Genomic DNA, 141823 nt, shown 5'->3' on the forward strand with positions numbered 1-141823 from the left:
TTGTCAAATCATTTCCTAAAATTGAACAAACCACATCTCAATGAATGCTTGATTATCAAATCGTTCACTATGTACACTTGTTACACATAAGCGTAAAATTACGTCAAAGCTAATAAAATAGCTCCATGTGTACATAAGTGTTACTTTAGCTTGATTTATAACCCAAAAAAAAAAAAAAAAAAAATGTAAGGAAAAAAATTCCAAAACCAAAAAAATGAAAATGAAAAACAAAGGTAGAAGTAGGTGGGTAGGTCGCAACTCACACCCTTCTTCAAGTGAACATGAGTTCCAATTAGAGAAAGGACAACCCCACCTCATCCGTGGAAGGGACCCACCAACAAATGAGAGGTGTGCGGTTGCTTCATTACCCCTTTGAACATTGAGACCCATGCTTATTAGTGAAGGGCGTGCGCTATTAACTCACGCCACTTCTCTTAATGAGGGCATGAGTAGATCACCCTATCCCCCACTTTATTTTATTTTATTTTTTTCACTGTATATATATTTTTTTTTTCTATTTATCCGTGGAAGGGACCCACCAACAAATGAGAGGTGTGAAGTCGGCTCACTAGTCACTACCCCTTTTACCATTGAGACCCATGCTTATTAGTGGAGGGCGTGTATTATCATCCCACGCCACTTCCCCTAATGAGAGCACAAGTAAATCACCCCATCTGTCAACATTATGTTTTTTTTCTTCATTGTATTTTTTGCTACGTGTCAAGCTGAAGTCTCATTTCTATACACATGAAATTATTTTATTAGATTGAACATGATCTAACGCTTACATGTCATAATTTCCATTAAAAACTCCAACTATAGATATATATATAGAAAGAGTGATTTATAGCCATACATATCTTGAATAGCAATATGATCAATTTATAATATTTTTTCTTATGCTTTATTATTCCGAGCACAGTGAGCTATTATACTACTTTTGTAACGCAGTTTTGTTTTTTTTTTTTTGACAATTTTTTAAATTAATGAACCTTTAAGGACACACAGTAGACCATCTTTTACTCCGTCTGGCTATGGTCTTCTTCTATCTCCTTATTTATGAAAACGGCATGTAGTTTTTGTGACCGGGGTGTAGTTTGCAAGAACAGCACATAGCTCACAAGAAACCAGTATTTAGTTCACAAGAAGGGCTTGAAGTTAAACATTAAGTTCACTAATACAAAATAAAGCTCAGGGAAAACAGCATTTTTACAGAGGTTGGCTTGCTTCCACTGGAAAAATCACTAGAGATCTCGTGTGTAAAACTAAATGGAAAAGATTGCGACTTGTGAGATCGGAGAAAATCTCCGGTTAAAGCAAAAAATTGAACGAATACACAGTTTACTTGGAACAAAAAGGGAAAAACTATCGTATAGTTGTATTTTTCAAACTGTAAATATAACAAGTACTACCAATATTGGGTCAATGGGGGGTTTCTAAATTTCTATCTAAAATAGCTAATCAAAGCTACATAGAAATAATAATGAAAAAGAGAGGGAGACAAAAAGAAAGAAAATACTCATGCATTGATGCACAGTGTTTCTCCACACTTGGCTTAGAGAATCGGATGAACACGTTTTTTTTAAGCTTTTGATAAGTCATTTTACACTGTGAGCACTCACTACAATGATTCATGCCTTCCATACAAGTGGAAGTCAATTCTATATTCACCATCATTTACAATTATATTAACATGTTTGATGTATAGTTAGATATTGCAACTTTAAGTTGTTAGATTCAGTCTAAAGCTTGCTGCATTGAGATCTTCAATGACTTACAGAAACTGTGGCTGCATCGAGGTTCCCTTATCTCATCAGCAAAAATTGTGTATGTTAGTCGTTCTCAAGCATGAATCCATCGTGCTTTAAGTACCAAAGAGCCCCTTCTGCTGCATGCTCTTCTGCATCTTTCTTTTTCGACCGGGGTGCTCCAAAGCACTCCAAAACCACATCTTGCTCATCTTCTATCTCCACGACGACCTTGAAAGTAAATCTGCAAAATGCCCGAATTGAGCATTGAAGAAGTAGCCAAATCAATAAGGAGTTCAGCTGATATTCGTTTGTCACTTAAAAAAAGGAAGCAAATTGAACAGAAAATACAATGGTTCCTGCAATGGGGAAAACTAATAACAAATAATCCAATTTTTGAAAAACTAAAATAATTAACTTTTGCCAATAAAACTAGTAGAAACTGCTTTTCTCAGGGATTAATTACACTCTATGTCGCTTGAAAATTTTATTTGGAAGCCAACTAATGGATATGTCAAGAAGGAAACATTATTATGCTACTCTTCATACCGGTTGATGTGATGTGTTTTAAGTGGCTTCCCATATTAGTCACTTAACAAAACAAATGTTAGCTACTTAAAATACACTAAATCAATCATTGTCAAAATGTGTAATAAATGAAGGTGAAGAGCAGCATTACTCTATTCATATAGTTGAAAGATGTAGTTGCATCACCATGCCTTTGATGGCTACAAAACCAGTTGCGAAAGCGTGGCAAGTTTTTCATAACAATTCCACACTTCATAATGACAGGAATTGGTTTTTCTATTTTATTATTCTTTTTGGGTGGCCACTGTCCAAAAAATGGGCTGGATGGCATGCTAGACCATCTCAAGTTATGCAAATTACTCAGTGATATGGCATAAAAACATTGTATACACAAGACTGTCATTCAACAAAACTGAGCCAATTCCATTTTCTATTAGAACAAATGGAGCACTGACATCAAGTTCAACAAAACTGGACTTATTCAACTTCCATTTTAGTTGTTAAATGACATTTAAGTCCTGAATAAAAAACAAAAGGTCAATATTATTATGGACTCACAATTATAAGTCCATGATAACAGACTTTACAACCCCACGTCACCCTCCCAGCCCCTGGCAAAAAAAAAAAAGAAGGAAAAATCATGAACTTACAACTTTAAGTGGCTTGGTCCTTCCTCGCTGCAACATTCAAATGAAGGGGGTTGCCAACAATTAGCAGCACAGAGTTCACGCAAACGTGATCTTGCTGTTCCTTTGTGTGACCCACCTGGAAGATTATTTTAAGTTTAGAGAACGAGAATGAAACTGCATACTTGATACCCTGCAACAACAATAACTATACCTGTGGTCTGTGAGTCAGGGTCACAGCTATGATTTTCAACTGTCCCAGAAGGCTGTCCTCTTAAGGCTCCCAATGGTTTTTTAATAACAGGTGCTATGATAGACGCTTTAGTCAGGGGACGGATTTGGGGCTCAAAATCTCTGCAAAATGGCTGTACCGTTAATTTTTCAAATCCAATGGCATCAGGGGTATTTACATCAATAGGTGGTTCGTTATATCCAATCAGTTTGGCTTCCATCTTGCAGCTTGACTTCAAAACTTCCTCCAAAGTTTTTGATTTGGGTATGTAGCCCTTAGCCTGCACAAACCCACAGTCGATGAGCACCAGAAATTGAAGTTACATACAAGGAGAAAAGAGAGGGAGGGGGGGACAAAGCTAGTCGATAGTTCAATAAACAACAAAATAATGTGTCTGTAGTATGAACAATGTAGATGAGGTTTCTGGATAAATAAAAGATGATAATATTATTCTACCAATCACTTTTTCAGAGTGCTTAAGTATTAATAAAACAAGACAACTACCATAAAATAGAAAGGATCAATTATACTTTGCCCTCCCAAATTACCACTTCATTTGCATTCATACATCTAAACTTTGACTCACTGCAACTCCCCCTTGCGCACTGCCATTTTGTTCCAAATTGCATCCTGGGTTAGATTGGGCCGTTAAATGCGGACGAAAACACATCACATGTTTGAGGCAAGTAGCAGTGAGTCAAAGTTTTGAGGTGATTGCAAATGAGATGGTACCTTTGACAGGGGGAGGGAAATGAGTCAAAGTTGCAGTGAGTCTCACGTGTGACGGATTCTGTCAACTTCAACGGCCCAATCTGACCTGGGGTGCAACTCGGAACAAAATGGTAGTTCGCTGGGGCGAGTTGCAGTGAGTTAAAATTTAGAGGTGCAAATGGAGTGGTAGTTGTTGGGGAGGGTGGCCAAACTGTAATTTACCCAAATACAAAATACCAGGCTCAAAACAAAAACAAATGAAATGAAAGAAGGCATTCTTATTTTTTTCATTTGGGAGAGGAGGGGGGGTTGAAGCAGATAAGCCAAATAACGATGTTTACTCCCTAATCTGATAGGAGCTATATTCACTTCTTACAGTGTAGAATTTGATAGGGTTGAGACAGCAGGACAGAAAAGCATACAGAAAGCAAACAGGTTGTACCTTCAGCTTTGTGAATATTTTTTGCGAAGCAATTCTAATAGCATCTTTCTTGTTCAAGTTAACTGCAGAAGCAGTTGTACAAACATCTGTTCCATTCACTTGTGCTTCAACCGAAGACATTCTACCCTTCTTTGACGCTACAAACTGTAGATCCAAATTATAAGCTTGGCAAAGTTCTTGCAGTTCCCGAATAGGACTGACTTGTAGACTAGAGAACCTCATGATTGGATCCAAAAAGGAAAGCGCTATCGTCCATACTAGGTCCATATTAAACCCTGTATCAAGAAGAATGGCACCCAGACAAGACTCTACCAAGTCACCTAAAACCTGGGGCAATAAGCGAAACCATTAGAAACTAGAGATAAAATGCTAACATTCTTACTTTTCTTTTTAAACATTAGAAACTAGACATAATTTTTAACCTTGATTTACACACAATTTTTACATTTTTAAGTTTCCTTTAATTTGACATTGCAAATATCTTAGGAATTAGACATGTTTTCCAAGAATTTCCATGTAAAGCCTATGTAAGGACCTGCGTAAGGTTCCCAATCAAATTGAAACAACACCCTCCTCCCGTGAAACCCCAAAGAGGTCATATCACTAAGCCACAACAAAAATGAACAAAAGTTTGAAATTTATACCTTTGGACATTTCGGCCCCTCAATAAGACTCCCTTCTGGCACATGTGTTTTCATTGAGTCCACATAAGTATTGATGGCCTCGGTGAGGCCACTGGAATCAAAAATAAGATATTTGTGGAAAGATCGATCTACTGCAACATTGGCAAAGGCCTTATTATTCACAAACACTGATCTTAGATCTGTCAGTTGGCCAGGCTTCAATTTTGGATAAACTGAATAAAGATATGATGTGATTAAGTAATCCAAGACAGCATCTCCAAGAAACTCCAATCTCTGCTCAGAAGAATAAATTCTTACAAATTAAGTATCAAAATACAAAACGCCGAATTCTATGGGCACTCTCCCAAATATGCAGAGAGGAATCATTGTTTTCTAACATCTGAAGTAGAAAAGAGACGTAGTACATACCTGATAGCAGCCTCCTCCATGGTTGTTGTAAGAAGGATGTACAAATGCCTGTATAAGCAGGCCTCTGTGGAGAAACTGATACCCTAGTAAATTTTCAAGGGCAGCAATGTCCAGACAAGCAGCAAGTGGGATGTAGCTAGTGCTTGATATGCAGGCATTAACAACTTGTGAGGCTTCAAAGTCCACTTGTATGCCAATCCATCGAAGAAAGGAAGTTGCGGCATTGAAGCCACCATCAACTATGAATGCTCCAACAAGAGCTTCAACCACATCAGCTATTGTTTTCTTATGTAACCAGTGGTGTCCTTTACTGCATCTGACTCCACAATAACTAGCATCATCTGCTTGACTACTTGAATGTCGGGAATGAATATTGCCTTCTGTTTCCTTGTTACAAATTACAGGACAAGGGTGGCCCAAAGCAAAGAATTGGCAGGGATCAAATGGAATATCACGTATGTATACCTGAAATAAGAGTCAACACTTATGCACTTAGATAATACAACCTACTCAAAGAACATATCGGTAATTTAGAGGGTATTATTTTTACCAACTGAAATTTTTACATGCAGCAATAGCAGACAGGTAGTATTGGTTAGTGGAAACAATATTAGCCAACAAATTTCTCAAATATCAGATAAGTTGGGTGTTGGCCAGACCACAGAGAGAGAGAGAAGACAACATTTATTTATTCAGAAAGGAGACAAGTGCCATGCCAAACACCATTTAAACCTCTTGGGGGGACATTGTCAATTTTTTTGTAGTTTAAGGGAGGACATTGTCGCAATTGAAAGTTTGAAGAAAACAGTGTCAAATTGAATGGTAGTTTAAAGGAAGTATGTGAACTTTTTCCTACATTATATCAAGTGGAGGTAGAACAAACCATACCAATAAATATATCAAAGTAAAGAATGACAAAATAATACTTAAGAAAAAAGTATGATATAAATTCATAATTCAGAAATAAAAATCACATTCTAAAATTCAATCATACCTGCAAGTTGCGTCTAATTGCTAGTCTGTACAAATTGGAATTGTTTACAAAATCAGAACGTTTCCTTGTAAGTTCTCCTTCATCAAGGGTATCATGCAAAAGAAAAAGGTGCCGCCCAACAGCAAATTTTAGAAAAGCATCCCCAAGTATTTCAAGCCTTTCAAGGGAAAGGCGCTCCTGGCACTTCTCGGTGGTAAGCGCTAGCCTTTCAAGGGAAAAGCGCTCCTGGCACTTTTCGGTGGTAAGCGCTTCTAGAACCTAATAAAAACATTCATAGTTTTTAGCAGCAATTAAGGTCCATGTAAATATTGACACCAACAAATAGACCATGGACAATTGAGGTCATGCACAATTAAGTTTAATTAGCAAAGCTTATCAAAGCCAATACTCAAGTTAATACCACATGCAGGAAGGCCTTACTCTATTGCAAGTAACTTCAGCTCCTTCAGGAAATGCAGCAGATAATGTGTGCTTCAGTTCAATGGCCACAAGCAAGTTTTCCAGACGATGCATGATTGATGGTAACAAAGATATTGAACTCCCAATATCTTTGGAAAAGCCTATGATTTTCAACTGACATAGCTCGGGAGGCAAATCAATAAAGTACTCCTCCAGTTCATGTGCTCCTGTTTTTGACAATTAAAGCTTATAAAAAATAATTTGAGAGAGAGTTATAAGAGACATTAAGATGACTCCAAAATTAAGCAAGAAGCTTATCTTATAATCATATTTTTTTAAAATATTTTATTATTAATTAAATTTACCATTTCTTATTAGTTTAAGCTTTTAAAACAATTGGCAACTTAACATAAAGAAAACAAAAAAACAACAAAAGGGTAACGTGTACTAGGGAGATTCAGCTAGAATGAAAGTACCTTTGCTTAGACATAATATGTTGGGTATCAATATGATGCTAAGTTTTAAGCTTTTTCAATCTAACAAACATTATTAATATTTCTACAGCTGCTCCATACTTGGTCGACCATGTAACACATGATTTACTCTAGGTTAAGTGTTGGCGGTTCCGGCCCCTAACCCTCCTTTTTTGAAAAAAAAAAAAAAAATCTAATTTTTTTTAGACACTTTACCCTTTAGGCCACTTCCATGAAATTATGCAAGTGGCACAGTCAAGATAGCATGTGTTTGAACATGGTCCCCTTCAATTACAAATCTTGTCATTGAACCTCAGTCTCTCACATTAACAATTTCAATATTAAGTAACCATTTACCCAATGAATTTGGAGCATCCGCTAAAATATTACTTATAATTGCTAGCCATCCTTTTTTATGCTTTTTAATTTAAATTAAAGAGTCAAATTACTGTAGCACAAGTATCATTCACACGATTCACACCACTTTAGCAGCAAAAAATTATGGAATTTGTCATTTCCGAGTTCTTATACTTAGGCTTTGATAAATGGTAATATTGACAGTATTATAAGTCAAGGATTAGGAGGTTACTAGGGTTTCTACCCCATATAAAGTTTTGATCCTCTTAATGTGGACCAAATGGAGAGAGCGGAATACAAGATGTTTTGAAGATTGAGAGAAGTCGAAGGAAGATCTAAAAAAACATTTTAGTCCAATCTCTCTTTAATTGGACGGGTATATAATGTTTCTTATTTTTCTAACTTTTCTGAATTTGTGGATTTTTGTTCTTATTTGAGCCTTTAGGGGGGACTATCTTTGTATACATCATGTTCACTAGGGTTTCGCTTCGCTACACTTTCAATGAAATGAACTACTTATAAAAAAAATAGAAATAAAAGGTATGAATCACTTCATGCAATAACCCCAACAAAGAAAGAACTATGACAGAAAACGAATAAAATAATTACCTGAATCCTCTGATTTTCGGTTGCGTAGTAAGTTATGCAAGCAAAACAGTGGTTTTGCATGCAGAAGAGGTTGTCCAGGGTATTTAAGCTGAATACCAAACCTAACTTCCAACATTTAAGGAAACAAATGCCATATTAATTAAAAAATAGAAAAACCAACAAAAGTTACAGAATATTTTGTAAGATGAATGCCGAAGTTCTTTATATATTGCATTTATATATTCTTAAAATTCACACAAATTTCACATCAATGATCATAATTTTTTTTTGATAAATACATCAATAAGCAGAAGTTAGGCATAGTCTGATATAAAATGTGCTGAGGAGGAATCTAAAATCACATAAAAATATAAATAGTCAACCAAGTGTCAAAAAGTCTAGTCACATACTGCTCTAAGTGCTCCAGGTGGCTTGAAGTTTCTGATTCTTTATAAGGGCTGTATCCATTCTTTCCATGAACAATGTTACTAATGAAGAAAAACTCCTTTCTGTGTGGGGCATACACTAAACTATTCTCAACATCACTTATACTTCTGCAACCATTGATAAGTTGCAAGTCAACATCCAAAGGAAAATGTTCTTTAACCATGGCATCTCCTGAAGTCCTGAAAACTGGGGACGATAAACATCTCATAACAATCTCCCAATCTACAGTTATTGTACTTTCATTATCATGAAAAATTACTGGAAGCAACAGGTAGAATGTTGATGAACTTGATTTACAAATAGCATTCTTTCCCAAGGGAACAAACTCAGGAATAAATTCTGTTCGGTCAAGGATGATCTTGAGGTACATTTCTTGAAAATTCTGTGCTAACGTAATCTGTAAGAATAGGTCAGGGACTGTCAGAAAATATGTTTCACAGTTTAAAATTTTGTCTAAAAAACACAATTTACCTCATTTTTATCAAATTCTGCAATTCCTGATGGTACAAGCTTTGTCATCACAGATCTACCACGAGCCAGATGAAGATCAAGTTCCATTCTCTCAGCCTCTACCGGGAGAGGTGCTTTGACAAATAGACCAAACTTTTTATAGATCCTATCCTCAGGATCAGGACTAAATTCTATATAGTAAGAGTTAAGATTGACAGGATTTTCCAAGTTAGTCCATGGTTTTCTTAGTGCAGCAGGTACAAGCATCTCATGTAGTTCGCATCGTAGGCTCTCATCTGACAACATACAAAATCAAAGATAATTGATATGACATAATAATGAAGGGAAGAAACTTTCAAAAGAAAATTGCCTCAATGGATCAACCTTTGCAGCTATCTGAGTCGGAAGAATCCAGCCCCAATCCATCCACATTTGCTTCATCTTTCCCAGGCAAGAGATAGTCATTCAAGGCACCCATTTTATGCAATGTTTCAATTGCTTTTAGACAAGCATCTTGTTTAGCATCTTCCATTGAAGATTGTGGTGTACCAACAATTTGATATATTGGAGCATTCGAAGGTAACTTTATGTGGCAGACAGTACCCCCCAAGTCATCAAAATAAAAGAACTGTGGGATGGGGTGAAAAAACCTGCAAAAATAGATCAATACAAATTTCAGTCTTTTAAGTGATTGGACTCATGGCTCCGGAGTAAAACAACTGTGATAATTAGTACAAGGGCGTACTCATCATGCGGGAGTTTCGCACAATACTGGTGGAGTAATGAGATGCTATATCCAGAGCTGACAGAAGCACCAGTTGAAACAACTCTATAGATTCTTTCTTCAGAACCAATAAATGTTTCATTTGACGTTCGGTGAGCAATTTCTTTGTTCATTCGATCTTCATCTTTTTGAAAGTTTTCTATCAATTCTAGCTCCTTCTCGTTGCCACTGAAACATCAACATTAATGACAGTTATTCCCATGTAGTAGAAGAAGAAGAACAAGAAAAAGAAGAAGAAGAAAAAGAACCAAATGGACGGAGTTACATATAACAAATGCTTTATAAAAGCACCTGTTCACCAAAAAGACATATTCAGACTGAGGCATTCGTGCACGACCTCTTGATTGTATGAAGCTAGAAACAGTTTCTGGGAGATCAAACCGAATCACAAGGCAGCATGTCTGAATATCAAGTCCTTCTTCACCAACTTTAGTTGCAACCAATAGATTTAACTGCAAAACCAACAACCAATAGAAATTAATACACAGCCTTAATCTCTGGAGAGTCAATATCTTGCATAATTTTTACATCATCACCATCTTCAAAGCTTTGTCCAATATTACTCCTAATTACACAATAAAAGCACATTTGAGTGCCACACTTTAATGCCCACACATATTTTCCACCTACTATATACTTGATGGGTGCCACAAATGACCTATTCAAGATATAGAAATGATTAATATCTATACTCTAGCAGCAAAGTAGCAACAATAAATATTCCAAAACTGTCTGAAAAATAAAGAATTCGCTAATAGACTTGAGTGCCCTAGCTCCTAAAGCTATATTATATCATATGCATCCATTCATCACTTAATGTACACAAGTATTGCATCGATCATAGTAGATAATGATTCCTCAGTAAAAATCCTAAATAATTTAGTCTGCCCTCTGTTCTTTGCTTGTAACTTAATAACATAAATGAAGTTACAGCTGTTACAGAGTCATGGACAGCATTGTTGTAATAAAAACTTACAGTAATTACATGTAAGTTACATTATTCCATTAGCAATCTCCAACGAATACATGTCCAACAATAAGCATGTAAGAAAAATCTGAATACCAACAATCTTGCATTCGTGTCTGACCCATTAAGTGTCCATTGAATAGATCTGCATCTAATACATTCACCTTGTACGCACAATATATACTTTTATGAAGAGTTCTCCCTCAGCTCTAATCAAATTCAAGCTCAAACTTTGTCTAATGCGTCTTATAATATATTAACAGCCTGTTTGGGATTGCATTAAGAAGCTTAAAATGTGCTTTTAGTACATAAAAAGCTGTGCCAAGCAAAAATGGATCTATTTGGTAAAAAACTTAAAAAGCACTTTGTTGACTTTTTTGCTCTAAAAAAGCTCAAAACTGCATTTGGGGAAAAGCTTTAACATGAGGCTTTTTCTAGAAAACTATTTCTAGATTTTTCTACAGACAAGCTCTATTTCTTAACACAATCCCAAACAAGCTCTAAGCTAACACAAGACATACATAAAATTTGATGAATTTTGACCTGCCATCAAAAAGAAGCAACCAATGTTAAAACCTTGAAGATAAGCATTACCTCTCCAGATCGGAATCTCTCAAGAATATTGTTCATGGCCTTCCGTGACATACTTTTTAGTCCAGAGTGGACTCCCACAAGAAAATCACACTTCCAAGATCCTAGAAACTTAAGCTTCTGTAGTATGTATGACAACAATCTTGCCGTAACAATCCTATTTACAAATATTATACATTTCATATTTGGTTGTAACCTGAAATGAAAAAAAAAAAAAAAGTATGAAAAATCGAAGTTTCATCAGAAAAATTGAAGAATCTTTCTCCATAGTTGATTATTTGAAGTAACTAAAACAATATCGAATCAAAGAATTTTCAAGTTGTTATGAAGCGTAGAACCAAATATTCATGGGCTGTTCACTAATTATGCAAGTTAATGAAGAATCTTGCTCCTTTTTCAAGTATTTGAAGAGACTAAAAGATTATTCAGAACAAAGAATTTTTAAGTTCATACGAAGTAAAACATACAACCAAGTATCCATGGAGTGCTCTAGTCAACTAATATAATTTCCATGCCTTATATATATTAGCTTATAACCCTTAATTATAACTTAATTTTAAAATTTAAACACATCATTTTTCATTAAAAGTTAAAAAGACGTATAAAAATATATCTCACTTCTTTAAATAAAAAAAATTAAATCTTTGTTCCTATAAGTATATATGATTTAAAATGAATAGTATAAAGAAAAAAAAATAGCAAAAAGAATACATGGATTATAATATAATTAATGACATGTGGGATTATATTCAAATATAATTAACGCAATTAATTATATTGAAATATAATTAATGCAATTAATGACCGGCTTTTTCTTTTATATATATATCGTCTCTTTTTTTTTTTAGAATCCTTTTTTTTTTTTTTTTTTGAAATATACCATACTCATTCATTTTTTGAGAATCCTAAACGTATTAATACATAATAATTTGATTTATATTATTTGTTTCCTTATTTGATTCGAACATTAATAATACTTAATTATATATGAAAAACTCTTGAAATATAACTAACGCAATTAATGACCGGTTTTTTAAGAAAAAACCGGTTCACTCTTAAAAATCCGGTTAAAAAATTATGCCTTAAAAAACTGGTTTAGCCTTTAAAAAAAAATGGGTTCACGCCACATGTCACAATTTTAAAGCACTTCTGGGAAGGGTTTTGCTTTATATATATATATACAAGGCCCCCTGGAAACGTTCGTATTTGTCCAAGGGGGCTAGGCTCACCCTCATCAAGAGCACTTTATCCAACCTTCCTACTTACTTTTTGTCCCTCTTCCCTATCCCTATCTCTATGGCGAATCGCATTGAGAAGATTCAACGGGATTTTTTATGAGGGGGCTCAACGATGAGCCCAAAATCCACTTGGTCAGCTGGCATGAGATTTGTAGTCCGATTTCGGAGGGCGGTTTAGGGATTCGGAGTTTGCGGTTTTTTAATCAAGCTCTCTTGGGGAAATGGTTGTAGAGATTAGCCAATGAAGTAGAGGCTTGGTGGAGAAGGATTTTAGTGGCAAAGTATGGGGTGTTTTGGGGTGGTTGGCGCTCTAAAATTCCTCGCAGTTAGCATGGGGTGGGGTATGGAAACACATTTGCAGGGGTTGGAGTTCATTTCAATGTCACTTCAGATTGGATCCTGGCTTGGGGCTGAAAGTCAATTTTTGGGAGGATATTTGGTGCGGCGAAATGTCCCTCAAGGAAGCTTTTCCCAGCCTTTTCAATATAGCTAGCAACAAGGCTGCCTCCATTGCGGACATCAAGGAGAGTATAAATGGTATGGTTCATTGGAATGTTACCTTTATTCGAAGAATTCATGATTGGGAGGAGATGGCCTTAGCCTCCCTTCTCTCGCTCTTGTATTCGCTCTCGTTGCAGGGGGAAGGGGAGGATCGAATGTGGTGGATCCCCTCTAGAAAAGGGAAGTTTGAGGTTCACTCCTTTTATAGGAAGCTCACCCTTAAAGAGTCCAACCATTTCCCCTGGAAAAGTATTTGGCGTACTAAGGTTCCTTCAAGAGTGGACTTTTTTGCTTGGTCGGCCACCCTTGGGAAATCCCTTACCTTGGATAATGTTAGGAAGAGAGGCATCTTTGTGATTAATCGATGTTGTATGTGTGAATCGGAAGGGAAGTCTGTGGATCATCTCTTTCTTCACTGTGGGGTTGCGCGCATTTTGTGGGATGTTATCTTCTCTCGTTTCAACATGTGTTGGGTTATGCCAAGAAGCGTCAAGGTGATGTTAGCTAGTTGGTGGTCGGGTGGTAAATCCCAAAGCGCGGTGGTGTGGAAGATGGCTCCCCTGTGTCTTATGTGGTGCTTATGAAAGGAAAGGAATGCTAGATGCTTTGAGGATTTGAGGATTTGTCGAGAAACCTTAAGGACATTGTTCATTTCTTTTTGTATACGCTCTTTATGTGGACTGCAGGATGGCTTGCTCCCCTAAAGATTAACGTCCCTGATTTTCTTTTTATGTTCTCTTCTTCTTTCTCCTTTACTTAGTCGCTCTCTTGTATACTACCTGTGTACTTGGGTTGCGCCCCTCTGCGCTCTTTAATGCATCATTACTTATCAAAAAAAAAAAACATATATATATATGATGGGTGTTCGCGAGCGAACTCGGGATCAGCTCGTATAAGCTCAACTCGATTATTAAATTAGGCGCTTCATGAACACAAATCTTGGCTCGAATATTAAACAAAGCAAGCTCAACTCGACTCGGTTATGATCGTGAGCAAACTCGTATAAGGCTCGACTCGTATATTTTTTTATTAACTACTTATATATATATATTATGGCTGGCAATTTTGACACGACCCGACAATCTGACACAAACACGACACGAAATTACCGGGTTTGGGTCATAAATGGGTTGACCCGTTTATTTTGTGTTTGGCAAGTCGTGTCGCAGGTCACACCAGACCCGTTTAACTTTTTTTTTTTTTTTAAATAAATTTATTTTAAGGCATGTGGATGCCAGCTGATGGAATATTGTTTTTCACGAGGAATCTTCACATGAAATGCTGTCCTCTTCTAGTGGTTTTTCACTTTTTCCTTTGTTAATCTCAACGCATGAGTACTGTTTCCAAATTCCCATTTCCCACTAGTTGTTCCTTTTCTTTTTCCTTTGTTTTTTCTCCTCTCTTTTCTTCCTTTGCCGAAAACCTCGCCCACCCCCATCTGCCATCTCCTTCATTTCTTTTTCTCCTCTTTCTTCTTGCTCCCAGTCCCAGTCCCAGTCCCAGGCTTCCACCTTCTCTCTTTTCTTCTGTTAGAAGAGTTAGGGTTTGAGTCATTAGGGTTTTGGGGGTAGTTTAGTATTTATGGTATTTCCCTAATCCTATATAATAGGATGCTTGTATTAGGTTAATATAAGTTGAATAAGTTGAATAATATAGCCTCCGCCTTTTGTGTCTAAACCGTTCATACAAACTATAATATGGTATCACAGCCATAGGGTTTTAGATCCTTGGTTCTTTTGTTTATAGTTTTTTTTTTTCCACTCTTTTTGTTTTGGTTGAATCTCTCGTTCTATTGTTGGTGAGTGTTCTTCTGGTGGCAGCACCGCCCATGTGGGCGTAGTGCCCACACGGGCAGTGCCTGAAAGAAGCTGTCCATGGTCGTTTGTAGAAAAAAAAAAAAAAAAGTTGCCGTGAAAGCTGTGCTTTGTACTAGTTTTATAAGTTTTGTATTTTCTGTGGCTCTCGGTGGTTTTCCAGTAAGATCTGGAAATTTTCAGCAATTTCCAAGTCTCCGGCAGCCGTTTGTGGTGTTTTCCGGCGCTGTCCAATCGTTTCCAGCTTGTTTCCGGTGTATTTGTGGCGTTTAATTGTGTTTTTTGAGTTCTTCGACAATCTCTGTGGTGTTTTGAGGTGTTTCCGCCAGTTGTGGTGATCCCCGGCGGTTTTCCGACGTTTCTGGTCGTCACCGGTAGGTTTCTAGCGTGTTTGTTGGAGAAGACGACACTGTTTGGTTACAGGTGTTCCCTGTCGCCTATCCGGAATAAGGATATCCCAGTCTCAAAACCAGAATAAGGCTGCTCGCATTACTCTTCATTACTGTTCAAACCTGTTCAGGCCTGGTTTAGTGGCTTTCAAACCAGTTCAGGAAATTACAGGCCTGGTTCAGTGTTGTTTCAAGCCGGTTCATGGGTTTCCAGTCCGGTTCTTGCTGTTTTGTGACCGGTTCAGCTTGTTTTCCTAGCTGTTCAGTGTGTTTAAGACCAGTTCAGTGCATTCCAGAACCGGTTCTCTCTTTTAGACTCGATTCAGTGGGTTTTAGACCGGTTCAGCCTCGTTTGCAGCCGGTTCGGTGTGTTTCTATACCGGTTCAGCAAGTTTCATGTATGGTTCACTTTGTTTTGAGGCTTGTAAGCGTCATTATAGCCCGGTTCATGTTGTTTTGCGGCGAAACTCGTTGGTTGTTCATGTGAAATGTGGTTGATGGTTGTTGGTTGTTGGCGATCGATGTATCCGACCGGCCTTGGTGTTTTACGGCGAGACCCGATCAAGTGATCGTTGTATCTGACCGGCCTTGGTGTTTTGCGGCGAGATCCGATCAAAGCTTGGTTGTTGAAGTTTCCGACGAGTTTTCGACCGGCCTTGAAGTTTCATTAAGTTATCTTGTTATTTGTATGAATTTTAGTATTGTGTACTCCAAGCTGTTCCAGCTTGAGGGGGAGTGTTAGAGTATGTTTTTCTAGTTGTTTTTCGTTTGCTTGTATCTTTCAAGCTGGATTCATATGATGTATATGCTCCAGCTTGAGGGGGAGTGTTAGAAGAGTTAGGGTTTGAGTCATTAGGGTTTTGGGGGTAGTTTAGTCTTTATGGTATTTCCCTAATCCTATATAATAGGATGCTTGTATTAGGTTAATATAAGTTGAATAAGTTGAATAATATAGCCTCCGCCTTTTGTGTCTAAACCGTTCATACAAACTATAATATCTTCCTCTACCAACAACCTCACCTCACCATCGCAATCCCCTTCATTTCTTTTTCCTTTCTTTTTCTCCTCTTTCTTCTTGCTCCCAGTCCCAGGCTCCAGCCTCCCACCTTCTCTTTCTCACTCTCACAGACTTACTCTAGAAATCTCCTTCATTCAAAAATGAGTTTCAAACTTTCGAAGAAATCTCCTTCATTCAGAGACGGACCAAAGAGAGACGGAGTCGAGAGAGAAAGAGGAGTTTAAAAAAAATAAATAAAAAAAAAAATTTAAAAATAATAATAATAATAATAATAATTAAACGGGTTAAACGGGTCATGTCGGGTGACCCGTGAAATTCTCGTGTCGTGAGTTTGGTGGGTCGACCCATTAACTAAACAGATCGTGTCTGGGTATACCCTAAACGGGTGGAGGGTCATCACGGGTCAACCCACCGACCCGTTTTGCCAGTCCTAATATATATATATACACACACACATACACATATATAACAAATATATGTATATAATTTTTTTAACATTATTTTCTCTCTCTCCCCATCTTTCCATCCCTGATTCTTTGTTGCTCGTTTTCTTCACCCAAACAAAAAAAGCTTTCTCCACTTAATCGTGATCACGGAGAGAGAGCAATCATTAAAAAGACTCAGATTCAATTAGAGCAAACTCAAACGAAATGAAGAAGAATCAAGCAAAAATTATTGAGGGAGATTGAGACAGGCAATAACTATTGAAGAATCAAATAAACCCAAACACTTTGGATCACTGCCTGTCTGGTGAGCGAGTGAAAGAGTGAGAAGTGAGAGTTGGGGTGGCAGGCACTGTGACTGGTGAGGGAGATTGAGAGAGAGAGACGTTGAAAAAATATTTTCTTGTAGGAGGTGTTGTCCCACTATAGTCTGAATACAACCTGTTAACTTGTCCCACATTGCTAAGAAAACATCAATCCTCAAGTTTGCTTATCTATAAAATGATGCATATCCTCTCTCTTCGAAACCAAGTGTCTTGTTGTATTGATTCAAGATCCATACTCGGCTAGCCAAGCTAAGCAAATGCTCATATGCAAGCTGGTTTCTTGAGATGTTTAAGAGTACTTGAAGTTTAAATTTATAAAAAATAAAAAAACATTAAATATAAGAGCCAGCTTGCGAGTTGGCTCGGCTCGACTTATTATGAGCTCCAGCTCAATTTTTTGGCTCGTCCTTAAACTCGGCTCGAGATCAAGTAAAATTTAAATGAGCCGAGCCCGAACAAAGGAAGCTCGCTCAGGCTCGGCTCATTTACACCCCTACTTATATATGCTTTTATTTCTCATCTGTCTCCACATGCCTTCCCAGATGTAGCTGATAATATTTGTATAGGGTATATAATGTAGGCCTATTAAGAAATAATATGTGTGTTAAACGAGTATAGGTAAATAAGAATGTTAAGATGAATGAAAGAGAACAGCAAGAAAGATAAAGTAAGGAACTAAGTAATTCATTCAAAGGTAGGTGGAAGACCTATTGAGAAAAAGATGACAAAAAGTCACCTAAGATGGTTTGACAATCTGCAAAAAAAGACTAATTAATGTCGGGAAATGGATACAAGTTGCCGACCCAAGGTGAAACGAACGATGGAGCTAGCACAATTTAGTTGGGAATAAAGCTTAATTGAGCTGAGTTAAACTGAGAGGACTACGTAAGGTCCCCCCCCCCACCCCCCCCACCACCTACAGGGTAGGATATCAAATTGCAACTTTCATATTCCCTCTAGGAGAAATGCTACATGCATTCCCAAGTGCACAGTCTCTGATGTGGCAGTAAAAATCCCTACTAGATTTGAATACAATAGTGTCCGAAGAGAAAGACCAATTAATGTGCCAATGAGAAAAAATAATTTAATTTATATAGAAGAAGTGAAGAGAAGTAGAGAGAGCCTAAAAACACATAGTTGAAGCAGTGAAAATGGATGTTATAAACATGAAGATGAAAGAGAGTATGACCACAACCAGGATAGAATGAAAGTGCATGTAGCATTTCTCTTCCCTCTAGTATACAAACAACAAAACATAAAAGAAAATGAAGCAACTGGTGAATGGTGACAAACACAAAAAACTGTTCCCAAAGAAATTGTTATGGCATATTGTTAGAACGCTAGGATCTAATATTTGTACCCTTCTAGAAGGAGCCAGCTGTCCCTACCAGCTGGCCTTAGCAGCTGTCATCTCAGAATATTCTCCCCAATGATTGTAACTTTCTCCTACATATATGGAATAGATTGAGGGCTGCTGTAGTGAGAAAACAGCCCTTCTTCATTTACAATTCTCTTCCATTTTCTTTTCTTCCATCATTATATTTGAGCTTGGTTGATCATTCCTTGCCTTAGCTTACATTTCTTCCATTTTTTTTTTCTTTTTATTATGTCCAGTTTTTCCTCATTTCTCAGTTTTGGGTTGCCGTGTTGGGTCGATCTGAGTTAGACAGCTTCAGCGTTTAAATAATGTAGTGAGTATGAAGATAACGTGGGGTACTATCGTCTTCATCACCGTTGTTGACATCGCTACCATTTGTATTTGTTCAATACCTTAAGAGAGCCCCAGGACATGGCATATTGTTTAGAAAAAAATAGTCATCTCAAGGTGGAAAGCTACACTAATACAGACTAGGCAGGGTTGCCTTCAGATAGAAGATCCACTACAGGATATTATACCATTTTGGAGGGAAATCTCGAAACATGAAAGAGTAAAAAGCATAATATGGTTGCACAATCAAATGCAGAAGTAGAGCACAGAGCTATGGCTCATACCGCTAGTGAGTTAAGTTGGTTACAACATTTTCTTTGGGAGATATGCTTCTAGGCACCTATTCCTCTTGCCCTGATTTGTGATAATCAAGTTGCTCTATATATTGCCTTCAAACATGTGTTCCATGAGAGGACCAAGCACATTGAAGTAGATTGCCATTTTGTCCGAGACAAGATATTGAGTGGAGACATACTCACACCATTTGTCAAGTCTGAGAACCAACTTCTTGATATTTTGACAAAGTCATTATATAAAAATCGGTTCGTCAATTTGTTCCAAGCTGGGCTTAAATGATAAATATGCTCCAGCTTAAGGGGAGAGCATTAGAATGGTAGGATCTAATACTTGTACCATTGTAGAAGGAGCCGCTGCCCCTAGTAGCTGGCCCTAGCGGCTGTCATTCTGATGTAAATCAAAGTGTATTCTGAACCCATATGTTATTTCATGTTTTTGTCATCATTTAAGTGTCATGGCCGTCCGGACTGGCGCCATCAGTTTGTTTTATTTTCAAGCCGATTTTATGTTGTTATTTTATTAGGGTTAGGGTTTTGGAAGTCTTTATTTCGTTATTTTATTAGGTTTAAGGTTTTGGGGGTATTTATGCCATATTTTATTAGGTTTTGGGTTTTGGGTTATAAATATATCTTATAGCCTCCAGAGAAAGAGAGTTTATGTTGATTATTGATTTTTATTAATGAGAATTACTCATAGTTGAGTTTATTCCTCTTTTTTCTTCAAAACCTAGAGAGTATCTAGCTTTTCAAGAAGAATTCTCAAATCATTGATAGACTCAAGATCTAGAATTACCTATCCGCTGCTTTATTGTTGTTCTTTGCTGCAACCTACCAAGTCAGGCTGCATCAATTGGTATCAGAGCTCAAGTTACTTTCCATGAATGGAGAGGAGCGACCGTTTGGCAGACATGAACGAGGTGCACGTGCGCACGAAGACAACACGTAAAGAGCAACCGGCAATTCGTTTGCGGCACATGGGTGGTGGGCCGAACAATTGTCGTTGCCAAAAAAATACCGCGATTTGCAAAGGCGGAAGGCAAATCTATCGCTGAACATTGGTAACACGTGGAGGATCAATTCATGGCTATGAGGGATCAAATTGAAGACCTCACTACTGGAATATCCAACCTGTGTGGTCACAAAGGGAGTGGATCTAGAAACCTATTTGCGGAGCGCCGAACGCAGGGACATCAGCACTTTGCGCAAACTCAAGCCAATCGGCGGGTGAGTAGGTTCAAACTCGATGTACCGGAATTACAAGGTTGCTTGCAACCCAAAGAGTTCTTAGTGACACAAAAAATAAAAAAACATTCCACAAAAAAGAAGTACCTAGGAAGATGGCGAAGATGGTGCCTAGAGAGGCGACGGAGATTAGGAGTCAATCAGTTGTGGTGGAGGAAGATGAATTTATTAAAGAAGATTGCTCGGTAGATTGGGCCTCTCCACCAATCTATGACATCTATCCCGATGAAGAGGTGAGTTCTATACACCAAGTGTTTGATGAAAGTCCTGAAAGAGAAATCTTTGATTTGAAAGTTGATTTCCTTGAAGTAGATGCTATCTTGTCAAAAACTTTTAACCAAAGTTGTGATGAGGTCTATGGGGCGGAGACGACTTTTCTATCAAAGAGTGAAAGGATCTTTGTGAGTACTTTGGGGATTCTCATGGCATTTGGGAAGGGTAAGGTACGAGCAAAGCTTGGCAAGTCTACTCGGCAAGGTGAGGTGTGGGCCATCATGTTTATTATGAGGTGTGGCCTTCTTGTGATTTTGAGAAGAGGAGGATGGAATGAGTTGACTGGACAGTCGTAGGACCGTGGGAAGAACCGGCCAAATTCGAGGACGAATTCTCTCCAACCTGGGGAGAATGATGTAGATTGGAGTGTATTCCGAACCCATATGTTATTTCATGTTTTTGTCGTTTAAGTGTCTGGCCGTCTGGACGGCCATATGTCCAGTCCGGACTGGCGCCGTCAGTTTGTTTTATTTTCTAGCCGACTTTATGTTGTTATTTTATAAGGGTTAGGGTTTTAGGAGTCTTTATTTCGTTATTTTATTAGGTTTAGGGTTTTGGGGATATTTATGTCATATTTTATTAGGTTTTGGGCTATAAATATATGCTTATAGCCTCGAGAGAAAGGGAGTTTATGTTGATTATTGATTTTTATTAATGAGAATTACTCACAGTTGAGTTTATTCCTCTTTTTTCTTCAAAACCTAGAAAGTATCTAGCTTTTCAAGAAGAATTCTCAGATCATTGATAAACTCAAGATCTAAAATTACCTATTCACTGCTTTATTATTGTTCTTCGCTGCAACCTACCAAGTCAGGCTACATCACATTCTAAGAATATTCTCCCCAATGATTGTAACTTTTTCCTAAATATGTGGAATAAATTGATGGCTGCTGTAGTAAGAAAACAGCCCTTCTTTATTTAGGATTCTCTTCATTTTCTTTTCTTCCATCACATATCATCAATTTAAATCTGATAATCAATGGACATTTGTCATAAAAGGAAGCAATAAACACTTCAATACCAACCTGAAGGATGAAAGAATTCCAATAAGGCGTAAGAGCTTTCTTGAAAAATATGGCTCCTTTAAGATCTCCACACAGGACAAATCAAATGCAATCCCATCTACAGAGGAAAAAAAAAAAAAAAACCACCATTAACTATGGAAGGAATGATGTTTGATTTAAACCCAATTTTTTATTTCAATTTTTTTTTTTTTTTGATAAGTAATATTTTCCATTAACAGAAAATATTTATAACAAAATATTAAAGCACACAACAACGACATGACTCATACACAGTAAGTTATGTCATTTGAATAGAGACAATGCCAGGATGACATTACAGGCTGCAACCAAAAAATATTCTAAGCACATTAAAATACCTGTCTTACAATCAGAAGCAAAGACTTCAGCAGCCTGAGATAGATATCTATCACATACAGAGTCATTACTGAAGTTTCCTTCCACCTCTATTAATACATTTCGCTCAGAGTGATCACCACTTAAAAGAATTTGACTAGCCTGGAAAATGGGGAAACACAAAAGATAGAAAAGGTAAATTATAGCATCCCAACAACCTCAAAGTGAAGAACACAAAATGACAGCAACTGGCATTAAGAATTTAACTCACCCTAGCTGAACAATGGAAGGGTTCTTATAGACCCATATGGGTATAGAGCACTACAATACAGAAAAGAAAAAAATGCATATATGGAAGGGAACACTTGATGCATATATCATGTTAGTCTACCAAATCAAAGGTCTCATGTGGTATGGACAAGATGAATGGTGCAAAACTACAAGAGCAAAGGTAATGAGACTCTCATCTTCAAGGAATGCATCAAGACCTGTCCTAAAAGTGTCTTAATATGCAGCAGTCCAAATAGTAACAGTATATAGTGGAAATGCACCAAAACACACGTACAGTATTTCAAGGGTATTAAAAACAAACATCATTTAACTTACCAAAAAAGCCTGCAAAGTTAACATGCGCCAACATTACTCCACAGCTTCATCCCAAGAACTCTTACCACACCCATCCACGTTAATATCTCATATTAAGCAACATATTTCACCAGCGTCATCTAATAAACTTCAAAGTATTTCATGATAGCATTTTAAGCTAGAATTTTCAAATTAGTTTTATTTCTATAACATCCAAATCTAATAAAATTCCACCCCAATAGTTTCTCTAAAACTAAATCGCAGATTCTTATTATAATTACATTGTTATGTGGTAGCCCAAAGAAAAGAACCACCTGAGAAATGGATCACTCCATAATCGACAACATGTTGAAACACTCAAGCTCAAAACATTAGAGAGCGAAACATTTGCACTTATATTTGATTTCTACGATGCATCATTAGTCCAGGTTCACCACACTTACCACTCTCAATGTATATGATGCATTATTAGTCATTCACATATGTCTATATAGGTCTAGAGAATATAACATAAAATTTTCAAGTAAAAATTAAAAGGAAACCAGAACCACTCCAATATGAACCCCTCCCGCTCCCAACCTTTTTCTATATATAACAGTAATCTCCATACAACCTTCCTACCATCTCATCACTCTCTACAATCTCTCTCACACACCTATTCAACCTCTTTCTACATTCATGAACTCTGCTAAGATGCAGATTTTTTTTTTTTTCCAGAAAAGTTGCAGATATTTGCATGGGTTTCTTTTAGATATAATTGCATATAAATGATATGAAATAAGCAGGCAGGAACCTTTCAAGTTTTCCCAACACACCAAAAAAAATGATACAGAAAACAAAATTTGAAAAATTTTAGACCAATAAATACATAAGTATTTAGTGCAAAACTATGGAGAAAAAAAAAATGAATGCTTTGAAGAACCAATAATAATGGTTGGATACTACAAGAGCTTACTTGCAATGCTCCCCAAAGGCCAAGATTTTCCAAACAGAATAGTATGTTCTCATGCATTCGCGCAACTAGTTTCTTTAAGTTCCGTAGACTTTGATGATCACCCGTCTTCCTATTTAGTGTTGATATGCACTGCTCTTATCACGGGGAGATAGCAACAAGTGAAACTTAGTTGAAGGAAAACAAGTTATGACTAAAATATATGTCACAACAAAATACCTGGCGTTTCAGCTGTTCAAGTTTACTACCGTATGCCACATAGGAGCCAGATGTGCCATTTATAGTGGGGTCATAATAACATATTCTAAGTTTAGGAGATGCCACAAAATTATCCAATTCTTCCTTATTTTCAACAGAATAAACCTAAAAAATGAGGGTAAAAAATGAAGTGAATACTTTGATCGAACAGATTTTGCAGTATCAGATCCAAATGCTAAATGTAGTTTAAAGATCCAAATCATACACTTTGGCGCAAACAACACAGAAAGATGGAGTAGGTAAACAGCAACCATAGGCCACGGAGAGAATCAGTGTAAATAAAATGGAATCCAAAACCTAAAAAACATAGAATCAAAGAGGCTTATGTAAGGGACACAAAAAGAGCTTTTAGTCAAGATCCGCTCATCCCAACATAGCTAGGACCTTAAAAAATGGTTCTTTATATTAACAAAATGAGGACAATTTAATAGGTGCAACAGCTCTTTGTAAGGTACATAGACCATTCTAGCGGCCCAAAGTAATCCAGTTAACAATATCTTCTTTTTTAATAAGTAAAGATAACATTCTCTCTAGATGGTTTAGAGAGAATGTTATCTAAACCATGATTAATATAGAAAGAAAGCAAAGAATTGCATCCAACCAATATTATAGCTCAAATTAATAGTCCCAACATCCCACCTTTGCATGAAGTAAATTTTCAAGACTATTAATGACTTTTGGTAAATTTGCATGATCCGAAGCACCTGAAAAGAGTAACAAAATAAGTAAAAACTAAGGTATGATGAAATGAGACATAAGTTATTGACATTCTAGACATGAACTACACAACTAGAACAGTGTATCAAGAATTATCATTAGCCAGCAAGGCAAGGTTTTATAATATAGGCCATATCGCAAAGGAATTGAGATTATCAAGTACTTGTTCATTGCACATGCCAGATTAAATCTCTCATTAGAAATTCTTAACAACTTTATTAGGCCAATTTTTTTCTATTTTCTCCTTTTGGACTGAGGGTGACAATGGCCTACACAACAAGGGGAATCCTCCCACTATCCCCACCCCGCCCTCAACCTCCACAGCCCCACCCCCCTTCAAATCCCAATAAAAGCAGAATCATTCTCAGGTTTCTGGAAAAGTCTGTCTAGACTTTACTAGTAGTCTAATTCACATTTTCAACCTAAAATGATGTTTACTTGGTTCATTTATTGTTACCAAAACTCTAGCCAAATAAGCTTATCAAAAAATACTTTGAATGTTTAAAAACTTGATCAACTTTTTTTTTTATAAGTCACTTGATAAACTATAAGACTATGGCGAATGAGGTCAGTACTATTATTTCTCAAAATTCCTTCTGTGATACCATTCGAAGAAGTATAGTCTTCTAGGAAATTAGTTGGTAATAGCTTCATGCCTCTGCCCCACTACCACCGGCTTTTAATTTGCGGGTCAGTTGATAGTTATTTAAGTGAGAAGAAGTTTCAACGGGATATAAAAATTATAATAATTGAGCAAAACAAATATATATAATGGCTTTTTGTAAAGTGAATCCTATTAGAAGAATTGATTGTTAATTAGTATTTTGATATGTAATTAATTATAGTAAATGAGACCAATGCATGTCAACGCTAATGGTTTATTATTAGCGTCAATTAATAGTACTAATATCAAAATGTAAATTTGGTATGCCAGATTTTCAAACTTTTTTACCACATGGTTTCACCTATATATATATATATATATATATATATATATATATATATATATATATATATATATAATCAAATAGGGAAAAGGTTACAACTAGTGATCAAAATACCGAAAAGGGGTGGGCTCCCCTACAATAAACCCACAGCAGACATACAGACATAAATCCAAATTACTAATAAAAAGCATGTGACTACTAGTATATTTTATTCGAGAGAATTTCAAAATTACTAATTCAAGAAATTTTAAAATTCCTGTGCATTATCATCCAAAAGGAGAGTAGTGGCAAAGTTAGTTGCATATTTCTAATAAAACAACGACCCAATAGGATGTAAGCATGGTAGAAACTATCCATCACTGGCACTCTTTTGCAGCTCATTTTATTTACACTTCTCCAAGTCAAATCCCATGTATCAGTGACACATACCACATAAATTGTAAATTGAAATTATGAAAGAGCTGGTACATTCAGACAGTCTCATCAAGGTTAGAGCCCAGAATTTTAAACAAAAACAAAAGATTACATTACCTTTTCCTACAACTGGAGATGCAGTCATGCCAAATATACGGGGAAGTTTTCCAACATTAGTTTTGTAGAAGAGCTACAAAATGATGAAGATAATATATGTAAAATAACTGAAAGGAAAGAAGCATACAGGAAAAAGTGAGGCATGTTAGTTGCAAGTGTGAGAAAGAGCCCCTTTACTTTCATGATTTCTGCATAAGGATGGTTGCTTTTGACTTGAGCATGATGACACTCGTCAAATATCAGGAGCGCAATGAACTCCATCTTGATAAAGCAGTGATATAAGTTGAGAAGAAGTGTTTGAGGTGTCATTACAAGAATCTGCACAAAACAAACAGCACAAACAGAAACATTTCAAGAATGATGAAGCAGCCATGAGAGCAGTAACTTCTATTGTCTGAAAGAAATATAATTTGGTTTTTCAAGAGGCTGAATGAACAAATAAAAACAGTTAATTGAGGCCTTTCTTATTAAAAGATAGGGTGAAACTAATGCAGATTTTAAGAAAATCTTAGCAAGGTGAACACATTTTATCAGTTAATGGCAGCTTGATCTATGAAAAGATAATGATACCTGGATTATCAGATTCGTGCAATAATAGCTTAACATTTCTCAGAAAGGTGAACACAATACATATACAGAATGTATATAACTATTAAATTTTAGATCACTTCACGAGTATAACTACCTCATATTGTTCAATCTCTTCTGCCCAGTCTTCATGGCTTTTCAAGCGCTTAGAGCTCCCACAATAGACCCCAACCTTGAAATCAAGTGAATCTTCTATAACCCTGGCTTGCTAAGACACAAAAATAATAATGATTAAAAGCCATATGACAACGAAATGAAAAGATAGCTGTTTAGGCTTTACATTTAGACTACAAAATAAGTTACCAAGTACACCTCTCAAATTAAGAGATCTCTTTAATAAACCTGATCATGCCTTGAATATCAACTGAATTAATCAATAGAAAATAACAACCTTAGCATAAAAAGTTTGGGACATAGAAAATTACAAGAATAGAACAGACTACACAGCTAAGATGACAATCAAACAAATAAGTATGCCAATAGTTATAAAATTTAAACCAAAAGAACATGGAAATGTGTACTAGCATTATTTCAATGTTGTTAATATATTTCAAAGAGTACATAGCATAATCATGATTCTACTTATTAAATTCCAACCTCCCTTCCAAGGTGAACATATAAAGCATGTAGAATCAGCCCGCCCTTGAACTCTAGGTTCATAATGAGAAATTGCATACGTGGGCACTAAACCAACAGCCCAATCTGTTCTCATGGCCCGTATGTGAGCGGCCTCAGCCAAGCCAAGGAGCAGTAACACCACTCCAAAAGGGGAAACGTGACAACCATATAAACTACAAAAATGTTCCCAAACTTAAATATTTCCCAAAACTGAAAAAACGAACTATAACATCAACCAAAATGTAAAATAGCAGCTCACCTGCTGAACCAGAGCCACCGTAGGTGCAAGAAAGATACATATGTCCTTCTGGGGTTTCCTTATCAAGTGACCCAGTTCATATATAAGCAGCACGGCAATGTGGGTCTTCCCATAACCTGTCCCCAAATAAACAATTATATTCTCCTCCAAAGCTTTCTTGCATAGCTCCAACTGGTACCTTCAGAAAACAAATGTATCAAATAGCAAACCCCACGTTAAGCTCCTCTTATTATCTGGGAAAAATGCATCATTTGATGTAAAGGAAAGAAAATTTTGAGAGAAAATTTAAACCAGCAGAGGAAAACAAAATTGGCTTGCTTCAGCTGTGTTTATATTTCTTTTAAAAATATAAATATATCAGAATAAAGCATAAATCCCAGCATTTCGTTTCTCTTATTCCTTACGTTTCTAAGGAAGGACAGGGATCCCCCAAGTAAAATGTAGGAATAGAAAAGAAAAGTACGTTTCAATGAGACCCCAGAAGAAAGCTGAAAACTCAAGAACTAAGCCAGACTTTAGCCAAGCATTTTAACGTTTCCGAAACTAAACCATCAAAATGAGATAAAACCCACAACTTTCTTTGCTTTTTCACATTTACTCTCCTCGACTTACCCAGCAGCCGAACAGCGAAGATATCACGTGCACACAAACAAAATTTAAAAGAACCAAGACTTAAGTTCAAGAAAGACGAACATTCTGGCAAAATACAGCGCAACCCACATGAGACACGAAGTAGAAAGATTGAAATACGTACTCCCTGGCGATCTTTCTGGGGTCTTTTTCAGTCGTCTTTGCTCTCGACCCCGGCTCAATTCCATCCTCATCAACCCCAGAGACATCCAAAGAAAGTTCCACAGGCGGTGACTGTAAGGTGGTGGCAGCACTGACCCTCGAGCGACCAGCGGTACCACGATCGGCACCACCGGACGCTTCGCCGTCTTGCATTGCCGTGCGGCTTCTTAGCGTTGCTTACTCTGTCTCAGACTCTGTCTCTGTCTCTCTCTCTGAGACTTTTCGTCAGACAGTGAGTGCGTCTGCAACGATTCCAACGCTCTCAGACCAACAAGTCATTTGGAAATTAGAGAGAAGGGAGGACTTCGTACACTGAGATGGGCCCAGTCCTGGAATCTAGACACCTTTGCTTGTGAGCCAACTCGTAGAAGTATGTTTTCTTCGTCAAGCGCTGCGCTGGCTTTTTCTCAAAGCGTATGTTAGAACAAATATGAGTCAGCTGGTTGTCCATGCCTTTTGAGGTAATTTTTTGCATTTTAGCAAGAAAATACAAAATATTAAAACTTTATTTTTATTTTTATATATCACATCACAATTAAAAACCAAAAAAAAAATATAATAATAATAATAAAACACCCCCTTTAAACAGTGTTATTCTGTACTGAGTTTTAAGAATATATTTATCAGAATTTTAAGGTAGCTTACAATTGCAAGTTTCAGCATATTCTTTACTTTAGTTTATTAAAATTGATTTTAATGCATTTTTAATAAAATTTATTAAAGTATATGACTTTGTTTGTTAATATATATTTTGAGAGTTGTTTTTTTTTAAAAAAAAAAAAAAAAATATTATAATTTAACGTAAAAGTAAAGATTAGTAAAGGTATAATAAAAGATGCTAAGAGTACTAACTATTTTACTTACATATGCTTACTAAAATAATGTGTAGTCCTAAATAATAAATGGATTGGGTGTGGCGGTATGACCCACCCGAATGTATTCGTGAGATTCTTGAGGCAAAGCAATCTGCTTTGTATTCTTTTATATGATTCTAATGAAATCACTTTTACTCAACAACAAAAAAAAAAAAAAAAAAATGATATGTAGCTCATTTATTGGTACCCAAAACAATTAATCAAGAAAAATGTAATGAGTACCAATTAATGAACTACACATCAGTTTTGTAAGCATTTGTTAGTAAAAATCTAGTACCCTTAGAATTTCTCATGTTTAATAGGGGTGTACAAGTTAGGGGTGAAAATGATCATTAACCGCTAACTGCTTTTAAATTCAGTTAGCAAAAACCACTAACCAACTAGGTAGTTATGGTTAGAGGTCTTAGGTTTTTTTAAAACCACTAACCGCCTATATAGATATTTTACCTATAGATATATAAAAAGGAGTATAACTTTAATGCGGTTTTTGCACGAACCAATGGTTTTGTGCCCACTATTCATAAGCTGACACATCGGCTGGGAACAAAATAATAACATGTTACCAAGACACATGATTCTTCATCTTTTATTCTTAAAAACAAAACCCTAATAACACAATCTCAACCCGCCGCCTGCCCCCACTACCGCCATCGCCCGTCACGCCATTCGTCATCTCCGCTTGCAGCCAGCCACGCTGCCTGGTATCTCACTGTAACTCCCCAAAATTGGCATTAGCCAGCCTGACAGGATTATTGGCAATTACTCCAATTTTAACCAACGGGTGGTTAAATGGGGAATTACCCATCTAAGCATTATCAAAGTTAATGAATAGGTAGATGAAATAAATATGATAAATCTATAATTCATTACAAGGACAAGTAGCTTGGAGGGAAAAGAAAAAAAAAAAAAGGGCAGTAATTACTAATTTGGAGGAAAAGTATATGAGAGCCCCTACTATCATGTCTATCCTGATAACACATATTTTGTAGCTTCAAATTATTATGTGACACATCATTAATTTAAGAAAAATGCAAAAAATAAAAGTGAGAACAATTACATCAAATCAGATAAAAAAAAACCCAGTAGCCGGCAAAACCCATGTACCCACGCCGGATGTCTCGCCGAACCCACGGGTTTGGTCAGCGGTGAATGCCTTAAACCCCGCCGGCAGTGACTTGCCTCAAAACTTATTTCTAATGCCTCAAAACCAGTTTCTAATGATCCAAAACCCATTTTTAATGCTTAAAAACTCGTTTCTAATGCTTCAAAACTCGTTTTTAGATTCAAAATTAAAATTTAGAAGTAGAAGATTAACCCTTTATCGATTTAATCACCATAAAATTTAGTGTATTATGATCAAACTTATTTTTGTGCACTTTTTATATTTTTGCTTATGTGTAAATTATTAATCGACGGCTATAAAAGAAGTGTTACGATGGTCTGATAAAAGATTTTCCCAATGACCCGGGCAGAACCCAAACACCCAAGAATTGCTCCCTCACAATTTTTGAAAACCCCCTACAGATTTTTGATTTCGCTTTCGAAGGAAGAGATCGAAGAGATATCTTCCTGGTCACCATTTCCAAGATTTTATTCAAGTAAATATTTAGGATTTTGACATTAATATTGTTATGTTTTTCGATCTGAAGCACTAATGGTAGTGGAAGTGTAAATGATAATTTTTTTTGATTCTTTTGGCACAATATTTTGTTCACCAGCTCGGCCCCATCTGTGCCTAAAGCTACTTGTGTTCAGTTTGTAGGTCAAGCTCGCCCCTCAGGTTCATAAAATTGCCTGAACCTCGCCCCATAATATTTTCTTGGGTAATATAATATCAGATGATAGTTTCAGGTACCCTTTATCTTTTTCAGAATTAAGCTTTCAATCCTTCTTTCTTTTTTGTTTCTTTTTTGGTCTTTTGGCAGTTCGGTTATGTTCGTTTTCAATGGCCATGATAATAATACGATGTTGTTGAAAGATGTTGATGGTGACTTGGATTGGCAACTTCAGTTTTGCGGGGTTCTTGATTGTTATGGGTGCCACAGGGTTGCAGAGGCAGAAAAAGTTGTGTAGAAACAAGCAGCTTCATCTTTCTCTGTAAACAGGTAAAGTTTTATGTAGAAGAAGTTTATTTTTTACTGTTAACCTCATGCATCACCAGAGACTGCATAGTGTAAATTGGGGTAACATAATGTGTGCACAAGAGACTGTATCAATAGGGGTGATTAAATGAGTTGAGCTCAGATGGTATAGATTGTGGCGACTGGTAGGGATGGTGGTAGATGAATGTCTAAAGGGGAATGCTATTAAGTGGGTTAGAGAATGACAAATATCAATCAAATTTGTAGGAAATTTGCTGAGCCGAATGTGAATGCTTTACGTGTCAAACTTCAGGCCAATCACCCAGTGTTCACGGATCAGTCCGGTTCCTTGTGATTAAAAACAACTAATTTCAATTCCTATCGCAAACCCAAGTACCAGAGGCCCCTAAATTTCTCATCCCTCTCAGAAAGGTTAGCAGTTAGCTCCTGATTTCAGCTTCCATAGCTGCTGGGTGAGGATCACTCTCTCCATGTTTTCTTGTTTTCTATTTTGTTTTTCCCTGTTGGGCTTATTTTGGATGCTGCAAGAAATCTTTGTGTTATGCGTTGGTGGTCTTACCTAAAAGATTGCCTTGGAATAATATATACTTGTAGTAATTTTGTTAAAAGTGTCTTGAATATGATATTACTTTTGTTTCCTGTACTGGTAGTTTTCCTCGTCATTTTGTTGTTGGATCTTGAATAAAATACTGTCTACCTCATAAATAGAAGATTGGTTTTATTGCAGGCAATTGTGATTACTTAATGGGTGAACCAAAAAGGCATAGGGTTCTGATGGTCTCTGATTTTTTCTATCCCAACTTTGGCGGTGTAGAGAATCACATCTATTATCTTTCACAATGCCTACTAAAGCTTGGTCACAAGGTCAGAGAGTGTTATTTGGTTTGTTGGTCAACTCTTTGCTCTTTCATTAGCCATTTGTAGAGAAAGTGAGGAAAGAGGAGATTGAAGGTTTCTTCTGCTTTTTTTTTTTTAAAGAAAAAAAAACCAAAAAAATGTTATATCTGTACTTTTTTCTTTTTTGTTGTTGCATAAATTATCAAGAAGAAATTTTTTTGTCCTTGATGACAAAGACTTTGTTTATTTCACTGTGCAGGTGGTGGTTATGACTCATGCCTATGGAAATCGTTCTGGGGTGAGATATATGACTGGTGGCCTGAAAGTCTACTATGTACCGTGGAAGCCATTTCTCATGCAAAATACATTACCAACCTTTTATGGGACACTTCCAATTATAAGGACTATCCTTATTCGAGAAAAAATATCGTTGGTTCATGGGCATCAAGCCTTCTCAACTCTTTGCCATGAAGCTTTAATGCATGCACGCACTATGGGGTACAAGGTTGTATTTACTGATCATTCACTGTATGGTTTTGCTGACGTGGGAAGCATCCACATGAACAAGGTATTGCAGTTTACTTTAGCAGACGTAAGCCAGGCCATTTGTGTTTCTCATACAAGCAAAGAAAACACTGTGCTACGTTCAGGTCTGCCACCGGAAAAGGTCTTTGTTATACCTAATGCTGTTGACACAGCTATGTTCAAGCCTGCCACGGAGAGACCCAGTGGTAACGAAATTGTTATTGTTGTGATTAGTAGATTGGTTTATCGAAAGGGTGCAGATTTACTTGTTGAAGTCATTCCAGAAGTTTGCCGCATATATCCCAATGTGAGTTGCTTTAATCACATTATTTCTTATTGGATTTCTATTCGTGCTTGTTGGCCGTTACACTTGGTTTTGTTTTCTTCGTTGATATGGAAGTAGCATGAATTATCCCCTGATTCCATGTTCACTATTATTAGTGGGTCGCTACTTTTCTGTTAGCAACTGCCAAAGTTAATGAGAGATTATGGAGTCACCGGGTCAGCGTAACTTGACTAGGTGATTTATGACTTCCCATTGTGCCCCCAAGCCCATGTGTTAGATCTTTGCATGCACAATAGCTTTTCGTCGTCTAATGGTGAGGGGGAAAATGCTAACAACTCTATTTATAAGTCAGTGGACATGCCCTGTATCCTGGGATTCATTAGATCAACATATTTATGACGTATCCAACTATTCACTAGTGTCTGTTCTGTTATTTTATCCTCCATTTGTCATTGAGAGATTTATATAAAGGGTTCACCCTGTTATGGATGGGGTTATCAGTTTATGTGATTAGGGGGGATTTATTCCATTGTTTGGGCAAAGGAAGAAGAGATTAACTCTTATTCTAATTTGAACTATATGTTAAGGTTCGTTTCATTGTTGGAGGAGATGGACCTAAACGGGTGCGGTTGGAAGAGATGAGGGAGAAGCATTCACTCCAAGATCGAGTTGAAATGTTGGGTGCTGTACCACATGCTCGAGTACGATCTGTCTTGATTTCTGGCCATATATTCTTAAACAGGTATCTATTCATGGAAGTTCTCTTTCAAGTATATATATTTTCAGTTCAATTATGTCGAGAAGAATTTTATTTTGACTTGGAGACTAGACAAACTGACTTGAAATTATGGTTTCTAAAATTCAAAATATCTGTTCATCTTATAGTTGGATGTAGCCAATTGCCAAATTTGTAAATGGAACTTAACAATTGTAGACAATAGAGAATTAGTGGCATCTCTCAACCTGCACAAATATCAGTTTAACCAAGTAGTAGCGAATTTTTAATGGATATGACCCTAGCATGGTATTTTTCTTCTATTTTTCTGATCTGATTTTTGTCCTTTTGGCAGTTCTTTAACAGAAGCTTTTTGCATAGCCATATTAGAAGCTGCTAGTTGTGGATTATTAACAGTCAGTACACGCGTAGGAGGTGTCCCAGAGGCATGTATAATGAGATGTTTCTTCTCTACCTAGTTGATATGATTAATATTATAGTCCTTTGTTAATGAGATCTTTGTTAGAATAGTTGAGCTCCCATTGATCTTTAGGTAGCATTTTAGTCTAGCTAACTTCTTGTGTCCTCATAGGTTCTACCAGATGACATGATTGTACTTGCGGAGCCAGATCCTAGTGATATGGTACAAGCAATCAAGAAGGCAATATCTATACTTCCCAAGATTGACCCACAAGCCATGCACAATCGTGTGAGTGCATTATTTAATATCAACTTTGGTCTATGAAGATTTGACTACTTATACAGTGGCCAATTTGTTAATTTTGTTTCCTTATTTGCTGATAGATGAAGAAGCTCTATAATTGGCATGATGTTGCGAAAAGGACAGAGATTGTATATGACCGTGCTCTGAAATGCTCGAATCAAAGTCTTCTCGAACGACTCTCACGGTAAGATAACACTTGATTGGATGCTCGTGTTTCAAGGCAAATTAGTCCACTAAAATGGATTTGTGGTTCATACATTATCGATCATCTATTTTGGCGATTACCTGTATAATCAAAACACAAAAATCTTCATTTGGTGGACAAAAGACCCAATTAAAGTTGTTTCTCCAATACTCCAAGTGTTCAGGTACTTGAATCGGCAATCGCCAGCCTTGATGATGCTACCATGATACACTTGATTCAGTTTTTTTTTTTCTTCTTATTTGTTCATTAGTTCATAGCATTAGGGGTTATTTCAAGAGGCTTATTTTGTTCACCAGGTACCTCTCATGTGGAGCTTGGGCAGGCAAGCTGTTTTGCTTGGTTATGATCATTGGTTTTTTGTTATGGAGACTATTGCAACTATGGCAGGTAACATAGTGCTTCTTCATGTCCTCTTTGCCATTCTGTTTTGTCTTCTTTCCCATGCGGTAATTATCTTCCTTCCATATTCCATTAGCCTGCAGAAGATATTGAGGTTGTACCTGATATTCTTCTACCCCATGATGAAGATAGAGAAATTTTGCATGACTTCAAGTCTTCCAACGAGGAACACAGCTTGAGATGATTCTTTTCTAGTTTCCATTGGTTTTTACATGTGTGTATTGTACTGGAAATATGATGTAATGAAATATTAGGGGCCCCTCTTCTGGTTCAAAGCTCTGCAGCTTATTTTTAGAACAGATTATAAGAGCAAATGTCCAAGCATTCCCAAATAAAAGCCCAAATCGACATGACTAAGTTTTCTTTTAAATTGCGTGGGAAGAAAAGGCGATTACTAAATTTCACTAACCACATATGCTAGGCGGTTAGCGGTCAGTAAACATATAACTGTCTGCTATAACCGTTTTTTTTCAAAGTTGGGCCTTTGGGCCACAACGACGTTTATATGATGATATGATAATATTCTACTACATACGACATCATTTCGAAATTTTTATATATATATTTAAACACAACGACGTCGTTTCATGTATTTATATATATATATAATTGTGGATAAATGCAAAATTGTTCCATGTGATTTGCCTAAATTACAAATCACTTTTTGTGGTATAAAAAATAATTTTTAGGTTTCTATAGTTGGCCTAAATTACAAACCATTCCATGTGGTATAAAAAATAATTGATAAGTTTTCAGGGTATGTTAAAATAACAGTTTACTCCCTAAAATTAATTTTCGTTAAGTAATTTAACAAAATCTGTTACTTTTTCACGTCCTGTAACTACTATAGTAAATTAATTTAATCTCTTCTATTCTTGAAATTCTACTTTGTGCGTAACCCTAACTTATTTTCATTTACCTCGTCACGAATTGTGAGCATTTTGCGAGAATTTGACGGTCGCATTTTGTGAAGTGGTTGAGGAAAATGAAGATGAGGGAGGGTTACACACAGAGTAAAATTTTGGGGATATAAGAGATTATGCTAATTTACTGTAGCAATATTAGGTTAATTTACTTTAGCAGTATGACATGGAGTGAGAGCTGATGTGTGATCTTAGTTGGCATCGTAAATGACATGAAAAATCCTAATTGTTATTTTTGAAAGTCAAAAATTAATAATAACACGTGTCGCGTCTTTATTGGGTATGACATGGCAAAGTGACATATTTTGTCGATTACTTAACGAAAATTGATTTCATGAAGTAAATTGTTATTTTGGCATACCTTGAGGACCTATAAATTATTTTTTATATCACATAGAGTGATTTGTAATTTAAGCCAACTACATGGACTTATAAATTATTTTTTATACCACATATAGTAATTTGTAATTTAAGCCAACCATAGGTCCACAATGACCAATTTTATATTTATCCCATATAAATATAATATATATTATATAAAATATACATAAAGGCAATTAGAACCGCTAACCGTAACCGCCTAGGCGATTAGTAATTTTTCCTAACCGCCTTCAAAAGCAATTAACGGAAATAAGTAGAGGTATTTGATCCTATTTCGTTAAAGAGAAATGTTAGTATTTATTCTTGTCCTTCTCTCATTTTTCTTCATCATTTGTTTTTTAAAAATTAACCATTAAATTTTTAAGATTTATATGATGCATCTAAATGAAGGTAAATCTAATAATTGATTTTTTTTTTTTTTTTTTTTTAAAGAAAAAAAAAAAAAGAGAAAAGTACAAGAATAGATGCTCACGTGTTCAAACCAATTTTTTTATATTTATAAAGAGAATACTTCTCCTACTAAACGTGGAAACCTCGTTATCAACACGACCAGGACCAAGCGTCCACGACCGTAACCATGGCTACCTACAATCCCACTAACCCACCGCCACCGCCACCGCTCTCCCACGCCACCACCACGAATAAGCCCGCCGTGGCTTTTACCACGCCCCCAAACTACGCTTCACGCCTCTCTCGCCTCCTCACCCTCAAGGGCTACGATCCCCTCTGGTGCCCCACTCTCGGCGTTCACGCCACCCCGCACACCCTCATTCCCTACCTCTCTCCCCCAAACCTCGACGCCTTCTCCGCCCTCGTCTTCACCTCACGCGCCGCCATCGACTCCTTCTCCGCCGCCGCTGCCGCTTTCGACCAGCCCCTCCTCTCCCCCCGCGGCGAGGCCTTCATAGTCGCCGCGCTAGGCAAGGACTCGGAGCTCATCAACCACGACGTCGTGTCGAAGCTCTGCGAAAACGCTAAAAGGATTAGGCTTTTGGTCCCTCCGGTCGCGACTCCGAGCGGCTTGGTCGAGTCGCTCGGGGACGGGCTCAGCCGGAGGATTCTGTGCCCGGTCCCGCTCGTGGTGGGCCTCACAGAGCCGCCGGTGGTCCCGGACTTTCTCCGGGACCTGGAGGACAAAGGGTGGGTTCCGGTGAGGGTGAGCGCGTACGAGACGCGCTGGGCGGGGGCGGACTGCGCGCGCAGGGTGGTGGAGAGAGGGCGGGAATTGGGTGCGGTGGTGTTCACGAGTAGCGCAGAGGTGGAGGGGCTGTTGAAGAGCTTGAGGGAGTTTGGGTGGAGGGATTGGGAGGAGTTTGTGAGGGAGAGGTGTCCGGAGGTGGTGGTGGCGGCCCACGGGCCGGTGACGGCGGCGGGGGCGGAGAGACTTGGTGTGAAGGTGGATGTGGTGAGCTCAAGGTTTGATAGCTTTGAGGGCGTAGTGGATGCACTTGGGCTGAGATAATGGATGAGATGGGCTTTTAGCTTAGCCGCTTAGGATTTAAGATTTTTTGATCAAACTTGTATGTAATTTTGTTTTGTAATAGAAAATTTATGAAATTTTTTGTGTATGATTATAAGTTGCATTTCAATTACTCGTGGAATACAATGATTATGTTTCAGAAGAAGAGAATTTTAACCAATCCAGCTTTTCTTTTGTTGTAGTCCTTTTCTTGTTTTACTAAAAGGTTATCAAATATCCCTATCACCCTAGAACTTGTCATGAGTAGTCTTTTTAAATGGAGCTCTTTAATTCAAGAACATCTTTTATGCAGGAAATTGCAAGATAAGCCATGGCTTAGAAAGAAGTCTCCTTGCAATCCAATTGAAAGCAAATTATGATATGGGTGTCCTTTTCAAACTAATCCTGGCTTAACTTGTTGGACAAAGTTTTCACCCCCTATCACCCTCTCTCATTCCTCAAAACTTATTTGGCGATTTTAATGCACCAAATGATATGGGAGATTACTCATCGTTAGAGCGGGTGAAAATCATATACATGTGAGAATTTTCTCTAACCCGATTTAAAAGAAAACTTTGTCCCGGCTTAGTGAGCGGACTTTGCAACATAACTGATTTTATGTAAAAGAAGGAATGTATGGCCCAAGTACAAAATGGGAGAGTGAAAGCAGATAAATAAAATAAGTCCCTCAAAACCCATAAGATGGGTGAAGGGTGGTACACAAACCTTATAGGCAACTATAATACAGCAAAACAGTTCTAATAATTATCACAAAAGGCAAGCTATAGAACAAATTTACCACAAACAGTCACTCTTATTAGCTAACTATTTGCTATATCTTTTATGTCCTTAAATATGGTAATTGTGTAACTGAGATTATAGTCCTCCTGCTTTAGAAGTTGTGTCAGTATCTTGTGGCTTCAATCCAGATAAAAGCTTCAGTGCATCTTCCATTGATGGCCGATCAGATGTCCTACTCCTAGTGCAGAGGAAGGCAACTTCAAGAACCAATTTTATCTCCTCTTTCACAGAGGGTTTAGACTCAACTTCGTTCTCATGGTGAATTTCTCTCAAAAGAACCTCCCTTGGCTTGCTGTGTATGCTTGTCCCCGCATCTGTCAACTTCCCATTTGTTAAAATTTCCACAATGATCTCTCCAAAGTTGTAAACATCCATGTAAAGCTCCTCTTTTATGGCATTGTTGGTTTCACCTGTTCAAAGATGAACAAAAAAACAAGCCTTAAGGACTGCTTCTATTCCTGAATAAAGACTATGAGAATATATAGAATCAATAGAGGCTGATATACAAAAAGATATCAAACTTTGGAGAAATTCCCTTTCAAACGTCTTTCATGACTCTGTGGGCAAAATAGACTGGTTTTTTATGCTCTGTTTTGAAATAGTAGAGATAATTTGCTATTCATGATTGTATGTTGTGATTGCCAAGGAATATTATTCTTGCTGCTATTGACTTAACAAGCAACAACTTTCTTGGTTGGACCAGTTGTGATTTTTCAAAGCTTATAAAGTATATGTACAAGTTATTCAGACATTCTCTCAACATTGGTAATGTTGGAATATTTGGTGAAAGCTTTAATTTGTTTGTTTGACACAAAGGGAATAAACATCTTCTTAAGCTTTTGCACAATTGATGGTCTAACATGGTATTTCTGACTCCTACAGTTTGCCTCCATTTTAATTAAATATTCTATATAAATGTTTACCATTTTCTATTGGCTTTAAGTTTTTTAGATAACCGGTGATTTAGCAGCTATTTATAGAGAAGAATCCTCAGAACAGCTTACATGTACTACATGAAAGAATAATGTTTAGTTATGCATACCTGTTTCCTTCTTGGAAGCTGCTGGAAATGAACCTTTATTCAACTGTACCAGATATTTGATACCCAACTCTGCCAAATGGGGTTCCATGTTTTCATCAAACACTATGTTACTTGACTTCAAATCTCCATGAGGAATTGCTGGATAACAGTCATGATGAAGGAAGCAAAGTCCCTTTGCAATCCCAACTATAATTTTGTACTTGGCTGCCCAGTCCCTTTTCATTCTCATCTTCTCAGCTAAATTCCCATTAGGCAAGTAGTCATACAAAAGATAAGCCAAGTGCTTGTTGTAGCAAAATCCCAGTAATCTAATCAAATTCTTGTGCCTTGCATTTCCCATTCGTGTTATGAATTCTGACATGACCCCCATTCTCTTTGCTTCCCATTCAATTTTCCTCACCAAAACTGTTATACCTGTGGGCAGGACTGCTTTGCAAGCTGAAGTTGATGGTGCTTGCACTGTTTCTGTGGATTCTGTAGAACTGAAGCTCCTCAAAACATCATTTGCTGTGAATCGAGGGAGTCCATGAAATGAGACCATCTTCCACTGGCCTTTAAATCCTCGGTGGAAATAAATTATACCAAGCACCGATGCTGCAATGACTACAACCACCCCTGCACTCAGTAGCAGGATCCATGTAATCTTCCCTATGCCTTTGCTTCCCAATATTGCAATTGAACCAGGACATGGTCGCAGGGGTGCTCCACATAGCTGCGGATTTCCAACAAATGCACTGCTATCCATTGATCTAAACAACTTTTCTGAAGGAATAGAGCCGGTGATATCATTGAAAGAAACATTCAGAAGTAGTAAGCTTGCAGAACTACCAAACTTCACAGGTATTGGGCCATTGAAACTATTGTGTGAGACGTCTAGGACACCAAGAGCAGGAAGACTTGCAAGCTCTTCAGGTATATGGCCTGACAAATTATTGTTTGCTAAATGCACCTTCTCTAGAAGCTGGCAATTAGAAACACTTTTTGGGACAGTTCCTGATAAATTGTTCATGCTCAGTTCAATAAAAGAAATGGATTTGCAAGATTGGAATGGAGGAATATTGCCTGAGATACTACAAGAGGATGCTGAAAATTTCTGAAGATGTGGCAAAGACCATGTTTCTGCAGGGACCATGCCTCCTAGTTCTTGGTTGTTAGAGATATTGAAGTACTCAAGCTTGGAAGCTTGGGATATATCTGCTGGAATCCCACCTGTAAACTTGTTCCTGGACAAGTCCACGTAACTTATACCAGAAAGATGGCTGAATTTCAAAGGGATCTCACCTGAGAATGAATTATCTTCGAGTCGAAGACGAACAAGTGAAGAACAATTTGAGAGAGATGGTGAGAGACTGCCGGAAAATTTATTCGAAAACAAGATCAACTTAAATAGCATGCCTCCCGAACATATGTCAGGTGGAATGGTGCCAGTGAAAAAGTTTGTGGAAACATCCACCCACTTGAGTTTGGAGTTTCTGCCCAAGCTACGAGGAAGTGACCCAGAGAAGAAATTGTTCCATATAAGAAGAGTTTCCAGTGATGGAAGCTGTGCAATTCCTTCAGGGACAGTGCCATTCATCTCATTGTACATAAGACTGAGCAGTCTCAGGTTTTTCAACTCTGCAAAGCTCTCAGGTATAGGCCCAGAAATTTGGTTATCAGAAAGATCCAAATCTGTGAGAGGCATGATTCTGCCGAACTCCCATGGTATCAATCCTGTGAGCTGGTTTCTGAAGAGAAAAACTGATTGCAGCTTGGTGAGATTGGAGAGTTGCTTTGGTATTGGGCCTGAGAGATTTGCTCCAGCAATATCAAGATACTGAAGTTCACCCATGTTGCCCAATTCCCATGGAATACTTCCTTGATAAGTGTTGTAGCCAATCTCCATATGGGTGACTGTTTTGAGATTGCCCAATTCTGGTGGTATGCTACCATTCAGAAAATTTCCTGCCAGGTGAAGAAACTCCAGGCTCTTGAAAGAACCATATTCTGATGGGATTGGTCCCTTGAAATAACTCCCAGCAAAATTAAGAACCTTGAGATGGTCAAGCTGGGAAACTTCAATTGGCAATGGCCCTGAAAAGCTGTTGCTGAAGGCATCAAACAGAACCAGGTTCCGGACAGCAGATATCCCCCCAGGAAAGTGGCCAGAAAAATTGTTTCTTCTGATAGCTAAGCTTTTTAGACTGGTGAGGTTGAAAATTTCCACAGGAAGTGGCCCAGAGAAAAAGTTGTGGCTGAGGTTGAGATCAACAAGCCCAGTGAAGACATTGAATTGCTTCCCTGTCATTACACCAGCAAGATTCTTCATAGACAGGTCTAAACCAATAACAATGGTTTTGTTCTTGTCACAAGTGATGCCAGACCAAGAACATGCATATACTTCTCCTCCAGGTGCATTCTCTCCAGAAGGCAGAAGCCAGTCATTCAAACTGTGATAATCATCTACAAGCTCAGATTTTAGACTCAGAAGCGCCTCCGTGGAGGGATCAATGGCTGAGACCACAAAGATGAACATGGAAGCAAGAAGAAGATTGTAAGACAAGCACTGGAAAATCTCCATTGGAAATCGCAGTGCATGAGAAAGAGGGACAACTGTGAACACCCCAGAAAAGAGAACTGTCAGTTTATAATAACATAAATAGTATTTGTTTTGCTGAGCAAGGAATTCATGGGGACTAGAGAAAGTGAAGTTCAACTGTGCATAAAAGCAGGGAGAATGAGTGAATGAGTAGTGTATAGTGTTTAGTTGATATATGGGAATATTATTGGGTTGCTTTGGGAGCAAGAGGGGACCTCTGTGTTTTTGTTTATTTGGATGGTGTTGGCCATTAGGGAATAAAGCTCTTATACCTGGGGGCATCTTTTTCTTCCTTTTCACTGCAGAGAATCCAATAAGTTAGCAGCCCAAATTAATTTTGAATTGGTATTTGAACACTGTGGGACATGAAAGGAAATCATCAATATCCATGTTTAATGTTTTATGTAATAAAAAGGATAAAGGTGTCTTGTATGGCCTATTTGGGTTGGACAGATTGAAGCTAATTGCTGAATTTTAAGTAAGGTGGAGCATTATGTAAGAAAGGCATATCAGAATTGAAAATAATAGACATCTATTGAGATATTGCCATTAGCTTCTTTTAATTATTATTTTATGGATAAAGTTTTCTTTCAATTAAATTGAGTTAGAAGAATTTCCTTCAACTCAATCTATTAAAATAACATGTTTCCCAAAAAACAAAATTGAAAATTACGCATCGTTTGGTAACGACTTTTAGGGGTGTTTTTATTTTTAAAATTTCGAATGGGCGCTTTTTGAAAAGCATGCAGCCCTAGTGTGAATTTGACAACCTATTAAGACTAAGTATCTGCAATTTGTCACTTTCGACTGTCACCCAACCATTTTTTTTCTTTTGTAGAATGCAAAAAGCTCAGCTAATAGGAGTTACCAAACATAGCCTCTATTAATGAATTGGATTGGAGAAAGTTCATCCAACCAAGTGTAGGCAATAACTTTGTTCATATTTTATTGCTACCATTTTCTTTCAATTATTTCTGTGATCATGTGGCATAATGCATGGGGATAGAGAACGTGAAAGGAATATTATGGCATGATTGTGTTAGCACCGAAAAGATTTTATCACAGTAATAGAGTAAAGAGGTGCCAACTAAACGGCTATAAACTCTCCTTTTGTGTTTTGTTTCCTTGCTAATGCCTAAGTGAAAAGGGATATGCTCCTCTGTTTCTTTAACAGGGGTCTTAGAAACAGCTGGATTTTCCATAAGTTTACTAATTACGGTCTACAGTATAATAAGGATTGACCTTACAGAAAAATAACTTTTCTAAAGAATGAAGAGAGAGAAGAAAAAAAATGCAATTTGAAAATTGAATGGTTAGTATATGGCTTGAATATGGTCAACAAACAACTTATTTACTTGGGGATTGTTTCAAAAACCGCAGTTTCTGACAACCCTTTTTCTTGGCGTTTTGAGACCAAGAAGCTTAGACCGAGCCAATTTTTTAAGGACAAAGTTTTCATTTTCAAACTGGATTGGAGGAATTTCCTTCAACCTAGTCTATAAAAGTGACATGTGTCCCTTGAACATGTGAGATGCAAATATTTTTTAATAGCAGTGACAAAGTTGAAATACATTTTATTAAAAACTTATGTGCATCTCACATGTTATTAAAAAAATTGACACATGTTACTTTTATAGACTACGTTGAAGAAAATTCCTTCAACTCAATTTGGAAGAAAACTTTGTCCATTTTAATTTATTTTATGGTCTTTCTAGCACTGTATTAACTATTTTGGGGCAATTGATACTAGAACTCACACCCCTTCCCTTTGTAGTAATAAAATTTTATCTTAAAACAAAACAAAAAAAGCATATGGCTTGAATAAGTTGAAGCATGCATAGTAATATGGATTCAAATTCCTAGGGCATTGCATGGGGGGTGCAAGTATAATACATTTTTTTCTGAAAAATGAACGGTCCAGATCGTGCCAACAATGCAAACAAAAAAAGTAGCCTAAATGGTCAACCACTCCAAAAAAGGTAATATGGGGGTGGTCGAACTACTCTTTTGGCCGAAGTTGGCCATCTTTGGCCACCCATTAAAAAAAAAAAAAAAACTTGGTTGCATTGCTGGCACCATCTATATTGCATTCCATACAATATCTTAGGAATCTGAATCCAGGTAATATCATGCAAGTGGAGAACTGTGTATTTCCCCCCACCGTATTCTAATGCATGTCAGTGTATAACAGACAAAGGGTAAGCCACTGGGTAGGGATTCACCAAGCTTTTGAAGTGACAGTGGCAGGTGCATGCAAGGAAAGCAAAGCATAAAGACAAAGGATTGTGAGAAAAAAGGAGTGTTGCCTTTTTCTTGATTTATCATTCAGCTTCCGCTTTTGGCTCCTTGAACGACAGAAAAGGTAATCCCCCTCAGATCATTGTACAAAATCCCAGATAATAATATAATTCTAGGCAAAATGAAAAAAAAAAAAAAATGTATAATGATTAAATGTCATGCTACCCATAGCATGATTTGATGATACTGTGGACTGCTACGTGACACTTATCACGTTAATTTGTAAAAAATTTATAGTAAAAACGGTAGCACTCGTAGTCGTAGCAACACTTAAAAGCCTAAATAGGTGACCATTTTTTTTTTTCCTATCTAAAATATACAGTTGCAAGGGTTATTTAATGTGATATTTACACCCATTAACTTTCTTGAAAGAGCCATTGTATACAACAGTTATCCTCTTCTTTTTAACTGATTTGACATTGAAGTAGAATGGACGCAAGAAGCTTGTCCTCTATAATTCAATACTGCACAAAATTTTTGTCCTTTGCTTTTATATGCTGCGAAAGGTTAGGATCAATGCCTGTCTATGCTTTAATATATGAGCAAAAACAGAATGGCAATCAATTGTTTTTTGGTACATCACGAGAGAGACCTGCAATTCTTCACAGTCCTCTCGTGACAATTTATTGCAATTGAATGTGAACAATAATATACCAAAACAAGAAGAAAAAAAAAAGAAGAGTCCAACGTGCTCTCTCTTTCTCTCGACGGGATTTACATGCTCAAACAGGTGTCTGGACAGCTCGAAATGTAAGTCTACCTGTAGTTTAAGAATCCTCTCTATCATTAACGGTCCGAATTGATTGCAATTTAGATAGGACAGCTCGAAATGTAAGTCTACCTGTAGTTTAAGAATCCTCTCTATCATTAACGGTCCGAATTGATTGCAATTTAGATAGCGGGATTATAACCAATCCTTGTCCCTTCTAAGATATGCCAAGCACAATTGAAAAGCCAAATTTTCACAAATTTTACAAGACAAATTCTGAGTCACCCATAGAATGCTTTTCTTTTTGGGCTTTATGCTTTTCTGGTTGGGGTTAAAGTTGAATCCCAAATCCCAGCCTACTCTTACATACTATACTATGATAGTACTGACCATGTTAGTAGACCTTAAAAGATGTTTTTACTTTGTAGCGTCTACAGTTCAAAGTCCCAGTCATTTAAAAAGCAACCAATTGTTTCTTTTTATTTGTGAGTAAGAGTACAAAGATAGATCAACAAGGGTTATTTCCATTGTCTAGGCAAATGGATAACTAGAGCAGAAAGGAGATGGGAATGCTTCTTGAGTTGGAAGAGAGGAGACTCAATTTTGCCGCATTTTGAGCACAGAAGTTTACGTTAGTGTAAATTTTGCTAACTTTTCAAGAAGAGGAAAAAACAATGAAATTCTTTAAGGTACAATGATGCTGCCAGTTAAACAAACAATTGGTTAAACTCTAGCAAAGAGCCTAATGTTTAGTGAAGATCAGATTTTTCTTAGACAATGTTTCTACTGTCTGTTGGTTGCCCTAACCAATTCAGTCAAAGGACTGAAGAAGAAAAAGATAGGGAGAATTCTCCAAGAAATTTCCCAAAGATGATTTTGAAAAAGACACTGCACCAACCGTGCGCCCATAGGATGAGAGAGGATCACATCTTTTTAGGAAAAAGAAGCTTGAATTGGATCCCATTAGAGTCAAAAGAGTAGGAGCTTATGCTTGATTTGATATCTCTTACTATAATCATAAGAAAAAGTACAACTAAAAATATATAATAAGTCATTACATAAAGTAATTAAGCACCTTTATTTTTCCTTTTATTTTTTATTTTTGAACTTTTTTATATGAGTGGGCACCCCCTTTACACTCAAAAAAGACCTCTTCTAACCTTGAATAAGGAGCTGCTATGGTTAAAATGAAGGCAAATTTGGACCTTCTCAGGGCCATATAATTAAGAGGGGTGAAACATCTAGTCAATATATTTGGTGGTGCAGAAACTAATGAAGCAAAATGGATATACATTCTACAAACAAAACCATCAATCATGCATTGCAGGTGGAGTTGGTAAAGTGATTGAAGAAAAAGAAGGGCTCTCTTTGTTTCTTTCTCTTCATCAAAAATCAGTTCAGATTACTGTTTATGTTTGCTTTCAATGACCAAAACAACAACAAAGTGACAGCACCATGGTGGCAACAGATTAAATGTTGATGCAATATTATTAAACCCCACGCCATTGTTACCCCAATCAGCATCAATAATGATTTATATCCCACTCCCAAATAATACATTAGAGTTGATCAAACAAATCAGTGTGTAAGCATGACGCCCTAAAAAGCTAGTCATATATTGAGAAGATGAACCAAACGAGGCCTAAACGTATTAAAACAGGCATTTCTATGAACCAAATATTTATTTAACTAAATGAAGTCAGTTTGCAATACCATAATGTCTACCTTAATACAAATTGAAATAGAAGCCAATTGATATGATTTGAAAAGAACTAGCTTGTTGATGCCCCAGGAGACTATTAGTGATGAGACTAGTTTCCCTGTCAACTAAAATTCCTAGTCATTTCCTAGGTGATTGATTCCCTTGCCTGTTAAGTTATTCTTATAGTACAACAAGAGGCCATTAAGAATACAAAAAAACAAAAAAAAAGGCTGGTATTTTAGGTTAAAGAATCTACAATCACCACAAGGCAGAGATTGCTTTGAGTCAAGATGCTAAAGAGCCTAGCCCGGAGGTCAACCTAAATGGAAAGGAAGGGCAAATCCTACAGACAATCTTATCAAAGTGGGAAAAAACTATACTGTTTTTTCTTGGTGAAAATATGATGAAAAAGATTCCTAAATAGAATGATCATCTAGATAACCAAAATTGAAACAACTTTAGAGCTTGACACACGTTCTTCAGATACAGCATCTAACGTACTGGAAAACACCTTCTGTCTGACTTCAAAGAAGTTTGAATAAATAATGAAATTAAACATCTTACCAAGGAAGTAGTTGTCTTTTTACACATTAATCCTATAAAGTGAGAATAAAGGTAATCTCAATGGGGTATTCAATCACAATGGTTATTTTGAAAAAAGCAAAATGCAATAGAATGTACATCTAATAATTTTTTCTTTGATTGGAAAATACGCAACTTGTGCACCCACGTGAGAATTGATTCAATTGAACCCATGATTACACCCTCAACCCCTTATGAGGGGAACTAAGATCCTTTTCATTTCAAACGAAATGAATAGTATTTATTTCATGGTTATGATTTAAAGCTGGTGCATTTAACTGTATGATTCCACATAACTTAAATTTTTTAAAAGACGTGCCAACATTGATTTCATATACACCGTTAAATGCATCAACTTTAAATTCTGACTGAAGGAAAGAAATGTCATTTGGTCCAAGGATTATTGGCTAACATTTAATAAAAAATTATGTCAAAAGGGCCAAGCTGTCAACCCCAGCTTAGATGCTAAGTGGAGAACACCAAAGATGCAAAATTTAAAAGCCAGGCAGCAAAATTTATGAAAAAATAAAAAAGCCTCAATCTTTTTGGGTTTATGCAGACAATAAATGTTAATTTAGATGGTGGATGTAGGGCTGTGTAAGAAAGCTTATAGAGTTTTGGGCATTTTTACAGGCTCCAGAAAGTTGTAATTAGTTAGATTCTTGTGGGTTTGATATTTCTCCTTGTGCTTTCCTTGGAAGCCTTGTGGTTTTCTTCAAGTACTGACATATTTTTTTTGGAGTGTAGAGAGGGAAAAGTGTAATTTAAAGTGATTTGTTTGGCCTTTTAAAGATTTTTAGGGGTGAGTTACCTACACCTAAGACTAACTAGGGGGACAAAAGTTAGAAATAGAGCTGATATCTTTTTTAATATGACGTGCGAACTCGATTTAAATCTATCATAAAATTAAAGGGTTAACATTAAGAAGTTCGATCCATTTAGTTAAATAGATCAAATTATAATTGACCTATATGATTTTAAATTTATGATTCGATTTGAATTCAACATGTAGTGTTTAGAATTTTAATTTTTAACACGGTTTACTAACTTGGCACGAACTCAAAATGAGTTAAAATATTAAAGGATGTTTAATTAAACGAATCTATTATGTTTTATGATATGCTGACACAGATTGCTGAGAAGCAAGAAGTGTTACACTTTTCAAATTTTTTTTTTTTTTGAAAGTTGATTCTTAAATGATGTGTCACCGTTGTATAAGATTTATTATTTAAAAAACGTGTCGCAAAAAAAAAAAAAAAAAAATTAAAAAATTGGGAAAGTGTACAAATTCTCCAAATTGCCCCTCCCTATAAATAATGTCCGCTTTTCAGCGAGGGTTTTTGTATATTTCTCTCGCGCCTCTACTCTCTGGTCTCCTTAGCGCGCGCTCTCTCAACTTTCTTATTTGCCTCTACATCGCCGTTGTCACCACCGCCATCTACTTCCTCTGCTGCTTCTCATCACTGAAGGTAAGCCACACTGGCCACTTCGATCTTTATAGCTCCAAAACGAGGGGTATTTTTGGCAATTATGTTGGAACAGTTCGGGTCTGAGCCTGAGCTTCTTTGTTCTCTCTGTAAGCGTCTGTGTGTAACTTCGTTATTCTGCTCGACTTGGTGGGAATGATCTCTTTGCTTGGAAATTGCAGAGTTTTTAAGCTTTTGATATCTGGGATTGTACTTTAAAAAGGCTCTTGTTAGATTCAGATTTTCGTGTTGAATTCTTGCTCATCACAGGCATTGTCTTTGTCTGTAGGGGTTTTGCTTTCTTTGTTTAGCTGAGTTCATTGTTGGAGTTTCTTATGCAATTTATTTGATTTTTCTTCCTGGGTTTTGGTCTTTGCTGTGAAAGAAGAAGGGGTCGTTTGTATTCTTGTACAAGATTCTAGTTATCGTATGGATTGTAAGTTTGAGGGGTTATATATTGTAGTTAGGTATTTGGATGCTCCCATGGTATCTTAATGGGTTGCATATGTTTCATGTATATTCTTTGGGGTTCTGATAGCTGGAAAACGATTCTTCTAGTTCTGTTTAGACCTTTTCCACTCTTTCTATTGTATAATTAAATCGGAACTGCTTTTGGATATCATGAGCATGTTGCTGAGAGGCAACATCAGATGGTGGGCAATGGGCATTTAGAATGTTTTTCCATTAACAATATTTAATAATCGAATGATTGTAAACTATTGGACTTGAAAACGATCTTCAATGGATTTAGATGGCTTGCAGTATGCAGCAATATGATTACATTGTATACATATCATATCAAATATCGTCTACATATCAAAGATGATCCTCTCTGCCCAAGTTGTAGTTTATATTTGAAAGGCTAGGCTCACCCTCATCAAGAGCACCTTATCCAACCTTCCTACATACTTTTTGTCTCTCTTTCCTATCCCTGCCTCTGTGGCGAATCACATTGAAAAGATTCAAAGGGATTTTTTATGGGGGGGGCTCAATGACGAGCCTAAGATCCACTTGGTCAATTGGCACGAGGTTTGTACTCTGATTTCTGAGGGCGGTCTAGGGATTCGGAGTTTGAGGCTTTTTAATCAAGCTCTTTTGGGGAAATGGTTGTGGAGATTTGCTAAATAGGAAGAAGCTTGGTGGAGAAGAATTTTGGTGGCAAAGTATGGTGTGTTTTGGAGCGGTTGGCGCTCTAAAGTTCCTCGCGGTTCGCATGGGGTGGGGTTATGGAAACACATTTGTAGGGGTTGGAGGTCATTTCACTGTCACTTTAGATTTGATCCTGGCTTGGGGCTGAAAGTCAAATTTTGGGAGGATATTTGGTGTGGCGAGTTGTCCCTTAAGGATGCTTTTCCTGGCCTTTTCAATATTGCTAGCAATAAGGCTGCTTCCATTGCGGATATGAGGGAGTGTATAAATGGTATGGTTCATTGAAATGTTACCTTTATTCATAGAATTCATAACTGGGAGGAGATGACCTTAGCCTCCCTTTTCTCGCTCTCGTTGCTTGGGGAAGGGGAGGATCGGATGTGGTGGATCCCATCTAGAAAAGGGAAGTTTGAGGTTCGCTCCTTTTATAGTAAACTTGTCCTTAAAGAGCCCAACCACTTCCCTTAGAAAAGTATTTGGTGCACCAAGGTTCCTTCGAGAGTGGCATTTTTTGTTTGGTCGGCCGCCCTTGGGAAATCTCTTACCTTGGATAATGTTTGGAAGAGAGGTATTGTTGTGATTAATCGATGTTGTATGTGTGAATCGGAAGGTGAGTCTGTGGATCATCTTTTTCTTCACTGTAGGGTTGCGTGCTTTTTGTGGGATGTTATCTTCTCTCGTTTCAACATGTGTTGGGTTATGCCTAGAAGCGTCAAGGAGATGTTAGCTAGTTGGTGGTCGGGTGGCAAATCCTGAAGTGTTGTGGTGTGGAAGATGGCCCCCCTGTGTCTTATGTGGTGCTTATGAAAGGAAATGAATGCTAGATGCTTCAAGGATTTGTCGAGAAATCTTGAGGACCTTGTTCATTTCTTTTTGTACACGCTCTTTACTTGGACTGCAGGCTGGCTTGCACCCCTAGTGATCTATTTTCCTAATTTTCTTTTTATGTTTTCTTCTTTTTTCTCCCCTACTTAGTCGCTCTCTTGTATACTTCTTGTGTACTTGGGTTGCGCCCCTTTGCGCTCTTTAATGTATCATTACGTATCAAAAAAAGAAATATTTGAAAGGCAAAACATCACATAGAATTAGACTGCTTGGAAAAGATACGCCCTTTCTATTGAATTTTTGTAAAAGCATAGTCCCTTTGGATTGAGTAGGTTTCAAATTTGTTGGAGTGCTTTTAGTCAAAGATATGGCGGATAGAGATATTTGGAATTTCTTTCTCAAGTGAACTGAACACACACAAGTGCAGAAAATTAGCCTGTAAACTCCATTAAAATTTTTTAGATGATATTTGTTAATTTGTATGGCATAGATCACATGCATTCTTTTATGTTTCTGTTTTTCTTTTTGGGGTGGGGGGTGTTTAGTAATTAATGGAGTCGAAATGAGGAAGTATGTGAATCCAATTGTCCTGTAATGGCTTCTGTAATTTTGTTTTACCCTCTTCTTTTCACAAATATGTGCTCCTTGTTGAAACTGTATCACAAGATTTACTAATTTTATAGTGGAAATAATATACTTATTTTGTTGTTCTTCTGAATTTTGTGTAATATTATTAGGTTTGGCTGAACTAGAGTTGAATACGGATAGACAAATTTTTACGAGTGTGATTTGGGATTGGATGTGTGTTGTGCTCTATGTTGTGTTAATATCCCAAGAACTGTTTCGTTGAGTTTGAGAAATTTGAACAATCTTTATACTTACAGTCATTTTTACTACACTTCATGGTTCTCAAGTCCGCAATTTCACATTTCAATCTCGTGAGAAAACAAAGATTGAATTGAAAAAGAAACTTATGTTGAGGTGAATGAAAACTAAGAATAAAGGAGAACATTTAAATGGAGTAGAGAAAGATTTAGAGAGTTTGACGTGGAGTGCTTTTGGTAAGTTGCTAGCTAAACTAGAAAAAAATGAGTTTTCTAGTTAAATTTTAGCTAAAGAATAGCTAGTTCTCTAGGAATGCTCGGCTTCTCTACCATATACTCAGCATCTCCACCAGCTACCTTGCCACTATAGCATATCTCCTACATTTACAGAGCGAATTACTGTAGTCATGACATTCAGATAAAGAAAGGATTCAATTTTTAACGTTAGTTTTGTAAAAATCAATTGTAGAGTTGTTTGTACACATTGGATTGTGATAGTTTCTGATAATTATCTTTTTTGTGCCGTTTTGGGTTGATAGTGGTTTGCAGAGAGTTATCAGAGAAGATGGAGCATGGGTCTAACTCAGACAACAGTAAATCATCATTTTCTTTGGTTGATGAGGATCACACGCTTGCAAACGCCGTCAGATTCACCTTGAACCAAGAGTCGGTGCTCTCTGATTCTTCCTTCAAAAAAATATTTATTTTACTTGATTATGTTCTAATTCTGTTTAACGTCTCTGCTTTATTTACATTCACTGTCAATTGATTGATGTATCTTAATCTACTTTTTTTGGGTATGTGTAAAGACGGCTTTTTGAGCTTTATTTCGTATTCAATCCTGCCCATGGGTCTTATATGATTATTTAGAGACAAAAACAAAATGATTATGTAAATTGTGAGCTAGTAATGGAGTTTAATTTGTTGTCCCAAATAGTGCTACACAATATGAAACCTTTTTTGCATAGTAAACTAAGCATGTCATGAAGATTGGGATTTGTGTTATAGAGCTAAAAGCTTGTTATGGCTTGTGGGTTCGTGTGCTGTACTTTCTCAATTAAATGTCAAAGTTTTGCACCTGTTTTTGGGTTATTTGTTTAGTTAGTATTTTTATCTAAGTATGTCATAATGTCCTCTTGCAGTCCAAGGGTTTCCTTCTCCGGATACAGCATTCCTCATCCTTCAGAGAATCGAGTTAATATTAGAGTCCAAACGACAGGTAAGATCTGGCATACTTGTCTCTAGCAAAATATTGGTTATCTTAAATGAGTTGTGTCTGGAAAATATGTTTCTCAATATCTCGGCCACAACAAAGACTAATCACAGCTAGTCGTGTGTCGAAATGGGGCAGAGATAGTTTGTCAATCAACCACCTCTCCTCCCCCGACCAGAAAGTGAATCTGATATCAAAAGCCCGAAAGCCACTGCCTCTATCTCCATAGTTGACAGCCTCTCTCTTCTCTGTCCTCAACCATCATCTTCCCAAAAGATGCATTTTCTCTAGTCCTTCCCTTCCCTTAAAAGCGGAAACCACAATCATTCTCTTCATTCCACGACCCGAGCCTATCCCTGATGTTCAATATAGTGGTTTTGATGATGATCGATGTTTGTGTCCTGCTATTGATTTCTTTTACTATTGCAACAATCTGTTTTAACTAGTTGATCCCACTTCCGAATGATTCAGTAGGGGCATTATAGTTAGATATTTGTGTATGAATTGAAAGAAATTGTTCTGCCGGGCATACGTTATTCTCTTATCATAGATATAATCAGCCCAATTATGTACTTTTAACGCACTCATCTTCTTGTGTGCCCCAAAGACTTTATTAACCTATTTTGGTAAATACCTTGTAAACCTATAATATCCAAAATCATGATATGCAGTATCAACATAGATTTCTGCAATCCCAAGTAGTTGGAATCGGAGCACGTATTATCTCTTGTAAATTGTCTTGCAATTACTTACCGAAGAAAATGATGAGAGCAAATTATTTCCTATATATTCTTGTCAAGAGTTCAGTCTTAAGCTGGCTATGCATTTAAGGTGACCTAATGTGAATTTGGAAAATATTTTGGCTCTTGTGATGGAAATTTACAGGTGCTCCAGCACAAGAGGTATTAAAAGATGCATGCCAGGATCTGATGATGATGTGCCAGCATGTGAGAAGCACTCTTGACAAGGCTGTTGCTGATTACAAAATGAGAAACCAGAGGGATGCAGATAGTGACTGATGATGATATTGAGAAAGGGTGATGGTATGAAATAGAATTAAACCTTTTTTAACTTTTGGTCTTTCCTGAATATATACTCTTGATTGTCATTAATGGAGTTCAAGACACAACAAGCTTTCAAATCAGCTCACATATTCGACAAGTTGCTTTCTTTCTTTCTTTACAAAGCTTTTCATTGTGCTCAGTTTCTTTTGTGTTATTTTGGCCTATGACAAATTTAATTTAAAAAAATAAAAAATAAATAAATAAATAAAAATTGCCCTATCGGATATATCCATATACTTTATACAATAAAACAATGCCAATGACAACTACTGCAATTACTATGAGAGAGGCCCCCATTACAAGAATGTTACCCAGCGACTGCTCTGGCTCCATTTCCTCCTCGTCATACATTGCCATTAGCAACGACACAGAAAATTTATCTTTTATTTTTCCCCCCCTCCTCTTATCTTATGATGATGTCGGATATCGATGTTTGGAAAATTGGGTGATCTCTAGTTTTTGTATGCATCACGTGGGGGTGGGGGTTAGGAAAGTAGCACAAATGAGTTTGGGGCCTCACGAAAGCAACCAAATCCTACTGTTGCTAACGTATAATAGAGATCCTTAACAATTGTAGTGTTCAGATTGTTAATAATTTAGACAGTTAATGTGAGAGTTAATATAGAGTTCAGATATCCGCTCATTGTTTGGTTAGGTAGGCTTTTTAGAGTTTTTTTATTTTTATTTTAGAATTGTTAAAAATTCAGGTCGAGATTTGGATCCATTGCTAACAATATTTGGTTGGGTACGAATACCATGCGTGTTTTTTCATGCCAGTTTCTCAAAACTACATGCAATCGTGCATGTAGTCTCCTCCATTTTGGATGTCAACTTCCTAGTTGGCATAACATCTTATTAGTCACTCTTAACAGAATAAGCAAACAAACAAGTTTTTAGATTTGGAGCATTTTAATTTTTACGTGCATTTTTAATAGAGCATTTGATTCACAGGTACATTTTTTTCAAATACATATGAAAATCACATGTTCTTAAAACACTTGTCGGTTTAATTTTTGTCCATAATCATTCTACAAAGATGATGCCTAGCATGATAGATAACTTCTTAAAAAATAAAATAATTTTTAAGCTTCAGAGACTTCCGCAAAAAAGTCGATATAAAATTGGCCTAGTATGATATATATATAGGCCTATATATATATATATATATATATATATATATATATATATTGGGCATGTTTAATAGTTTAAATTGACCTCCACTCTATGTTACAATAATTTGATTTAATTTGATCCATTTAATTTTAAGGTCAAAAGAGGGTTGTTTCAAGTCAAATCTTTCTTTTGCTCTCTAGCTTATTTTGAAGGTTGTCGCTTCTCTTGGAAGTGTGTATGGCAGACTCGAGCTCCTTTGAGGGTAGCCATTTCTGTGTGGTCGGTGGCTCTAGATAAGATTCTTATCCTAAATAGTAAATAACCTAAGGAATTAGCACCTCATCTCAGTAGACAGATGTTGTATGTGTAAGAGCTTAAGAGGTATGGGGGAGTCAATGGACCACCTTCATTATCATGTGGTTTATGCCACTTGATTTTTTTTTTTTTTTGTTTCAGTTGTTTTGGGTTATGCCTAGATATGTAGTCGATTTTGTATGCTTGTTGGTGGACCACTAGTAGTCCACGAGTGCTGCAATGTAGAAGATGGTGTCTAAGTACCTCTTATAGTGTTTATGAAGAGAAATAAATGACATAAGTTTCAAGGATCAGGAGAGGTCGTTGGAGGAGATTATATCTTTATTTTCAAAACTTTGTATCGATATATAATTGCTTACGTGTTTTCTTAAACTTTTGATTATAATGATTTCCTTGTTCTTTTTGTCAATTCTACTTAGGAGTTTCTTTTTGTATACTTTCAATATACTTATAGGCGCCATACGCTTTTAACGATATTTGTCAATTACTTATCTATTTTTTTTTTAATCAGTTTTGATCCAAGTAAAATTGAAGTTCTTTAGACCATGTCCTTGCTAAATCATACCAAATACTAGCTTTTTGGTGGAAGAACTCGTCCCCCCAACGAGCCAACAAACCTCAAACCCTAAAATCACTTGGGTGAGGACAAAATGAGAAACGCCGAGGGATGCAAGGCAAATAGTGCCTCTTCTTTATTAAACCGAGTTGACATTGAAGTAGAATGGAGCATAAAGCTTGTCTTCAATAATTCAATATTGCACAATTCTTTTTTTCCTATGCTTTTTAACGCTGCGAAAGCTTAGGCCTAATGCCTGTTGTTATATGCCTTTTAATATATGAGCAAAAACAGCATGGATATCAAAAAATTTTTTTGGCACACTTCTTGAGAAAATAAACAGGTGCCCTGAAAGTTCAAAGTGCAGATTTCACATACTCAAACAGATGAACCCCTTAAACAGAACAGGATCCTCTCCAGTTTATTTGAACCGGATAATATCCATATAGTTAGTTATATGTGAATGATATTTGTATCTTTTTACTTTTTGAGAGAACAAAAATACCAAGCAATATAACTAACTGAAATTAATTGCAATTTAACTAGCCAAATTATAGCCAATCCACATCCCTGATGTGCCAAGCACAATTGAACAGCCAAATCCCATGGAATGCTTCTCTTTTTGCGAAATACTTTTCTGGTTGGAGTTAAAGGTTGAATTCGAAATCCCAATCTGCTCTTATAAATATCATTAGACCTTAAAAGAAGTTTTGATAGTTTTCTTTTTCTTTTTCTTTTTTATTAAGATACAAAGAGAGATGAACAAAAGAGTCCTTTCCACTGTGTAGCCAAATAGATAACCAAAGAGATGAGAATACTTTCTTGAGTAGAATCAAAAGAGTAGGAGCTTATGCTTGATTTGATATCTATTACTATAATAAGGACAAAGTTTTCTTCCAAACTTGGTTAGAAAAACTCTCTCTAACTCAGTTTATAAAAATGACATATGTCATTTGAATATGTAAGATACATATTTTTTTAATAGTAGGGACAAAGTTGAAATAAATAATATTAAAGACTCATGTACATCTCACATGTTATTAAAAAAAAAAAAACACGTCATTTTTATAGATTGAGTTGAAGAAAGTTCTTCCAACCAAATTTGGAGGATAACTCTGTCCTTACTATATTATAAGAAAAAGTACAACTAAAATTTTTTATCAGAATAAAGTAAGCACATTTTTAATAAATTTTTTAAAATTTTTTAATAAGTGGGCACCCCCTTTACAATCAAAAAAGACCTGCTAACCTTGAATAAAGGAGCTGCTGTGGATAAAATGAAGGCAAATTTGGACCTTGAGGGCCATATGATAAGAGGGGTGAAACATCTAGTAAATATATTTGGCGGTGCAGAAAGTAAAACAAATGGATATACATTCTACAAAGAACAACTCAATCATGTAGTGCAGGTGGAGTTGGTAAAGTGATTGAAGGGAAGGAAGCAACCCTCTTGGTTTCCTTCTCCTCTTCAAAAATCCGTTCAGATTACTGTTTTTGTTTGCTTCAATGACCAAAACAACCAAGTGACAACACCATGGACCATGGTGGCAACACATGAAATGTTGATACAATCTTAAACCCCATGCCATTATTACCCAATCGGGTTTGGCTTGGGTCCAGTTCGTTGGGATCGTGGCACGTGTCTCATTATGGGATATGTGTTCGAATCCCAGTGTGTCTAGTTCTAACTAGAACTTGACCCATGCCGAATCCCCACTCCCAACTCTCTCTAAATTCTCTTTCCTTCCTTAAATGTAGGAAAAATTTTCAAAAATGCACCTACAGCAGATTCTCATTCCCTTCCCTAAACCAAGGGAAAGCTAAAGTGCTAGGGAATCACTTTAGCTTCCCTTATCCTTATTTTACTAAAAAAAAAAAAAATGCTTTCTTTTTCTTCTCTTTCTTCTCTCTTTCCCCTATCATTGATTTGAAAGAATATTTAAATGATATAGGAAAATGATAAGAGAATATTGTGGAGTGTATTTGAATATGGAAACAAAAAGGGTGGTCCAAATATTAACTAAATGCAATGGAGTCAGTTTGCAATACAATAATATCTACCTTTATACAAATTGAAATAGAAGCCGATTGATAGGATTTCACATGACCTATCTTACTGATGTCCTAAGAGACTATTAAGATGAGATTAGTGCAATAGCATCATCTACAATTCCTAGTCATTTGCTAGGTGATTGAAACTAAACTGTTTCTTCTAGATGGAAATATGACCTAAATAATTCCTTTGATGAGTGATAACCAAAAATGGAACTAAAAGGATAGCTAAAAGGACATACAGGACAGGACTCATGGAATGAATCAACTCAACTCGGAAATAGTCTCAAGTCGCTTGTGCCGATGACCATGTACTTTTCAAGTTACCGTGCTCACTCATCCAAGTAGATGAAAACCTAGGAGTACAGTGTGAACCTTATGAAGGGAGGAGATGCCATTTGGTCCAAGGACTATTGACTAAACATTTAATAAATTTTCTTTGATAAGTAAACATTCAATAAAAAATTAATCACTGAATATGTGAAGCAAACTATTTTAGGAGTCAATGATGTTATTTTTGGTAATTTAATAAATAGGTAATTGCCCTAAATTATTTTAGGAAATTTCATAAATGGGCAGCCCTAAATATATTATAGGTAAGTCAATAAACGGGTGTTGCTCTTAATCGTTAGTCTATTGAAGTGTCTTTTGTACTCCAATGGAGGAAGACTCTGATGAAATAAAATTATGAGAAATTGCTTATATTCTCTCTGCTTCTTTCCCTTTTTTCTCTCTCTTTCCCCTTCCTCTTCCCTGGCTTCTCTCTTTCTAGCTTCTTCTTTCTCATCTTTCTCCTCTCTTTACCATCATTTCTGTGTTTTCATGACTATTGTTTATCCTACATCAATATGTCAAAAGGGCCAAATTGTCAACCCCGACTTCGCTCCTGAGGGAGAAAATGAAAAAAGAGGTGAATTGTTTTCCTTCTACTTGGCCATTTTCTAGCATGCATGTCATTTTCCAATATGTAAGTAATATCGTGTCGAGGATATCAAGTGAAGGACACCAAAAATGCTACATTTTAAAGCTAGGCTGCATATTTTATGAAATAAAAAAATAAAAATAAAGCCTCAATTTTTAGGGTCTATGCAGACAACAAATGTTAATTTAGATGGTAGATGCAGAGTTGTGGGGTAGAGGTTACACCATTTTGGGCTTTTTTATAGGCTCCAGAAAACGGCAATTAGTTAGATTCTCGTGGGTTTGCGATTTCTTTTGATAAGTAATCGAAGGGTTTGCTATTTATCCTTCTGCTTTCCTCGGAAGCCTTGTCGTTTTCTTCTGTAAGTTCTCTTAATGAATTCTCATGCCGATCTTTCAATAAAATTCATTATTCAATTACAACCAAGAGAGTTTAAAAAAAAAAAGAAAGGAAAAGATTTAAGCTGAGAAGTTGGACATATGGAGGCTTTCTTTTCATATATCACTCGATTTTACATGTCAAATCTCTTCTGTGAAGGTTTATTCTATATAGAGTGGAAAACATTGGAAAAAGGGCCCTAATTAACTTTATAGTATCAATCATGACGACCAAGATAACTAAAGAATGTTGGCATCTGAAAACCTCAAATTTCAAAGTGTACAGCAGAGTCGAGCCTCACACGATTTAGTCGAACAGTACCAAGAATGTACTCAGGCAATTCTGCATCTTCCCTCGCCTGCAAACACCCAACTGTCAATATCCAATTGTGTATGACATGCATGGTTAAAGCTGAATTAATTGAGTCATTTGTAATAGCTGAATTGATGAACGATTGAACACAGGATTGGGAATACTAATTACTGAATTTTGTTTCAATCAGTCACCTAAATTACAAAAGCAGTACATATCTTTAAGGCACAAAAACATTCATAATCTCAATTTTGTACCAGCAGAGAGCAGTGTATCACAAAAAAGAATTTATGTGCCATAATATATTGGAATCACAAAGGTGAAACCTCTATTGACATTCATGGTGAACAACTATAAAAAGTTCAAGACCCATTCACAATCTCAAATGCACACCAAAAAAAGAGCAGAGATGATAGCAGAAGAATCCTTCTTTTGCAAATATAATAGCAGAAAAGGACAAACCTCTATCAAAATTGCAAGGTCAACAACTATGCTTGTGACATATCCCAGAACAAGGCCAATGACACTCTTTGCTACTGAGGATGATCCAATATCCACATCAATCTGCATAATAGGAATTTTGGCAGTCATTTTTACACGCACACAGAGAGCACAGAGGGAGAATGTAATTTAGTCGAAAGAGAGAAGAAATGCAGTGGAGAAACATGTACAATAGTACTCAATCTGTTCTTTCACTCAGTTTTGCAATACTAAATATTACAGTTATTTCATAGTACTTGACATCCCATTAACATATTCACCTTATAAATATATGCAGTGATCATCAGCATGCCTAACACAGGCAAGACAATAGAGAAATATTTGGGTAGTTTTACCTCCAGAAAGTTGTCTCGTCTCAAGTATTTGCAGGTTACAGCTTTCCCCAATAAGCAAGCTTTTGTTCCAACTGCACGCTTGACCATCCAATACCCCTGCACCCATTAAAAACCATCAGCTGCTCAATGCCATCAAGGGAAAAACCGACATAAGCCACTAAAATATTGCAGAATCTTTATACTTTGAGCATTTCATACCTCAACAATACTAGGAATTAGTTTAAATCTTGCATCCCGAAACATGTCACTTCCATCCACAAATTTAGCCAGCAAAGAACTTTGTTTTACAGGTCTGTCTGCAGCATAGTAAAGGACCAAACCATAGTTTGGTTTGGCAGGAACCTGGAACAGGGCAATCAAGATATATTCTCCTACTTGGAAGGCCAAACTGACACTTGTAGCACCAAAGAAGATCATAAGACACTACATGATGCATATCTCTAGATGCCATTTTAAGCAAAATAATGAGAGGAAAATGAGCTAAGAGAAAGCCTAACCCAACTATATTTCTTTTTTGTCTTCGAAACCTAAATGAGAAAATATCAGTAACTGAATAACATGTTTAAGTCATTCATTCTGCTATTGCAAAATCAGTTTCATTTTCCACTCAGTCTTCTGCTGTATTGCTGAGCCATTTTTTTTGCTCCATAACAACAATCAAAAAAGTTTCAGGACATCTTCAAATTAGTTCATCAAGCATCATAGAAGGTCAAATCATATTTTGTAGAAAAAGTACTCTAGCGTGAAAATTATGAAAAAATAACTACAATCAATATATACTCCATAGAACTGAAAAGAGTAGGCAAAGATCCTTAGTTCTTCGCGTTGCATTGGTATTATATGTGATAGGGTAAAATGAATCTAGAAGGCATTTATACACATACCTGGAGATTAATGACAAGGATGAATGGAAGTTTTTTTCCTACTTCTGACTGGAATAGAGAAGAGAAGAGCCAAGAGACAGAAGAAACTTTTCAGGTTAAGAACTAAGAATAAGAAGCAACTAATTACGAACACCGTATTTCTACCTGAACAAGACACCTAGGATGCAGTGCAATCCCATCTATGGTTTGATCGACTTTGAACCAATCAACGGCTATGAGCTTGAGAAGCGGGTCTCCTCCCATTACCTGAAAAAGAGTATAGTTTCCATTACTGGTAAATTTACAGAACTCATGCATTAAGCTTTCAGCAAGAACATAGAAATGGGTCAGACATCATTTTTGGCAAATTAGAGTAAAATGCTTGTGTATGCTCTCAGAGGAGTAAACTATATCATTGTTTACCGCAATATTTATTTCTGTTGACAAAGAAACAAATACATTAAGATGTTTAGAATTTATGAGCCATGAAACAGTGACAGTAAATTGTATAACAGAATACATAAAACCACTGATCCAAACAAGATGTTCAAAATTCTGAAATAAAAAAGAGATTCAAATTTTAGAAGTTACACAGTAGTTAGAACATGAGTAAGAGTAAGTCACACTTCTGGTGACTATAAAATAACATAGCTGTGCATTTCTTAAAGTATGTATATGTTCTTATGTTAATTAAGAATAAAGGAAAGTACAACGTTCACAAGACGCATGAGTATGTTTTAGATCCCACCCAACATATTAGCACCTTGTTTTTGAAGAACAAATACCAGATTAAACTAAGGACAACGCTACTCTGTGCTGCAGATATTAAAATATTAAAGTAGGACGCAACTCTAAGCTCGCCAATCCCTGAACTGAAAATATATATATATCTGCTATTGTTCCAGGACAATTGCACAACAAGCTTATATGCTTTGGTCACATATCCATGCTTCATATGCACTTATTTTCTTCACATTTCCAGATCATGCCCTCATATTACTAATACCAGATGAAATCCAAAACAGCCTGTGCATGACAATGGACAAGAGAAAAGAACAAACTAATGCAGACCTTTAAAGTCAAACATGAGTTCTAGCAGGTCAAGAGCTTGACAAATGAGATAGATGTTTCATGGCACATCAAATAAAATCTGTGAACTTCAGTTGATGGTATAAGTTCATAGGTCAACCGTGGAAACTGTCTATTGCAAATCAGTCCATAATGTAGCCAAATGGTCTTAATTCATGGATAAACTAGTCATGAAGTTTTAGAGATAGAACAACTTCCAATAGATAGAGTTTAGGTAAGTAGCTCTATAAGGAGAGAAGAGATACATCAATGCAATTGCTGTTTTTCTCTTAATGTGCCATAACAAAATACATAACACAATAACACAAATGGACTAATAAGGTCACTGCAACATGTACAAATAGCTCAAAAAGGAGAGCAAAACCCACCTTCATATTGTCTTTTAGGTAATTCTTTCCTCTGATCATAAATCCCGTACCACTTGGAGAAGTCCAACAGTTTGTGCCTGTGTCATCCTTTCCTTTGTGCAATGAACCATGAAACTGGGTTGGATCAATAATCATAGGAGTTACAGTAGGTTCTAGTTCCTTATTTGCATCTCGAGCTGCATTGAGAATGACCAAATATTTTGGTACTGAGTACTTTGCAATGGATGGGGAAAAAGAATGACAAATTACAGATTCGATTTTTATGCCATATGTTACTGGAGCAGACAAAATTAATACACAAGTTTTTCATCATTACTAAACAATTCATGAAGCATGTTTCCTCAAAGGATCTTTGAATACTTTACAATGAAAAATAGAAATTCCCAAATATGACAAACAAACAAGAAGAATCATATCCAAATATTATTGGCATATAATTATGATCTCCTTTAGGTAAACTAGAAACACTAATCTCCTCCTTTTATAAAGGAAAGAGGTAGCACTGGAAAAATAAGCTGCGTGTTTGGTGGCCAGCCCTCATCTAGGATTACCTGTTATAATTAAACTTTAGCATTCTACAGTAGCAAACATCTTTTGAGCTAAGAACCTAATTTGGCAATTGAATTTCGTATGAGAATGATAAAAAACAATTGTAAAATAGATATCTTCCATTTATGACTGTTGGCTACACTAATATAGAGTACTGTTTGATATGTCTTTTCAATTACAACCATTAATGTGGCAGACCTGATGTTCGCTTCAAAGCTAAGCCTGTGATGGCCCAAGAAATATTCTTCAGCTTCGCTTTCATTTCCTGACAAATTTGAGGGACTGATATTAAATTCTGGAAATTTACAAATGATAGTTTCCATATATGGGCACGTTGCATTCAATCAGACCCCAAAAGTACTCTATTTCTAGTATAAAAGTGGCAGAAAAGATAAAACCTTATTGTCATGTTCTTCATCATTGTCACTTTCTTCATCTTCTGAGGATGATGATGAGTCACCAGCAATTGCATCATAAAACTCATCCTGCACTTCTGCGTCGTCATATTCACTATTGAAGAAGGAAACATCAGAGATTTTTGAATGGATGACTGTGGTCACAGATTCAAATTTGAGAGCAGGGTTTGCTCCGATATATTCCTTTAGACCTGGCCACCCATTAACCATTAAAACATCACTACCAATGGAATAAACATTTCATCAACGATTTGTGCAATAGAATTTCATAGGATTACCATCATTGTTGACCTATGTTGTTCTCATTATTGCTTAGCATTAAAAGATACTTAAAATTAACATCGCGATCATACCATCGGAAAAGAAATTTAATCCATGTTTATCAAAATTAGGCAGTTCTCTCTTTTCTTCTTCTCTTTTTTACCTGAACCAAGTCTCTTTAATAAACCTCGTTTTCTCTCCTATTCCTGGCTTTTAACCCTAAAAGCAAAAAACTAAATATCGGAGTTCTTCCCCATGACAATATGAATTGTTCTCAAATCATTCAACTGATGTGGCAGGATGCCCTTCAGCATCTTTTGTGTTAAAGCTTAGTCAAAGACAGTTTGCAAAAGCTATGCAACACAAGAAATGTGTAAACCCATGTTAGAAGTATTGCTGTTGTGCTCAGAAAAGATCATGCCATTGAATTATCACATTTAGCAGTTCTGTTACCCCTGTTGTTTTGCTTCCCAAAGCTCTAACCACATCATTGGGGTGTTGGTTGTTGCTAGTACACTGTATAGAAGATCAAAGTCCGTGTTCACAAAGTTTGAATAAGAAAATTGAAACTTGAGTCTGAGCTAAACTTAGGAAGTTCTGAGACTAGTGAAGAATCTCCACCATGTACTATCTTTGATAGGTCAAAGCTTTCTAAAACTGATCATAGACCTGACTGTATGGGACCATATATGATTAATGGTCTCAGGAGCCTTTCTTGACTCTAAACCATTCAGACTGTAAATTAGATAATAACAAGAAATATTAGATAAGCAAACCTCCCACTTGGCATAGTAGTGCGTAAGGAACACTCTTTTCAAACTTTGAGCAGTGGTTTTGCTTCCATCCAAACCATCGTGAAGAATGTATCTCTAACATTTGAGTTACAAGACATTTTGGAGCATTTGAACCAATGGGTGTGTTTAAACTTGTAATCTCCCAGGTAGATGCTACAATGCAAAACAAAGAAAACAAGTTAATAAGTTTTATCTGTTTAATTGAGATTTTTTATTAAAATATTTACACTCAACCTTCACCAATGAACAAGAATGTGAAACTAAAAAACCCAATAAAAGAGTTCTCAATAAGCCATGAACAGTGAAAACAAGCTCAAGCTTGCTATCAAGACAGTCAAAATATCTGTACAGAACTCTGTGTGTGGGTGTGTGTGTATACAGCAAACCAGGATCACAGTGGGTATCAAATCCTTTTTTTCTCACGAAGTCTTAAAATGGTTCATGGGAAATACTTGATGGATTTCCAAGCTTTCACAACATGCATCAACTCCCAACTCTAGAGCAGCAGTCTCTACTACAAAGTTATGTCATGAATTACTATAAAAGCAACAACCTAATTGAATACTTTCATTAGCTGGAAGCAAAGGTTGAAAAGTTATGGCAAACAAATAATTGGGCATGTTACTCATCAAATAGAGGTGGGGATGCCATCTGTATATCATATACATAATGCACCAATGTACTAGTCCATTTGTTCGGTATGATAAACTGTGTTGGGGAGAGAAACACCAATGGAGTCAAACAAGAGTAAATTAATATACATATTAGAACACTACTTCTAGCCCAAAAGCTTAAGCCAATGGGCTTGAATCCACTTAAGTACTCTCTCTCTTTTTCTTTTTCTTTTTTTTCTTTTTTTATATATTTTATATTTCTTTAATGTGAGACACAGCTCTCACAAGTGTATACACAACAAATCTCCCCTCACTTATGAGTCTCTTTCATATTGACCAAACTCCCCCACACACAAGAGTGTCACGCATACTCCAAGAGAAACCACACTCTTTTTACCGGAGTCAAATTAAGACGCTCGTATCAGCAGCAACGGAAGCTAACCATGGATTCTGATACCAATTGTTAGGGAGAAAAGCAACAAGGAGAGTCAAACAAAAGTAAATTAACATACACATTGTAAATTAACATACACATTAGGGCACCACTTCTAGCCTAAAATCCTAAGCTAATGGGATTGGGTCCACTTAAGTATTCTTTTTTTTTTTTTTTTTTTTTATATTTCTTTAATGTGTGACACAACCCTCACAAATGTATACACAACAAACTGAGTAGCTGTTGACTCGCATAGAGTCTAGAAAAGGGAGCAGGGATGTCATCATTGCAGTTAAAAAGCCAATCTTATAGATATCTTTAAAAGAATCAAACAAAATTTCTTACGGTTGATTTTTGTACGGTGATAACCAGATCTTGGAGGCTTCTTTTTATCTAAAGCTGGAGCTGGCAATTGCAAGATAGCTGCATGAATAAATGCATAGCATATGTCAGACAAGTACAAAGGCAAACAGCAGATTTCTTGTATTAAAATACGGCAAAAAAGTCATATCACCACAGGCAATTCGAGTTAGAATTTTTAACTAGCTTTCTGTTACATGCCTTTTGTAGATCATTTAATAGTAGAGCCTCCTGGCTTGTGGCAACTAGCTATAAAAGCAAGGACTTAAATTCTGAAACATTCCCATTCAGAGAGCCAAAGCATCTTAGCTTTACAGAAACCTAAATTAATTAGAGACTATTAATTACCATCCATTTCTTTGTTTTTCAAAACCATTTACTACCACCCATTCTTGCAAAAAATCATGTAAAGCATTCTCAGAGTAAAGGATGAAATCATAGTACATAATCAAGGCCAACAGGATTTTTATAGTTAGCATTACAGATGTTTCCAACACCACGTGCTCCCATACCCCTCTATTTTGAAATCACCCTATTGCTTATAAGGAACCTTATTTACTTACTATATGTTCCATCCTGTCCGCGAAACCATTGCCGGGAGAAGACAAAATCTCTCTTGGAATGCCACCTGCCATTCATATCATGTAGCATGAAACAAAATGAAGTTGAAAAGACATTAAGCGAAGCAATTGATATTTATTAAGTAATGTATTACGGTCTCCATTAAACATTAATTGTCATACTAAAGATAACCAAAAAAAAAAAAAAAAAAACATAAATTATAACTGTTAGAACAGTAAGCTTTGGATGTTGATGACTAAGAAATAAATAATAAGGAAACCGGGGCATGCAGAGTGCACTGACAATGATATGATGGGCATTGAACCTAGAACAGGGAACCTAGCAGGCCAGCTCATTGTGTTGAAGGCAGATGTGGGCTTAAAGATTTGAAAATCATCAAGATTATTTCTTCTTCTTTTAATTATCAAGTCATGAGTTAACCGGTTCAACTGAAACTAGGAAAAACAAAAGGCCCATAGCTACCAATAATTTTCATTTATTTATTTTTTATGAATGCACAGCTACCAATAAAATAAATTAGTAAACAACCATGGGTTTTAATTTCCAATTATTGCTTAGACATTGACCCAAGAATGATAAAAGACATGAGGATATCAGATGCAAACAATTAAAAACAGTATTTGGTTTAAGTGGTAACCATTGGTTTATGTAGATATTAATTTGGCATTCAAAATCATTAATGAAACTATATTGTTTCCTTCAGGATTTTTTTTTTTAAAAAAAACCCTCTGCAAAATGAGTTCTCTTGTATTCTTCCTGTATACATGGGTACATGGGTTGCGCCCCTCTGTGCACTGTTTGAATATACATTATTTATCAAAAAAAAAAAAAAAAAGGTTAATTTTCTTTTTGATAAGTTGTTTCAGCCTAACATGTATCTCCGTTTTGATATTGTAAAAGAATGAGGAAGGACAATAAATAAAAATGCCTATGATAGAAACATAATTTCTTATGCAGGGATAAACTTCAGAAATTCAACATCTCAAATCAATTTATTCTTAACCCTGCTACATTGGGCAGGCTACATTAATCCTTTCATGCCATTATGCTCCATGTAGAGAAATACCCGCCATTAGGTCCTTTTGTGCCATTCTGCACTTTCTTGCCCTGTTGGTGCCTTCTTGAATTATGTTACTCACCAACACCAATTCAATTCATGTCTTCATTACATTGCCAATAATTTTAAAAGAATTTCCTTCATCTAGCTCTCAATTGAAGTCACTATCATTGACATATCCATTTTTTCTTAATGTGCTATTTCCTTACTACCAACACATATAGTTCCATAGAACACTCACAAGCATCATCTGTCCTGGACATACACCAAGGTATTGAATCAAATCTCAGGTTGAAGAAGACCTTGAATTTGAAGAAAGTGTTTGACAGAGTGCAGGCAGGAGGCTGTTAGTTCTAGACTGCAAGCAAGTTACCTTGCTTAGTATAATGCCCAACACTAAATTAGCCTTAAAGGCACCCTAATTAGTGCCCAAGTGTTTATAATAGAGTTGGATAAGAAAATGAGATTTTAAACAAATAGGAGAAATTAGTAGATAACGGAAAAACAAGAAAGATGTCTGAACGACCCAAAAGTCGTCTTGATGACCCACCTTAGCAAGAATATCCAAATGATATGAAGACCATTCGAATGGTGACAGTTTGCATGCGAATCAGAAGAAGCCAAGTTGCATAGGCATGGGGGAGGGTCTTTAAAACTCCAAATCAAACCTTAGACGCCCATTTATGTGAGTTTACAGCCACCTAAGAAAGGTTATCCTAACTCTGTAGTATTTCGGTTTTGTTATGAGTTTATATTGAGTTTAGCTATTTGATGTATTTAATTTGGTGCGTGTATTTTTTTTTTTTCCTATAAGTAAAATTTGGTGTGTGTATTTTGGAAGGAAAAAGTTGAGTTTTTGTGATGAAAGATGACGACTTTAGGGTTAGTGATTTGAAGTTTTGTGGATGGTATGTTCTATTTCAAGTTTCATGCTAAGAATGTCTCTCCAACTGCTAAAGGTGGTGTTGTGTAGGTCCTTTTGATTTTTGAAGTGTTGGAGATAAAAGCCTTGGTTTTTGAAAGAAATGTTATGATTTTTTTTTTTGGGATAAATCTTGAGATTTTAGCGTTTGAGCTTCATTTTAGGATGTGATTAGTGTCTAGGTTAGTGAAATGAAGTTTTTTTAAGCCTTAGAATGTATTAGATGGATTAAAGGTAGGATTTTTTGAGTTCAGATTTTTTGTACGATCCGAGAACTATCTTGATGGTCAGACCGTTCTAACAGTCTTGGAAACAGCTTGACGGTGAAACCGTCCCGACGATGTATGACCATCCTAAAACTGTCCCAACGATGTATGACCATCCTTCAATTTGTTGCACTCAGATAGAGTGAAACGGGGTGGTGAAGACAAGCTTTGGTGGTCTCCCTCCAGGAAAGGGTTGTTTGTAGTTAGCTTATTTTACAGCGTTCTTACTTGTAACGATGGCAGTCCTTTCTCTTGAAAGGGTATTTGGCGGACGAAGATTACTTTGAAAATGGCCTTTTTTGCTTGGTCAGCGGCCTTAGGGAAAATCCTTACTATAGACAACCTTATGAAGCAATATGTCATTGTAGTCTATAGGTGTTGTATGTGCAAGAGGAAAGAGGAGTCCGTAGACCATCTTCTCCTGCATTGTGAAGTTGCTTGCACCTTATGGAATGACTTTTTTCAGTCGTTTTAGGTTGTCTTGGGTGATGCCTTGTACAGTAGCTAACTTGTTTGCTTGTTGGTGGACTGGTGGTAGCACTCGGAGTGCTACTGTGTGGAAGATGGTGCCTTCTTGCCTCTTGTGGTGTCTTTGGAGGAAATAAAAAACTTAAGTTTTGAGGACCGCGATAGGACATTGGTGGAGCTTGAGTCCTTTCTCTTTTTTACTCTATATTTAGACAACTATGTTTGTAGCTCCTTGGGTGTTTAGTTTTCATGATTTATTTTTCCCCTCTAGCCCTAGCTAGTTGTTTCTCCTGTTTAGTCTGTAGACTCCCTATGCACCAAAGTAGCACTTTTTCCTTTTTTATGATATTTCGATCACTTAAAAAAAAAGGTTATGAGTATAATGGCTTCAGTTAAATTGTGATATAGTAGTACTCTGGTCATTGTTATTATTACTTGTGGTGATTCAGTCTTATAGCTATTGTGGTTGTCAAAAAACAAAAAGATATAACCTTTTCACTGCATAGTTAACTGATGTTGAGGAGTTGTGGTAACTCTTCAGATCATTTACCTGTTAAATGAATCTGGAGATGTTGCTAGTGACATTTCAAGGCTACTTACAAGTTAAATACTTTGGGGCATCACACTGAGTCTCCTAGTAGCGTACATTGACGACAAGGAGAAGGGGAATACACATCACAAGAGTTCGTGCTTACTTGAAAAGCATTGTTTCATAAGCAAAATTGCATGTGCTTATTAGCAGTTTTGAAAAAAAAAATCTTTAGCTCGGTAAGGTGTATTCTTCAACCACAACATTTTTAGATGCCCTGCTCCACTTCATCCATCCTACCTTAATCCATGAACAAAATCATGAATCACATTTTCCTCAAGAATAACCGGTCCAAGAATTCACTTTGAGGTATCTCTTGGTCCTCAACTTTCATCCGGACATCATTTCTATTCCTAAATTTTACTAAACTAATATTCATGTATTCCATTTTAGTCCCAATATACCTAAAACTTCCGGACATCTCAACAAATGTCCGACAGTTCTAACAGTGCATGTATTGATGAAAATCTAAGTAAAATCATGTAATTCGAAGCAGAAACAGCTAGATATATCTAATGACATTACCTAGTGAGATATTTTGGATCGTATGTCCCATAGACAGCGTCATAGTGCCCATCATAAGAATCTATCACCTCCAAGTCACTTGTCAACGTATCCCACCTGTGAAGATAATTATATAAGACGTTGAAGTTAAATACAATGCAACTGTCACTCTAGAAAACAATATAAGCAGCTTACTCATATCTCTGACGTCGGTCAATGTTTAAAATCACTTCAAAAACGGTATCTGCAGTTGCATCAATAACACCAACTGACTTCACAAGAACTCCTTTACCACTCTACATAGAGCAAAAAATAATTAATGCAATACTTGAGGCAATATATCTGGTTAACAAAAAAAATAATAATTACTTCAGCTCCAAAGAAAGAAACATCAGCAAAGAAATATCAGTTCCAAAGCAAGTTTCAACCACAAACATAAAGAGAAAGAAAGCTATTTGGAAAATATTATTCAAACACAAATTGCATGGAACTATAGTTTCTATTCAATACGCCGACCATAAATTAAATTTGAAACATTCAAATAACAGTGTACTTATTGATGTGCTCACCAATCCAGGAAAAATTCACACACGTTGTCTCTGATAATATTAACTTTTACTTATCAAAAAAAAAAAAAACTTATTACTTATCAAAAAAAAAAAATTAACTTTCATGTAAATATAAAAGTTAAGTATTATTAGGTATGAAATACTTCCAAAAATGAAAGGAGAGAAGAGATTGGGATAATTCAAGAAACACTTTCTAGGCTAAGTTGTCCATAGACCTCAACAATTTATATTTTGTGAAATAATTTATAAAACAAAAGGGATACAGCTCACGTACATGGAGAATAAAACAAATATATATATATATATATATATATATATATAAGTAATGATAGATTTTATTAAAGAAAAGCGAGAGGCGCCCCTAAGTTAAAAATTAACTCATTGATCTTATTTTTATCTATTCATCAAGCTTGATTTCCACATAATGTGACAGCAACTACATTGTTGCATGTATGAGAGAGTAATTGAGACATATCTATACATCAAAGAATTATTTTATTTAGGTTTTTATAAGCAACAAGGTCTCTGAGGTGAGCAGAAGTTTTTTAGGTGTAAAGACAAATAAGGCGCCGTTGTGTATTATAAATTATTAAATCTCTGTTCTATTCTTTTTTTTTTTTATAAGTAGTTGTGTATTGTAAATCTCAATCTACTTATCATCAAATATTATAACAATATACAAAATTGGGAGGTTAATTCAGGTACTATCAGATTTGATGCCGGCAGAGGCTTAACAGTACACTGAAGATGAGCACGCAACGGGATAGTGAGAAGAAATTGCAATTTGGTTATTCCCTTTGTCTAAAGTTAATGAAAAGCCCGAGCAATTTCCATTTAAATTATATATATATATATAAGTAATCGAAATTCATTAAAATTTAAATAATAATGACCCAAGCTGTCAAAAAATTTAGATTTAAATCACACATTTATCATATGCTTCTCATTCTCATAGGCACCAAGATGAGCAGCAAAAAGAAGTGACTTATCAAAAGAGAAAAATAAAGTAACATCTAGCAGAAGGATCTCCCTCGCGTCAATCAAAGATCATTCCCTTGTGTATCTCCGGCCATATGTTTTGTCCATGTATCATAATTATTTCACTTTTTCTATTCCAATAAGCCTTTATAATTAAAAAATAAAAGCATAGAACTTTTTGTTTGTTTAAAAACAAATGCCATAAGCATCTGTTGTCTCAACTAAGAATCTTCCAGGTGATATTGTTCTGTAATGGAATTCAATTTTTGGGAAAGAAAGCTATAAACCCCGGAAGGTAAGGGAAGACACGTCATATTTTCCCCAAGCTTCACAATAAAATAACAATCTAGATATTTGGAACACTTTCCAGGATGTATTTCCCAGCAGAACTAACAAAACCACAATCAAAGATAAAGTAGTAATTATGATAACTGATGTGGTCATTCTTATTCCAAAGAAAAAAAATTGAGATAATAGTAGATACCTGGGAATCAGCAACATCCTCAAAGATTCTAACACCTGAAATAAAATAATAATAATAATAATAATAACAAGTATGTAGAAGGAGTATTAACAAGCCCTAAATGACTTTTCAACCATTCAGGATAATTATTTACACAATGAAGTATCTGGGTATACTTTAGAATACGTTTCATCACTTGTTCTAACTGACCCACTAACCAGCCCATACAGAGAAGGTCCTTATCCATGAGTACAGATTTTATCATTATCCAATATTTTTAGGTAAAAGACTCTTTCCCCTGGTCATTAGCCTATACATAATTTCTTCCTTTTTTTTTTTTTTTTTTTTTTTTTTAACTCTAATTTAACATTGTGTGTGTGTGTGTGTGTGTTCAATTGCTACCCATTTGGGCCTTAACTCTATCTCTTTCTAAGTACTATATAGCGGACATGGCACCTAACAGAATCTGTCAAATGTTTTAACGGAATTTGACTCTAGGGACTAAATTGTTTCTTTAGCATATCACACGGACCTCTGAGATCACTTTGATACGACATAAAGAGATTTGTAATTTAGGCCAACCACAGGGACTAATTTTACATTTATCCTTATTTAAACTTTTACATTGTTTTCTCTGTTACTACATAAGTTGAAGTGATTCCGAGAAGAAAATCATTTAAAAGCATAAAGATATTTATACCAAATCTAACTGAAGACGTAATAAATTTTACCCAAATTTCATCAATAAAAAAATTGAGTCTTTAATACCCATTCAAGACTCTAATCACAATAAAAATAAATAAATAAAAAAAGAAGCAAAGAAAAAGAAATCCACAAACTATATTCTGCCAACACAAATTAAGCCCTGATGCCCATTCAAGACTCTGATCTCAATGACGGCTTAGACATATTTGAGTGAGCCTCACCATCTATAGCAGTACTTAAACTTTGGACCTCTGGCTTTGTCAATGATTGACAAAACCAAAAGGCCACAGGAAGGCTAGTGAAAGATATCGATAACCATCAGTATTATGCTAAGCAGCAGAATGAATGGTTATGTTTGAAAACAAAAGTGAAATCTTAAGAAAGGAGCCACCAGGAATGAACGGGCAACAACTTTAGACAGGAGAATAAAGCTAGAAACATTGCCTAGTGATGGTCTATTAGGCAGAAAGTAATAGGCCTAGAGAAATTACCATTAATTGTTCGCACGCATTTCCACTCATGTGCCTCAATTGTATCTCCACTGTCTACTTCACTGTACCGATCTGGCCTAACTCTAGCACCCAAATCCGAAGATTGGCGCAAAAGCGTCTCTGGACCTGTAACAGAAAGAGAGAAAATTATGTATCAGTACTGATAGATAATATATTTCAACTCCAAGAATATAAAATACTAACGTATACAATCATGTGTAGGAAGAATCATTTATTGACTAAAATAATCATATAAAATAGTAGTATGATAGAAAAATCCACGTCAAAACAGTAGCAATATATATATTGATAAATAAAAACAGTAGCAATATGTTATAAAGAAACTGAGTAACAATCGCAAAAAGCAAGCATAAAAGATTAATGTGTGCCTTCATTTCACATCAAAGATATTATTGACGGCATAAAATAATAAACTGTGAAGATTTGATAAGAAACTTTGATAGTATATTACAACAACTTGTAAGTTTTTTTTTTATATGTACAATATCTTGCATAATATAAGTTCAGAATATTTGCTCAGCTCTTAATTCAAATGCTTCCCTGTTCCAAATGAGAGAGCAGCAATGACTTACTTCAATTTACAGGCATGGTATTTTACAAACATAAATAAATCAAACCATGCACATGCAATATCACCTTGCCCAATTCTTATAAGCTTTTTTAACTCATGTGCATATCGCCTCACTCTAGGTCGATGTCCTTCCAGATTGATCCTTCCACAGTATAAAAAAGGTTAAGAGACATAAGACAAGTATAAAAGAGTAAGAAAGTTTCATATGCCAAGGAATACAAAGGCTTGAATCTATCGCGTAAAAGACAGCTAGTGCACCTGTAATGTATTATGTATACATACAAAGAGCAACCTAAAGAAATGATCCCGGCATCAGATGGAACCCAGCAATAAAAATAGTAGATAATAGAACCAAAAAAAAATCCAAACCTTTACCCTAGACTAATTCAACCTTGCTTAAATTGTACCATCTAATTATGGAAAAATCCCTTCATAAAGAGCTTGCTTTGCATTTTAACAAAGCAATCTACCAGGTGGAATCAGCTGGCAGTTTCCTCTCAATCCTCATTTAAATGGTTCAAAGACCTTTCTGAAAATAAACTCTACCCAGTTCAAGTACTCAGGTAAACTCTATCATCAATTCAGAAAAAAAAAAAAAATGCATACTCGGTCTCCATGTTCAGTTTGTTTCTCGTACTACCTCCTTTTGAGAGCTCATACTCAGCCTGTCAAAAGCAAAGTTTCAGAAAAATGAAGAGAGGAAAAAACTTGGTAATCCTGCAAAAGTTAATTTTAGTTCTACACAACATTCTCAATACTTGCAAAAACAAAGTTTGACTTAGATGTCACAAGGACCACCAAAAAGGTTCGATTTTTTCTCAGAAACCCCCCATAATTTTATAATTTGTACTATGAAAGTCACAACATTCTAGCTGATTTTCTTGTACCTGTTGCTTGGCATGATCAAAGGCCTCCATCCATTTTCGGGCTTCTCCAGCATTAGCGACAGCAATCTTTAAGGGGAAAAAATCCACACAATTGATAGTCATGTCCTCATAACAGGAAAAAAAGGAGCCAATTCTGACTTTTTTTTTTTCTTTTTTTATGAACTTTCAATTTCTAGGTGACAGTTTTTAAGATCTGAATAACTTGAAACCACAAACTTACTTCTCCCTTTTTCGCCTCATCCAACCGATTGTAAAACTTTAAAACATAAAGATCCTAGCAAAAAGGAATCGCATTAGCAGCAAAATCTTGCTTCCTTTATCTCCTCAAAATAGTAAAAAATAAAATAAATAAATCCAAACATTTTTCGCTAGTCAGAACAACTGATAGAAATAAAAATAACAGAATAAATAGTTAAATAAGATGGCAATCCATAAATTATTAACAATACAGATGACACATAAATTTACTAGGACCTTACTCCCTGGTTGACCTTCCGACGCCCTAGCTCCTGCACCAAAAGTGTGGGCCCTGCAACACCCTTCCTAATGGGTTTCTGCACCAAGAAAATGTTGAACATAAAGTTCAAGATTCAATAAAAATAAATAAAAAGAAAAAGTTGAAGCAAATAGTACGTGTTATAGCAAGACCAATGTTATAAAATCAACACTTGCATCCTCAAATTATGTTTCTGTTCTCAAATAGTATGATGGTTTTCTCTCACTTTGCTCATGTACGACCTTTTTGAGTTCATAATCTTACTTATGCAACGAAGAACTGTTTAAAAAGGAGACAAAAGCTTATATTAACAACTATCTACAAAAGGCTTACCAACTCAAAAACACAGAAGCCATAGGAGGAAACTAAAGCAACATTTAAAACCCAACAGAAAACTCTAAAATGAGAATAACCTCTTTGCAAGATAATCACAATCTCATATATTTGTTAAGGACAAATTTCTATTTGTTCTCTTTGTTTTGGTTAAGTTTACTTTTCTTATTTTCTAAAGGTTTTCTTATTTAAAAATTCATCTTTCTCTATGTTCAGCTGGATCAGGTTTCTTGTTATATTAAATTTTTTACCAATTCAGGATCCATATAGTGCACCGATACCCAATGCATCATCAACCATTGAAACATATCTATCACCCACTTCACCATGACTTCATCAAATCCCTCCCACCGAAGGTTCTTCATTGCTGATCTAGAAAATCTTCAGCCAAAAACCTATGAGGAAAAGCCATTAAGCTAAACTTGGATATCCTAACCATTTTGCCAACACTGAAACTAAACTCACTCTATAGTTTATACTACTTAAGTGTCCATTTGGTTTAGCGGTTTCAAAATGCAATTTGAAAAAGTACCAATTTCAAAATGCAATTTGAAAAAATAACAATTTCAAAATGCAGTTAATATTCATCAAAAAAATTCCAAATAGCGATTTTTTTTTAAATGCCATTAACTTGGTAAAATTGTGGTTTGGCTTTTAAAAATGTACCCCTTGTCAGTGATTTGACCACCATATTTTTCAAACAGACTTCCAAACGGATCAATTTCCACAAATTTGTTTAAAAACAAGCTTTTGGCCGCGATTTCGTGAGGCCAAACACGCCCTACATCCACTATTCCAATTTCCAAACCTTCAAGGTGTCACCATAAAGCGCAGATTCTTTAACTTGACATTATCATTACTCGTTAGGATTTTTTTTCTTTCCAAGTTCCACACTGTTTCAAACACTTTGACCAAACTAATTGGGACTACTATAAACTTGAAGGGCCTTGTGACTTGTCCAACTGATGTTCACCATCTTCCTCTTCAGCGGTGTGATTCGAATAAACTCCACATAAAATTTCACACATCCACATTTATCACAATTAAATCAAAACCAAGAAACCAAGAAAATCCACCTCAACAATCAAACAAACAGCTGAATACACAGAAAACATAAAATTGAGAAGGAAAAAAAAAACTCCAAAAGTAAAAAAGAGAAAGAGAAAAAGTGCGTTTCTCTTACAATGCCGGGGTTCTCGCTGGGATCACGCTTGTACATCTCTACGTACTTGCCCCGAATGAAGAGGAACCTGAGGTGGCAGTACTCGTGCCCGATCGAGTTCACGCCCAGATGGTATACCCACCCTCCTACAGCTCCGGCTCCGGACCCGCCCGAGCTTTCGGACCCCTCGCTCCCGCTCTTCCTCAACGGCGTCGTCTCCATCGTCCTGCTCGGCGTGCTCTCGCTGCTCGCATACGCAAGCTCTGCGGAGGATCCGAGTCGGAAGTGATGGTCGTCGAGACACTCGCGCTTTTCTCTCGAATCTTGTAAGAGTATTTTTCTATTTTTGAAATATATATTTTCTACAGTTTTTTTTTTTTTTTTTGTTATCACATATTAAGTTAATAAATTTAGCTTTAATTATACGATATTGAGTAAAAATAAAACAAAATTTTGTTTGGCCTAAACAATTTCATAAATTAAAAGCCATCATTTTAAATAAAATCACAAAAAATATATCATTTCAAAACGCTTTTTTTTTTTTAAATGTGTAGCAAACAATAGAGAATTTTTAATAACATATGGTTTTAAAAGCTAACTACTATCTATCTCCAAGAGGTAGCTCAATTAGCTGAAACCACACTTAATGAAATTGAGATAATTTCGTAAGGATAATTTTATTTTATACTAAAATAAATTTTAGTATTTTTGTTTTTATTTTAGTAAGGATAATTTCATTATTTTGTTAAAATTTCGGATACATTATCATTGTTTTGGTAGTTTGAGGAGTAAATTATCGCAATTGATAGTTTAAGAGGTAGATTATCATTGATATGATAGTTTAAAGAGGTCAAGTAGACTTTACTCTAACTAAGGGCCCGTTTAGGAGTACAATTTTAATAAAAGCGATTTTAAAAATTGCGTTTTTTTTTTAAATCGCACTCTCAAACGCACCCTAATATATTTGCCATTTACGACCTTTTTGAATTATTGGCGTATTAAAATTTCCCTAATTTTGTAAATATCCTAAACCAAATATTATGTGCTTAAAATTGCGAAATGTAAATGGCAGAATAATTATTCAAAACCTAAGAATTTCACGTAAAATTATCTAAAGAAATTGGTTTTAACAGGGGGGGAGGGGGTTGGTGATTCTCACTTTTTTAATATTCCTTTTCTATCTCCGGGAAGATGGGCATTGTGGTGGGAGGGAATGACGATTGTCGTGTTGGATTTTGAATCTGGGCCGTACACGTCATTTCGCGAGTCCCATCAAGGTGGGGCCATGTTCGTTGTAATATGATAATATCTTCATCATTCACCTTGACGTGCAACCGTCCACGTCAAGTCCGACCGATGATGGTAGGCGGTTTTGAAAAGTCGACGCTAGGCAGAGGGAAAGTACGCGTTGTGGAGGATGGGAACGAAAGTCGAACGAAAGGAGGGTTGCCACGTGGAGACAGATGGGTGAATCAAATCTTGGTATTGTCGCTTATCCATTTGGGTGTAAAATTAAGCTCAAATGGAAATGGTTTGGCAAAGATAAACCACGTGTCAGATGGTGAAGACAAAGCTATGTCGGCCAACTTTTTTTTTTTTTTTTTAATAAGTCAATTAGATTGTGATGTGAGAAAAGAAGTCATTATGCAAAAAAATAATTTAGTTTTTATAGTTAAATTTTGTTCTATTGACTTAATAGATTATGCTATATGTCGGCCAACTTTTTTTTTTCTTTTTTCTATTTCCTTTTTTTTTCTCTTTTTATTTTTTTTATTTTTGTTGATAAGTCAATTAGATTGTGATGTGAGAAAAGACGAGTTATTATGCAAAAAAATAATTTAGTTTTTACAGTCAAATGTCGTTCATTGACTTAATACATTCTGCTAGCTTGAAACGTTAGAGCCAATAAAATTGTGATACTTATCCTATTTAGGTCAGTATCACACTAACAAAATCTGTTAAATTAGTGAACGTAATTTAACGATAGAGACTAAATTGTTTTTTTAGCATACTTTATGGACTTTTGAGTTCTTTTTATACCACATGAACTAATTATAAATGATATAAACTATAAAGACTAATTTTGTATTTTTTCCAAAATAAAATGCAAAAAAATCAATAATTTTAATGAGTTGCAAAACAACTCCTATAGCATATTTCCAACAATACTAACAATTTTAATTATCAGAAATATTTTTTTTATTATTGTATTTTGTTTATTAACATTTTCAATACAAGTTATAATAGATTATTTATTTTACCCTTTATTTTATTTTTAATATTTAACTCCACAACAATCTTGAATCTTCCTCTCTCTAGTCTCTATCCAGTATCCGCACTAGCACACTATCAAACATCTTGGCCATCTTGAATCTTGAATGTTCCTCTCTCTGGCCATCCATGTACAAGAATTTCAGCACAATTGGTTACCACTCATCTTGTCATCTCCGCCTGCCCTATCGTCTGACGCGCTAATCTTCCGACTTCCTCCACGCCCATCCCAATCGCATTTGTCTTATTAATCCTTAAAAAATCCAAAATGACTATTCTTTCTAAGAATGGAATAATTGTAACAGTATTTTGGAATGAGATGTCCTAAAATTTTCTTTAAATATGGAGAAAAATGTAAAATCAGTGATTGTGGTTTATTTGATTTGCAATTAACTCCTTGTAATATTAAAATGAACTCAAAGGTCTCTAAGGTATGCAAAAAAAATAATTTAGTCCTTATGATCAAATTCCGTTCGCTGACTTATCGGATTATGATAACATGAAACGTTAGAACCAATAAAATTATGATACTCTCATATTTAAGTCAGTGTCACACTAACTGAATCTGTTAAATTAGTGGACATAATTGGACTGTAGAGACTAAATTATTTTTTTGGCATACTTCTTTAAATTTATTTTGATACCATAAAGAGTCAATTGTAAATCAAGTAAACTACAAGGACTAATTTTTCTTTTTTCCCTTAAATTTGAGATTCTAAAATTTAATTTATAAATCTCAATCGTTTATCTCATTTAAGACATGTTTCAGCATTTAATGAGGAAGCTACCCTCAAAGAATTTAATAAGCCGTATTTCTTTATTAAATACTGATACATGGCTTATTTTAGTGAAGATGATCATCTCCATTTCAAATGAACCGATAAGAGTATCTCCAGAACTTTCATTTTACTACTCAAAATGAACTCAAATCACCGACCACTCCACTAAAATCACCACCCAACCGAGAATCAATTAGAAATAGTCCTGACATTTACAAGCTGCTGGGAAAGAGCAAACTTGGGGTGAGGAGGCATATGAGAGGAGGAGGAAGAGGGAAAACAAGAGGGTGAAGAGAGAGGATCTACGAAAGGGTGGACTTGTTGGTATGGAAGAAGTGGTTCATGCCTGCACTCATGGTCCTTCGAATGGTTGGATTTGAGTTTGTTTGAGGGAGAGAGATGAGGCACTGCCCTGTGTTGATTTTTTGTCTGGTGACCTTTCATATTTGAAAGTTCACTGTAGCAATTGTAGAGAAAAATGCTATTTTATAGGTACTACTAGAGGAAGGAAAATTGACATAATGGTTAAATTTAACTAAAATGCTAGTTTACAAGCACTGCTGGAAATGCTTTTAGAATATTCAGTTAGTTATAGTGAAAGAGTATTTTTGTCTTTTTACTTTTTGAAGTGACAAAAATACATTCCATTATAATTAATGGGATATTATCCAGTTCATTTGAAATTGAGAAGATTCTAATTCTTAAGAAACTTAGATAAGATGAACGACTGAGATTTATGAACTTGAAAATCTCAAATTTAAAGAAAATTATAGGGGATCTCAATCCCAGTATTTCTTTAAAAAAATCATTAGAATAGTATCTCCCCTAGGTAGCGGACCCCAACCGGGTGGTTGGCCACTCCAACATGCCATTTGATGGCTACAACCACCTCACGTGGTGATCAGGGGTAACACCGATGAGGAGGAGGCAATTCCTTTGTCTTATTAGAAGTTGGTGCCTAACTAACTTTCAAAAAAATAAAGATTTTTAAAGCTAGTTTGGCACCATAACTTTCAAAAACTACACGGCAATGGTTAAAGTAGGCCTTAATTGAGACATAGGTCCATGGCTGATGCTAGGATGGCCCAATAATTAATATTGCTACACTTTTCTATGGGTCAAGTACACATTTATGAAATTTTTGGCCATCTCAATCCCGGTATTTCTTAAAAAAAAAAATCATTTGAATAGTGTTTCTCCTAGGTAGCGGACCCCAACCGGGTGGTTGGCCACTCCAACATGCCATTTGATGGCTACAACAACCTCACATAGTGATCGGGGGTAATACCGATGAGGAGGAGGCAATTCCTTTGTCTCATTAGCACTTGGTGCCTACACTAAATTTCAAAAAATAAAGATTTTTAAAGCTAGTTTGGCACCATAGCTTTCAAAAACCACACGGCAATGGTTAAAGGTCGCCTTAATTGAGATATAGGTCCATGGCTGATGCTAGGATGCCTCAATAATTTATATTGCTACACTTTTCTATGGGCCACGTACACATTTATTTCATCTACTTGTCAACATTGGTTACATTGCTTTCAATTATATGTGCCTTTTTTTTAAAGCTTGGTTCACCTTTTCCTCACATCTAAGATGTAATACATTTTAAAATCATACTACTTTTAACACCATGAGAGTTGTCCCCAAGAGGTAACTCAATCGGCTAGGACCACGATTAATGAAGCAGATGTCACTAGTTCGAATCCTCCTCCCCCTCTTGTGCGGACATGTCAAAACACCATGAGAGTTGAATATCTTATCTAGTTGAAGAACATGTTGGGCAAGGATCATTCCATGTGGAGTAATCCTTCCCTTGCACCTTTAGATCTCATTTGTCAATTTACTATACTGTTTTTTCTTTTTCTATTATTCATCACAACATGCATGATGGGACTCCAAACTGATGTATCATTATTCAATGTGATCTATTGTTTTAGTAAATAAAGACATAAAGTGATGGGATGGTAATACATCAATTTGAAACCAAAATTTTGAAAAAAGTCCTTGAGAATGTAGCATTTCTCTTTTTAGCCTGAAAATGCATTTTATTACGAGTATAGAAGTAAACCTCAAATTAGCACATCAAGGCATATCTTATATCTTATTTGTGGGTTAGCCTGTTAGGTGTGGAGAGTACCAGCCATATCCTATGTAGGTATCCTTTAACAAGAAATGATTGGAGAGTGACTTTGTACACATTATAGATGATTTGAAGTCTACATTGGAAGAAGAAGGTTTTGTGTTGATGGTAGCGATGGCAAGAAAGATTTTGGAGGAATTTCACAAAGTTTCTTCAAGACCACGGGATCAACATGCATACATTTGGGTTGTTACAGATAGTATGAGAAGTTCATCCTTTGGTGTTGCAAAAGTAAATTGAGATGCGACGATTGATGTAACAAAGAAGAATATAGGCATTGGAGTGATAGTATGAGATCATGAAATGTGTTTCTGGCTTCCATGTGTTCTACAAAACCCCAAATCTTGAGCTCGACAGTGGCTAAAGCTTTAGTAGTTTGGAATGAAGACTTGACTTTGCAACAAGTGTTTGGAGGTGACGCATTACAAATAGTGCAAGCTTTGAAGAGTGGAGGAAGAAGTTGGAGTTGACTTGGGCAACTCAAAAGATACCAAACCTGCTCTTGACAATGAGAAAATTCTGTCTATTGATCATATTAAAAGGAAAGCAAACTCAGTAACTCACTTTCTTGCAAAGATAACAGTGCACAAATTATTGAAACAAGTCTGGATTGAAGATTTTCTTAGTTTTATAAGAGATAATGTATGTGTAAAACAATGTCTCTTCTAAGTTTTTAATGAAAGTTGTTTAGGATGTTAGAGTTGTGGAGGGCAGCTCCTCAGTTTTGGATGATGCATTTAGGTTTGGAAGGGTTCATATAGATGATGATTGGGATGGGGATTTGTCCCCTGATCCACTTGATAGAGTGTTGGATTGCGAGGAAGAGGACGATCCAAATTTGGCGTTGCTGGTTGACGCGAAAGAGGATTTTCAACGAGAAATACAGGTCACGCAGCCTAAGAATAAGGGGAAGATGGAGCTATTAAATTTAGAAAGCTCTATTAACTATTGTATTACTAGTGTGTCCTCACAGAGAAAGAAGGGCAAGACTATGGTGTCATAGCGCTCCATGTGGGTTATGAGGGTGGTTATGTGGGGATAGTTTTGTGGGCTAGTCTTGGCTGCTCTGGGTGTTTGTGTTGAGGGCTTTAGGTGGGTCGTTTTTCTTTTTCTAATTAGGTGTTTCGCTTGTATACTTCTAGTGTACGTAGGGGCACATTATGCTTTTAATACAACTTTAATATTACTTATCAAAAAAACTTTTTTGACAAAAGTCTTAGCTTTATTCAAAAAAAGAAAAAGAAAGATTCCATTAATGTAAGGATGGAGGGATAAAGGCCTTTCTTATGGTGTTGCTCTTCTTTGGCTTTTGAAATTAAATGTATCCCCAATTCTCTCAATTTCAAATGCAACTAAGAGAATTCATTTTATGACCCATGTTAGATTTTACAATTTTAATGGCACAAGTTACCATATCATTTAAAATTTTTAAATGACATGACACCGTGTACACCACGGATCTTATACATTTTGACAAGCAAAATGCCCCAACATAATAGACATCTCAAAGAAGTTCAAACAAAATGCCAACGAATTGGCCTTGCTTAAAGTGCACAAAAATAAGGAATTCCGATACCTTCAGTTGTCTTTATTTCCCTCTTGGTCCACCTCATATTCATCGTCATCGTCTTCATCTTCATCATCCTCATCACTGGCCTCATCAAATAAGCTGCTCCGAGTCAGTTTACTAAGCTCGCCCAACCCATCATCTTCACTAATAAATTCCCGCCCATATTTTGTGTCCCGGTGTTTAACCAAAAGCCAACGCAGCAGTCTGTCTTCCTTGTTCAGGTAATGCAGCTCTTTGTTGATGTTCGGCGTAGCCATCATTGTCATCTGCATCAGTTGGCCCTGTAGTATTTATAAAAGAAGCAAAAGAATGTTTCATTACTCATTTCATAGAAATGTTTCAGATTTAAGTGAGCTTTCCTTTGTTAAAAAGGAATGTTTCAAGTCCTTGAAAGCTGAGACATATTGGCCTCTGAATGATTTCAATGAAAGATGCTAAAGATTAAATCCAATGGTTCCCTTCATACAGTTTCTTAAAAGTGTTTTGCAAAGCTAACCCAGCATAACAGTGGCAAAAGTTTAGCCACTGAAGCAACAAAAAACGTAAACTGAAGTTTCATCCATTCTGATTTTTCCTTTCTCAAATCTAAGAGAGCAAAAAAATTTCAATTGTAATCATTTTAGTCCTTGAACTTGGCCCCAGTATGACTAACTAGTAAATAAAGACTAGCTCAAATACTTGGAATAAGCCCATGGCCTGGAAAACGGTTTCCAAGATTAGTTAGTGACATGCAACCTTTAGTCAGCTACGAACTTTCCTATATCAATCATCATGAAGAGATTCTCCAATAACTTAATTATTAGTAAAGAAGTTTGTTCTCACCCCTTCGGATGTAAGGAAGCTCATTTCAGGATGCGAAGAAAATGCAACATAGGTTAGGGCAAGTTGGTAAAACCGTAAAATTCATCTCCAAGTGCAACTAGGCAATGGTAACGAAGAAAAGCTTGATATCATTGACATTCACAAATCTGAGTTATGTGTTCAGTCCTTGGATCCATTCCATGACACAATATTAATCAAACTTGCAAAACTCTTGTTTGTAGTTCAAATTTCAAAAAAGAAAATGTCAAATAGGGATGATCGAGAAGCTTAGTTCTATTATAGTGCAAAGTCCAATTTTGAGCATCAATGAATGTTAAATTATAACTATTTTCTTAAAATTTACCTGAAAAACCTATGGCCCCATAAATGGGAATCATTAATCCACATCTTGCTCAAAAGAAACAGAATAGGTTCCTCATGTGGCTCCAACTCCAAGATCTACTATCCTTCTATGATTGTTGTCTCTCACTCTTTCCCTTCATCTCTCGTGTTTCTGAATTTATACTGACTCAACTCCAATCTTCCATTGTTCACAGACTTATCATGCCACTCTAGATTGATTGGTTATCCAATTGGAAAAATTAAGATATTTTATCACATGGCATGTCGCACCTAATAGTGTTTATCTGGTATTTGATGCAAAAGTCTATTGATTTTTGATTTAAAGATACGCAGAATTAAGTTATAATTGAGATATTTTATCACATGGCATGTCGCACCTATGACCTAACAGTGTTTATCTGGTATATGATGCAAAAGTCTATTGATTTTTGATTTAAAGATATGCAGAATTAAGTTATAATTTTTTATTTTTTTTTTGATAAGTAGAATTAAGTTATAATATTATACACAGGAAATCATAATTTTCAACCCATGGTGATTAATTCAGTCAATAAGTCAGTTCAAAAGCTCTGGTATGGAAAAGGTTATATGCACCATAAAATATCAGTAAATTGGGAAAATGCTTTTGCTTAGCAAAGCTCACAGCTCTTTGCTAGAGTCTAACTTACAATAAAGATGTAAGACACTCGAACTGAATTCAATGACTTAATAGAAGGTGACTTGGCAAATATAATGGTTTGAGCACTAGGAACTTGTTTGATACAATTAAGAAGATATTCAATTTCAAGTCATCCTTCCAACATTCTCTCCCCCGGGTTCCAAGACGTACTAGTTCAAAATCATATTTTGCTGCTGTTTTTGATCTCAAATTTCCGTTAAGCTCATAATTCCCCATAAGCTATCCTCCATCTTATCAAACCCATTAGTAAATCAAGCACTACACAATTGTTCATTTTTCATTCTAATCTTTATCTAATTCAAAAGGCAGGTAAACCTAATGTTCATTGTTTTTCTTTATATATCAAATTTCATGCAAAAGAATGCCTCAGTTACTTCAATAAAAGTCGAGCACCATAAGCATCAACTTAAGTAACACATCATATGCCAATAACCCAATCCATCAAACAACTCATTCACTCTCATAATGCACCAACAAAGCACAAAACATAAGTCCCATGCCAAATTAAAGCACCAAAACTTAAAAAAGCAGCCAAAGTAGTAAAATAAATTCACCTGGTAGTATCTCCCATCAAGCTTTTTAATACCATAACCCAACTGAACGGTGCCAAAGGACTTTATATCAGCGAGAACCCCATTTCTTCTGTAAACGTGTTTTCCCACTCGGGCAACCAAGTCCATCATTGCCTCTTTCTTCACATGGGGCTTCAACAAAAGCATACAATCATAAAGAGGCATTTTTTTTTTCTCTCTTCAGCCCCTTGTGCGGCTCAACCGGTTCTCTATACTGCTTTCACATAGTCATGTAATAACTAATCAAATAGATGGAATCTCAAAATTTAAACAAAACCCAATAATATAGTAAAGCTGTATGCAAAACCCATGAAGAAATTAATGCAAAGCCTTGCTTGGTTGTTAAGAAAATGCAATCCAAATATTATCGATCAACAAACTTAACAAATAGAGCTATCTGGGCTTCAAAAAATAAAATGTTAAAAATCAAGCAATTTAAACACCAGAATTGATAACCCTAACCCTAACACGAACTTAGTTAGGTGGGGATTGGCGTACCGACGAGAGTGGAGACGGCGGAGAGGTGTTTGGAGTCGCAGTTCACGGCTTCAAGTGAGAGACAAATGGGGAAGAAAAACAGCGAGTATATAAGGAGTGGCAATTTTGTAATAATATTGAAAGATGGTTATTGATTTAACTTATAATAAATTAAAAAATGAGGCGCTACTATAATTGAAGAATTAGATGATTGGACATCGTAATCTACAAGGGTAGCCTCATTGGGTGTGTTGAAATGATAATAAATTTTTCTTGGGAGAAAATAATGGTAAACTTAGTGCCCGTTTTACATTGTGTTTAAAGAGCTTAAAATTTTTTTAAACATTAAAAAAGTTGGTTTGAACAAAAAAATGTTCTCGTTTGGTAAAAAAATTAAAATCGTTTTAAAGGGTTCAAAATGCCAAAAATTTGCCAAAACGCATTTTTGACAATAACTTAAAATTAAAGCTTTTGCCCAAAAACACTTTTTGACTTAAAAGATCTATTTTTTAAACGCAATCCCAAACACGATGAGCATCCGCATCAAACTAGCGATTTCTAACTTTTGTCAAAGAATTTAACAAAATCTGAAGAAAAAAAACCCACATTTATCAAACTAGCTATCAAATGTTAAATATAACATTTCTCAGAATTCCTCTTCAAATTTAAAGAGACAAAAAGCAAATGTTGTTTATTTTATCATACTGTTTCATTGACTGGTGGCGCCAACGATTTCTTTCCTTCCAACGATTTTGATTTTTTTTCTTTAATTTCGTGTCAAGTTCGCGGGTTGTGTCAAAATTGCTGGCCCTAAGTTGTGAGTATAAAATAAGGGGTTTGATGGTAGTTAGAGTAGTTTGATTTTACAATAAAAAATAATATTTAGTTAAAGTAGAAAAATATATAAAGAGTTTGTTATTTGATTGTCTTAAAAAGTGACTAGCTATATCTAATAAAGTGCATTTTGAAAGTTATATTTAATTTAATTTTGCCTTAATTGATGAGGATGCTATTAGAAGATTGTTTTATGACGAGAAAAATGAGTGGAATGATTTCATACATTCTCAATAGCTCATTTTCTTCGTGTCATAAGCTTTCAATTTCCTCTGCATGAGTCCCGTCAAATGTCTTTTAATCACTAAGGTCTGATATTATTGGGAGATTAATATATTTGGTGAGTCATTTTATGAGCTCATAATATAACATATTGAGACATCATATAGTCCAAAAACTTAAACCCATGAGTTTGAACCCAACAATGTCATATTAATCACTCACACTTTTTATATATTTCAAATATATGATTCTATTCGTTTTACACTTACATTACTCACTAGATATTTGGCCACTAATCTTGACGAATCACATCTTGTATCGTGTATTACCTTATTATCTTATTCTATGATACCCTTTTTGCAAAGTAATAGTGTCAAATTAAATGTCACATGCTATGCTATGCTATGCTATGCTATGCCATGCTATGCTATGTTGTAGGGGGTTGTTTAATTTACTACCGAGAAAATGAGAAATGACAAAGTGAAGTTGTCATACGTCTACGTGTCTACCTAGTGTATAGAGTTGTTGGGCTCTTAGGAACTTGATTGGGTCTAAATAGCTTGATGTATCATTTGCCACATGGGCCTTATTAGCCCTATCTTGGGCATCCAGGAAAAATATTATAAAAAGTTGTATATATATATATATATATATATATGTATATAATACTTTTTAAAAAGTAGAAAACGTGTGTAATTTGAAATTGAATACAAGGCAGGTGGAAATCAACCCGGATTCGTCGTTGCCGAGGCGGTTACCGGGGAGTTAAGGGAGAGATAGACTCCAACAAAAGTCGTTGACGCGTGGATAGAAGTCTATGACTCATCCTCATCAAGGCTGTTGGTCCATTTCTTTCACGACAATTAAGCCATACTCATCAAGACGCGTGGATTTAGTATAATTTGCCCATCCTTCTTTAAATTACAAACTAGCCACCGGCCCACCAACAACAACCACCCCCCTTATCTATCTATCCCCTTCCCTTCTATGGCCCTTTCGTAAATTACGACGGAATCAAGTGCAAAAAAGTAACACGGAACTTACCACGTCAATTGTCCCCTACTCCCCTGTATGCGTAATCCCCACTCACCGCTCGAGGCGGTGACTACTACACATTCTCTACTAAACAATCATTTTTTTCCTATTTAATAATTAATTAAAAAATATTAGGAATTTTCTTAGTGTTTTCATGTGTCTTTTTAATTGTGATGTGATTTTTAAAATTATCTTGAGTTTGAGATTATTATTATTAATTTTAATTTATTGATGATTTTAAAAGTCATATTACAGTTAAGAGAACACTAAAAAAAATACTAGAAAAACACTTAACATTTACACATTATTGTGATAAATATTAAATCAAGTATATATTTTCTATATAATAATACATAATATTTTTTTTTTACATGTCCGCACAAGAGGAAAAGAGGATTCAAACTAGTAACCTCTGCTTCATTTGACGTAGTTTCGACCAATTGAACTATTTATTGGGAGTATAATAATACATATTAATATTAGTTTTATTATATATACATTAAATAATATGAAATAGACACAATCTATTTGCTTTGAAACGGAGAGATCCTTTTCCCCGTCTATAAGTAGCCGGCCATCCCTAGAGTCGTATTAGTGTGAATTGCCTTAAGTATTAGTCTCCGTACAGAGAATACTTTTCCCTTCGTTTTCGTTTTCGTTTTCATTTTCATTTCCTTTTCATTCTGCCATTGTTTCCCCTCCCTCGGCGGAAATGGGCACTGTGATTCTTCGCTCCCACGACTGCTTTCAGGGCCGGCTTCGACATGAAGCCCTGGCCCTAACCCCTCCTCTCAAAACTCGCCGAAACCCTAACCCTAACCCTACCACCAGGCGAAAGCGAAGTCCGGCGGGGATCCAAACCAATCTACAGGACCGAGATCGGAGAGATCGGTCCGTGGTGGCTAGGGTTGCGGCCAAAAACCTGGTCATGGGCCAGGTCAAGATACTGAAGCGCGGCGAGAAGTTGGGCCAGACGAGGAATGGTTGTAATAGCAACAAGGAAGAAGATTTGGATTTGGTTTTGGGATCCACGGACCGCCTCGGTCCGGACCCGGATACTGTGAAGAAGCAGATCAAAGTTGCGGAGTTCAAGGTCGTCGACGGAATCTACGCCGGATCGGCCTTCGTAACGTCGCCACCACCGAGTTCGGTTCCGGTGCCGGGGTTCCTGGGGAAGAAGCACGGCTCGGCCACCAGCGATTTGCGACGGTTGTTGCGACTCGATTCGGTCTGATCAAGACCACCAACTGCCCCGAAACGCTCCCTAGTTTCAGCCATCTCGCCGAAACTTCGGAGTACGACTATCGGCTGTGAAAAATCGGAGTTCTTTTCCTGTATCGGTAATCGCTCGAGTTAGGTCTCGTGGTCTTCCCCTGTATTTTTTGTCAAGAGGATGGCTTTCGAGTGCGAGCAAAATAAAAAGGTTAATTCAATCGCAAAATCTTATAATAGCATTTTCTTTTCGGAATTTGAACGGCTGAGATTCGATTAGATCATATCAGATCATATCAATCCTTTTCCGTTGACCAAAAAATCATAGAAAGGTTCAAGTAGTTTCTAAGTTTCTTGAAGAACAGGATTGTTTAGTGTTAGCTAATGTATATATAGGCGATGTGGGATCTAACTATAGACGGTAAAGGGGTGTTTCTTTTGTGGGTTTTGGGTTTCTTTGAAGTCATATGGACTTGGAATAGATTTCTCTATCTTTTAAACTTAGTTTGATGTTGTGGGGTTCTTTGTAGTTGTTTCGTCTTGTAATTGTCGATGCAGCAATAAAATCTTTGATTGAGCAATAATCCAAGTATTATTCAGATTGAATCTTTCTTGCTTTTGATTTTCTTTGTTGCTGAAATGGAATCCAAGTATTATTCAGATTGGGCATGGTGTTTGTTATCTCTGCTACGAGATTCTAACTTGAACTCCAATGGGAGGGGCCGAAATTTAATCACCATAGGTGGAAAGTCTTTAACCATTGCAAATGTGCTGTTAGCAGATGTTTTGGGTGATGGGTTTTGAATGCCAAATTTGTAGTGCATCCCAGAAAGGCGACATATTCAAGATATCTTCAAGATGCCAAATTTGCGCTCAATTCTAATGTATGCCCTGTTAAGAGGGAAAATGGATGGCTAGAAGAAAATGACTTCTCTCGGAAAAAAAAAAAAAAAAGAGGTTATCTAAAACGTTAACAGCTTGGAATATATGAAGATGGAAGAGAGAAGAGGAGGAAGATTTTGAGTTGGTGGCTACAATTGGAAGAAGAATTTGGTTCGTTCTATAATAGTATTTGGAGGTGATCTTACCCACCCGTCCCAAATATCCCAAACAATGAAGGATTTTCAAAAGCATTACACAATCTGAGAAATCATATGAAGGACAGTTCCCCGGTAGGATTGGTAATAGATAAAACAAAATGAAATGCAATTGCCAGAGAGCATGAGGAAAATGTATTGGCATTTGGCGGAAGTTTCGGTAGCATGGAAGATTGAGATTTCAATGTGTTATAGCTGAAGTTTTGGTAGCACGGAAGGAAGGTTGTTAGATCGGAAAGCTGAATTGAGGATGCAAAAACGATGCTATATAGTTTACAGTCAAAAGATAAATCAAATGAGACACCTTTAGCTTTACGGAAGGTAGGATGTTGTATGAAGCAGCTTATCGTTTAGCGGCGAAAGACAAGACGTCAATTCATATCTCATGTTGATAATCTGATTCATTCCTTATATTTCAAATTTGATTATGTTGTTTCCGAAGACATAAGACAAGAGCTGGGGCTCAACCAAAAGCCACCTAGAACGATGTAGATACCTTGAATAGTAACCTAAATGATCCATACTCTTGACGCCTATTGAAAAAGAAGTGATTTTTTCCAGATTTTGAAGACAATTGACAATAATTACCTTTAATTCTTTTACAATTTGTTTACGCATATCAAGAAGTGATTGGATGGGTTTGGATTTTTGCCTGGATTGCTAGTAATTCATGCAACAAATATGAGAGAGTTCTTAAGAGATTTACCTGTCCAAACAAGTGGGTAGGCTGGCCACTCTATACAACAAAATTGCTGGAATCTTTATTTGTAATTAGAGCTACATCAAACACTTAAAATTTTTGTTAACATCATCCAATCACATGTTGATACATGTCAAATTGTAAGTGTTGTAAGTATAGCGTTCTTCACACTGCTAAATGGAGTTAAAATGGTTCTAGAGCAATCCATATTCATTGTAATTTAAAAATAAGATGAAAAAATTGGAATGTTACGGATGTATATCCATTCATTATTTGTTTTAGCATTATCTATTGGGTTGTTCAATTCATTAGTGTTTCACTGTTTTAACTTTTGCTAGTTGTTCAATTCAATAGTTGTTTTATTTGTTTACTATTGTGGTGCAGATAGAAGTCTGTCTTATTGACAACAGGTCATGTTTATCTCTTTTATGTTGCTATTTGGGTAGGATTAGGTTTATCTCTTTCAGGAGTTTAGCTGTCAGCAGGTTAGGTTGTTGAGTCATGAGTCAGATGTAAGTCCTGTTCACGCGGGACTCTATTTGTAGTGTATTTCGTTATTTGAGTGCTACATTACCATGGAATTAAATTAAGAGTCAAGTAAATTATTAAACATTGCGTTTATAAGAGTTGAGAACACATCTAATTTCTCATATGAGTTATAAGATTCATCGAAAATCCTATCAAATATTTCTTGTTAATTTCTCATCCCACATTACGTACACAGGTAACATGGAACTTTTTGTTTAGACATGAGATTTTAAAAACTCCATCGTGTAAGTTAAAAGGGCAAAGTATTTCTCCAAATTAGTTGAAGAATGTTTTTCAAATCCAATCTATTAAATTAACATTGACATGTGTCAAATTAAAAATGCACATGATTCTAACATGCATTAATTTGGCACTTTAAAGCATTGAAGTTAGAGGACATCCATTAACTTATGGACCTGCTAGGTCATCTCTCAATTTATTAGCATATTAATTGAATGATTAAATTTATTATTTTTTATAAACTTCAACTCTTGAGATAAATAATGATTTACCATAGTATTAGTCCATAGAGAAGTCCTAAAACAAACTAGAAGCTAATCTTGCTCCTGGGGTCCGTGAATCCTCAATAGGAAGTCAGATTATGATCATGTCTACACATTTATAAAAAGAGAATATTCAATGTGGATGGTGATTCTCCCCTATAACCTTTTTCCTTATTCAATTAGAAAAAAGAAAATGTGGATGGTGATTATAAGAAGAGAATACCCTAAATGACTATTTTTATACTCTCTGTATAGGACCTTTGAAGCTCCATTGAATAATGGCTTTGCCTCTCATTGGTTTAGGCACCTTCCACCTCTCCTGCAGGTACTATGCTCTTCCAGAACCAGTGCTTCCTCCACATGAATATCATCTCCTCAATGGGAACTCCCTTGGTTTCAGGTAGGAATATGTAAACAAAGATGGTCATGATGGTAATCCAGCCAGCAAAGAAGAGGAAGATGCCAAACTTGAATGCACAGAGAAGGGAAAGGAAAGCCTGAGCTATTATGAACGTGAACAGGAGGTTTACTGCTACTGTAATGCTTTGTCCAGCTGACCGAGTTTCTAAGGGGAATATCTCACTTGGCACCGTCCACCCAAGAGGACCCCATGAATATCCAAAAGCTAGGACAAAGAGGCAAATGAAGAACACCACCAATATTGAGAAACCTTTTGTTAGTTCTTGATCTTTGCCAAACTTCAGCCCCAAGATTATCGCAACTATCACCTGTCTCACGTACACAAAGAATGATTAATTAGTTCGGTTTCACGACCTTTGCTTTGATATCATGTTAAATAACAACTTATCTAAAAAACTTAAGCTAATATAAAAGAATTGATTTAATCATTTAATTGATGCTTTAACAATATCAGTCGATAAGGTGCCTACTGTTTTTTTCTTTGTTATATAGATTGGAAGGAACCAAGGAACTCTATAGCTCATAAACCAACAAAGATGAACTTTCTGCATGTGTTGTGAATTAATATGATTATTCCATTAAAATTTGTAGAATTTCCGGTAAACAAGATTGTTGCCCATGTAAAGAAAATGCTCATGTTTCTCTTACTGAACGGAAATGGAGTAAATTTAATCTAATGATGATTTTAGAAGTCATCTAATGGAGCATGAAAATGGGCGTGGGAAGGTGGTAGTGTGTGTAGGATTAATCGAAGGGAAATATTGTCAAATCCATGTTCTGTGAAGCAACATAAAAATGACTGCACTACTCAGAATCTTTAGTACTAGTTTTGATTTTACTCTTCCTGGAAGTAATATTACCACCTAACTACTTAAGAGTGTTGAATCTTTTACCTGGCATGCAATCATTTGAATTCCGCCGGTTATGAGTAAAAACCTTCGACCCAGTTTATCTACTGCTGCAATAGAAATCAGTGTAGATGAAGCAAGAACTGCCCCAGTCAAAGCTGAGGAATAGAGAGAAGCATTGCCACCAAATCCCATACTCTGAAACAGCACAGGAGCATAGAAGAGAATTGAATTTATGCCTGTGAGGATCTGGAACATTGGCATGAAGATTGCCATAACTAATTGTGGTCTGTTCCTTCTTTCAAGGATGTTACGAAAGGGATGCTTTATTGAGTTTGCAAGCTCACTTGCATCCATCATGTCTTCAAACTCTGCATCAACATTTTTGGTTCCTCTGATCTTTTCAAGGACATGTCTCCCTTTCTCCTTCTGTCCTTGCTCAATTAAGCTGTTAGGTGTCTCAGGAACAAACAGTCCTCCTATTGTCATCAACAGAGCTGGAAAAGCAGCCAAGCCAAGAGAGAGCCTCCATCCCCAAGGTTGAAGCTTTTGTGTTCCATAATTGATCATGTTTGCTGTAAATATCCCAAGTGTAGTTGCTAACTGAAACATCATGTTCAGGCCTCCTCGAAGATGTGTTGGTGCCATTTCTGATAAATATAGTGGAACTGCCTTTAAAACAACCATGAAGATGAGTAAGTCATGTGTTCTCGAATATTGAAACCATTTTGGGCTCGTTTGGTAATGCTTTTTAGAGGGTACTTTTTGCTTTTTTGTTATGATGTAACATGAAGGTGAAAGTAGTTTTTGAGTGGTTTATGCGTATCCTAAAAAAACATTAGCAAACGAGCCGTATGTTTCTGATCTAACACTTTAAAAGTTAGGCGAAACAGGATACCTGATTTCCAAAGCCAATACCAACACCAAGCATGATTCTACCCAAAAGAAGCATTGCCATATTCATGGCAGAAGCATTTAGAGTCGCTCCGACAAGAAAACTGATTCCACCACAGACTATACTTATGCGGCGTCCATACTTCCTTGTGATAGGAGAAGCCACCACAGATGCAACCAAACCAGCAAGGTATAAAGAAGATGTAAATGCTGCAAGCCCCTGGTTGTTGTACTTGCAGTAGTGGCTTTCATGAGCATGCTGCTTCCTTATATAAACTGTATGGAAGAATTTCTCAAGAAATGCGTCCATCGATGTCACTCCTCCTGTTCATCATAAAATAGCATTTAGCAACTGGTTAGAACACACAACCACACCCTCTCTTTGTCATGAAGAATCCATTTTCCGTGTTAAATCACCACTTATCCAAAAAGCTTATCTCAAAATCATTATACTGCTTCTGTGTTTGTTGATTGATAGTTCATGATCATGAAAATAAAACTTGGGTTTCCATAATTTTGATATGAAGGTAATTCAAAGTTCTATCTTTGGCATATCTCTCTTCCCTTTTTAATAAAGTAGAAACCTGTCCAATTTTCATCATAAGCGAAAGCTATCATCATTAAGTTCAGTTAAAGATAAACCAATATGGGTTTGCTCTGTATTAAAAGGGAAAGTATAGAATTTGATTCTACAATTGTTTCCTTTTTTTGTCTCAAATTAGACCAGAAGATTAAGATTTTGATAGTTAGTCTATTTATTTTCCAAAATGAAGCAACATGCATCCTCTCCTTTATTTATTCCTTTGGGTTTTTTTGGCGAGGCTGCTGTCCAGAATCTGAGCTGGAGCAGACACAAGCATGAGAACAGATTTTTTTCTGCTATAATTTCAGGATCTGATTTTCCCTGTAGCATCAAATGCAGACTGAAGCTGGAGTATAGTTATAAACTTGAGAAATTTCTTAGCTGGTATACAGGTTAACACTGGGGATCCAATGAAAAAAAAAAAAAAAAAAAAAAAATCGAAGACAACTGGTATCTATCAGAATATCTCCTACGTTTCAATGGGAATCAAAATTAATTTGGAAAAACTGGTATCAACAACTCTTTCTTTCCACCCCAAAGAAAGCAGCATCTGAAAAGAATGTGGTATCTGTTTTTCTTGACAGATATGCAACACTCTTCACGTGACAGCTGAACTTTTCACTGTTCACTTCTTAATTCATCAAAAGACAAAAAGAAAATTCGTCATTGCCATTTGCTAGACACCCAAAAGTTCATTGCATGAAAGCCTTTGGCAGACTCCACCAAAGTAATCATCGGAAAAGCCAAAAAAAAAAAAAAAACATAACTAATTTATGAAAATTATGACTAAAAAAATAGAATAAAAAAGTAACCTGAAATTCCAACATCATAGCCGAAAATTGAGCCACCAATAGCAGCAACGGCGCAGGCAATGATCACATATAAAGTGACCCTTCCTTGGTATTGTCCAGCTCTCTCTTTGGCCACACCGGCCGGATGAAAAGACCCACCTGCCATCTCCAAAGACCTTGCCTTCTCTTCCTTTCAGAACCTCACCAATATCAACCCTTCAGGAATGAGCACACTCTGCTTGAGTTCTTGTAAGGTTGCAGCAGTGGGGGTGAACAAAAACTCCTCCCCACTAACTATATCAATGGAAGGATTTCTCAAGTGCTTCACTTGGGTCCAGACAAATACCTCTGTTCATTTGTCTGTCTGGTTGGAAAACATAGTGTGTATATATATATATATATATATATACATACATGAGTTTTTTCCCTTTTTTTTTTCAAAAAAAAAAAAAAAAAAAGGCTTTGGATAGTTGTACTTATTAGACTAAATTTGTGTAAAGAAATTCCCAGTACAAGAAATATATGGTATGGATCAAAAGGAGTCCTCGTTTAACATGAATCCATATGTCCGCCACCCAATATTACAAGATAAGTCAAACTTCAGAGTTTTACTACTATATATTCAGTTTCTTTCCTTTGATATTTTACACGTCATATACCAATTTGTATGTGCTAATGGAACAAAAAATCGATTATTTACAAGAATTTTTAGTGAAAAATGTTGTTGATGATGCAGTTTGTCGCACCGTTGAATTCAGACAATGGATCCATTTGAAGGGTAGGCTAAGTCGGAAACGGGTTTATATTTCTTTTAACGGGAAATAGTCTAAAAATTGATTAACACTATCATACTAACGTAACAAAATAATTATAAAATTAAAATATAATTTCTAGAATTTTTATATTTGGAAGTCAATGGTAGTGGGTATTGGCCATGAATTTGTGAGTACAATGTTAGAGATCCACGGTTCAAGGACAAGTGCAGAGAGAGAGAGAGAGAGAGAGAGAGAGAAAAGTCAAAATGATTTTTGATCAATGAGATGGACGGTTGGCCTCAATGAGCAGTTCATTCTCCTTTGATAACACAAAAAAGAAATTATGCTTACACCATAAATAAAGACATTCATAAACTTTCTTCCCTTTTAAATTGAGTTATAAGACTTGGAGCTCCAATTAGGTTTAATAAAATTGACGTATGTGATTTTTATATGCATTTTTAATAAAACTAACAGAGTATGTAATGTTCGTCCTTAGAGCATGATTGCGACTAAAAATTAAAGAAAAGTTATTAGTCTGTCATTCATGTTAGCTATGAGAGAGATATTTGTAAAATATTCCCACCAAAAGATCACTTGGATCCAACCGAAAGAAAATATAATTTTATGAAAATATAAAATGAAAGCGGAATAAAAATATATATATATATATATATGTCCAAATCTCTTAAATTAAATATTCTAATATATATTCTAACACCAACTTGTATATATTAATCTCATGAATTCAAATCATTCAACTTTAGAGCAAATGGAATTTGAGTCCAACTAAATAATGAATTTAATTGGTGCATGCATAAATAGCCATCATTCGTCATGTGAGATGAGATTGAGATAGGGGAGGCAAAGAAATCATGCGAATGGGAAGAACAATATTTGTCAAACTTTATGACTGAAGTTGGCCTATAGTAGTTATAAAGGTTAGAGGGGGAGGCCAATTATAGCTATCATACTTAGGCGTGATTATAGTAGTACTAACCCGTGAGGCGCCACTTAGAAGAGACCTAGACGGTGGGAATCGCAGGCGCTCCTTCAAAACCAATCAAGCTATAGCTTAACACTCGCCACACCAGGGCATTAATGAGACTCAAGTTGGCTAACACTAATAGGCTAAGGGATTCCCATTGTGGGAGTCGAACCCAGGCCCTAGTGCATACCCAACTTCATGGGAATTCCCTTAAGACCATTGAACTACCACCCTTGGTGGTGAAGTTGGCCTATATATATTGCTTGTATATTACTCCTATTTTATTTATTTATGAATTATATTACTTATATTCACATTGCATTTGGTAGTGAATGATGAATTTAGATTTTCTATAATTTTCTATTTGAAATAGAGGGGACTGTAGAGAGTCATGAGCCTGAATAGGTGTGCTGCAACCCGCCCTTCTCCTCGGATAGATAGACTCTCTTATATTTATTATCTAAATTACTAATAATTCAGACAATAAATTGTTAAAGATTCGGATCTCATAACTCCTACCCAAATTCAAAAAACAAATAAAATTGTTAAAATTTTTAATTGTTGGAGATCTCAGTCCGCCGATAAATGATAGAGTTGTTGTACAAGTGATTCACACCCATAACTTCCTATCAAAACCAAGAGAGAAATATATCCCACTTTGTTTAAAAATATTATGTCTATTTCGAGTGTGACAGAGAGATATTAGAGAAAAAGAGCCCTCCTATAACTTTTCATAGTCTAACTTTTGAGTTGTACTTATCAGAAAAAGAAAAAGAAAATTGTGTAAGTTGCATGTGTTTGTTTCATACATGATTCTGATTCTCCTTGAGAATAAAATTTTCTTTTAAATTAGATTCGAAGAAATTTTCAATTAACCTAATATAATAAATTGACAAGTGTTCTTAATAGGATAATCAGATAGTCATGTCAATTTAAAAAAACCCTAAATGGATGTCACTTGAGGAAATTTTCCAAATAGCAAAGGAAGTGCTCTGTTTCACGAAATACTCTTCTCAATTAATAATCTATGATGAAAACATGATCAAGTATTTCTAGAATAAATGTTTGTTTTTATTTATAAATTAATTATATATGCATTGAGTGCATTTTGAACCAATAATTTCATTTTCTACCTTTTAATAGTAATAATAATAATAATAAAAAAAAAAAAACGTCATTTAAACTCTCTAATGGTCTAAATTAGATTTTATAGATTTTAGGGTAAAGTCCTCTTAACCCCCTCAAACTACTATTCCAATTATAATTTCCCCCCAAACTATCAATTACGATAATTTACCCTCCTAAAGTATAAAAACAATGGCAATGTACCCCATAATGCTAGTAAAATGACAAAATTACCCTTACTAAAATAAAAACAAAAATACTAACATTTATAAAAAACAACTAAAATTTCTAAGAGGTGCTGGACCATCCCTGGATGGTGGCCAGACCACCCTTAGGTAACTGAGGATGGTCCAGCCACCCACCAGGGGGTGGATTAGTCAACCCGAGCCATTTCCGAGGGTAGCTGAACCGTCCCCAGTTAAAATGAATTAATTGGGGATGGTTGGCCCATGGGGTGGCCGACTCACCCCCAAGGGCCATGGAGCCACCCCTAGGTCAAAAATAGGATGGCCAGCCACCTTTTTTTTTTTTTTTTTTATTATTATTCATTTTTGGCCTGGTTTGGCACCCCAAGGGCCATAGGTGGCGGTTACCCAAAATGGCTAGACAGCCAATTTTTTTTTTTTTTTTTTTTTTTTTTTTTTAAGATTAAATTTTTTCTTTAAAAAAATTAATTTTTTTTTTTAAATTGTTGGATATTTTTGTCTTATTGAAATTTATATATGAGTAATTTTGTCATTTTACTAGCATTGAGAGTTATATTGTCATTGTTTTGAAAGTTTGTAGGGTAAATTGTCGTAATTAATAATTTATGAAAGAGATTGTTATTGATGTGATAGTTTGAGGAGATTAAGAGGATTTTATCCAAGATTTTATGAGAAGGTTCATTCTCTCTCTCTTCCCCTCTATCCATCTTCCTTTTCATTGGATGATAGTGATTGTGTTTGACAAAAAGAAAAAAGATATTCTGGGTGCCAAAGTCAATTTAGGAAATTTCTTGAACAATTTGAGGGCTATCACTAGTCCATTTAAAATGAATTAATTACACTTTAATATCATGTGGACCCAACCTCTATTGTCTTTAACATGAGGTACGTGCCTATTGTTTGATCCCATAAATATACTAGGCTACCATTTTTTTAATTGTGTAAGACACGGAAAAATTCTGTTTATATTTACGTTATTATTTCAATTGAAACTTTTTAGAATCACTTATAAACTCTAGATTGTGTTTGACCCGCCATTTTACAGGCCAAACTATAATTTTAAACAGAATCATGAAAAAAATTCGGTTTAGAAGTGCGTTTTAAAAATGATAGTTTAAGCAAGGAAGCGTGTTTTAAAAAACGTATGATTTTAAAGGTTGAACTGTGATTTTACTACATGCTTAATTATGTTTTATTAATTGTATTTTTAAATCATTATTTTTCATACTGCCAGGAAACCAAACGTAGGGTGGAAAATGAAAATGAGAGTATGATGTATACCATGAAACTTTCAATAGTCAGTCTTGGTAGGCATGGGAGATTTTTTCCTAAGAGTTCGGCGGCTCAAAATATTATAGTGATACTTGACACAAGATGCCATCATCATGATTACAGAAATTAATATTATAATTTGGTATCATATATTATAAAATTTGACAAAAATTACACATAAATCCCCTTGGAATTCTAAATTCTAGGTTAAGTTTTTTATTATTTATTTTTTTTATTTTTAATTAATTAATTATTATTTTTTTATAATTTTAAAAATCAAAATCCCAAAAATTTGAAAACTAATATATATACATTTTCTCTTTCATTTTCTTTCCCTAACCTTTGATTTTCATTAAGATCTATAGACAGAAGCCCGTCTGCCTTTAAGATTTGTTCACATTTGCCGAGTCCTCTACAACAACTCTTCATCTTTAGAAAGATAGTTTTGAAATTCAATTTTGTTCAATAACATTTTGGCTATAAAAGAGTACTAATCCATGAAAATAATGCCAAAATAACCGTTTCTAAAATGGGCTAGGGCAAATTCCGTAGCTTTATAATCATGTCCACACAAAACACAAGTTGGAGTGCCACATCAGTAATCAGAGACGCGTGACACTTTCAACTTATATTCTGTGCACACATGCACAGAATACAGAAAAAAACAGTAAAACGATGCGAACCAATATTACCATGACAAAGAGCCCTTATTAACTACATAAAAGCAATATTGAAACATCTTTGAGATTTTGAGATTATGGGGGTTTTAATTGCAATTTGAAAGCATTCTAAAACTCTAAGAATATTTGTGTAATTTACCCTAAAACTCAGTAAGTGGAAACAAAAAATGCTTTTCTTGACTCCATCAACAGTTGACTCCAAGTTTCATTTTGCAAATTTTCATTTATTTTTGCACGTCGCATTACAATATTACTAGTAAGTATTATTGAATTTTAATATTTAATAATCCTATATTTTAGAACAATATGTTTAAATCCAATCTCTTATCATTATCATCGTCATCATGATCATCATCACTTCCTTGAAATCGCTTCTACACCTCATCTTTTCTTATTCCTATTCACCATTATTATTATTTTTCAATTGGAGTTGAAGCCTCTAAAAGCAATGATGCAGCTCATATTAGTCATACAATTGATTAAGTAATGCCAATGTAAATTTGACTGAGGTGGCCAGATTTATTAAGTTGAGTGCATTTAGGATAACTTTCCTCTATTTCCTCTATTAAACGGACACGCATCTTTAAAATATTGTCAGTTTAATAGATTGGGTAGTTTACAACTCGTCAACTTTATGCAAATTTCCTTTTGGAAATTGCATTTTCAAGGTAACAAGCATACATGTCAAAGAATTTTTGCAAAATACTCATTTTTGATGAATCTTCAATTCTCCAGATTTTAGCATCACTACCAGATATACAACCAGATTTTGTGAGGATCAGATGATGTGGAGCTTAATATACATGATCACCTTCCTACTCAAAATATACCACTCAAGAAGCCCCTACAAAAAGCAAAAGATGGATTAATGATAAATTAGCAGATAACAACTAGAAATATCAAGAAGATGCATGGATGTTTCTTACCAAATTCCTGAGGCTTTCTTAGTTTCATTTCTGCATTTGTTAATGAAATGAATTGGTTCAATCAGGATAGTGGTTTTGAAAGTTAACAGCAAGGAGAAAAACAAAAGTCCAAAGAAATAATCCTAAACTTTCTCATATACAATAACAATTATATGGGGGTTAGTGAGTTACCTTGGTTTTCCTTCGAAGGCATCATTAATTTCATCAGTGTTTGGCCTTTCAGGAAAAGTGGACAAGATGGCATACTTCTCCTTTCCAGATACTCCATCCACCCTCTTATACAGTTCATAACGATATGGGAAAGACATCCTGAAGCAATGAGGTCAGACTACTTTACAGTATTGTTTAATCTAATCTCTTCAATAGAGAGTTTGTGTAGTGATTAAAGTACTTCACATAAAAGTAATCTGAATAAAATCGGGATAGAAATTGATGGTAAATCTAGGACTTGACTTCATTTTCGGAATTGAGAACAAGCCATCATGCTCAACAAATAAATTATAAATAAGACAAAATAAGGATGACCAAGAGTTTGCTAACTTGTAAGAAGTATTGAACTGGCAATATCTATACCTGAGAGCACCCATAATTGGATACTGGGTTCCTGCATAATAGAGAAGCCGAAAGAAATAACAATTTTCGAATGAGGCAGCATACTCCAATCTCTTGTCCCGACCCATTGTCTATAAGCGAAATGGAAAAGTTATAAAGTTGATGGGTTTGTATTTATGTATGTATGTCAACTCACAGGGTTGTACTTACTTGCATGATACCACTGGAACCAGGTAAATCCTGAATTTGAGGAAATCCATATATATCAGTTAGACAGATAAACAAATATCTGCAGAAAATTCATTGAAAAAGATGGTCCGAGACTAGCAACAAAGCATAACCATATGCAGCCAGAAAAGATCCTACATAGCTGAAGATATTACAGAACCTGAATGCCTGATCTAAATGCAAGCAACCCTATAGATCAAACTGTTCAATTTAATTATCCTCTATATGATTTCAGGAAATTAGAACTGTCTTTCTCTGAGTGTATTACAGAAGCAAATCAAGAAGAAGAAAAAAGAATGGATAAGAATATTATTCAAGTTGCACTTGAAGGTATGATCTGCTAAAAAAAGATGATCTTGGTTCAGGCATATGGCTTAATACCACTACAAGTGCTATCTATGTAAGACTGGTCAAGTATGATGGTATCCTATATCTAATAAAAGAAAATAGCTGAGCCTGCAAGTCATGGAGTTCAGGCCAAGACTTTCAAAATTTAATTTATATACAAGCTGTTCTCAAATTTACCGAAAAATCCTATATGGGCCAATTCAGGACAGAGTGATCATATGTTACAAAATACATAATCATTCCATGCGAGTGATAGCAGCCGAAGTTATAAAAAAACAGAACCTTGAGCCTAGGATTGACAAGAATAACTGATCGGTTCCCAGCAGCATCGGTCATAGCTTTGAGATCCTGCGTATTCAATCTGAAGGCTACTTAAATCGGAATAGTAAAACTAAAGCACATTATATAGATGCAATCTCCAATAAGTACTAGAAGAATATTTGCTCTCAGGCTCCTTACATCAATAATACAATTCCCAACAGCATTCTGAGGAGCCACTATGATAAACATGTCATCTTGCTCATCAACCTCTTTGGCACCTGCAATTGCAAATGAAAACCTTTAGAATATGACCGATAAAATTTGTTAGCTAAATAGTTGTGCATACAAAAGAAACCATCATACAGTTTTCATGAGCAGCACCATTGAAAGATGCCCCGGCCAAAAAAAAAAAGACTACCATTATATCCTTTTTTTTATTAAAATGAAAAAATCTTGTACGCACAGTTAAAGACACGAGGTGTATCTGTGCATATAAGTTGCATGTGTATCTGTGCCTGATTTTTATTAGTGAATAAGAATGAACCAAAAAGTGATATAGAACTGGCAAGTTGGCTATGGCAATAAGATACAGAACTTTTTTCTCAGCATATTTTGAAGTTAAGAAAATAATGGATTTTATTGTCAAGTGGCCATGTAAATAGATGGAGATAAGGTGTCCCATCAACAAGCCAACATGACTATCAATATCTTACCTTTGCTATTTAGCATTATTATACTAGCTTTTTTTGATTACTGTTTTCAAGGACACAACAAAGATTCTAGAATACCAATATCTGCAGATGCAATTCCATAAAGATGACGAACAAAATCAGACGCTGTGGTCATAAATGACACATGATTTTCTGTTCAGTTCTATACCTACAGAACCAATCTTGACAAAGGTCTCCAATGCACCATAATCACCCCAATCCATAAACTCTAAGATCTGTCGAGTACCAGCAAGCTGCAATGGCATCCCAGCTTGTGCACCTTGCCCCATAGATCCTTGCACACAGACCTGAAAGGTTTAGAAAACTGAATAAACACAATGCTCATTTTATGATATTATTCATTGCAAATTATATTAGGAGGTAACCAGGATAACAGCACCTTGACACGCTTTCCATCGTCAGCAAATGAAAGAGCAATTACTCGAACAAGTTCCATTAAGGTGCCGATTCGATAAACATCCTGTGCATCATAAGATATTGTTAAATCCAAACAGAAAGTTGGTAAATTAAGGAAAAAGTCCTTACCATTTCTGGGTTCAGCTCTGGAATGTTAATCTCTACCTGTTAATTTTACATGAAAAAGTAAAGAAGATTAATCTGATATTTTGGGCGAGACATATTTGCAAACAGTAAAGCTACTCAGGACAAATTAAATATATAGTGCAACTTCAAATTGCACTGGCAAGAACAAACTTCTGTCTCTCCCTCTCTCTTCTACTCCTTCTCCTAGTAGTTAGGTATACATTTTGAGCACTGATTCACAGCACACGGCGTGCGTGGCACGCCCGTGCAAAAAAAAAAATTTTTTTTTTTTTTTTTTTAAAAATATTTTGCACAGCACGCCGCGTGCTGTTTATCTTTACCCATACATTTTAGGTGGTGTCATGGTGACTGGCCTGTAAACCCTTTTATTTTTTCTCTGAACTTGAGGCACCTCATACCCATGACCTTCCTTAAAACCATGTCCAAATAAATTTATCATATGGATCAGACTGATTTAAGTGATTACAAATATATTCTCTAAATCCTTAAATAAGAAAAAAATAAATAAATAGACAAATAAAGGAAATATCTGTTGATAAGCAAATGCTGTCTATTTGCTGAAATTCATGGTATATCTTATAGTTTCCACCAAGAATGCAAATCGAAGTTCATAAAACCACAATTTTCAAAATGGATATTTGTATATGATTAAGAGACAAAACATAAGAGAATGAATTATATAGAAATCAACACCTAAAGTACAGAAATATAAATTGGTTGGTTGATGACAGATAAATAGATATCATTGATCTATCAGAATAAATTAGTCTCCAACAAAAAAGAAACAAAGACCAATATCAAACCTTTAGTCGAGTTCTTCCATCATAAATGGCTCTTTTTGTTGCTTCTAGCACATCAGTATAGAAATATTTCCTAATTTCCCTTGAGTGAGGAATATTATTCAATCTAGTAGGAATTCCTTTCCAGCTATCCTGTAAAAAGCTGAAGTAAAATAAGAAAAGAAATACAACACAGATTATTTAATGAAAGCTTTATGAGAAAGTGAAACTTTAAATACAGAAAACACTCATCAAATAAGTCTTATATTTGACAAACCATACCTGGATTGCAGAAGCCTGATTCTTCCGGTAGTTACTTTCAAGTACTGCATTCCCTGGTACAAAGAATGAAAGAGATGGAGGTTGACAAACCAAAGAACCTTAAGCTAATTACTGGTACAAGATTAAAAATAATTAACTTTATTATGTTCATAGCCCAAGTCAAATTTAATATTTATCATTAATTGCTGAAAATATCATCGGAACTTCAATTTAATATGACTGTTAGAACATCATGCTGGTTTTATAAATTCTTCCAAAAGCAGTTAATTTCTTAAGAAATAAGTGGCTTCACTTTCTTCCATCTTGTAGTTTCCAAATCAAAACGGAGCCTAAAGGAACCCTAATTCCAGGAAAAAGAACTGAGTGCCCAACAGTGGAGCGCCCAACAGTGCTAGTTAAAGGAATACATATAGCCAACTTAAACTACTTAAAATAAAATTAATTTATCACAAAGCTTAACGGCTGACTCAAGTACCAAATTAAGTAAACAGAAAAAGAACAGAACCAGCTAAAATAGATAATGTCTCCCAAAAGACAACCAATAATGGAAGAACTAACCATATAGAATCTGAAAATAATATCTTGAAACAATAATTAGAAAAAAATTTCATTAAAGATTAATCTAGTGTACACTTAGCTAACACTTCAAATCCTGAAAATACTTGCCTGATTTTGTTGTCTTTACTGTATCTTTACGCACTTGCAAAAGCAAAGATTCTATTTCTCTGAAAACTTCTTCTTTTGGACGGTTTCCATTTAACTGTCATTGCAAGAGACAATGCCACATATCAGATATAAATTCATATAGATAGGGGCAAAAAACTGATAAAATATTATCAATCTGTGGACACCTTATTCATTATGTTCAAGTACGAGGATGAGATTGCTTCTGCATTTTTCTTGTATATTTCTAGACGTGACTTCACCTAAAACACAAAGAAAACACAAGTTAGGCAAATGAGCTCATAGTACATCAGATTAAAAAGACAAGCAGTACACTTATGAGACCTAATGTGAGTCATACCCAAAGTCACGGATTAGATGCAATCGTTTAAAAGGAAAGACAGTGTACAGGTGACAGAGTAAAAGAGATAAAAATGTAAGATTGCAACCGCACTTTTTCCTCAGTATCATCAGGGCGAATAACAAGTCTGGCTTTAATTTCCTCACTCTCTGGAGGAAAACTTTTTAGATGATAAATCTTCCCCGTTACAGGATCTAGCCTTCTACCAATGCATCTTTCGATTAGAATTTCATCAGGAACCTGGGTATTAAAAACACATCTATGTGAAAGATCACTTTGATAAGTAAATTTTTATGTACTGAATGACTAAAATGACTTTACCAAAGATTGTAAGAGATGCCATGAAAATTTGAGTCAAATATTAAAGATGATAAACACACCATATATTAAGTGTAGAGGCACAGTTGAGTTGATCCTTAAAAAACAGACACAGAACAAGCACTTTTTCTCTAGTGATATCCCATAGCTTTTAAACATCTGCTATCAAATATAGAAGTCTGTTTTTGATAAGTATATCGGTGGAATTATATGCATATAAAAAAAAAAAAAAACAGCACCATAATGCTTCCATCAAATAAAAGTCTAGTAGAAAATTACCAAAACAAACTACTTTATAAATGAGTATGTCTGGCAAGTTCTTCTCTGGAAACTGTCAAGCTTTTAGGATAATATGAAAGTTTAGCTCTTATGCAGAAGTCTATGATCGTCAATATAGCAGATTTGAGCTAAGTAGGTTAAACAAGTTGAATGGAAGGAAGGAAAACAAATAGACAATGACCAATATATAAGAAAAGATAGGATAAACATGTGATTCACATACATCTAACACGATATAAACATCTGGTCTAATTTTCAGTTTTTCCAGACTTTGTGCCTGGGAAAAGCTCCTTGGGTACCCATCTAGAAGCCACCCTCTTTCTTTTGCATCTTCACGTGATAATCGTGATGTAACCATCTACAAAGCAAACCATTAGTATTCTAGACTATATGAGAAGGAAAAAGCAAAACACATATGTGAGTTAGAAAATTTCAATACAGCTGTCACGATTTCATCTGGAACTAGACGGCCAGCATTCATGAATTCTTTTGCTTTATTTCCAATTTCTGTTCCAGAAGATACTTCAGATCTTAAAATATCCCCAGTTGATATGTGCACCAATCCAAACTGAAGAACCAAGAAAACGGAGATATGGATGAATATAAGCATAACAAATGATTATATTCAGATACTGAAGACCAAGATGAACTTTAAGGTAACGCAACATGAGTACTTCTTCTATATAAACGCAACAGGTAAAAGAAGCTTTCCATCTCAAAAGAACTTGTTTGTAATTTGCCTATGTTTTCCAAGATTAGCTATAATTCATCTTTACCGGACTGAATGGAGAACACAAAATTGCCACTCTTATTGCCTGCCGGTATCCAATGGAATCTAGCCCTTCGATGTTATGTTATCAATTGCTGTTGTTGTTCCTACGGAAATTTAAGGGCATTGAAAACCCCTGCATGTATTCAGTAAAATGTTCCCATTTCTTCTTCCCTGAGAACACCAATTACACAGCTTTTTTTCATCAAGAAGTTTTAGTCAGCTATACATTTCTTCTGCTGGCTTTATGTCAATCTACAGGTACCCAACATCCAGAGTGTTGAAGAAAAGGGATTCATTGATTACCATCTATAATTGTCAACTTCTCATCATATATGCAAACCTCCTCCTCCCTAGCTGATATATAAAATAAAGTTCACACACCCACTATTGTAACCAATTTCACAATCTCAAGTTGTTAATTCATTGTAGAGAAATGAGGATAATTTTAAAGATTGAAGAGTTTCTCAAGTTGATGCATTGCTCACAATTAGTCATTTGAACTTAAACAAAAAGGCCAACAGGCAACAACGAACTTGATCTTATTGCTTATAGTAGCTGCAAATACAGGGCAAGCTCTAATAGTCAGTACAACATGTTTGCAGTATGATTACGAATCATATATACGCTTACCTTCTGGACAATCAACTCACACTGAGTCCCTTTCCCCGACGCCGGCGCACCCGATATCATCACCTTCAAAGGCTCGCTGCTCACTGAACAATTCACCTTCAATCCCTACCAAAAGAAACACATTATATGAGACCAGAAAACGTGTGGGAATAGAAACCATGGAAACAGACTCTCAATGTTGGCTTAAGGAAAACAAAAACCAACTCTGGGTATTGGGTTAATTCTCAAATGGGTGTCACCGAAGACGCAGAACGAGCGGAGACGACGACGCTCGGTAGGAGAAGATGGCGGAAGAGAAAAAGAGGAGGAAGAAGAAGAAGAAGGAAGAGAGGGAGTGGAGAGAGGAGAGAGAGAGGGAGTGGGATACACATTGGTGGAGTGAAGAGAAGAGAGTGTCGCGGTGGGTAACATCGTTGCTCAGAGAATTTTGGTTTTGGGTGCAATGGAGGATTTGAAAGAGCGAGAGAAAGTGGGAAGGCTTTGAACAAGTGGCTCAGACTCAACGATGCCAAACGATAAAACAACATGTCCATTGCATTTCTGTTGAGCTGATGGGTTCTATGATTCTATCTATTAATGTGTTTTATCCTTCATTTATTTTTTATTACTATTATTATTATTATTATTATTCGAGCAAGTCACGTTCCTTTTATATCCGTTTTATGAGGCGTGATTTCTAGCGAATGGATCTATCTAGTGAATGCCCATGCAGAATAGACCCATAAGATCGAATGGCTATTCCTATTAAATAATTATTCATTTATTTAATTGTACATCATTCTTAGAAATAGCTATTTTCTTATGAAATGGATAATCATCCATCTAAAAAAAAAAGGATAAATAGCTATTCCTTTAAAAATTGAATGATTTTTCCAAAAGAACTTTCTTTTCTTTTCTTTTTTGTAAACCTAAATTTTAAAAAGAAAAAATGAAAATGGCAAAATATACTATAGGTGACCCAGCCACCCTAGTAGAACCATAGGAATGGTTGCATCAACCTCAAATCCCCTCTCCAGTCGAGGGACTCACCACTGTCAAATGTTCGGCTACCTTCTCATTTTTTAAAAGCAAAAATCAAGGGGGTGGTTTCCAAATGGATATGAGTGATCATTCAGTCACCCTATGGTCATTTGGAGGTGGCTTAGCCACCCTTATTTAGCCCACCCCCTTAGTTTTATATTTTTCAAAAAAAAAAAAAAAAAATTGAAATCATAAGAATATTTTTGTCCTATTTAAATTTTTTTTAAGGTCATTTGTCTTTTTGTTGGCGGGAGGGAGGATATTGACATTTTCTTGATAGTATAGAGGGAGCATTGACACAATTGGTAATTTGGAGGGACATTGACAATGAGATAGCAGTTTGGAGAGAGTAAAACCCTACAATTTACAAGTGTATTTAGTTCAAAAATTGAAATAAACCCATACATAAAAGCTCATAAAAGACCCTTTTTTTTTAAAAAAAAGGCCATGTAAATTAAGTTCATAGTTTATGTGTCACAAGCGGTTAGCACGTACAAAATACCGCTCGCATATGTGCGGTTATTGGTGGATTCGGCAAAGTATAGATGTGGACACGATTAGTAAGTCAGCTCATATAAGTGTGGTTTTCAATCCTAATAGCTACTCATTTGCCTTTTAAGTATTACGATGTAACATAAAAGTTAAAGTAATTTTGAGTATTTTGTAAGTGTTTCAACCTTGTTTAGAAGCCATGTAACTTGAATTTGCTTTCAAAAATCCAAAAACCCACGCAAACTTGGACTTTTGGCTCGCTATATGCATTTCTGTTATGGGCTTGTTTTGCAAAACGTTTTCTTGGACTGGCCCTAACAACGATGCCCAGCCCACCTGAATGCTACTTAGTTTTCAATTAATAATCAATTCAAGTAACGGAAATTTCTTACAAACTTTTATATCTTTGATTATATTCTGATAGTTAAAGATGTTAACTATCATGAATTTCAAAATAAATTAATAAAAATAAACATACCAAAATTTATTGCTTATTTTAATTCTTCTTTGAAAATATAAACACTAGAAATCGGTTTCTCTCGCTTGACCCACTTAAGGTACACGAAAATGATGAAAATTGCGTACATTTATCAGCCAGAGAGATGACCAGTTTTCTTTATTCCTTTATAACTTAACTTCCCATCAAAGTAAGAGTTAATTTAATAAGAAATCACTTCTCTTAATTAATTAACCAACAATTTATTAAGGATTATAATTAAATAATCTCATAACTTAAGAAGTCTAATAAATACTCATATGTGCCATATCATGCATGTGAGACATTAAATTCTTACATGATAATTATTTAGAACCGACTTCTATTACAGTTTTTTGTCTCTTCTATATATATATATATATATATATATATATATATATATAAGAACTGAAAAAGTGCGAAGTTGGGAGACGTCGATGGCGATATGGTCGATATTCAGGGTTCCAGCACATGTACATATGATGTATGCATACATATATAATCGAAAAAAAAAAAAAAGATTTTTTATTTTTATTTTTATTTTTTTATATTAATTATTAGTGAAGTTTTTTATTTCCTATTTCCTATTCTTATTTACTATATAGTTATTTATGTATTTATTTTTCACTATGTCCGAGACCTCAAAATGTGATATGGGTCCAGACATTTCTGTAGGGGTTTGATCATGTTCTTCCCTCTATGACGGATTCTTTAGATGTGTTGGTAAAGGAGTGTACATACTGGATCGAACTCAAAATTTCAAAATCTTGTTTTCAAAATTAATTAAAATATTTTTACTTTTTATATCATATCACTAACTTTTTATTACTATTCAAATAAAAAAATTACTACAAAATAAATTTTTTCATTTTTTTATATAAAATACTTTCTCTTTTTTCTTATATCTATCAAATCTATTACCGTTCCAATCCGCTTCTTAAGTCCACTCCTTTGTTCTTCCTCACAATGTCGTCCATTGGTCCGATCTGAGGTAGAAAAAAGATGACAGGCAGCTGATTCTTGTTGACTGTCTGATACGTGCATGCACATGCGCATGTTCACTAACATATATACGTGAAACATCTTATTTACCACTAGAAAACAAAATGTAATGAACCTCATGAATTCACTTCATACCATGCAATATTTTACTTTAATTTATTTCAGTCTGCCCTTTCCTTCAAATGTAAGATCATTGATTATAGGGAATCACAATCATACATTAATGGCCAAACATATTTTAATTGTTTATCTAGCTACAAGGGCAATAATCTCTTTTATGGTAAAGAGCTTGTTACTTCAGAAATGGATTCTCTCAAGTTGAATTCAACTAGAGAGAAATTAGTTCCTTTATTTAGAAGGATAAAATTATTATTTTATAATTTTTTTTTTTTTTTGACAAATTGCCTTTCATTAAGAAGAGATCTGCTCTTGATCTCTCGTTGAATTCAACTGAAGAGAATCTTCTTCCTACTTCACCCTCCTCGAAAGCATGGAAACTGTAGAAATAAGATAAAATAAAATAAAGAGCAAAACAAGGATAAAGATGCCACGGCTGGTTCTTTGATGATGAAGCAAAACTATTTACCATGATGATGATCTATTTACCATAATATTGAAATTTTCAACAACACAACATCCTCTTGTTAAATTATCGAGGTAAATTTAATTATTTAATTATTATTTTTTAATAAGTGAGGTCCAACACGTAAAATATTTAATTTAAATTGATAATTTGATGGAGTCAAGCTTCGATCTCAAAACCTTTAACTCTAATACCATGTTAAATTACCAATTGTAGATAAGAAAAAATAAATTTAATAACTTAATTTTTACTCCACAATCTAATTTAGTTACTAATAACTTAAGATAAAACGGTACAATTTGTTCAATTTTCACTAATTCAATCCCATTTTTATCCTTTTCACTAATGTACGAAGACACAAAAGACAGCACATGGTTACTCATTAATTGCATGCAAGAAATAAATGTGAATTGGAAAAAATACTCCCTCATATTCTTTGAAGATACTCTCTGAGAAGAGGATCTTCATAAATGGCGTTTAATATTCCTTACAGCTCTCTACCAATGAGGAATGAGAAAAAAACAAAATATATATAAAGAAGATAGGGGAGGAGAAAGTCTTTTGGGAGACATGGATGAAAAAGTGTCAGACTCAGATTACATCGCACTAGATGATCAGCCTTCAGGTGATCGATCAAGAGGTTTTGCTTCATAATGGCAGTTCAAGTGTGATAGTCCATGAGAGTACCCCTCAGCAACTCAAAGGAGCAGAGAAACTACGGCCCCAATCAACGGGTTTGCTACGCAAGAGCCGCTTATCGGCAGAGGATGGCCGATATATATTCAGGGTTCCGCCACATGTACGTGAAGTTGACAAGGGAGCTTACTCCCCAAAGATTGTAAGCATTGGTCCATTTCATCATAATTATCAACCCAGCAGTCTCAAAGCCTTTGAAAAACAAAAAATTAGGTTTCTCAGTCGCCTTCAAAAGCGAATCGCGAGCAGTGAAGTACATCTTGATGCTCCTTGACGCTTGCTTCATTGTAGAGCTCCTGCGCTTATACACTATGACGACTTGAGTATATACACCATGGGGTATATGCTCATGGTGTATAAGCGCAGGAGCTCTACATGTTATATATAGAATAACATGCATGCAGCAGTGCTTTCGCTTGTATATTACAGTCGTGGATGTGGCGGAGCGCCTGCCAAGACGTACGGAGAAAGTTCACTCAAACGTTACACGATGTCCCTTCTCCGGTTCAACCCCCCTCTTCCTCTTTTATATATATTTGTCTATATATATATATAGGCTCAAGTCTCAGCATATTCCATAACAAGAGCTGAAAAATCCAGTTCTAAAACACTTATATATACATATTGCTTGAATTTTTCGGAGCAGGGAAATGATGATGTGGAGGAGTCCATTTTAGAAAAACGTTGGATGGTGCCAAATATTTGACATTACCGCCAGGGCCGGCTCAGGCCCTAGGCGAGTTAGGCCCTTGCCTAGGACCCCCAATTTAATAAGGCCTAAAAAATTTTTTTTGAGTTAAAAAAAATTTAAAAAAAAAAAAAAATTATTTTTGACCAAAAAAAAAATTGAAGGCCCAAATGTTATTTAATAGGGCCTAAAAATTTTTTTTATCCAAATTTAATGCCTCAATTTAATAAGACCCCAATTAATAAGCTCACTATAAATTTTAAAAATAATCCAAATGTTATTGATGTATCTAAATCTATTGCTATATATATATATATATATATATATATATATGTTACTTTAAAAAAGAAAAAAATTGAATTAAAAAAAAAATTGTTACTTACAAAAAAAAAAAAATTAGGCCAAATTTCAAAGTTTTGCCTAAGGCCCCAAAATATGTTGAGCCGGCCCTGATTACCACACCCTCGAGAGGGAGGGCGCAACTCCTCTAAACACGCTTGCTCTCCCATTTTTTGAACCATTGAGACTTGGAAATGACGAATTGGCCAACGATATAATAATGAACGCCAAATCTAGGGTGGCCCTAATTAAGCCACCCCTTGGGCCACCCTAGATTTGATTGGGGCTGGCTCGCGGGCAACCCTCAGTCAAATTTCAGCCAAGTGACCTTTTGGGCCCACGCTACCCCTACCCTTAAGGAGGTGTTATTGATTGACCGCTACCCCTCAATTAATTTTTATTGCTATTTTTCAAAAAATTAAAAAAAAAAAAAAATAGTTATTTTTTATCAAACACCACCACGAGTAGAAATGGTTTTGAATATGCACACTTGGTGACAATGGAAACCAATGCGAAAGAAACGATCATTAAAAAGGTCCTAAACGTATATATGTTTCTATGTTTTCTTTCATTGGTATAGAAGCTCACAGGGGCTCAGAATGACTCATAACAGAAGCTTGACCGTGTGTGACACATTTAGATTAATGTAGAATGAATAATGCTATATATGGTTACTCTTCATTTTTTTATACAATTAATGTTTTCACATTCATAGATGGCTTTTAAAACCACCATTGAATATGAGATTAATCTTTATTAAATTTTAATCCAATAGTAATTTTAAAAACTACCTACTAGCATAAAAAAAAAAATAAGTGTAAAAAAGTGAAATTAACATTACTCTTATAGAATAGTGGTAGCAAACACTACCACGAGCACAGATAATTTTGGCTGAATCATTGAAACTTTTGGCTGTTTTAACTGTTCCTGCATGTGATCAGCTGGCACTTTTGTCGTGATCATTTGTTTTTGACGATGATTCGAAGACATTATCTGTTTGCTTGTGAAGAAATTGACGATCATTCGAAGACATTATCTGTTTGCTTGTCGGAATCTCCCAAAAAGTCCATCAATGCAAGAATTTATAACTAATTAGATCCAAAAACTATTTCTTCCAAATACCCTAATTAGATTAAAAGGAAGTATATATCCAATCTATGAGAAGGCTTTAATTAACTTATAAAATGCTATAAGAAAATTGGTCATTAGCAACGACAAAAAGATTGTTAGCGATGTCAAAATTGTTACTGTTGCATCGTCAAGAAAGGTCGTCACTTTTGTTTGTCACTACTCACTATAACCTAAGCACCTAAACGATTGTTTCAACGACAAGATAAGGTGTTGACACTTGTCACCAAGACCTTATCGCTACAACATGCGCGCAGTTGGGGGGTGATAGGCTGATAGCTGATAACTTTGTATTTATTCTTGACAACAATTGTATATATAAGTTAGAATGTGTTGGGAAAAAGAAATTAACGACATTATTGATTCTTTAAAAGTTAGTCAGGTAGTTTTGAGCCACGTTTTCTTCTCAAAAAGAAATACTGCATGTTACAGTAATTGAATCAACTTAACCCAACAATACGTAATTAAGCAGGCTTTCATGGGAGCTTCACGTCACTTATCAGGGCTTGCATGATGTTGCACTGACGTTTTATAAAAATGTTTTATTCATTCATTTATTAAAGTAAACTACATCGTACATTAGTACTTATATTGCCACCAACAACAACGTAACAGATTAAACCAGTGGCAGAGGGACAGGGGGGCGACCCAGGGGCGGCGCCCCCGGTAAAAAAAAAAAAAGAAAAAAAAAAAGGAGTAATTTTAAGCCAAAAGTTGGAGAAAGCCCCTGGTAAAAAATTTCAATACTCCTCCAAAATATTTTTACCACCTTAAAAAAATAAAAAAAAATAAAAAAAAATAAAAATCTCAAGTCTCAACAGTAGGCTCAGCAGCACCGACGCTAAAAAATAAAAAATAATAATAAATAAATAAATAAATAAATCTCAAGTCTCAACAGCAGGCTGAGCAGCACCGACACTAAACACTTATACACTTAAAAAAAGAAGAAAAAAAAATCTTACCCTAAATCTCAAACCCCTCTTCGGCTCTTCCAGACTCCAACTTGAATTTGTCCTATTGCAGTGCTGCTCAAGCGTGGACTGTGCAGCACGCCACTGCCCATCGGGCCATTGACCTTGAATTGCTTAGCCGCACCAGTGCACCACCGACATTTTCACGCCACAGCCGCCCACGGTGATAACCCATCAAACTGATTTTCGTTTTTTGTTTTCTTTGATTGATTTTCATGAACTTTGTTTGATTTTGGTTTATGGGTTTTGTTGGTTTAACCCATTTGTGATTTGTCTAACATGGTGATTTGGTTTTTGGTAGTTTAGAACTCAGAAGGAGAAGGGAAACAGAGAGAAAGAAAGTTTGATTGTGTGTGTGTGAGAGTGGTGAGAAGCAAAGGGATAAGGATAAAGGCTTGGTCATTGCCTCATTGGTAGTGCCGTAGTGGTGCCGTAGTGGGGACTTGGGAGTTGGGAAAGATGGGAACTTGAGCTTCAGAATTTGCCACTTGGGAAGGCAGAAGGCTGTTTCATGTTTGGACCACACTCTTTAGACAATACTTGAATTGGGCTCCACACTCCACTTTTGACTGACTCTGTGACGACTGTGAGTAATGAGTATTGGTTAACTTGCTTTATGTTTATAAATATATTTGGTTCTTAGAGACACGAGATACTTGAATAATTAAGGCATCAAATTTGTTTGTTTATTTTTTATTTTTTGCTACTCTCCTGAGTTCTGACCACATGATAGCTTTGCTTACTTTTATTAATTTACATTTGGCCCATAAAAACGACAAGACTCAAGAGATACTTTGTATATTATTCACAGTAGTTAATTTTTTTTTAGTATATAAATTCAGGGATATGTTGTCATGACCTGCATACAACAAGACCAATAATCCATAGCCTCAACTGATATCATCCAAAACGATTTAGGCAACAAAGAACAAGCAGAGCCCACAAAAACACCCAGAACATTAGTATAAGTCTCACGTCTATTTTTTGTCCTATTAGGAAAAAAATGGGGGATGACAGAATAATTGTTGTTTTTTTTTCTATCTTTTATTCTTTTTCCACTCTTTTTTTTTGGCTTCAAGCATACCATTCTACATGCGATCAAAAGTAAGCAGAACCATTCTTTAAGGGTATGAACCTTTCAACATCTCTCCACTCTCAGACATTCCTATGGGGAAGGTGATTAGGTATCTTTAATTGGGCAATTTGCAAACTCTAATATTATTGACTGAAATTTATGGAGCTTTTTAATTGTGATATATCTCTTATTTTTATCATTTTGTTTATCTTATTCTAATAAAAACAATATTGTTATTTTTTTTTTGTTAGGTGTGTTTTATATATTTTGGGATTTTGTCAAGCATCAACGAGTTTCAGAAGATTATTGCCAATCTCAGGTTTGTTCTTTTTATAAATTCATTTTAGGCTAATAGCTATCGGAATATGCTAATAATTTTATTATAATATCATTAGAGACTTAGAGTATGTTTCATTAGACATGAATTGTTTAGTATGAGAATTAAAACTAATAGATAAATAATTTTTCAGGTTTCTGAAAATTCTTAGATTACATTATGAGCAAGCCAAAAACAATTGATGCATTTTTTAAGAAAAAAGATGCTGATTCAAATACTAGAACGTCTTCATCGTCATCCAATCCTCAAACTTTAGCTCCTGAGCAACACCCTTCTAAGATGCCAAGAATTAAATCTCAAGTAGTTGAGTCATTTGACATTTCTACTCTACAACATGATCCCGGGTTACGTCCTCAAATATGAGAATATCCTGTTAATCAACAGGATGAAATTAGATGTGCTTATCTTAAAGTCGGTCCGAATAGGTTCATTCCTTCTAGTAGTTCTGGATATCCATTTTCGGGAACTGAAAAAAAACCGCCGAAGATTTCAATCATCTTGGTATAAGATGTTTGATTGGTTAGAATATTCTGAGAACAAAGATGCTGCTTATTGTTTACCCTGCTTTCTTTCTGCTAAAAAGCCAACGGGGCGGTTTGGAGGTAGTGCATTTACTATTGAAGGATTTCGCAATTGGAAGAAAGTTAATGATGGCACATATTGTTCTTTTTTGGTCCACATGGGAAATTGGCCATGTTCACCTCATAATAATGCTGTTAAGTATTGTGACAATTTGAAGAATCAATCTCAACATATTGATAAGGTGATAGATAAGCAAACTTCGGAAGAAAAATTGAACAATCGATTGCGATTGAAGACTTCAATCAAATCTATTCGGTATTTAGCAAATCAAGAATGTCCTTATAGAGGTCACGATGAAGGTCCCGATTCTAAAAATTGTGGCGATTTTCTTGAGTTGATAAAACTTGTGTCCAATTTCAACGACGATGTTGATAAGGTTGTTTTAGAAAATGCTCCACAAAATGTAAAATATACTTCACCTCAAGTCCAAAAAGATATTTTACATGTATTGGCAAAAAGTGTGCGAGATGCAATTCGTGAAGAAATTGGTGATTCAAAATTTTGCATTATTGTTGATGAGGCACGAGATGAGTCTAAGAGAGAACAAATGGCTATTGTTTTGAGATTTGTTAACAAAGATGGTTTTATACAAGAACACTTCTTTGATATTGTCCAAGTTAAAGATACATCGGCATTGACTTTAAATGACAAAATATTTGATGTTCTTTCTCAAAATTGTCTTGATATTCAAAGTATTCGTGGACAAGGGTATGATGGTGCTAGCAATATGTGTGGTGAATGGAAAGGATTGCAAGCATTATTTCTTAATGAATGTTCTTGTGCATACTATGTTCATTGTTTTGCACATCGATTACAATTAGCATTAGTTGCTGCATCTCGAGAGGTAACGGTTGTTCATGATTTCTTCTCAAATTTGAATTTCATTATCAATGTGGTTAGTTCTTCATGTAAACGTCATCGCGATTTGCAAGATGCTCAAGAAGCAGATATCGCATATTTGATAGCTATTGAGGAACTTGAAACTTGAAAAGGAGCTCACCAAATTGGCACTTTGAAACGAGCTGGTGATTCTCGTTGGGGTTCTCATTTTTATTCTATTTGTAGCCTACTAAGGCTGTTTAATCCTGCTTGTTCAGTGCTTGAGAAGATTATAAAAGAAGGATCCACTTACTCTCAACGTGGGGATGCTGAAGCTGCTTATGAAATGATTATATCATTCAGATTCATATTCATTTTACATTTGATGAGGGAAATCATGGGTACCACTGATTGTCTTTGTCAACATTTGCAACAAAAATCTCAAGACATCTTGAATGCTATGCAATTAGTTTGTAATACAAAAGTACTCTTCCAAAAATTGAGAAATGAAGATTGGGATAATTTTCTTGAGAAAGTAGTCTCTTTCTCTAAGAAATTTGAAATAGACATTTCGGATTTGGGTGCTCGTTATGTTAAAGGCCGAGGTTGTCTTCCAGGGGATCACATTACGGTGGAACATTATTATCATTTTGATGTATTCAATGCTGCTACAGACTATCAGTTGCAAGAGCTTGATTGTAGATTTGGTGAAAGGGCAATGAAACTCTTGACACTTAGTTCAGCTTTGGATCCAAATGATGCTTATAAATCATTTAATATTGATGATATATGTAGTCTTGCAGAGAAGTACTATTCTCTTGATTTTTCTGAGCAGGAAAAAATTATTTTGAGATTTCAGTTGAAGCATTTTGAAGTTGATATGCTTAATCATCCAAAACTACAAAAATTGTCTTCCATTGCGGAATTATGTCGAGGATTGATAGAGGCAGGAAAATCAGATACATATTATCTTATTGATAGATTGGTTCGTCTTGTTTTAACTCTTCCGGTGTCTACAGCAACTACCGAACGAGCATTTTCAGCAATGAAAATTGTTAAAACAAGGCTTCGTAACAAAATGGAAGATGAGTTTCTTGGAGATAGTTTACTTATCTACATTGAAAGAGAAATTGCTAAAAGCTTCGATTTAGATTTGATACTTGAAGATTTTGTTTCTCTAAAACTTCGTAGAATGCAATTTTAGGCACTTTGTATTTTGTATTTTCCTTTACTTTTGTACTAGTGCCTATATGGTAATTGATATATGAATTTAGCATATATTTATGAAATCACATAAATATGCTTTTTGTGATACATATATTGTGATATAATTTCTTTTGATTGTATTTACCATATTATAATAAAAATATAATATATAAGGAGAACAAAAAAAAAAAAAAAATTTATCATTATATTTTATTATTTTATTGACACCCCTGGTATGCTGAATTCTTGGCTCCGCCACTGATGACAACATATCCTTGAATTTATATACTAAAAACAAATTAACTACTGTGAATAATATATAAAGTATCTCTTGAGTCTTGTCGTTTTTATGGGCCAAATGTAAATTAATAAAAGTAAGCAAAGCTATCATGTGGTCAGAACTCAGGAGAGTAGCAAAAAATAAAAAATAAACAAATAAACAAACAAATTTGATGCCTTAATTATTCAAGTATCTCGTGTCTCTAAGAACCAAATATATTTATAAACATAAAGCAAGTTAACCAATACTCATTACTCACAGTCGCCACAGAGTCAGTCAAAAGTGGAGTGTGGAGCCCAATTCAAGTTTTGTCTCAAGAGTGTGGTCCAAACATGAAACAGCCTTCTACCTTCCCAAGAGGCAAATTCTGAAGCTCAAGTTCCCATCTCTCCCAACTCCCAAGTCCCCACTACGGCACCACTACGGCACTACCAATGACCAAGCCTTTATCCTTATCCTTTTGCTTCTCACCACTCTCACACACACAATCAAACTTTCTTTCTCTGTTTCCCTTCTCCTTCTGAGTTCTAAACCACCAAAAACCGAATCACCATGTTAGACAAATCACAAATGGGTTAAACCAACAAAACCCATAAACCAAAATCAAACAAAGTTCATGAAAATCAATCAAAGAAAACAAAAAACGAAAATCAGTTTGATGGGTTATCACCGTGGGCGGCTGTGGCGTGAAAATGTTGGTGGTGCACTAGTGCGGCTAAGCAATTCAAGGTCGATGGCCCGATGGGCAGTGGCGTGCTTCACAGTCCACGCTTGAGCAGCACTGCAAATTCAAGTTGGAGTCTGGAAGAGCCGAAGAGGGGTTTGAGGTTTAGGGTAAGATTTAATTTTTTTTTTTTTCTTCTTTTTTTAAGTGTATAAGTGTTTAGTGTCGGTGCTGCTCAGCCTGCTGTTGAGACTTGAGATTTATTTATTTATTTATTTTTTATTATTTTTTATTTTTTAGTGTCGGTGCTGCTGAGCCTGCTGTTGAGACTTGAGATTTTTTTTTTTTCTTTTGTTTAGTGTATAAGTGTATTGCCGTGTGTGTTGAGACTTGAGATTTTTTTATTTTTTATTTATTTATTTTTTTTAAGGTGGTAAAAATATTTTGGAAGGGTATTGAAATTTTTTACCAGGGGCTTTCTCCAACTTTTGGCTTAAAATTACTCTTTTTTTTTTCTTTTTTTTTTTTTACCGGGGGCGCCCGCCCCAAGGTCGCCCCCCTGTCCCTCCGCCACTATTAACCTATGAAGCCAAAATCCAGATTTCTTCTAGCTGTGAGTATTATATTGATGCCTGCTTAATTATATGATCATTTGAGTGTCATTTCCTTTTTGTTCTTCTATTGGAATGTTTGTTTGACGTATAACAATATTACTCTTATTCAAAATTATTTATCATGTCTTATTTTTGTATTGTATTTCTCATAGATGAAACCAAAAATAAATAAATAAATAAATGTTTTTCCTCTAATGCGTCTATTATTTATAGACATGTCTACAAAAGACAATACAAAAGACAAGCTCTTACCATATTGGTAAGAGCTTGTACACGTACCAAGGACAAGCTCTTGCCATATTGGAAGAATCTGGAACATGCAAACATGTCCTATATAAAAAACTCGGCTGGTTTCTATTTGATCAAAATATATAAATATGTTTTAGAGGTCGGAATTTTAGAGCCTTTCAGTTCTGTTTAGCGTTAACCGTGATAGGAATGAATTAAATAAATTATTGAATATTCTTTATGTGTGGGATCAAAAATATAAATAATTAGATATTATCCGATTCAAATGAACTTGAGAGGATCCTGTTTTGATCCTCTTATCTAGGCTGGAAGAAGACAATGAGAATCATGGGACTCTATAGCTACACCTTCGAGCATGCCAAAGGTTCGTACTAAAACTAATATAGCAATGAATGCTTTTGTAACAGTTCGTGTCCATTCAATTCAAAGAGTTTTTTTTTTTTTTTTTGTCATTCAATTCAAGAGTTATCTGTACTAATTGAAGAGGATTAGAGGATGATGAAACCGTTGCTACTGTGCAGTCATTCATTTGATGATGGTTAAAAGACGTGTGTAACATTTTTTTTTTTATTTATATTCTAACGCATGCACTTGTGTGCTTCTTTCCCTCGTTTGTTGTCTAACTTCGTTCGCTAAACTGGAAGACTGCTAAGACCCTTTCTATTTATTCCTTTTTGATGAATGCTTGGACGCTTTGTAATTTGAAGATGATTGTGTCGTTTTGTTGCAGGGTATTGTTGAAGGCTGTGTTCTGTGGCAGTAAACGGATCAATGAGTGAGACAACGACTTGGACACAAGTAGACCTATCTTATTGGAAGAAGCTGAATGTACACCCATCCAGATCTGTGTTCATATCTCGGGTAAGTTTGCCAGCTCAATCATTTAAAATTTTTACCGGTATTAGAGAAAGATGAAGCTTCAACACTTTGGCCACGAGCATCCGTTGATCTTCAATGAAGATCGAGAAAAGAATAATTATGAAGTGCACCCAGTTGATAATTTTTGCCATATGTGCCTGAAACAAGTATCAGGTCCTAATTATAGTTGTAAGGAGTGCTGCCAATTCCGCCTTCATCAATCATGTGCGGAATTACCCCGCAAGTTGCACCACCCGTTGCACCCTAAACATCCCCTTCTTCTCATCCATGTTTCCCAGAAGCGGGGAGGCAAATGCGAGGGTTGCAAGAGAGATCATCTACTGAGCTTTGTTTACAGTTGCGTTGACTGTAATTTTAACCTTGACAATAAATGTGCTTCACTACCGCTCATCATCCAAGCTGACAATCATGACCACTCATTGACCCTCATGCGGAAATCTGTCTCTTTCACCTGTGATGCTTGTGGAAAAGAAGGCAAAGGCATGTTTTACTTATGTCATGTATGCGCATTCTTGGTCCACGTACAATGTGCTTCCTTCCCATTGATTGTCAAACTTATCCGCCATAGCCACCCTCTCACCCTCACCAATTCTCTTCAAGTCAATGAATTCTGCCAACGACTTTGCCTACTATGTGTTAAAAATGTGGACACAGACTACATGTTTTATTATTGCTCGACTTGTGATTTCATTACCCATCTTCATTGTGCTACAAATGAGCGATTGTGGGATGAAACATTTGTGCCGAAATTTAAAGATTCGGGGCCTATTGAATCAACTAGCATGCAAAACTGCCAAGATCCGGGGCTTGATATTGAATCCATTGATTCCTTTACTTATGCTATCTTGAAATCCGAAGTGGGAGAGGATAAAATTGAAAAAGCAGTTGAAATTAAACATTTTAGTCATGAGCATGACTTGAAGCTTATTGATGAGCAGCATGAGAACAACGAAAAATGTAATGCATGTATGTGGCCTACTGACCCTCCGTTTTATAGCTGTGCTAAATGCATATTCTTTCTTCACAAATCTTGTGTTGAATTACCCAGAAAAAAGTCACACCCACTTCATCAACACCCCCTCATTCTCCTCCCAGAGCCACCTTATGACGGTATGTGTTTTGTGTGTGATGCTTGTAACCGCAGTTGTAATGGCTTCTCCTATAATTGTGACAAATGCATGTTCGACCTTGATGTCCGATGTAGTTTGATGTCTGACATCATTACTCATCAGGGTCATGATCACCAATTTATTCTCTCCAGCGCATCGTATTATGATAAGTGCACCTCTTGTGATTCTAAAGGACAAATCTTTCGTTGTGCTGATTGTGAATTTACTTTAGATTTCAAATGTGCTACGCTGCCACATACCACAAGATACAGACCACACGAACAACTGTTCACACTTATCTATAAAGATGAAGATAATCCTGGTGATGAACATTATTGTGATATTTGTGAAAAAGAACGAGATCCAAAGCACTCATTCTACTATTGTGCAGATCTCGATTTTCCCGCTCATCCTGATTGTATTCTTGGGAGATTTCCATATATTAACTTTGGGAGGACTTGTACATTTGAGATCCACGAGCATCCCCTCACTTTGGTTAACAAGAAGGACGTCTATCCTCAAAGTCTTGAATCTGGTGCTGTTCGCTATGACTTGATTTTTGAATGTGTCACTTGTAATTTCAGTCATACAGTGGAGATTATTTCAAATGTGTGGCAAAGCAAGCGACATGCAACCTAACTTGTTAGAAACTATGAATTAGATTTGGACCATTTAGTATTATTATTATTTTCATGAGTAATATTGATATAAACCACACTTTTATTTCATTATTATTTTACCTTGTTGATGAGAGAATGTCAATTAGTTGTTGAATTAATTTTTTTTATAAGGACTTATTCAATAGTTAATTAATATTGCCACATTAGTAATGTGTGATAATGATAAAATAAAAGTGTGATTTCCACCATTATTCGTATTTTATTATTTAATTCAATGTAGCATGTCCCATTTATAAGTATGTCAGGAATTCTTGTACGGATTACCCTTCCCTTTACTATTTAGTGCTAATTATTTTTATGAGAAACTTCACTGAAGACCCCTGAACTTCCATCCGATTTGATAAACCCCCCCTAAACTTCAAAATCTCTCAATTTAGTCCTCTGAACTTTCAATTGTTCTCAATTTGGACCCCTCGGTCAGATTTTAAATGTTACATGACGTTTATACCCCTGACTTTTGTATAAAATTTTAACTTCCAAAACGTTTTTTTATTTAAAAAAAAAAAAACAAAAATCAGGGATATGTTAGACTTTTTTTGTATTTTTAACCGTTAAAATAGACGGAGGAGTCCAAATTGAGAGCAATTGAAAGTTCATGGGACTAAATTGAGAGATTTTAAAGTTTAAGGGGTGTATTTCAAAACGGGTGGAAGTTCGGGGGTCTTCAGTGAAGTTTTCCCTTATTTTTAAGTTGTGGCATTAGTTATTTTTGTTGTAATTAAGAACTATATTTCATTAGTTTCTATTTTGTTTTCTGTCGTTACCTTATGTTTGTTCCACTCTTTTGGTTGGTGAGAAAATCGCCGGAAAATTGGAAAAGAAAAGCAGAATTTCTAATTTTGATGTTACCAAATACATTGTAACGTTTTGAATATCAAGTTGCAACTTCCGAAAAAATTTCCATGCAATGTTTTCTAGCTCTCTCACTCTGCCTGTGTATCTTGGGCCGGCTTCAGATCACTCCCTCTTTCATACTATAAACTAAACTTGAGAAAAAAGTAATTAACGCTTTTAGTGAAAACACAAGCTTCCAAGCATAGCCTGCCAACCCAATTTCTGGTCTGTCTATAAAATAAAATAAAAGGTGACTGTTTTCTTGCCCACAAAATTTTGGGTCTGTCTTTAATTTGTCTAAAAGCCCTTTACTTTTTAGCACGGATTATTTTTAAGTTCAGGGTTTAGTTATTTGTTTTTAGAACTATATTTCATTTGTATTTCATCAGTTTATCTTTTGTTTTTTGGGATCGTTACCCTTTTTTCATTGTAGAGTAAACATAGGCAAATCAAAGAGATTTACTTGAATCTTTACTTAAATGGGTTTTATATATAGCTAATGAATTCTGTACAAAACTCATAAAATTCTAGAAATTTTAACTGTTAGTTTTCTCAAATTGTAGTATAATGTGATACTTTGTACAAAATTCAAATTGAATCACTAACTTTTTTCTTCCATTTTTTTAGTTGAACCAAAAGAAGTAATGAAATTTATGAATCCACTTATACTCATTTGACAAGTATGCTTTGACAGTTTGACTTATTAGCTGCACTCAAGTAATCAGTGGCACTCATTATCAAATTGTTTTACAAAAATAAAAATAGCAGAAAGGGTAGAGGAATTGGGAAACATGGAGGAAGAAATACAAATTACTATGATTTTGATAACAAGTAGTAATGACGAAGATGCAAATAACATGAAAAAGAGAAAATTCCTATGTATGAGGCAGAGGCTCTTATGAGGAGGAAGAAGAGGGAGAGGTTGAGAAAAGGGAAGATGAATATCATGCTCAAGCTAGAGAAAGTGTGTGAATGTGGGTCTTTGACTATTTCTTCTCTCTCTCTACAAGCATTATTAGATAGCATGAATCCTTTGAATTTACTATATATGGGGCTTACTGATTGTTAGTGTTACTTCTTAAATTTAATTATTAGAAAATAAGAAAGATTTGTGTAAAATTGAGGTAGCTAGGTTGTTTCAAATTTGGGAAAAGTATTTATGTCATTTAAAGTAAACCAAAATATTTTGAAGCATTAAACAAGATTCATTGAAATAAAATTTAAAAAAAAATATAAAAAAGCCCTCCAAACTAACTGCTGTTTGTGATGGAACCTCATAATGTTCAAAATATACAAAAGTAGCCCATCAAACTACCAAAGTGTGTCAAAAATGTCACATCTTTTTTATATTCATATAATACCCATATTCTTTTAAAAACTAAATAAAAAATAAACTAAACTATTTTTAACAAAAAAAAAAAAGCATTTGTGAGCTTATTTCGTTCACTAAACTGGAAGGTCGTTGCTGGTTCCTGTCTATTTATATTGTTTTTTGGTGATCATGGTACTTGTAATTTGAAGATGATTGTCTCGTTGTGTTGTAGGGTATGCATGGTTGAAGGCTGTGTTCTGTGAGAGTAAGTGGATCTATCTCTTTGGAGAAGAAGCTGATCTGTGTTCATATTTCGGGTAAGTTTGCCTGCTCAAATATCATTTAAAAGTTTCACCATTAGAGAGGGAGATGGAGCTTCAACATTTCATCCACGAACATCTGTTGATCTTCATTGAAGATCTAGTACCAGATCCTTATGATTCTTTTTCTACTTGCTGTTGCTTTGGGTGCCAGAAACTAGCATCGGGTCCTAATTACAGATGCAAAGAGTGCACTTGGATCATCCTTCATAAATCATGTGCAGAACAACCCCATGAGTTGCGGCACCCGTTGCACCCTAAACATCCCTTTCTTCTCATCAAAGCGGACCGAGGCAAATGTGAGGATTGCAATAAAGATCATCTAGACACCTACAGCTTCATTTACAATTGTTCTGACTGTAATTTTAACCTTGGTACAAAATGTGCTTCTCTGCCGCTCATTGTCAAACCTGAAAGTCATGCCCACTCATTGACCCTCATGTGGAGATCTGTCTCTTTCACATGCGATGCTTGTGGGAAACAGGGCAAATGCATGTTTTACTCATGTGATGTCTGTCCATTCTTGGTCCACCTAGAATGTACTTCCTTCCCATTGACTGTCAAGCATATCCGTCACCCCCACCCTCTCAACCCCATGAGTTGTGGCACCCGTATTGTGACCCATGGGTCAAATTATTATTATTATATATTAAAAAAAAATAAAAATAAAAAATAAAAACTCGACGGCGTGTGAGCCCCCATGACCACTAGTGGGTCACTTGGTGACCCGCCGGTGGGTCACTTTTTTTTAAAAAAAATTATTTTTTAATATCATAATTATAATAATAATTTTTTATTTATAAATAAGGGTAAATTTGTAATTCTAAAAAAATTTAGGGGTATAAAGGTCTTTTACTAAATCTACCGTTTGATTTAACTGCAAAAGCTAACAGTAGGGGGTATTTAGAACGAAACGAAAGTTTGATACACTAAAGTGAGAGTTTTTGAACAATAGAGGGGTGTCTGCAAAAAGCGCGAAAGTATAGAAGGGGCAAGTGAAGTTTCTCCTATTTTTTTACAACCCATAATGAAAAGTTCGATAGACATATGTTTAAATTTTGAAATTAAACTATAACAAAAATCTTGCGCATACTTTTTTCTACAACCAAAGTACTTTTTCGAATGTTCATAATTTTGAATTTTATTTGTGTTGAAATCTAATAAGTACTATACCAATTACCAACAATATTACAGCTTCTTTCTAATTTTATATTAATGTTTTGATTAAGCAAAATTCAAAATTTTCTTTTATAATTACGAGAAGTAAATTTCAAAATACTTATGAAAAATACGATTATAATATTTTTAAATTTTATAATTAAATTGTATAGAAAAATTTCGCGCATTGCGCGGGTTATAAGCTAGTTAAAATAAGGGTTAAATACTATTCTAGTACTTGTGGTTTGCACCAAAATCAAATAGCCACCTATTTTTTCAACAACATCGTAGATAGTACCTATAGTAAGCTAATAAATCTACTTGGTACTTCTGTCAAGATTCCGTTAAGTTTTTTAATTGAACGCCATGTCACTCTTATACGTGGGCGCCATGTGGCGTGGTACCTAGATTTTTGGTATCACGTCATATTTTATTTTATTTTAAAAAAAAATCCAAAAAAAAAGTAGAAAATATGTTGGGGTGGCCAACTACCCTGTTTGGCTTGGGGGTGGTTCAGCCAACCCTAGATAGGCCATCTGGGGGTTGGCCGAACCACCCCCAGGCCAAACGGGGTGGCTGGCCACCCCCTATGGGATGGTTCGACCACCCCAGCGTATTTTTTTTTTTTCTTCTTCTTCTTCTTCTTTTTTGTTTTTTTTTTTTTAAAAAAAAAATAAATAAAAAATGATGTGGCACATAAAAATCAAGGTACCACGCCACGTGGCGCACACGTGTAGGGTGACGCGGCATTCCGTTAAAAAATTTAACGGAATCTTGACAAAGATACCAAGTGAGTTTATTAACTTACCACATATACTATTTGCGATATTTTTAGAAACTCAGGTGGCTATTTGATTTTGATGCAAACCACAGGTATTAAAATAGTATTTAATCCTTAAAATAAAGCAATTAAAGACTAAAAGATGGACTTGTACATAGGGCTGTTAAGTGAGCGAAGCGTCTCGCGAGCAAGCTCGGGCTCGGCTCGCATAAGCTCGGCTCGTGCTCGACTCGAATATTAAATGAAGCGCTTCGTGAACACAAATCCTGGCTCGAATATTAAACGAAGCAAGCTCGGCTCGACTCGACTAAGCTCGTGAGCTCGGCTCGTATAAGGCTCGCCTCGCTTATTAGGCTCGGCTCGTATATTTTTTATCAAGTAACAAATAACAATATATAATCAACATTACTCATTTACTCAATAATAACAAATATATTATATACCTTTGTTTTTTTAAAAAAAAAAATTATTTATGCATATGTGTGTATATATATTATATATATAATATATGTATATATTAATATAAAAACATATAAGAAATATATATATTATCATTAATAACTATTTTTTAAAATTTTAGTTGATTATGTTAGTTGATTATGTATGGAATTGTGAGATGGAGATTAATATGTTATATTTGTTTAATGTTCTTTAACATTTTAGTTGATTATGTATGGATGATTGTAATGTTGGGATTAATTTGTTATGTTTGTTTAATGTTCTTTAGCATTTTAGTTGATTTTGTTAGTTTTAATTGTAAGGTTGACATTAATCTGTTATGTTTGTTAATGTTCTTTAGTATTTTAAGGTGCAAAATATTCTGTATGGATGATTTTTGTAATCTAATACACTTAAATTACCAAAAAAAAAAAAACAAAAAAAAACAAACAGTCGAGCTCGAGCTCAAGCAAAATTGACGAGCTCGAGCTCGAGCTCGAACAGGGTTCCAACAATGTCGAGCCGAGCTCGAGCAGCAAAGTCGGGCTCGAGTCGAGCTCGAGCCTAGCCCAAAAATAAATGAGCCGAGCCTGGACAGCCCAAGCTCGCCCAAGCTCGGCTCGTTTACACCCCTACTTGTACAGCATCACACAATATCTTTCGGGGCCATCATACATTCCATATTAGATTGATACTGAAATGTTCTCTATTCATTCAAGATTTGATTAATATGAAATATACAAAAGATTTCATATTTTTTCTATCATATTAAAATGTAATCAAATCATATATGAAAACTATTTTTTTCATATATTCTAACAATAAGATTAACGCAATCATTGGACTGATCAAATAATGTATGAAAGATGATGGTACATGCACGTGTTTCACAGCTGCCATAATTCACGTGTTTCACGACTTTGCTTTTAGCTTAATTTTGTGATATTTCTTCTTCTATTTAGGAATCATTAACTTTAATTTTTTGTCTTTGTGTTTCCATAAGCCGAATCATTTCTGAGACATGCGGTAACAAAGTACCAAATAATTATAGAAGTTCTTATTGTGTCACTTTAAAAATGAGATGACTTTTAAAATCATAATTTGATCAAAATTCAATAATAATCAATCACAAGTTTAATGGTGATTTTATTCTTAGAGGGACACAAAAGGGATTTGTAGCATTACTCTAGTAATTTTCTATAATTCTTATGTATGGTGATTTCTGTAGTATTTGATTAATGAATATCAGATTATTCTAAAGCCTTAAAGGCCCAAAAACAAAATTTCCCAAAAATAAAAAACGTTCAAGCTGATCAAATTAAGCCGAAGAAATAGTTAAATTGGGCCCAAAGGGTCAAAAATGTCCAGAAAAAAAAAGACTGGCCCTAAAATAGTTGAAAGTGAGCCCAAACAAATTCAAATTAAGCCCACTACCCAAGCCCATTGAGTTCCACCTTCCGCCCGTCACCACCACTTACTTGGCGGTGGTGGTTAATTACGAAATTGCCACTCAATCAAATAAGGTCGATGGTTAATACTGACTTTCCAACTTTGACGGTGGCTGGTGGCAAAAATCCCCCATTGTAACCACGGCATTATCCGATATCCACCCCTAAACCCGCTACATCTCAATTACGCATATATTCCCAAGCCCATTCCAAAAGGATTTTTCGGGCTCCATGATTCCTAGAAGTCCTTCATTTTCTGTCCTTAACATCATGGGATTTTGATGCAGACCGCCCTGCATAAGTTATACATATGTGACTTCTTTTATTTCCTCTGTAAATAGAGAAACAGAGGAACTGAGGATGCGGTTCATAAGCTCAAGTCCCAAGCCACCAGTGGCATGTCGAGTTCTTCCTCCTTGTTAGATATAACCCCATTTCCCCGTTGTTAAGAGTTCCTCCTCTCATTCATAAGTTATTGGATCAGTGATCTTTTTGCCAAGAAGTTATTGGATTATACTTCGGGTCCGTCCTAGGGATATCTATATGATCTGATCAAATTGTATATAGCTTTTGTGGTAGCGACGAACCAGAAAAAGTATACAGAAAAGACAGAAGTTTTCTATTATAATAGAAATAAGCAACGGCATAAGCAGGGCGAAACAAATCAACAAAATAAGCAGAGCATATAATGGTGAGTAGCATTTCAAACCATACAGGTCTGATTAGTGAAAAAAGAAAACTAAAACCACATCATGCCAACTAACACCAACTAAAAATGCAAATAAACTTTGGTAGCAAACTATCATTCCATGATCTCCATCTAATAAAGAATTAAGCAAAACTGGACGAATTATTATATTGTTATTACATTTTCTAAGTTCCCTAGCAAAATAAAACTGTAGAAAAGTAAAGCATCATAGAAAAGTTGTTTGTGCCTTGAATCACCACCACCAATGCTCTTCAAAGTGCCATTCTTTTGAGCCGAGAAAGTTCTTCAATCCAGCTTCACCGAAGAGAACAAGTAATGCACAAACCAGAATGATGAAAGGAACCCAACAGTGCCGGTCGCCAGCATGATTGCCAGAACCATGAAGAGTGAATACCCCAAGTAAAGAGTTGCCGAGACAGGTCCACTCAAACTCTTGAGATCAAATACAAGATAGTTTATGGAGTACAAAAAGATGTAGATGGCAACAGAACCAGAAGCAAAGAATGACTTCCACCACCATTTCCAGTCCTCCACACAGAGATGCATGTAGGTTAGAACCAAAGACACCTCAGCACAGACCACCACGAGGAGGATCATAACAATAAAGAGGAAACCAAAGACATAGTATACACGGCCCATCCAAATGCTAGACATGATAAAGAAGAGCTCAATGAAGAGGGTACCAAAAGGGAGTGTGCCAGCTCCAAGAACAAGCAACCAAGACGGGTATCTCTGAGAAGGGATTTCCCGAGGAATCTGGTTCGTTCGAACAGGGTATTCGATATGAGGTGCCTTTGCCCCAAAGTATCCACCAACTAAGGTAAGGGGAACCGAGATACAAAACCAGAGGAGAAGCAGAATAACAAAAAGAGAAAATGGAATGGCTCCTGTGCTGTGACTTCCCCATAAAAGGAAATTCAAAGTGGTGAGGATCAAGAAGGCAATACCAGGGAAGAAACAAGCAACCTTCCATGAGACTGAAACCCATCCTTTGTAGTCACCGCAGCCAATTGTCCTCCAGAGACGAACCGCAACATAACCAGCTGCAATACCAAGTATCATATAGAAGAATAGCATACCTGTGATAAGCGTTCCACGCGAAGCAGGTGACATGAATCCAAGAGCAGCAAACAATATGGTCACAACAGCCATTCCAAGAATCTGAACCCCATTTCCGACCATGATACAGAGAAGGGCAGGATTGGTTGGGGCACGGAAAACATCCCCCACAACAAGCTTCCAACCAGATAATTCCTCATTCATCTGAGCTTGAGCCTCCTTGTCAAGTTCCTCATAACGGGTCAGATCCCGCCTAACAGTCCTCAGGAAGATGACAAGCACAATGCCGGCAAGGAAAGTAATCACCATCAGAGAATTCAAAATCGAGAACCAATGGACTTTCGATCCCTCCATCTTCAGATAAGCATCCCATCGTGATGGCCACTTGATGTCACTCTCCTCAAACGTAACCTCATACGTGAAGACAATCGGCTGCCCTTTCTTGATCGGCATAGACACCGTGTTGGGATCACATTTCACCTGATTTGGGTACTTTCCGTATTTCTTCAAATTCTTCACCGAATCAGCATTATGAACAACACTGCAAGGAACCACCTCAAACCCAACAACCATGTACCCAGGCACATCTGATCCTCCCTTCCCAGCTGACGGGATCACCTCAGCCGCATCACCAGTCCCCATTACACGCGCCATATTGGCCTCCTCATACTTATGAACAAGCACGTTAAACTTCAAATGGTTAAATATATAATAATCATCCTGAAGCTTAACTCCAACAGGGTACCCCGTCCACCGCAAAACATAAATCTCCTTCTTGGTATAACGAATGGCCGGCAAATTATCGAGAATCAAATTAACCTGGTACATCTCATCAATTCTCTTCTTCAAGATCTTGAAATCGTCGGCCGACAATGGATCCGACTTGCATAAAAAGATCTCAGTCTCGTTGGTGTACATCTTAAACAGATACGGAGAGTTTTCAATCCGATCTCCCATGAGGAGCTCGCCAAGATTCTCAGCGCTGTCCTTGACACCGCCTTCAGGCTGACAAAAGGGCAAACTGTAATAGCTAAAGGGCATTTCCGTATCGATGGAAGTGAGAGAATTCACTTTCACCGACAACGGATCACCGACACCATACTTGTGGGGATAACTACCAGGAAGGTAAAACCCATACCCGGATTGGAACACCAAGCAAATGGTCAAGACCCAGATCCTAAATTGATTAAAAGATCCCATCTTTGAAAGATTTGCGTCAGATCTGGAAGACCCAGATCAGAAAAGGAGGTAAAAGAACAAAGACAAACGCAAATCCCACGCGGGTTTTGGGATTAATTTCAGATTCAGATACCAAAGATATGAAATTTAACACAGTTCTAGCAGTCTAAATCTAAAGAATTCGGCTAAATATAACAAAAAATGAAAATTCTTTGAGAGGAAGTACGGATCTAACTGACCTTCAGCGCAGAGAGAGAGAAAGAGATACACGAATATTGAGAGATGGATCTCTCAGTGTGAAAAGATTGTGCATCAATACAGACAGAGAGAAAAAGGGTGCGGAATAGAAGAGGAGCCTATACCAGATATATATGCTTGGTGTATCTTCGGGAAGGTGGCAAAGCCAAAAGGACTCCTGGCTTTTTCTCTGATTGACCATAATGGCCCTATCAGTTTCTGAAATCAAATTGTCAGTGCCTGGCCTCAAGTGTAATTTACTATTTATTTAATTGTTAGTATTGAAAAATAGTTTGATGGTTAATTATTACAATTTAATTTTTCAGAATTTTCGTTTCTTAAGAGTTTGAAATTGTGAGAGTTAAAATAATAATAAAAATAAAATGGAGTTTAATTGTTTTTTTTGAAATGTGAATTCATCTAATAATTAGTTGAAGAGAGTCATTTCAATCAAATCGTGTAAATTAGGTGTTTTGTACCATTGAATAAGAAGCAATATTTTGACGGGTATGAATGAATTTTTAGCTGAAAAATTATAACGAATCAACATAGTTTAGTAAAAGAAGGAAAGAGAGGCAATAGTTGGAATTTTAGCACCCCTAATAATAGTTTGAAAACGAGCCAAACAATTAATGTGAATAACGTATTTTAATTTCAACTGATCTAATTTTAACTAAAACTGAAAGTCCTTTTTTAACTTCTCAATTCACTTAATGTAAAAAGTTTGTGGACATGACATATTCTTCTAGTGTAATGTAGGTCGGGACGGAATTAAAATTTTAGGTGTTGGGGGAGGGGGAAACTAAAAAAAAAATAATTGCGGAACACATCGAAGATTGTGGGGCTAAACTTAGTTTTATGATTCCCTTGATTTGGAGAATAAAAGACCTCTGCCTATGTGTTAGTAATAACTAATAAGTCTCTTTATTTGGGTTGTTTTTATTTGTATTAGTCTTATTTCCTTGTTAGTCTTTATTTTCCAAGCAAGGCTCATGGGTTTACTCTTATATGCTTATATTCCTTTGTTGGTATTATTTACATATTAGTATTGCAATAAAATTAGGATGAGAAGAATTAATCTAAATCAACGATTGCATCGTGAGGTTTAAGTTCCTTCTAAAAAACTAAATTATCCCGTTGCAAATTTGGATTCGTAATACCTAGTTACACCCAAATGTAGGTGGGATTTGACATTGAAATCAGGGTGTAAAATCATGTTCATCATATTCAAGTTATGGCTCAATTGGATTAGAAGGATCGCGTGTAATTTTTAACAGGCATGTGTTACTATGTTCACGTCTAGATAAAGTAGTCACTTTGATCGTCCCCTCCGCCTTTTTTGCCCAAAAAAAAACCCTAACCCTAAGACTAATTTCTCCTCCATTTCTAGTCGTTAAAATGGGAGAGATGGAGAACATGGAGATTGGAGACCACCGTTTTTGAGGCATTAGACAGTATTTAACCAATACTTTGGTGGGTCAATACCTTGAGAAGTAAACTAACAGGTCTAGGTTCGCTGTAGCTTAGATCTAAGATCTATGTGAACAAATAATTTATCCCTTTTTTTTAAATCTAATAAAAAAAATATAGACAGTTAAAGAAAATTAAATAATCATAATTAAAATGTTATTAGTTTAATCTTAATGTCGCCCATTGGATCATTGAGTGCCGTGTGATTAACGGCTTAAAGTCTCAAACCTATGGAGATATTAAAGTCTCACTCCCAAGAGTTACTTTCCATTATCAAATCACTCCTTCTATATGGTAACTTTTGGGATTTTTAAAATATATTCAGAATATATTTTGATATTTACCTAATTCATTTATGTTTCTCACTATAGATCGATTTATGTTTCCTTGAATAAGTCAATATATTCTAACATAGTCATAGAGCTCCACCATTAGGCGAATTAGGCAATTTCCTAAGGTCTCCAATTAATAATATTAATAAAAATTTATTCCATAAAAAAAATATTTAAAACTTAAATTATAGTCGATACTCTTTAATTAAGGCTACCAATTATGGTAAATAAGTAATTAAAGAAGGCCCTTAATTTGTTTCAACATTTCATTCTTGAAATAAAGCTTTAAAAAATTGCTAAGAATAGAGAGAATGTAAATAATAATAATATTCAAAACGAGAGAATCCGTAAATATTAGAAGACAAATAGATGTTTTTTTTTTTAGACAGTCGCGACTTTATTAAGTTCAACTCATACACTGCAGGGCTAAGGCCTCTGCATGCATAATTTCACGTATACAATCTGGGGGGTACATAAAGCTACACCCTATTCATCTCATTTTGCAAAGCCAAGCTTGCAAGTACATGGGCAACTTTATTGCCTTCTCTCCCTATATATCCCATTTTCCATGACGATATTGAACGGAGAGCTGCACGCAGGTCTTCCGTAAGATGTCCCTTATCGCTCTCATCCGGCTGCTTGGAAGTCACAGTATCCACAACCACCTTCGCATCTCCCTCCAACTGGACCTGCCTAAACCCCATCTTAGTACACAGCTGAACTGCCATAGAAGTTGCTAAGGTTTCTGCTGCCATAGATGTTCTTACCTCTCTAATAAACATTTAATTATTACTCTTATTATTCCCTATTGATGTTAAATTGCATTTCAAAACCTACTGTTTGTTGTTCCTAAGGGGTAACTCAATCGGCTATGAACTACGCTAATGAAACGAAGGTCATTAGTTCGAATCCCCCCTCTCATTCCCTTGTGTAGACATGTCCAAAAAAAAAAAAAAAAAAAAAAAAAAAAAAAAATTCAAACAAACAAACAAACAAATTCAATGCTTCAAAATATGGAATTATGATTGGAGTCCAACGTTTGAAATAAAATGAGAAAAAGAAATATAATTTGTCTTTCCTTGTTCATGTTGAAAATGTTAGATAATCCTATCACAAAGATTAAAATGAATTCCTAATAATTTCTTTGACAAATATAAAATCTTTTTTTTTTTTTTTTTTAATTTTTTTAATTTTTTTTTGCCATGTTAAAATAGTATTCTCTATACGAGAAATTATTAGTGTCAATATTTTCCCAATATTTTCTTATAAATTCAATAAATAAACTATTAGATTTATATAGTTCAAATAAGTCTATAAATCCAGTGGTTAATTTGTAAGATGATATGAAAAAAATATTGACAAAGGGTCCCGCCCGGTTTGCTAAAAATCCTAACAATCATACCAAATGAATAATAATTTGATAATGGAACATATCTTAAGGGGTTATTTAATCAATTTTTTAAACCTAAAGAGTATTTAATAAATAAACAAATAAATAAAACGTCAACAACCCCTGTATTTTTTCATTTTTTTTTTAACTGCATTTCTTATTAAATATCACTTCGGATTGTAACTTGAAAGATACATCATACTGCACTTGATTAAGAGAGGAGACCAACTGCAATAAGGACGAGTTTATTGTGATGGAGCACCGATTTGATATTTCCACCGGTGTTTAACACATTCTCCCTATGCAATTCTCACAGGTCACAAAGAAAATAATAAATAAATAGGTCACATCCAAATGTCAACTAAATAAAGAAATATTTATATGAACCTATTTATTCATTTAATAATCATACCTATCATGCAAATCAATGATTTGGTTTTGTTCTTGATTGTCATATGTGCAATTGTGCTGTTGAACAGATCTACATTATGGTCTAGAGGAAGAAGATGAAGATAGATATTTGAGACAAACTTTTCTTTCGAACTACATTGGAAGAAATTCTTCAAACCCAGTATAAAAGAATCACATGCATTTTAGATACATATCAGATTAACAGATTGAATTTGAGGAAATTCTTCCACCCCAATTTAGAGAAAAATGAAACTCTTTTCCTATGTCAACCAGGCTTTTCTGGTATATAGCCTAATATTATGATGTGGGCAAGCAGGATTGGTCACAAGGTCGAATAGATCAGGTTGAATACATTTTTAGTCACACCAAAAGCAATAATAAATAGAATACAATTTCTATGAGCTGTCAATAATAGCCTTGAAGAAAACATTTATTGCCTCCATTGCAACTTGCAAACTGCAATATGACTTGTGATTGAGCAACCTACACTAGATTCCATGGCAATTTCCTAGGTGGCTGATATACCATTAATCTCTCAAACAAAATATGTCAAAATCTGAGGTCTTTTTTGACATGGAACCTCACAAAGACATGACCCTTTGGACTTACCCTTTAGAGTAAACCCCGACACGACCCCACCCGCCAAAACCATGTATAAGGTAATTCAAAGGTCCAATATTTATTCAAAGTGATTAGAATATTTACATTACTGTGCATCATCTTTGAAAGAACATGTGGCAGCATAAAATAAGAAATGAAAGCAAAAGATATGATAATCTTGCACATTGATGATAATGGAAGTATAGTGCCACAATTAGCTCATTTACAAGGAACTAAAAATAAATCTGAGTGAACTTAGAAATGTTAAATTTCAATGAATTATATGATATCTAACCTTTGGCACCTAATCCTCGAGATTTTGGTTGCCTAACAGCAACCAAAGGATTGACTATCCCTTGTGAACTTTTGCCTAAGCCCATGCCTTCCACGAAACCCATCTTTGCCATCATCTTTGATCCAAATCCCTTTGTGTGCCTTTCAAAAGATCCAATCTTTTGGGACTTGTTCCTTATTGAGTCACCACCATGGACTTCCATCTTTTGGGATTTGGTCCTTGCTGGGTCGTCACTGGAGTTAGAGAATTCCACACCCAATCCCAGCGATTTAGGGCGTTGGACAGCTTCAATGGGCTCTGCCATACCTTGACCATCCTTTCCTAACCCTCCACCTTCAATAAATCCCATTTTAGCCATCATTCTAGATCCAAATCCCTTAGTGTGTACCTCAAATGAACCATAGCTTGTGGTGCCAACTACGCCTTTATTTTTACGATTTTCATCCATCTCTTGTGAATCAACGGCTGTAATCTCAACAGCATCTGATTGCATTGTACCACTTGATACAAATGACATGGGTTGATTGGCATATGAACTCTTTTTTCCATTCTGTTTCTTCTCACTTGCTTCACCACTGCCCTTAGCAGTCTTCTTTACCCTGTTTCTACCTCCGGATCTTACGTTGGAGCCCTCAGTCACAACAAAATCAGCATCCTCATTGCCAGCACCTATCAGCTGAAACTCATGATGAAATAATTAAACTTAGGTTTCCCGGAGTGACATACAGAGATTATTCTAAGTAGAAAAATAGAAATCTTCAGAGCACAAATGGAACAACTATGCTAGTTCTTAGTGTGCACTTTAATAAAAGTTTGAACCTTTTCCAGGCGAAGTTTGTCATTGGACGATGGCATGCAAGTGTGTTGTGTTCGCACCACTGTTACAAATCTGGAAAAACCAAAATAACAGTTAGTTTGGATTCAACTTTATGTTAACCACGTACAAAGTACATTTGTGTCTGAATATGTATATTAACATAAATATACACGATACACACATACATTTGTTATGAACATAAATATACACATACACATGTTTATATACCTTTTCTTTCCAGAACCTTGGCAGCCACTTCGCAAGCGATATATCGCAGCTAACCGTTGCACCTAAAATATTCAAAAACAGTTTATATCAATGAAAGATTCGTGACATTTCTTGGAGTTATTTTAAAAGCACATTAAATATAATCCATAAAGGCACAAAAACCACTAGTTAAAACTTGAGTAGCAGGATGGACATTAGTTCCTAACTTCGATGCTGCTCAGAGTTCATGCCCAAGATTTTCAGCTTTTTAATTACTCAATCCAGAATTTCATACCTCTCAGGTGGTTGTTATTATTTCTTTCCAGGAAACTTCAATAAAACTATTAATTTAGCAAAAGCTCTTAAACCTTCTGACTAAATCCTATCCCTCACCAAAATTAAGCAAAAGTTTCATTGCTAAAACCTCACTGGACAGTTACAACAATGCTTGAACAGAAAAAATTGGGACAAGAACTCCATTATAATGATTAGAAAATAGATTGAAGTAGTTTTTGGCAACAAAATGCCTAAACCTTTCTTATCTCATTTTGTTTGAGAAGTTAGATTTAGAGATTTAGACCACAGTTTCTGCTACCATTGACAGCCCCTTGTAAAACGTTGGCAAAGCTTTAATTCTGTTAATAAATGAGACTCACCAGCGTCCACACTTGATGCATTTGTCATATTGTAATTATTTAAGTGCAGCAGATAGAATGAGACGTCAACTTCATAAAAATCCGAAACTTATTAAATCTAAGTCACTTGTCAATATACTACTGGAAATTCTGCTCTCAGGTTTGCATTAAACATTCTTCTCTAAGTAATAAACTTTTAGGATGAAATAAAATCGACCAAAGCAAATCAATAGCACTTGACAGGTTTATATTCTAATCACATATAAGATCACTCATGTTGATAGTGTGGTTCTTGGGTTTTTTGGTGAGGTTGAAGAGAAGGAAGGGAGATTAACAAAAAGTTTCTTACCTGGGAACAATCGCGGGAATGCATAGGTTGAAAAGAAAACATATCTACTCCACCCAACACAATCTGCTCTAGTTTCTACAGTTCAGAACAATAAAGCTGTTAGCACTACTGAAAAATAAAATACATGGAATCAGCTTCAAAAAACTCAGTATTATATTTAGAAATCCCTATCTAACTTGAAGGTTAATATTTGAAAAAGCAAAAGGTTTATATCCAGTAATTGAATTGATGGATTAGCAAAGAAGGATTCTTGCACTTAAATAACTGGTAATAATGGTAAAAGAACTATATAAAAAAATCTGCATTTGGAATGCTAAGATCTATGAGAAAATATCAAAGAAAACTTATGGGGTATGCCCACAATCAAAAGCTAAAAAACCACACTATTAACATCAATATACAAATATTAACAACAATTAACTTTTTTTTGATAAGTACAAATGAACAACTATTCCATGATTTCGTTGGAAATGAAAACAACAAAAGGAAAGAATACAGCATTAAGTTTCTTGTTTTCCTTTTACCGAGTTTATTTTCTCCAAATCAACACCCCGGAGCAGCATCCTCTCCCGGCGCTTCACAGCAAGCATTTCTTTACGATGTTTCTTTTTGGTACCTGAATCTTAAGTGTATTAGAAGGATTTACATCATGAATTGAAGGCAGGCCCCCTGCCTTTAGTTTAGCAGACCAACCCAAATAACAGACGAATAA

The 141823-nt window shown here is 35.6% G+C and overlaps 13 protein-coding genes across 23 annotated transcripts in view; 5 read left to right on the top strand and 8 right to left on the bottom strand.

Annotated features, from left to right (window-relative positions):
• Window positions 1–1507: 1507 nt before the first annotated feature.
• Window positions 1508–28582, bottom strand: LOC132184103 (dicer-like protein 4). The gene is made up of 25 exons (XM_059597601.1): window positions 28205–28582; window positions 27451–27628; window positions 26671–26781; window positions 26163–26303; window positions 25986–26058; window positions 24430–24494; window positions 23752–23895; window positions 23536–23664; window positions 22019–22157; window positions 21663–21759; window positions 11393–11585; window positions 10123–10283; window positions 9793–9999; window positions 9432–9697; window positions 9069–9343; window positions 8561–8994; window positions 8172–8272; window positions 6754–6959; window positions 6334–6591; window positions 5340–5804; window positions 4932–5204; window positions 4288–4614; window positions 3117–3414; window positions 2927–3041; window positions 1508–1992 (listed from the first exon to the last, which is right to left on the bottom strand). The coding sequence occupies exons 1-25, from the start codon at window positions 28393–28395 to the stop codon at window positions 1833–1835; spliced, it is 5007 nt and encodes a 1668-aa protein (XP_059453584.1). The 5' UTR covers window positions 28396–28582; the 3' UTR covers window positions 1508–1832.
• A 1986-nt stretch (window positions 28583–30568) lies between these two features.
• LOC132185768 (phosphatidylinositol N-acetylglucosaminyltransferase subunit A) lies at window positions 30569–35260 on the top strand. Of its 8 annotated transcripts, none has more exons than XM_059599549.1 (12): window positions 30569–30715; window positions 30836–30968; window positions 31096–31222; window positions 31466–31671; window positions 31947–32083; window positions 32316–32888; window positions 33455–33609; window positions 33938–34028; window positions 34175–34291; window positions 34387–34490; window positions 34808–34898; window positions 34987–35260. In XM_059599549.1, exons 5-12 carry the CDS (start codon window positions 31964–31966, stop codon window positions 35092–35094), a joined length of 1359 nt encoding a protein of 452 aa, XP_059455532.1. In that variant the 5' UTR covers window positions 30569–30715; window positions 30836–30968; window positions 31096–31222; window positions 31466–31671; window positions 31947–31963; the 3' UTR covers window positions 35095–35260. The 8 variants fall into 8 exon arrangements, with proteins under 8 accessions (XP_059455532.1, XP_059455530.1, XP_059455535.1 ...); XM_059599547.1 differs by having other exon boundaries at window positions 30836–30940; window positions 31043–31222; XM_059599552.1 differs by having other exon boundaries at window positions 30836–30940; window positions 31043–31222; window positions 31466–31630.
• Window positions 35261–36791: 1531 nt separating this feature from the next.
• Window positions 36792–37676, top strand: LOC132185573 (uncharacterized). Its single transcript, XM_059599333.1, has one exon. It carries the CDS (start codon window positions 36792–36794, stop codon window positions 37674–37676), a length of 885 nt encoding a protein of 294 aa, XP_059455316.1.
• Window positions 37677–38323: 647 nt separating this feature from the next.
• Window positions 38324–42316, bottom strand: LOC132184904 (leucine-rich repeat receptor-like protein kinase TDR). Its single transcript, XM_059598695.1, has 2 exons — window positions 39517–42316; window positions 38324–38884 (listed from the first exon to the last, which is right to left on the bottom strand). Exons 1-2 carry the CDS (start codon window positions 42074–42076, stop codon window positions 38550–38552), a joined length of 2895 nt encoding a protein of 964 aa, XP_059454678.1. The 5' UTR covers window positions 42077–42316; the 3' UTR covers window positions 38324–38549.
• Window positions 42317–48735: 6419 nt separating this feature from the next.
• Window positions 48736–54006, top strand: LOC132184906 (uncharacterized). Its single transcript, XM_059598698.1, has 4 exons — window positions 48736–48854; window positions 52189–52315; window positions 52792–52868; window positions 53748–54006. Exons 2-4 carry the CDS (start codon window positions 52215–52217, stop codon window positions 53879–53881), a joined length of 312 nt encoding a protein of 103 aa, XP_059454681.1. The 5' UTR covers window positions 48736–48854; window positions 52189–52214; the 3' UTR covers window positions 53882–54006.
• Window positions 54007–59355: 5349 nt separating this feature from the next.
• LOC132185811 (protein ENHANCED DISEASE RESISTANCE 2-like) lies at window positions 59356–77555 on the bottom strand. Of its 2 annotated transcripts, XM_059599603.1 has the most exons (22): window positions 77243–77553; window positions 75710–75784; window positions 75451–75504; window positions 75231–75296; window positions 74950–75008; window positions 74409–74485; window positions 73752–73877; window positions 72577–72611; window positions 70741–70841; window positions 70567–70662; window positions 66721–66785; window positions 66143–66220; window positions 64733–64903; window positions 63678–63886; window positions 63478–63544; window positions 62731–62906; window positions 61439–61540; window positions 61295–61342; window positions 60609–60752; window positions 60411–60506; window positions 60037–60138; window positions 59356–59620 (listed from the first exon to the last, which is right to left on the bottom strand). In XM_059599603.1, exons 1-22 carry the CDS (start codon window positions 77441–77443, stop codon window positions 59528–59530), a joined length of 2241 nt encoding a protein of 746 aa, XP_059455586.1. In that variant the 5' UTR covers window positions 77444–77553; the 3' UTR covers window positions 59356–59527. The 2 variants fall into 2 exon arrangements, 1 of the variants encoding a protein (XP_059455586.1); XR_009440643.1 differs by lacking the exons at window positions 59356–59620; window positions 60037–60138 and having other exon boundaries at window positions 60416–60506; window positions 60609–60804; window positions 77243–77555.
• Window positions 77556–83764: 6209 nt separating this feature from the next.
• Window positions 83765–86990, bottom strand: LOC132184715 (uncharacterized). Its single transcript, XM_059598444.1, has 3 exons — window positions 86898–86990; window positions 86382–86613; window positions 83765–84265 (listed from the first exon to the last, which is right to left on the bottom strand). Exons 2-3 carry the CDS (start codon window positions 86562–86564, stop codon window positions 83993–83995), a joined length of 456 nt encoding a protein of 151 aa, XP_059454427.1. The 5' UTR covers window positions 86565–86613; window positions 86898–86990; the 3' UTR covers window positions 83765–83992.
• A 2689-nt stretch (window positions 86991–89679) lies between these two features.
• LOC132185575 (uncharacterized) lies at window positions 89680–90201 on the top strand. Its single transcript, XM_059599334.1, has one exon. The coding sequence runs from the start codon at window positions 89680–89682 to the stop codon at window positions 90199–90201; it is 522 nt and encodes a 173-aa protein (XP_059455317.1).
• Window positions 90202–92995: 2794 nt separating this feature from the next.
• LOC132184889 (sugar transport protein 7) lies at window positions 92996–96896 on the bottom strand. The gene is made up of 4 exons (XM_059598677.1): window positions 96565–96896; window positions 95174–95493; window positions 94321–94947; window positions 92996–93735 (listed from the first exon to the last, which is right to left on the bottom strand). Exons 1-4 carry the CDS (start codon window positions 96707–96709, stop codon window positions 93307–93309), a joined length of 1521 nt encoding a protein of 506 aa, XP_059454660.1. The 5' UTR covers window positions 96710–96896; the 3' UTR covers window positions 92996–93306.
• Window positions 96897–102147: 5251 nt separating this feature from the next.
• On the bottom strand, window positions 102148–109759 carry LOC132185646 (adenylate kinase 5, chloroplastic). Of its 2 annotated transcripts, XM_059599410.1 has the most exons (19): window positions 109447–109759; window positions 109243–109347; window positions 108280–108408; window positions 108064–108198; window positions 107337–107483; window positions 107071–107145; window positions 106886–106979; window positions 106220–106272; window positions 105962–106090; window positions 105141–105176; window positions 104995–105075; window positions 104764–104902; window positions 104083–104162; window positions 103906–103971; window positions 103258–103287; window positions 103069–103178; window positions 102667–102804; window positions 102496–102525; window positions 102148–102413 (listed from the first exon to the last, which is right to left on the bottom strand). In XM_059599410.1, the coding sequence occupies exons 1-19, from the start codon at window positions 109651–109653 to the stop codon at window positions 102389–102391; spliced, it is 1809 nt and encodes a 602-aa protein (XP_059455393.1). In that variant the 5' UTR covers window positions 109654–109759; the 3' UTR covers window positions 102148–102388. The 2 variants fall into 2 exon arrangements, with proteins under 2 accessions (XP_059455393.1, XP_059455394.1); XM_059599411.1 differs by lacking the exons at window positions 102148–102413; window positions 102496–102525; window positions 102667–102804 and having other exon boundaries at window positions 103118–103178; window positions 103906–103984.
• Window positions 109760–123373: 13614 nt separating this feature from the next.
• LOC132185576 (uncharacterized) lies at window positions 123374–125089 on the top strand. The gene has a single exon (XM_059599335.1). It carries the CDS (start codon window positions 123374–123376, stop codon window positions 125087–125089), a length of 1716 nt encoding a protein of 571 aa, XP_059455318.1.
• Window positions 125090–132197: 7108 nt separating this feature from the next.
• LOC132184084 (transmembrane 9 superfamily member 11) lies at window positions 132198–134732 on the bottom strand. Its single transcript, XM_059597572.1, has one exon. The coding sequence runs from the start codon at window positions 134387–134389 to the stop codon at window positions 132416–132418; it is 1974 nt and encodes a 657-aa protein (XP_059453555.1). The 5' UTR covers window positions 134390–134732; the 3' UTR covers window positions 132198–132415.
• Window positions 134733–136803: 2071 nt separating this feature from the next.
• LOC132184090 (uncharacterized) overlaps window positions 136804–141823 on the bottom strand; it is a 7408-nt gene continuing 2388 nt past the window's right edge. The window contains exons 4-9 of one of the 2 annotated variants that reach the window (XM_059597580.1): window positions 141636–141727; window positions 141112–141186; window positions 140149–140210; window positions 139923–139992; window positions 139104–139779; window positions 136804–137096 (exon numbers count right to left, since the gene is read on the bottom strand). In XM_059597580.1, coding sequence (XP_059453563.1) covers window positions 137035–137096; window positions 139104–139779; window positions 139923–139992; window positions 140149–140210; window positions 141112–141186; window positions 141636–141727 — 1037 coding nt within the window. In that variant the 3' untranslated portion in view covers window positions 136804–137034. Of the gene's footprint in view, window positions 137101–139103; window positions 139780–139922; window positions 139993–140148; window positions 140211–141111; window positions 141187–141635; window positions 141728–141823 lie in introns of both variants that reach the window. The other variant, XM_059597581.1, reaches the window with a different exon arrangement.

This window comes from Corylus avellana, chromosome ca6, assembly GCF_901000735.1.
Source record: "Corylus avellana chromosome ca6, CavTom2PMs-1.0".
Lineage (NCBI taxonomy): Eukaryota > Viridiplantae > Streptophyta > Magnoliopsida > Fagales > Betulaceae > Corylus > Corylus avellana.

What these genes read in the sequence shown, in the direction of transcription:
- LOC132184103 (XM_059597601.1), bottom strand. Translation starts at nt 28,395, where the DNA reads ATGCAAGACGGCGAAGCGTCCGGTGGTGCCGATCGTGGTACCGCTGGT. An exon ending in TATGTCTTTTTGGTGAACAG is followed by an intron (nt 10,000 to 10,122) that starts GTGCTTTTATAA and finishes TTGATGTTTCAG; the next exon opens with TGGCAACGAGAAGGAGCTAG. An exon ending in CTGAAGTTACTTGCAATAGA is followed by an intron (nt 6,592 to 6,753) that starts GTAAGGCCTTCC and finishes TGTTTTTATTAG; the next exon opens with GTTCTAGAAGCGCTTACCAC.
- LOC132185768 (XM_059599549.1), top strand. Translation starts at nt 31,964, where the DNA reads ATGGGTGAACCAAAAAGGCATAGGGTTCTGATGGTCTCTGATTTTTTC. An exon ending in CACAAGCCATGCACAATCGT is followed by an intron (nt 34,292 to 34,386) that starts GTGAGTGCATTA and finishes ATTTGCTGATAG; the next exon opens with ATGAAGAAGCTCTATAATTG. An exon ending in GACTATTGCAACTATGGCAG is followed by an intron (nt 34,899 to 34,986) that starts GTAACATAGTGC and finishes ATATTCCATTAG; the next exon opens with CCTGCAGAAGATATTGAGGT.
- LOC132185573 (XM_059599333.1), top strand. Translation starts at nt 36,792, where the DNA reads ATGGCTACCTACAATCCCACTAACCCACCGCCACCGCCACCGCTCTCC.
- LOC132184904 (XM_059598695.1), bottom strand. Translation starts at nt 42,076, where the DNA reads ATGGAGATTTTCCAGTGCTTGTCTTACAATCTTCTTCTTGCTTCCATG. An exon ending in AGCTTCCAAGAAGGAAACAG is followed by an intron (nt 38,885 to 39,516) that starts GTATGCATAACT and finishes ATCTTTGAACAG; the next exon opens with GTGAAACCAACAATGCCATA.
- LOC132184906 (XM_059598698.1), top strand. Translation starts at nt 52,215, where the DNA reads ATGGAGCATGGGTCTAACTCAGACAACAGTAAATCATCATTTTCTTTG. An exon ending in AGATTCACCTTGAACCAAGA is followed by an intron (nt 52,316 to 52,791) that starts GTCGGTGCTCTC and finishes GTCCTCTTGCAG; the next exon opens with TCCAAGGGTTTCCTTCTCCG. An exon ending in TATTAGAGTCCAAACGACAG is followed by an intron (nt 52,869 to 53,747) that starts GTAAGATCTGGC and finishes GGAAATTTACAG; the next exon opens with GTGCTCCAGCACAAGAGGTA.
- LOC132185811 (XM_059599603.1), bottom strand. Translation starts at nt 77,443, where the DNA reads ATGGAGACGACGCCGTTGAGGAAGAGCGGGAGCGAGGGGTCCGAAAGC. An exon ending in ACTACTATGCCAAGTGGGAG is followed by an intron (nt 63,887 to 64,732) that starts GTTTGCTTATCT and finishes ATGGGTGGCCAG; the next exon opens with GTCTAAAGGAATATATCGGA. An exon ending in TAATTCCTAGTATTGTTGAG is followed by an intron (nt 60,507 to 60,608) that starts GTATGAAATGCT and finishes TAATGGGTGCAG; the next exon opens with GGGTATTGGATGGTCAAGCG.
- LOC132184715 (XM_059598444.1), bottom strand. Translation starts at nt 86,564, where the DNA reads ATGCCTCTTTATGATTGTATGCTTTTGTTGAAGCCCCATGTGAAGAAA. An exon ending in TTGATGGGAGATACTACCAG is followed by an intron (nt 84,266 to 86,381) that starts GTGAATTTATTT and finishes TAAATACTACAG; the next exon opens with GGCCAACTGATGCAGATGAC.
- LOC132185575 (XM_059599334.1), top strand. Translation starts at nt 89,680, where the DNA reads ATGGGCACTGTGATTCTTCGCTCCCACGACTGCTTTCAGGGCCGGCTT.
- LOC132184889 (XM_059598677.1), bottom strand. Translation starts at nt 96,709, where the DNA reads ATGGCAGGTGGGTCTTTTCATCCGGCCGGTGTGGCCAAAGAGAGAGCT. An exon ending in CTATGATGTTGGAATTTCAG is followed by an intron (nt 95,494 to 96,564) that starts GTTACTTTTTTA and finishes TATGATGAACAG; the next exon opens with GAGGAGTGACATCGATGGAC. An exon ending in TTCAAATGATTGCATGCCAG is followed by an intron (nt 93,736 to 94,320) that starts GTAAAAGATTCA and finishes TACGTGAGACAG; the next exon opens with GTGATAGTTGCGATAATCTT.
- LOC132185646 (XM_059599410.1), bottom strand. Translation starts at nt 109,653, where the DNA reads ATGTTACCCACCGCGACACTCTCTTCTCTTCACTCCACCAATGTGTAT. An exon ending in GTGAGTTGATTGTCCAGAAG is followed by an intron (nt 108,409 to 109,242) that starts GTAAGCGTATAT and finishes TTGGTTCTTCAG; the next exon opens with TTTGGATTGGTGCACATATC. An exon ending in ACTTGAACATAATGAATAAG is followed by an intron (nt 106,980 to 107,070) that starts GTGTCCACAGAT and finishes TTGCAATGACAG; the next exon opens with TTAAATGGAAACCGTCCAAA.
- LOC132185576 (XM_059599335.1), top strand. Translation starts at nt 123,374, where the DNA reads ATGAAGCTTCAACACTTTGGCCACGAGCATCCGTTGATCTTCAATGAA.
- LOC132184084 (XM_059597572.1), bottom strand. Translation starts at nt 134,389, where the DNA reads ATGGGATCTTTTAATCAATTTAGGATCTGGGTCTTGACCATTTGCTTG.